The sequence below is a fragment of the Calonectris borealis genome, chromosome 1 (genome assembly GCF_964195595.1).
Source record: "Calonectris borealis chromosome 1, bCalBor7.hap1.2, whole genome shotgun sequence".
NCBI lineage: Eukaryota > Metazoa > Chordata > Aves > Procellariiformes > Procellariidae > Calonectris > Calonectris borealis.
This window is the reverse complement of record NC_134312.1, coordinates 173,254,033-173,398,211: the sequence shown is the minus strand read 5'-3', so window position 1 is coordinate 173,398,211 and position 144,179 is coordinate 173,254,033. Positions and strand designations below refer to the sequence as shown.

Below are 144,179 nucleotides of genomic sequence, written 5' to 3'. Positions count from 1 at the left end.
AAGTATCTCCAGTTAGAAACTGCAGAGGGGGGCTTAATACACTGTAGTTATTCTGAATTAAGATTAAAATGCTGCTTGATAGCTGCTGGCTTTTTTTAGTAGCAATTATTCTGAGCGCATGATAATACTTGTTAGTGACTGCGCCTGCTTTAAGCTCTCCACTCCTTGATATGTTCTTGAACTCCTGCCATTTTGCAAGAGGCACTGAATCAGAGGTTTTGACGGGGTGATGGAGGACTGACATTATAAAATTAACATGTCCTGAGTTACTATTCAAGAACCACAGACTCGTAGGCAGTGTACGTTTTGTAGAATTACAGTCATCGCTAACTGACATTAAATCGACACTGTTGTCTTATTAAAATGCTGTTAAAGCTGCTACTTAATCACTCACTATGATTTTATGATCAAGTATGCTAAATATTCTAAGATATTGTTAGTTATGAACTAGTTCAATAGGAAATTATTGTATCAACCTAATATATTAATGTATAAGTGGTGGTTTTAGTACTGTCCACTGAGGATTGACAGATACTGGTTTATTTGGTTGTATAATATCATTATAGTTTATGCTATCCAAGACTCATTTATAATAATATCATTCAGTCCATCAGTCTATTTAAATAACCTAAAAGATATTTGACGTGGAGACTGAATTAAACATGAGTAGTTAGTATGTTCATGCATGCATACATTTGTGTATACCGAGCTCATAATGAATTACTTTCAGTACCTTTTAGTTATGAAGATGAGGACCAGCATCCAAAAAACTAAGCAAACCACACAGATAAACTACTTTTGGCTTTAGATAAGGCTTGCCCTTCTAAAAGTATTTTACAAGCAGCAGCTCTGCATCTAAGATGCTTATGTTTTAATCAAGGGCTGCCAAACTTTTTGACAACTAAGGGAGAGATTACTTTATAGCTGTTTACTCAAAGATCCGATGGCAAATAAATTTCACAGTGTTAAAGGATGATGGAAAATGATCTGAGGGCCATTTGAGAATTCTTCCATGGCCTGCCAGTTTGATGGCCTAATTTGAATAACGAGCAAATTTTGTTATGGCCTGCATACAGATTCTGCAAAAACTGTGTTACAGCTGCAGCATTGCTGCAAAGATCCAGTTTTCTATTATCTGTGATAAAGCAGAATGTATACTGCACTGTCTGATAAATTATAATATTATCCACTTTATCTGAAAAAAAATATGTTCTAATATAAACAAAATTCAGAGCAGTTCAATGGCCTTTATGGGATGTCAATAGCCTTTACAGGACGTCAGAGTAGAGATCAAAGTGTTCTCTTTCATGATTGTGATTCTACAATATTATAGGGACAAAAAAAATGCAGATTCATTAGTGGATAAGCAGGTGATATAAGTAACCACTCATGGAGAAATCCTGACTTCACTGGAGTCAGTCGTCTTATTTCTTTAATTCCATGTCTCCATTTCTCCTTGACTTTTCTTAACAAACATTTTGAAAACTGTGTTTATGTCTGTTTTCTCAGTTTATTGGAGATAGCAGGATTAGGAAGAATCTGCAAAGAATATGGCTGTATAGTCTTTTTCTGTCTATGACCAGCTTATTTCTATACATTTGAAACACAAGTTCCTGATGTCCTCTGTTGCAAAAGCACACTTCCAGTTTGTCTCTTGAATATATTCCTTTAAAGTTTTATATATTCAATTCCATTTTTACAGTGGCAATTAGTAGCTTCAGTGTATGAATATGGAATCCTGCTGGTCACCTGCTTAAAATCCAGTCTGTCTGAGGAAGATATTCTACACTGCCAAGACTTGTAATGTGTGATATTAACAAGGAAAGTAAATTACTGTCCCCATGATGTGTAGCACGAAGACATGCTCTGAAGAACTCAGCTGAATGACTCTTGCTTCAACGCAGCTATTCACCTGGAAAAAAATTTAGTGTGTAAGATTTCAGATTATGCTATTGGATGGAATTTAACTTGACCAAAATAAACTAGAATTTAAAGGCAGCCTGTTTGAGGAAACAGTGGAAACAGGACAGGGAAATTTGTCACGAGGGGTTTTCTGGTAGAGGAAACTGGCTGGAAGCAAAGATGGGAGAAGATGCAAAGAAGTGGCCAGAAGAGTAAGATGGAGAGGAAGAAAATGGGCTCTGTGGGAAGCCTCCTCCAAACTGGTCTGCAATGTCTTGGGGCAGTGCCATTATTCTGTTGAGATCGATGGGATTTTGGTCTTGGCTTTAGAGCAGCCAGGATCTCAGTCTTGATGCTTATCACTCATGCTTGACCTTGCAGGCAAGGAAGTCATTGCAAAAAATAACCTGTGTCACGTGCCTATTGGGCTCAGTATGGAGACAGTCATATGTGTCAGAAAGGCAGATATATTTATTGCATCTAAAGATCATCAAAGTCAGATTTCTGTATCAGATCACTTTGTTTACAGAGCAGGAGGAAAGCTGGGCATGTCTGGATTTATCCCACATGTTGACTCACAACTATCCTATTCAAAGCCAAAACCACTCCTAGTAATGCTTTCAGTCACCAACAGCAACTGCCAACCAGCAAGAGTAGATAACAGCAGAGGCAAACTTTCAGTCTGCTTTAACCTGAAACTTGAATCTTGGTGGAAGAGGGATTTTAGCTGTAGGAAGTAGTAACTGGAGACACTTTAGGGGTCCTCTATTCAGTGGTCAATAAATCAACGGCTTTATAAGCAGTGGAAGTTTTTGCATCTGGAAAGCTCTCCCGAGCTACACTCTTCAGTGCCAAAATTGGTAAGTCCATGTTATAGCAATAAGCTTACCTGTGGAACTTGGAAATGGGGATCAATTTGAAATTTTTTTAAAAAAAAAAAAAAAGAACCTTTGTGTTTGACTATCAGTGTTTTCCGTATAACTTCTGCTTAATTTGCAACTAGCACTTCCCCTGCACTCCTGCCATGTGTAATGTGGGCTCTGATTGTCCTGAAAAGTTCTTTTTTCTTCTCATTTCAGCACTAATACGTGACTTCTTTAAGTTGACATCAGGAAACTGTTCAGACCTGTAGCTAGACTGTGCTAAAAAGTCCCATTGATATAAAATCCAGTTCCTACATACTTAGCAGAGTTGGAATTAGAGAACAAATCGAAGACATGCCGGTATCTTCTGTTTCAAGCAGAGATGATACTGAATGTGCACAAGAACCTGGTTTCTTAAAGATGTGTTGCCATTCAGCATTTAACAATTGCTATATTTTATTTAGGAGTTCATTACCTTTCAATTGTAAGTGAAGGATGACTGACACTGTTTTATTGTATTGCAAGGAGATTTCCATGCTATTTAACATATGCCTTCTCCTCTAAAAGATGACCTTAAGGATAAGGATTGGGTTGACCATCTTGTGAGGGACAAAGAACTAAGTTAGACACTACTTGTTCTACAGAATTTATTTATTTGTTTTAATTTTCAGAAAGCTTTGAGGAAATACACAGTATTCCAGTGGTAGGTTTAATTCGATGGCAATTGGCACTGAATTCCTCAAAACCCTTCCAAAACAGAAGTTTTTACTTTATAATTGCATTTGTATCTTGCCCTATCTAAGCTTCCTTGCACCCATCACACACAAACTTTCTTCAGGAATGCAGACAGTAGGTCTTATGCACCTACCTGATATTTGCTCTTTGAGTTTAGCTTAGCATTTGTTCCTATAGAGTTTAGAAAATGTGCTTGAAATCATATAATCTAACATATTGAATTGAAATATCCAGTAGATAGAAGGTTATATTTACTTGGATCGGGAACAATAGGCTTAGTTACTCCCCAAGCTTCAACAGGTTTCAAATTCAGTTAAGATTTTGACTTGCATTCCACCAGTATGAATACTTGCTCTGGCATCTGAGCCAATTGACTAAGTCACCTCGGGCAGTTGAAATCCGCTTCAAATAGTTTGTAAAACTGGCCTGTGATCCTAGTTTCTGCCCTCTTATTGTGTTAAGAGGTGGGCAAAGAGGCAGAACTTGGGTAAATATGCAGAATGAAATAGGACAAGTTATTGGTGATCACCAACGTTTGAATTAAAAAATTTAGAAGAATTTGGAAGAAGGGAAATACTGCAGGAAACCTCATGCTTTGTTATGTATTCATTCTGGATACAAGCAGGGTATCAATCACAAATGAAACAGCATGTCATGAACTCTAAATAAAACTAGAGATGTCCCTTGCTACTATACCAGCTTCTTAGCCCAGACCTTTCAAGCTCTGCAGACAGTACTGAAAAGGGTGAGGGGTGACTAGGTCAGTCTCTTTTGAGGCTGCATAAATCACAATGGTATCTTTTCAAATGGATGGTCTTATACTAAGATTGATCATTTCTTGGAAGTAAGATGAGAATGCCTGGATGTCCCATCCTAACCACGCATGCTTGGACCAGCACTGCTGTTGTGCAGCTCAGTTCTGCTTTGTGGTTTCCAACAAAGTGCTACATCATTCCTCCTTATTTCTGTGGGCATTTGCTGCAGTTGCATTCTGCATATGGATTTTTCTGGAGCCAAGTTTGCCACAAGCAACACAATATCTAAAAGATGGCTATCATCCAAAGCTAAATATCATTTCAGTTCTCTTTCTTGAGCTGAAAAAATTTAGAATTATAATAAAGAGGTTCCTAGAACTGGGTTATACAAAGGAGTAAAATTAGGGTGACTTTTCTAGCTGTGCTTTTCTTGTGGCATAAGCATGCAGAGAGTGAAAGGAAAGCATTAATTTCTGTTTTCACTATTTTATTTGTTTAGAATCTATGACAAGCAAATGGCAGCAGACAAAAGCAGCTCAGTCTAAGTATATGTTCAACCTAAAGTTTTGCAAAACTGTAATAGCAATAGAGGAAAAATTGCTACATGTCTAATTCAGGTACTAATTGCCTCTGAAATACTTGAAGAACAATCAATAGAAATATATCTGAGCAGTCTGAATACATGTATCCCAAAATTTAAAGCAAGTCAGTAAGGAAAGAAAATTTTAAAAATCAAGTTTAAGAAGACTAGGAAGAATATTTTTTCTTATTCTTGTGTGCAAGAAATGAGAATGATAGCGGTCCCCAATAAAATGAAGCGGATTTAAGCTGCCATTTCTCCTTTCTGGGATTTCAGTCATGTGTGTTGGAGAAAGCTCTTCCATTTGTTGTGCTGAAGAGTTGATAACAGGTCTTATTTTCATTGCTCTATTTCCACCTAGTGCTCAAACTGCACATTGCACTAAATTGTAAGTGTTCTAGAATCAATAACTGCAAATTGGTATCGGTCTCAGTTTTCAGGGAATCTGTATTACTGGTAAGCAAGTGGATATACTAAGATTAAATATTTCTTTCATACAACGGTATTTGCACTAGCTCCCAGACTAAAGGCTGTCAGGTATCTAATATGGTCTTTGCTGCAAGATCTGTTCAGAAACAAGACTATCAGTTATTTGATTTAAATGTTAGAATCCCTCTTGTGGATGTAATTTTTGTGTGAGTTCTGTTGTTAACTGAAGACAAATGAACACGTATGAGGAAAAAGGGCTACACCATGGTCATTGAGAGGCATTCATTACTCTCATAGGCAAGTGTGTGCTCAGGATGAAGTCTAGAAAGGGGTAGCTAAATCACCTGGAAGTTTTGAGGTGGACTCAAAGTCTTTCCCCATATATCTCAAGCTATGAAGTACCTTTCACACTTTATAACAACCATAACATTTTAGGAATAGAACTGGAGGATTCAAAAACTTGATTGTGCTGCAGGAAGAAAAAAGAAGAGATTTTGTGCTGAGCTCTGAATTTTTTTTTTTTCAGGAGGCTGAGTAAAACATAGTTGGAAGACACAACATGTGGATCTACCTTGTGAAATGTAGCAGGAGGCTTATGGACAGATACAAGCATATATAGACAGTACAAGTGAGGTTTTAAATCTCTTTCATGTTCTAAGACAAAATAAATTGCTGTTATGCTTTGTGTTATATATGCTTACAAAAAGTAAAAAAATACTGGTCTTACTAATCTCAAACATCACTTCATACAACACAACTATGGCAATAACTTCGATAGCTGTAAGACATTTTTTATTCATGCATTTTTGTAGCAAAATCTAGATACAGCAATTCTGTTTATTTGCCTGTTCTTGTAACTAGCGCAAAATAGCTAAATGACTCTTAGGTGCACCACAGGCACCATCTGAAAAACACAGGATGCTTATTTCTCCGAGCATCTGATGTGTAGGGAGATGGAACCTCTTGTCTTCAGAATTTGTAGTTTGGACATTTTCTTTAGGAAAAAGCTTCAGCTCCTGCTTTTCCCTTGTGCTTTCTCTTTGAGCACATGCAAAATATAAATGAGTTAATGCCCAGACTGAGAAACTGCAGTGTCCTTCACTCAGGACGGCGTACTAACTGCTGGTTTATTAGATAGGAGACAGCACAGCTGTGGCCACCTTCTTTTCTTGGATACAGGCAAGGTACCAATCACAAATGAAACAGCATGTCATGAACTATGAATAAAACAAGAGAGGTCCCTTGCTACTACACCAGCTGTGGTCACATTTACTTCATAATAAAGCATCTGCAGCAACTCTGGTTTTTGAAGTGCCCAGCATTGACTGCTGGGTTAGGCAACCCCTGAAAACATGTACCAAACCTTTTTCAGGTCTTTGTCAGGAGAGTATCACGTCTGGATATTCCTCACCTAGTTTAGATGTGAGGTAGACACCAAGTTGCTTGCTCCAAACCAGGCAGATACCTATGCAGAGGCATACACGTACGTGGCTAGAGAATTCCAAATACAATGACCTGCATATGGAACTTACGTTTTTCTAGAGAGAGGCAAGAGGTGGGCTGAGGTTTTTTAGAGTTACAGCTTTGGATTGAAATTTCATTTTACAGAACAATTTAACCTTTCAAAAGACTAAGTGCGTAGGACTCTACAGGTCAGCAGTTTTCTAGCAGAACCACCTTGTTAAAATACTGGATTATTTTTACCACTGTGAACATTACTGTGAACTCTGAGCTACAGAATGTCTCAAGTCTAGACCAGTTTCTATTATCCAACCTTCTTGCTTGAATAGTAAAATCAAATTTTATTTACACTCAAATTCTCCTTATTTGTGAAATAATCTTAGTTGAATAGTGCTTTTAATGGAGAATACATGGGGGAGGGGGAAGTGAACAGCACTATTTTATTATATTATCTGTTGTTACCTGAGGTCCCTGTTCCTGAAGGAGAGCGTCGTGCATTGAAGCATAGATTTACTTTGGTTTGAGTCCTAAAATCATCTAGCAGGAGATGTAAACTAGGGAGAGGATTGCTGTGGTTGTAGCTCTGCACTACAAAAGCAGCCTCTGAAGAGGGTAGGGTCTAGCTGTGGGGTCTATGTGAAAGTCCCACCCATCTTGGAACAGCTGCTCTTGTCTTGGATCATGGTAAGGTGAGGGGCTGTTTTATTCTCTGCAGTTGCCCCCTCAGATGAAGACTATCTGAGTCTTTATATTACTTCAGACAGAGTGGGACTGAGACAGTGTCCATCCAAGGGGATGGAAGGCAGGACTTTGTTACAGGAGAAGAAAAGTACTACCAGTATCTAAAAGCAACTATAAACTAGTGCAAGCAGAACAAATGATTTTTTGGAAGTATGGGAAGCCTCAAGGTTACCCAATATAATTAAAATTAGTACATTCATCTCTAAGTAATTATTTGTAATAATAAGTAAGTGTAGTATTTCTTACCCTATCATCCTTCAAGGAACCGCTCTTGGCAAAATAAAAACATATTTCCTTGGAGGATTGTATTTATGTAAATACTTAATAGATTGTGATTAAATTAAATTAGCACTATGTATCCTCTTCAGACTTGTGTATATTGTCCTGTCCTGTGATCTTTGGGCTAATGAGTATCTGGATGAAAATATTTGGTTTTTTTAGAAAGAGTGTGGAAAATTAAATCAATTAAATCAATTATTACAGTTAAAATTGAGGGGGAACCTGACTTCGATATTTGTAACATTTCAATGGCAATATCGTATTTTGAATCACTCTTTTCTATTGCGAAGGCTGGTAGAAAGAAGGGCACTTCTGCTTTTAATGCTTTCCATTATAGAGGTATGGACACACTAGATTAGACCTACACACCATCCAGGCCAGTAATTTGTTTCTGACAGAGCCCAGAGCCAGATGCCTCAGAGGAAGGTGCAAGGACCTGCAGTCAGAAGTAAGGGCACTGCTCTCCCTCTAGCATGAAGATAATAAATCTGTTCATACGGCTTGAGCAGCTTCCTGAAGGTTCATCTTGTGGTGCCAGAAATAATGAATAAACCCTTCACAGATCTTTCTGTCTATCGTACTGAGTGATTCTGAAATATAGCAGAAGCTCTCAAGTCTGATCCTTCCTTGAAGCTTCGGTGTAACAAAATGTAATAGCTGCTGTGACTGGGAGGGGCTGGGAGGCAGAGGCAGCAATAGCAGCAATAGCAGCAATAGCTAGAGCAGACCCCAGCCCAGGACCCATAACAATTCATACCGGGACATGCCTAAGCACGTGTACTGAAAATCCCTAACCTCTGATAGAGGTAAGCAGACACCTCCTTGTATCTGTTAACCTTGTGTTTGGTGCTGTTTTGTGAGGATTTCAGAACTTGCACCTGTCCTTAGTCTTCCAAGTCCCAAGTTTCTCCCTGGATTTATGGGGAGAACTTACAGAGTTCTCAAAAAGAATATTAGACCAGTTCAGGGAAGGTCAGACATAGCCAGAGGGTGCAATCAGGTGTCTGCCACTTTTTGCACTGGCATGCAAAGCTCTGAGTCAGACCGTGTCTGCCTGCCTTAAATGATGCATGGAGTCAGACACTCCTGAATATGGAGCTACCTGCAATTCCCTTTCCTTTTGTGCAGTCACCTAGGAGTGGTCAATACAAAAATACGGAGGGCAGGGGATGTCTTACATCTGGCTTGCAGGTGCCTTATTCTGAGCTCTATCCATCTGGAACCAGAAACAGATGGGTGTCCCCCATTGCTACTTCAAAGTACCAACTAAGGACCACTCCATTAAACACAAATTGAGGAGAAAGCAATACAAGGGACATGTGGCCTCCTTGTGTTCAGAGTCTCTGCATGAGCAGCCCAGGGGCCAGCTGGGACTCCTCCTGTTTGTATGGCACACGGCTCATGACAACTATAGAGAAAGCTTGTCATCTGGAACATTAATTTTGTATATGACCATATTTAAGCTCAGTAAACTAATATTTATTTTTTACAAACATGAAATTTACTGTGGAATTAAAATATATAAAGTAGTTGTTAAAGTTTCCCTCATCTGTACACTATCTATGATGTCTGCTTCTACTGTGTGGTCATATATTTCCCTGATGCATATTCTGTACCTTGCTGAATAAATCAAAGCTATTATGTATTTTACCTTTCAGAGTACTACTGCTTATGAGATACTGTGCCTGTGTATTCAGATTATCTTGGATGGTCATGACACAGCAACACCTTTAGTACTTACTCACACAAAACTGCAAGTGATTAAATACTATTTGACTCAGTGGGAGCATTGCAATATAATATGCCTATTTATTACATACATCTCCTTTGCTTTTAAGACAAATCTATATTTACATTTAAACAGCCTCCTATATATGAATTTCAGTTTGGGGGCTTGTACTATTCTTTCTTTTCGCAAACTTTTTAATAGTCATCTCTGTTGCAACAGTAGAATGAAAATAAATCAGTATATTTTAGTAATTACAATAAATTAATTAGAAGGCAGAAGCGGAGATAGTTTACATTTCATTGACTTTATAATTATAGAGTTGCCAATGTATGGGTGATTACCTCCTTCCTTCTTGTTCATTATTAAATGAAGGGTTCAAGGGAGCCCTTAATCTTTCCTACCTACCATGGTTGTCAGAGACGGGATGTGGCAAGGATGGGAGAAAAAGAGGAAGGAAACAGGTTAGCGCTATCCCATGAAGGGAAGATGTACATAATTACAGAGAGAGAGCGTGGACTGCTTTTCAAAGTTATTAATTCTGGCTTGGTCTTCCCTGTGGGGAAGTAGCAATTTATATGGTGTACATACAACTTAGGGAGAAGAGAAATTGTCATTCATCATCATAAGAAGGAAGGTCTATGCTTTAGATCATTGAATCTAATCTAATGAAGTCACTAATGGTGTATCCCAGGGCTTAATACTGGGGCCAATACCGTTCACCATCTTCATTAATGACCTGGACAGAGCAGCACAGTGCACCTTCAGCAGGTTCACAAATGATACAAAACTGGGCGGACTGGCTGGGTGATGGTTGTGCCATCATTCAGAGGGACCTTGAGAAGCTGGAGAACAGGGCAGAGAGGAATCTCATTGACTTCAACAATGGTAGTGGCAGTGTCTTACATCTGTGGAGGAATAACCCCAGCAACCAGTACATTCTGGGGGCCCACTGGCTCGAAAGTTGCTTTGCTTAGAAGGTCCTTGGAGTGGAAGTTGTCCAGGAAGTGGACAACAAGATGACCATGAGCACCCTTCATGGCAAAAAGGGCCAGCAGCCTCTTGGGCTATGTCACTAAGAGCATTGCCAGCTGATCCTTCTTCCCCTCAGTATTGGTGAGGCCACATCTGGAATACTGTGTCCAGTTCTGGACTAGCCAGTATAAGAAAGATATGGACTTACTGGAGCAAGTCCAGTGCAGGGCCACAAAGATGATTTAGGGACTGGAGCACGTTTCATATGAGGAGAGGCTGAGAGAGCTGGGACTGTTCAGCCTGGAGAAGAGAAGGCTTAGGGGGATCTCATCAGGGGAGGGAATGAAGAAGAGGCAGCCAGATTCTTCTCAGTAGCGCCTACTGACAGGACAAGGGGCAATGGACATGAATTAAAAATCAGTAAATTCCATCTGAACACAAGAAAACCCTTCTTCACTGCAGGATTGGTCAAGCACTGAAACAGATTGTCCAGAGAGGTTGTGTAGTCTCCATCATTGCAGATATTCAAAGCCCAACCAGACACCATCCTGGGCAACATACTCTGGCTGATCATGCTTGAGCAGGAGCATTGAACGACATGATCCTGAAAGGTCCCTTCCAACCTCAACAATTTTGTGATTCTGTGATTCTGTGAATTGATCCTATTATTTGATTAAAATCTGTGTTGCAGGTTAACCCTGGTATGCTGCTAAACACCACACAGCCACTTGCTCACTCCCCGCCATGGTGAAATGGGAAAGAAAATCCGAAGGGTAAAAGTGGGGTAAAAGTGAGAAAAACCATGGGTTGAGATAAAGAGAGTTTAATAGGTAAAGCAAAGCTTTGCTTTGCATGCACAAGTAAAGCAAAACAAGGAATTCATTCACTGCTTCCCATCGGCAGGCAGGTGTTCAGCCATCTCCAGGAAAGCAGGGCCCCATCACGTGTGACGGTTACTTGGGAAGACAAATGCCATAACTCTGAACATCCCCCCTTCCTTCTTCTTCCCCCAGCTTTATATGCTGAGCATGACATCACATGATATGGGATATCCCTTTGGTCAGTTGGGGTCAGTTATCTTGGCTGTGTCCCCTCCCAACTGCTTGTGCACCCCCAGCCTACTCGCTGGTGGGGTGGGGTGAGAAAGGGCCTTGATGCTGTCTAAGTACTGTTCAGCAACAGCTAAAACATCCCTGTGTTATCAACACTGTTTTGGTCACAAATCCAAAACACAGCACTGTACGAGCTACTCTGAAGAAAACTCTATCCCAGCCAAAACCAGTACAGTCTTCTTCAAGGGTAGTGGTGGAGAAATATAAGAATGTATGTCTTTTTTTTTTTTGAGTTATTGACTACTTTGGAGGTCAGATGACTTCCTTAATACCTAAAGTGATAATGGTTCCTGTCACTCAAATCTCATCCTCAAGTCTTACTCTTCCCAGTAGTGCCTGAAAGATATCAAAGACCACTAAAATGAAAACAAATGTTGAGCCCAGAGAAGGTTCTTCCATATGGAAAAGAAGATGAATGGGTAATACTTGGCAAATTACCCATATTACCCAATTACGTTTTTAATAGCTTTTCCCATATGTGTACGTGAGAGATTTGAGCAAGGTGTGATTTGTAGATGAGAGGAAAGCTAATGCAGTACTTCAAGAATCTTAGGACATACTGTGAAAGGCCATAGATGGTTCCTTCTAAGTGTTGGCAATTCCTTTCAATTGAAATCCTGTGGGAGACTTCTCTTGTATCAAAAAATCTGTAGCTTTTAGGGCAGGGAAATTAATCTAGCAAAGGGAAATTACTCTAGCAAAGGGAAATCACTAGTAACAATATGACTGAATTTACAGAGAGGTTAAAATATCGATTTTGAGGTATGAACTGTCCTTTTGTTTCAGTAGTTGCTAAATTAAGATTCTAACTTTAAAAGCTGGTTTCCTGACTGGTGTAAACCACCTAATAGCACACTACGACAATGGGGTGGTCTTGCCCTACCCTGCATCTTTTTTTTTCTCTATATGCTTTGCTTCAGTTCTTTTGATTGTGCAACTTGCAGTGAATTAGATCATGTTTGCTGATCTGACCGAGGCAATCTAAGCGACTAGTTGGAGAGCAGGGCCGAGGGCAGGACAGGGAAGGCACAACTGTTCCTTTTGGTGGGAATGTGGTAATAGATCAGTTTAAACTGATAAGGAAACCGCACCCTTGCTGTTCACTGCAAAACCTATTGTCAACACCCGTTTACTGGCTCACCGCACTGTACAGTTAGATAAATGACAGAGGTACTGATTCATGACAATCTCTGTGGTGTTTCCTGAATGGGTAGTCCCTGCAGTTATACCTTTGACTGTTTAGGAGGCTGACCTCATAAAACCCAGAGAAAAATTGTATTAAGAGGCTATAATTGAACTTACCCTTCTGCATGAACCTCCGAGGGTTGCTTGTTTGTGGCATTGTCGTCAAATCCCTTGGTTCCCTTGTTTGCAGCTGAGCAACCATCCTTTCTCATCCTGTGTCTTTGCCTTTATTTGCTCCTTCTGCAGCATAATTCAGATGTTAATCTGTCCCAATCACAGGCCATGCGGAAGGAATAGCTGACATGCCATGCATTGTTCATGACATAGTTCTCATGCAGCATCACTGCTCATCCTGTCTCTCTTCATTTGATTGCAGTTTTTCTAAAATGTAAGATTTCCGGGGAAAGAGTTGTTCTATTTTTTATGTAAACACTTCTATCGTTGCTTAAAAAACAGTAGGAAACATTAATCTTCATATAAAAGGATACAGTTCTCAAAACCCTTCATGAGCAGAGCTCTGTAGGATTTGCATTGTCACTATATGAGATCAGATTGATCTTTGACCTTCTAGATCCTTTTCTGCTTGCTTCCATTTTCTCTTTGACATCTCCCTCCTTCATTTGTATTTCAGCTCCTCTCCAGTTACTTTGCTACCTACTTCCAAACTTTAGTCTCCACGGGCTCTGCTTCTTCCAAACAGTGGCACTTGGAAGTCATCCCCACTCTGCTCTTTTCATGAACTCAGTTTTGGTCTGGCTAACAATTATTTGTGTGTGTGTCATGGCGCTCTCTTTGGAAGGAGGAATTTAAAAAGGAAGGAGGAATTTAAAAGATGTATTTTCTCAAATAACTAAATACTGGACCTTTTGGCATTGAATGTTTCTATTACACGTAATGTTGCATAGCACTGTAAGTACTATAGTATAATGCCATGGGAGAGATCCAAAATTTAAGGTATTTACCAGCTGGGGGAAAAAAAAGATTTAAAAATGTTCCCTGGAGAGTGAGGTTGAATCCTTCCACAGACTTCAGTGTTATTTGCAATAATGGCTGGCTGAAGTTTGTATATACATTGTGCTCTGTTAATTCTGTTCTCCTATACTAAGCAAGGGATTGAAATGGATATTCCAGTCATCTCTGGAAATCTGTTTAAGAAAGATTGGTCTCATTTTCAGTTGGAATTATCCTTAGTTCCAGTAGGATACCCAGATGGAGAAAATACCCAGTAGTTCTCCAAGGCTCAAAACCAATGCTATGTGTATAAAAGATTTAAAATTATGTCTGTTCTACATGCAAAACTTCTGAGAAACAAGAAAATTCATCTTCAAAATCATGTGACTTTTGCCAAGATTCCTGGGAAGTTGCAGCCCAGACTTTGGACTGGGGTATTTCAGATCTTAAAGTGGTGGCCCCAGCAAATAACTTCTGTACACTCTGAGTGGAGAAATAGTTTGATCCAAGTGTTGTTTGTCCTCACCACAGCTATTTTTACAGAAAACCACAAGATTTTACTTGCTAGACTCGATGGCATGTGAATTCTGCTCTCCAAGGAGTGCGAAGAACAGCAGTTCTGGCAGTTTCATTTCCTGACTGATGGCAAAAAAAAGAATAAAAGACGGAGAAAGCGACCAGTGTGACACATAACTGCTACACTGGATTTTGTGGTATCACTTAAATAGAGAGGCAGGGTGCAGCTCAGCTGTTTGTAACCACAGAAACAGAAAATGTTATTTGGAAGGAAGGAGGAAGTACACCAAATCTACTGTCTCAAACCTGACAGTGTCTCTTTAAAATGTTCTTAAACCTGTTTAACACACCCCTACTTTTCACCACTCCCTGGGAACATGCACCTCTTATAGTAACTTGTAAATCAAGAAAAACCAAACCCAGCAATTTATTCTCCAGAGGGTGCTGGCTATTTTCACACACCCAACCTGGCCGTATAATTAAGCTACAACATAGCTCGCTGACTTGGAGCTTTCTGCTTCAACCTAAAATGAGTTTAGCACTATGAGTTTAAAAGTTTCAAATATTCTGAAGCAGAATTGCATATTTCAAAATGAAAATTAAGAAAAGATAAAGAATTCAGATTGTGATTTAGGCACAATACTATGGAGGTTCTGCTCACAGGTCCACAGAAGATGTCAAACCCCATTTATACTGGTTTGTCTGCAGCTCAGGGATCTGACCAGAGTGAATACAGTTAACAACAAGTAAGGCAGCTAAACCCAAAAATTCAAGTCTTTTGTTATAGCTAGAGGGTTCAAATCCAGAAAGATCTGACATATTCTTTCTAAAAGTAGAAGGAATATTTCCTTTGTACCTGTGAATAAAAGGGATGGAACTGCCAGGGAAGCACAATGATTTTTTGTTTTTTCTCTCTCCTCTTGTCTTGCAATTTCTTGTGGGTCAGACTCCCACATGGCCACATTATAGTTTCCTTTCACACTTTTTGTGTAAGTGGCCACAGTGCAGTGGGGAAGCTGTTTTCTACAATGCATCGCAGGACACACAGTTTGCTTGAGAATGAGACAAATTTTGATGTAGTATAGGTGCAGTACTGCTGAGTCTGCAGAGTGAGCAGATTTAATTTTGGCCAGACACAGAGAAAAAAAAAATCTGCATGCTTGTTTCCTTTTCCTTTTAATTTGGCAAGAAGTCATTGCTTTCTGCAAGAGCAAAAATTTGATTTGAAATCCTGCCATTATATGGGATTCATCTGACATGTCTAGGTGTTTACAGTGTAGATGACTTGTCATCTTAGGCTTCCTTTCAACTCAGTGGAGAGAAATACTAACTTCTAGAGCCCAATGCTCTGACCTACTTTAGTCATCTACATTAGAGCGGGATGAATTACATTAGGGGTGTCTTGAGTGACAAATGTAGAGGTAGGAGCCTAGCTTTTGATGTAGCCTAGCTTTTTTGTTAAATAGGGCCTGTGATGGAAAGTCTTGCCCAGCTCTGAGGAAACAAATGTTTGAAAATAGCTGTCACCAGCTTGGCTTTTCCTTTCATTGAGCAGAATTCAGATTATTTACTTAGACATTAATTGGCATGTAGTTTTCTCAGGCTAATAGCCTGCACGAGGATCCAGAGCAGCCCACACTTGAAATTACTGGGTTCTTCATGGTATGATCCTATAGCACCGTGGCAGGATCTGGAACTTCAGAAAGTGATCTGGAATTCCATTATTACATCCAGATAATTATAATAATTCTGTTCTGACTCTCTCCCTTGTAATATCACCCAAATTATTTTGAAATCTTCCTGTTTTAAAGCCCAACCTTGTTTTCATTGCACTTCGCAGCAGCAGCAACAAAAACAAATGGAAAAACCTTCAGCTCAATTCTTTGTGCACTGAACATTAAAACTCATGTAAAAGATTATTTCTGCCAACATTCTTTCCAAACCACTCACAGTTTTGAAAACAATTATTCAGAAGAATATAATTTACTCAGAATAAAAGAGAAGGAGAAGTTGATATTTTAAATGTACTAACTTCCTCACCGTTGTAACCGTCTATTGGCTAGTTTATATCAAAGGAAAAATATTTTGTAAAGGCAAGAAGAGAGCTCAGTTGTTTCTTCAGCTTCTCAGCCCTTGAAGTCCTACTTGCAGATGTGTTAATTTAGGAAATGCATTCTCCTTTCTTTCACATAGTTCTGCTTGTGATTGAAATCTGCACCTGAAATTTATTCCTTGGAATATGCTTGGAAATGTTATTAATCCTTCTGCTTCTGTGGACAAGGGAGGACAATGAGACAGCTGAATTATTCTCCAGAGAAGCTGGGAGGGGAACATGAAGGGAAGATGCCACTTCTGTGATACCATTTTCTATTTTACTAGATGCCACTTCTGTGATACCATTTTCTATTTTACTCCTGCAGATGACCTACATTTCAACACATATCATAAACCTGCCTTGCTATTTTATATGTTATTTGAACAAATGAGCAATTTTATTTGACTGCATAGGTATTTATGAGTAAGGAAAAGGTCTTAAACATGTGCTAACAAAATACAGTGCTCTCCATTTTTACATATATACATACTCTTCACATTTGTCATGTAACTAGGGAAGAAACTCAGTCTGAAGCAACGAAAATGACAATGTTGAATGACTGTCAGCTGCGGGGCTGAATGACAGCCCCTTCACTAAGGAGACTGTCTTATTTTAATACCTAAAGCATCAACGTTCTACAAAATTTGATATCACCTTGATTGTATTGCTAATTGTTTACATCAACATCAAAGAATTAGGAAATAATTTTAATGAAATTTTAGTTATGTGCCTTATAGAAATTTTGACCATAGGGGCATAACATAGGAGTCCTTGGTCAGCCCAAAAGTCTGTTTAGCCCAATATTCTGTCTCCAACAGTGGCCAAAAGCAGATGCTCAGGGAAGAGTGGAAGAACAGGGAAAGCATGTAAGTTGTTTCCCTAAGTGTCCTTACAGTCTCTATCAATTTGCATGTTAGGGTCTTTCTTAGCCAAATGCAGTTTCTGTTTACTTAGTGACCATCAGTGGATTTCTCTTCCACAAGCTTGTCTTGTTTCTCATTGAACTGTTTTATGTATGGGTACACACACATGCATACATAAGTATTTATTTACATACACACGTACACACACACACACGCAAGTACAGATATACACGTACATAAATAAACTGTTGCATTTCATAAACTATTGGAAAAACAGCTTCCTGCAGCAAGGACAGCTTACATACATATTGTAGGAAGAAACGCCTCTTTTACTTTCTTTATTTTTTTCCTACTAGCTTAATTTTGATGCCAAATAGCTCTTGTACTGGGGGAGAATTGAAATACACCCTTCTCATACTGTTTGTGATTTTTTAGACCACTTTTACCTCCTTTTAGATATCCCTTCACCACACTAAAAGGGTCTTAGCTGATGCATTTGTTCCTTATGTGGAGAAGTAATTTTGTATCTTTGATCATCTTTTTGGTCCTTCTCTGAACGTTTTTAAGTTCAACTCCATTCTTTCTCTTTCCCATTTTTGGCCTTTATCTTATTCCTGCCGTTACTGATTTTGGACCGCATTTTCTAACAACTTTTCTACAGGAAGCTGTTCTGTGCTAATTGTACCACAGCCAGCATCTTCCAGGAACGGGGAAAAACCTACCTTTCTTCCATCTCATATTCAGCTTTGATGCAGATAGAGAACAGGATCACAATCTGTTACATTTGGCTGGCACGCATAGCAGTTTTGTGTGCCGATAACACTAGTGTGGAACCTACCTGTCAAATGAAGATTTTATTAAATAGGTGGGATATTGGTTCACTGGGTTTTTTTGATTGGTATAAAATTTCCATATAGGTTTTCAAATGACAATCAAGTTTTCAATCAGCTAATTTGATCCAAATAGTAAAAGAAAGAATCATCATTACAAGAGAAAAGGCTGCTTAACCCTAGCAGATAATTCTAGCACAATACCAGGACAAGGAGAGAAACCCAATCTATCAGATAAGTGTAATTTGAAGTTCCTCACATGGATATCGTTTTATGGGGCAGATACATCTCCTTATCTGCTCCATAAAAAGAACACCCTAGGGGAGTGTCTCCTATGTATTTACAGTGCCCATGACCAATTAATTGCTATAAGAAAATTTCAGATAAGGAACAGGAAGAAACTTTCCTCCCCTTAACTTCTCCTCTAACATCTTTTAACAAGATGGCTTTCCCTGAGATCAGCATTGTTGGTTCTTTCCCAGAGCTCTCTCAGTGAAGATTTTTAGGTGATGGGGATATAATAAAGTCTTTCTTATTCTTTAATGAAAAAAGCACATCTAATCATAGCTCTCACACTCCCACTGCTATTGGTCAAAATCTGATTTTCATTTCTTGAACCATATGAATGTTCTTTGTTCATTCAGATGACGGTAACACATTAATAAATGAGCTATTTATCAATAACATAAGCTACAAAACTGGTTACAGCCATTCAGCTGGTACCACACAGGTGTCATTTGACTTAGCCAGATTTTTAGCACAATTTTCCTTAGATAACTGATTTTATCAGTAAGTTCTTTAGCTAAGGTGGTAATGGCAGTGGTGCAAGATCAAGATACACAAGTTTAGCATACTAGGGACCAGACTTTCAGGGACTTCTGCAAGATATTTCACTCATTTGCAGAGTAGAAAGGTATTCAAATTGTGGGAAAATCAGGCTCACTAACACTGAAGATTGTGTATCTCCATGAAATGTGCTGGCAACTGCTATGATTAGCATTTTTTTCTGCCAAGCAATTTTAGAAAGGAAAACAGAAGACACTGCTCAGTCATTTTCTGTGGCAACCAGAAGCAGTGAAAAGGTTTAGACATTTTGCATACTATTTATAGAAATTTTTTCTTCCTTCTTTAGTTTATGAACTTTGCCACACCTTTTGGGAGAACAATAGGCTGCCAAATACATCTGCATTGTCACTAAGGTTTTCTTAGCATTTAAAAAACGCATATGAAAAAGCTCTGACAGTGCTCCTTCCTGTACTCAGGAAGGTGCGGTTAAACAACCAGACTGCATACCTTACACTAACCAGCTGAAAGGTCTTCCCCAGGAACGGCAACCTGCAATAGCAGCAGGAAGAGTAAGCTGGGCTGGCAAGGGTTAATCCATAAACCACAACATTATCCCGGTGCATTCTGGTGTTTCATATCAGACTTACTGAAAAGTTGTATTCACTTTAACAGTAACGTAATCTAGTGAAAGTGGCTTTAAGTTGCTCTGCCTCTGCACAACAGCTGTTGCTACATGATATTACAAAATTACTCTTCTCTCTACCTATTTTAATCACCCAAGTGATAAAATTCTGAAAAGTACAATATAAAAAGAAAAAGAAGAATTCCATATCTAATATCTAAATATTCATTTAGACAGTGGTGGGACCAATATCTGTATGTTATAGTAAAAGGGCTGGAGCGTTATTCTCTCTCCAGTGAATATTTAAACTTTAGGGAGGTAGAGAAATGGTGGTAATTGTGTTCCCTCCCACAAAAAATATCTTATAACTCAGTGGTGAAGGTAGTTTGCTGGTAAAAATGGGCTGCTGTCAAAAGGAGGAATGATTGAACTTGGGTTTAGCCATAGGCTAAGTGACTTTTCCAATTGGTAGGCTGTTGCTTTCTCGTCCTGTCCTTTGAAAGGTTTAGGCATGCTTGGAAATGAGCCTCGCATGTGGATTAGGGAGAGGAATTCTGACTTTCTGAGTACCAAGGGAAGAATAAAGTTGTTCAAAAGGACCCCAGGCGCTTGGCACTGCCAGTAGTTGCCCTTTGCAAGACTGCCCAGGACATTGCTTATCTACCTTTAAAACCTGCATCTTAGTATGAGTTAGGATGCCCGTGAAGAAAAGGGGTTTCCATCTCACATCACATCAGTGGTTTATTTTATTTTGAGATATCTGTCTTAGGAGCAGGAGGTCCAGAATCTTCAGGGGCAAGTTACAGAAATCCCATGGGAGTCTAATAATAGAATAACCTGCCCGTGGAAAAAAATCATACTCCTCATTTCTCCCTCTCCTCTCTTTTGCAGTCATGAATGCTATTGGGATTCACACAGCCGTTTCTAGTCTGGTTCTGAGTCATACATACCTCTTGGTAAGGGTGTACCCATAAGTAGTATATTCCCTTGGTTAATTATTTTGACCAGGGGTGAAAAATACCTCTGTACATCGAGGTAGCACAAGTCCCAAGCACCCCCTTATTTTATGTAGGGCTGGACTGGGAATTAAGGGAGGAGCAGTCCTTGTGTTAGTCACCTTCAAGAGGAAGGTGTCACCCTATGCATGAGCAGGACTTCCTTTCCTATGCTAAGTAGTATTATATTTGCTGCACTGGGTTCTCTTTTCCCTAAATGACCCTTCTCCTTTTGACTTAACCTGTTAGAACTGCTGCTTACATATACAGGTGATCTTAAATCAAGCTTAAGCAAGAAAAATGTGCGGGTGGCACAGATGGGCAACCCACCTCCCAGATAAAGGTTACATTAACTAGCTGTGTCTGCCTGCTAAATGCTGCCTGGCAGCTGGCTGTCATCCACTGCCAACACCTATCTATATGTTTTAGAGTGTTTAGTTTTAGTCATCTTTTGACACAAATTATGTTGAACACAATTCGGTTCGGAAAAATCAGGTCCAATGAATAGGACCACACTAGTTAACTAAGTAGGGGTGGGACCTGGGCTTGAGCAATATCCTCTGTTTGTCCATGCCATTATCATGCACACTCCTTGACACAGTTTTGTTCCTGCCAATTGGTTATCTCTGAAAAAAACCTTGGGCATGGATCTCTCTAGTACAAGCCCAGGACTGTTTCCAATAGGAGCATGGATGAGGCCACACAGTTCTTTTTGGAAAGCAAGGTTAGAGATATAGACACAAACCATGCTGTGCCACTTGTCCTCAGGCCAGAGAGTGGGCTTTGGTATGTTTAACTTAATAGGATAAGCTCCGCTGTTTTATTTGTATCTTGAAACTAAAAATTTTGAACAACACTGGCTAGAATGTCTCTAAATCTTATGGACACACCAGTTATAATAACAGCATCTTATAACCCAGAACACAATAGTTTACCAATCCTACTTGGAAAGTCTGAAATATTAAAGGACTTGTATTTTGGAGGACTGCATGTCCAAAAAAGTGTATTCAGTAATGTATTCCTCCCTTTTTGGGAGGAGTCATAGAATGGTATTTGTCCAAAAAGTTGCCTGCTGAGTCATTGCTCATGCCCATCTCTCGCTTGTGAATCTACATAAAAACTCGATAGGGCTAGGCTACATTATGCTATTTTCATATGACCGCAATCCTATAAACCTTAATAAGGATGTGGAGGTAGAACAATATTTTGCAGTATGTTTTGTAATTAAAAATGGAAACACAACAAAAATTGACAAGAAAATCATGTAGAGAAAATGCATCTTACTAGCAATCAAGGGACATAGACTTTGTAGAAAAGTATAAACTAAAGCTAAGTACACAGAACACAACTTTCTTGTTCAGAGAAAAGCAGGAATTGGGAAGTACGATAATGTATTGCCACTGGTCGGGTGCTACATGCATTTGACTTTAATAACACTGAATAAGCCATTAAAATCTAAATGATGGCATTTCTGAACTAGTTGTGTTCACTTTTCTGCCAGTGCTACTCTATTTTAAAAGTCAACATCCCCTACTGGCACTTTCTTAGGAGGCATTTTAAGAATTTTTTGGATGACAAATAAGCCTAAGCCTCCATTGTTGATGAGGTATTTAAAATGAGCTTGCTAGAAACGGCCTCCAAAATATGCTAGCAGTCTAAGCAGCAAGAGATGGTGACCTCTGATTACTAATCAGCAATGTGTCCCTATTGCTTGTTATTAATACATTAAAAAGAGGAGTTAACGTAGAGAGGAATTCTAAGACATTTCTTGTTTTCTCTCATAAATCATATCAGGCCATGCACTCCGCTAATGTAAATCAAGCTATCAGAATGATTTTGGTGGTTATATCCCATTATATCAGCTGAGGATGTGGCCATTTATGTTTGTATCTATTTTTCTTGTGAGAATGGCAAGCAAAAGCAGAGTATTCAGCTAACTCCCAACAAGCAGATTATATAGACATTATGGTGATAGGTAGATATCAGATGACACCACGTTGGGTGGGAGCGTTGATCTGCTCGAGGGTAGGAAGGCTCTACAGAGGGACCTGGACAGGCTGGATTGATGGGCCAAGTCCAACTGTATGAGGTTCAACAAGACCAAGTGCCGGGTCCTGCACTTCGGCCACAACAACCCCAGGCAACGCTACAGGCTTGGGGAAGAGTGGCTGGAAAGCTGCCCAGAGGAAAAGGACCCGGGGGTGCTGGTTGACAGCCGGCTGAACATGAGCTGGCAGTGTGCCCAGGTGGCCAAGAAGGCATCCTGGCCTGTATTAGAAATAGTGTGGCCAGGAGAATTAGGGAGGTGATCGTGCCCCTGTACTCGGCACTGGTGAGGCCGCACCTCGAAACCTGTGTTCAGTTTTGGGCCCCTCACTACAAGAAGGACATGGAGGTGTTGGAGCGTGTCCAGAGAAGGGCAACGAAGCTGGTGAAGGGCCTGGAGCACAGGTCTTATGAGGAGCAGCTGAGGGAACTGGGGTTGTTTAGTCTGGAGAAGAGGAGGCTGAGGGGAGACCTCATCGCGCTCTACAACTACCTGAAAGGAGGTTGTAGTGAGGTGGGTGTTGGTCTCTTCTGCCAAGTAACTAGCAATAGGACGAGAGGAAATGGCCTCAAGTTGCGCCAAGGGAGGTTTAGATTGGACATTAGGAGAAATTTCTTTACTGAAAGAGTGGTCAGGACTTGGAACAGGCTGCCCAGGGAAGTGGTTGAGTCACCATCCCTGGAAGTATTTAAAAGACGTGTAGATGAGATTCTTAGGGACATGGTGTAGTGGGCATGGTGGTGTTGGGTTGACGGTTGGACTCGATGATCTTAGAGGTCTTTTCCAACCTTAATGATTCTATGATTCTATGATTCTAGACATGAAATTAGTTACTGACATCACCAAAGCACTTTACTGTTTGAACTAAAAAAAAATGTCTTCAACTCTGATAAATCAATAGTAGAGGATGGCCCAATGCAGAGAACTAGTAGATTAGGTAAATGACATCCTTTGATTAAAAGTCATTGGTGGACAATACAGAGGCATATACATGCTTGTATTTTTTGCACTGCTCTTTTTTGATACTGCTGAAAAATCTGTGTCCAGAATGCTATCTGTTTGTGGTACAACTGGGGAGTTTTCTTGCAAGCGAGAAAGGGAATAAGGGAGACATAATTCAAATTCTGATATAGTCTGAGCAATTAAATATCACTGTATCTATATTTCTGTCCCTCCTTCAATTAAGTAAGGACCTTAAACTAGAGAATTAAAACTCAACTGTTCTCTAAACCTGACTGCAGAACAGTTCACACAATCTGGGGATGGCTGGATTTGTGTTACATCTTATTTGTTATACTGAGATCTAGAGGCAAAGTTTGAGTTCCTCTCAATTTCTGAAAGCTGAATTTCTTCAGAGTATGGGAAGTTTGTTCTTTTAAAATAGTTATGGGTCACTTTCACTGTATGCTTATGCTGAAAATGCTCAATTCCTGATACATGGCACTGCATCATATATTCTTTATTCACCAGCTACAATACTTGTATGTGATTACCACAGAGAAAATCAGACCAAAGGATTAGCAGTAAGTTGGATTTGCTTTAATCTGAAAAAAAGTGGGGTTTTTAATTTTTTGACATTTTATTTTGAAATATTGAGTAATCAGCATAACCAACATCAAAAATTCACCATCCATTGAATTTCCTGGCTGTTGCAGATCAGTCAATAAAAGACAGCTGGTCTGCTTTATTCTTAAGCTGATGTCAGTACCATTGTTGTAATTTCTTATTTGTATGTATTTTCCTGTAGAGGGTCTATTCCATCATGGCAGCCGCTAAAGTCTTAGCTAGGATTGTCTTAGAATAAACCTCTGGCTTATTTTGGGTAGCAAAACTGGCTTGCTGTGCCCTATAGTTTCTTCTCTGTGTTCAAATGTTATAAATACAGGAAAATATAAATTTAATTTCTCCAGACGGTATTGGTTGCATCTCTATTTGTGTTCTCAAACATTTTGGCTAAAGAAAGCAGTGCTGTGAGACAAGTTAAGCTTATCTCTGATTTACAAGCAGGACTCTTCTGGTTGAATGTCAAATGATAACAAATTAATATCATCTAGCACCTGGATTGAAAAAAACTTCAAAACAGAAAGATATTCCTAATCTCAGGTGTTGTTATTATAAATCAAAGCTATATGACCGTTTCAACTCAAAGCATACGTAGATCTTTTTTTTAAGTTAATTCCCATTGTGCATTGCTTATGAGGAAAAACATCTGTTTCATTTGGGAGGCATGTGTGTTAAAATTGTAAAATCATAATATGTCTGTATGCAGATTCATTGACAAAATTTTTCTCTTGATCATAAAATGATAAACATATAGTACGATGTATCTGAACATGCCAGGACTGCTATAAGTATTTTCCACTTTCTGAAACCCAGAAGATGAGATGTACAAAGTTCAGAAAGGTTTGCTTGTTTGTATTCATTAATTCTGAAACTTGTGGTAATTAGTAGTTTATACTTGGTGTCTTCTTGTCTGCTGCTCTGCTTCATCAGCTGTATTTCATCAGATATAACCAATGTTTAGACAATAACTTCACGCTACTAAGAACCAAGCCTATGAAGAGTTAACCATCAGCAAAAATAAGGACTAGAAATATGGCTAAGGAGATATTTGCTAAGTTAATTTGTGTCAGAGTTTGCTTTTTTTGTGTTGAAAGAAAGTCTTAATTTTCACAAAAGACAATAGGACTAAAGGTTACTCAGAATCTTGTATAACCGCATCGTACATTTAATTTCAAAAGCTCCCCAAATATAAAATAAGCATGGGCTTGTATAAGATACTTTAAAAACAGACTCTGTATCTTAAACAGAACCATAGGGTCATATACAGCATTCCTATAAGGAAGCTATTGTTCCCTGCTACTGTATTTGTTAATAGTAAAGCAGTTCTTAACCTACAGAGAAACATATTGCAGCCATGGTAAAGAAAAAAAGAGTGAAGGCAGTCTCTTCTCTCCTTTCTGTTTATTACTGGCTGTACTGAAGGAGAATGCAAATGTGCACAGATAAGAGTGACTTGCAACAAGATCTCACGTGGGAGGGTTTTCCCCCACAGATCTTTTGCCTCTGCCCACATACTCAAACAGCGCAAATACTTGATGCCTATCAGATTCTAGTGTGTGTTCCCCACGTAACACTTCTGCAGAATTTTCCTTTGATGAAATACGATGTTTCTTCATGTTCGCCTGTGTAAATACCTGAAACCCTCTAGCTGAGAGGCAGCCCTATAGCTCTGCAACATATATTTCTGTGGAAAATCCAAATGAGTGTAGTATATTTTTCCAAATAGTAATTGCTTGGTTTTCTGTTTCAAGGTCTATTGAAAGCATTTCATTTTGTGAAACCCAGCCCTACTGCACTTGAAAAGTACAGCAAGCACAGAAGTATAACAACACACCAGTACTTTTAATTGATCTGGTATTTCTACAAGGTGCCACCCTTTTCCACACCTCCTACCTCCTCCTTAAGTGACTCAGCCTCTGAAGGAGAAGTCTCTTGGCTTTTCAGACAGCTGGATGGGGAACGACAGTTCAGCGCTCTGTCTGCTTTGATTGCTCCTCACTCCAGGTATCTCCAGGTTGACTTACCACACTGAGCCACGCTAGGATACTAACTTCTACCATACCTAGGTAAGGGCATTAACTTTTCTGTTTTTATACACCATGTATCGAAAGTCCTACATTTTCAGGTGTTCTATGATTTCTTAGTATCCAATTTAGGATCCTGCTTCAAAAGATCTGATTTTCAAGAAGTGTGGAGAACTTGACTGTGAAAACCCAGCCCTTAAAGTGTCTCAGTTTAGGTGTTCAGATTCCCTGGACCTTTCTGAAATCTTCTCTTGGCTTAATTACTTCATTATTTACATTATATTGCTAACTGTATTTTATTCTAGTGCTATTTCTCTGATGACAAACTCACTGTTCAGACTACTTTTCACGAATGGCTGTTTTAATGTCATTTTTGCTCTTTCTTTTGTTTTATTGTTTCTTTATTCTTTCTTTGGAATTTTTTTCTAAAATTAAAGAGTATTAAACTCTCATTTACTTGAATTTGCTTCAGGTATATGATTTTGGACAAAAAAATTAGCAACAGTATGCTTTCATTTCCACCTTTACAAAAGGTATAGCAAAAATACCCGTTCTGCTTTGAAACAATGACTTATCTGTACCATGAACTGAACCCATGTATAAGCAGGAAGGGTTCTTCATTAAAAATCTAGCAAAGTGAAAGGAAAGAGTTGAATAAAAAAAAAAAAAATATTATCATCCCCCTTCTACACTCTATTAAAAAAAAAGCCATTTAAAACTGATCATATATGTCTAATTTGAAAACACATACAAATTTGGGTTCTGACTTAGCAGCTGATTTTACATTAGGGACAGTTCCAAAGCTTAATTTCTTTCAAAACAGAATCTCCTCCGCCCACGTCCTGAAAAACCAGTTTTGAGAGCTCTTTCTGCTACAAATAGATGAATGATTCCTGTCGTACATTCACGTGTTCTCCAGTCCTACCTTGCCTGTTCTAACTTTGCCTGGTTTCTCTTTTATGCACATACACACGTTGTTCCTATTCTCTGTGAAGGATGTTATAAATTCTGTGGCCTAAGCTGTAGAGTAAAATACTCGTTTAAACTCAATGTATTATTTCCAGAAGTTTACAAATGTATTACATGGCTATTGCTCTGCTATGTAACTCTCGAAAAAAAATTCATTCTAGGAACATGTTTTTGTTGTTCTTTGATGTCTGTAAAATAAATGTAGTTATTTTTACATGTAGTTTTCAGCAAAAGGACAAAAAGACTAGCAAATTGCCAGATAAAGAGAATCATGTTACTTATAATTTTGAAGCCTATAAATGATATTCAAGTGTTTATTTGTTAAGCTCTGAGTACACACTTGGTACTGTGCTGAGTTAGCAACACCATTGTTCTATTTCATGTCCTGACCTACAGTCTTAAGCTACGGCAGTGGATACTGGTGACAATTTTGGAGGGAAGAAAGTGCAGCATCAGTTATACAGATCTGTACCTGGCAGAGTGGGCCTTTAAGGCTATTTAGGAGATTATATGCTTGACTGAAATAGCAAATTTGGAAATGTGAAGGATGGTACAGCTTTGGGTAGCTCTACCTGTGACGGCGATTTGAAAAACAGCCTTTATCCACAATCAAGAAGTAAAGCCATGTTTAGAAATACAAATTATTGTTTGAGTATAAGTAGCCAGATCTGACAGCCCAGTCACTGCACTTCTGACATTTGAGGGGAGAAATGATGGATGTAGAGAACAGGTATTGACTTCCAAACCAGAAAGATTTCACCTCACACATTTATGGATTTCTATCTAGAAGAACAACTGTAGTGATGTGTCTCCCCAGTGCCTTATTTCTAAGGCTTGGAGATCTTTATCCTGTATCAAGTCAGAATGGCTTTAATCATTTACTTACTCACACATCTAGGTCTTACTATATTCAAGAGAAATGATGGAGAAAATAACAAAGTTTCCTGACCTGACATGAAAGTTTTTAACTGAAGGCAAGGAAATACTGTAGTGTGCTTCGAAACTGTGACTAAGTAGCATCAAACGTGCTTTTGTTTAAAATGCCATATTCTCCACATTCATCACATATAAATGAAAGATAAGCCATGTAGTATAGAATTAACATTAACAGTTCCAAAAAAAAAAAAAGGTTAAAAAACAAAGGATATGGAAAATTAATTTCTTAACCTTTTATTAGATTTCTAATGGAATCATTCTAAAACTTTGAGCTCTGGGTACTCACAAGATACTGAATATTCAGCTTACTTCAGAGCAGAATAGTCCTTCAAGAAGATGAAATTTTGGTGGAAAGTTTCATATTTGCAATAAAGAAAGAACAAAGTATATGTTTATTTTCTTTTTCATATGGCAGATATTAGACGTTTTTGAAAAGCTGAAACTTGAAGGACGCATAGCAAACAGTAGTCAGCAAGCTGTGGCTGTGTAGAGTCATGTATAAGAAACCCATTTGTTCCAGATGGCATTTTTTGTGGACATGCCAAACTCAGTGGCTTCTCTACAATCCAGGCTGCTTTAGCAATGCAGCATGAGAAGTCGTAAGACAGGAAAATTCATCTACAACTTTTTGTATCACCCAGTTCATTAATAATAGTAGGAAGTTCAATATTTTAGGCATTCACATTTGGCAATGCTTTATATGAAAAACTTCAGTACAAAAACAAATGTCTTGACTTTTAAGAGAAGAAGGTGTACCTTCTCTACACTTTTTGATCTTCTATGTTGAATTACTTATTGTTGTGGTTTAACCCTAGCCAGCAACTAAACACCACGCAGCCGCTCACTCACTCCCCACCTCCAGTGGGATGGGGGAGAGAATTGGGAGGGTAAAAGTGAGAAAACTCATGGGTTGAGATAAAGACAGTTTAATAATTGAAATAAAATAAAGTAAAATAGTAGTAGTAATAATAATAATGATAATAATAATAATAGAATATACAAAGCAAGTGATGCACGATACAATTGCTCACCACCCGCCGACCGATGCCCAGCCAGTCCCTGAGCACCAATCGCTGCCCAACCCCCTCCCCCAGTTTATATACTGAGCATGACATCACATGGTATGGAATATCCCTTTGGCCAGTTGGGTCAGGCTGTCCTGGCTATGCTCCCTCCCAGCTTCCTGTCACCTGGCAGAGCACAGGAAGCTGAAAAGTCCTTGACTATGTAAGCACTACTTAGCAACAACTAAAACATCAGTGTGTTATCAACATTATTGTCATACTAAATCCAAACCACAGCACTATACCAGCTACTAGGAAGAAAATTAACTCTATCCCAGCCGAAACCAGGACACTTATTATACAGTGTGATGATATGCAGTACCTCTAAGCTGTGGAAAGAAATATTGTTTATTAAAAGCAAAATACATATAATCTGAATATTTATAAATAAGGTCTTAATCACTGTCATAGCTAGAAGCTAAAGAACAAAGACTTTTTTTGGTTGTAACTAGTTCAGTCTGATGTGGAAAACATGATTCTTACAGGAAATGTTTGTATTATTCTTATGTATTTTTTTAAATACAGCAATGCATATATGTGAAACCTAATTACGTAGAAAGCTACAGCCAAGAACAGAAAAGGAAGGCAGGAGGACTCTGTGTTGGAGGAATGGGTGTGTTTAGACCAGCTGAAAACTAGAAGGCCTAGCTTTGAGAATTTAAGGCAGGCCTGAGGTCTTCTGCTGATCAGTCACTGCAGGGTGTGCAAAGGAGATGTAGAAGTGTGAATATGGCTTTTTGTGATAAAAATAGAATTGGAGACCTCTGCTGCTTTCTGAATAACTTCCTACCAGCTTGGAGAGGCGTTTGACTTTCCCTGAAGTCATGTCTGAAGTTTTTTCTGGATTTCTTTGGAATTGTATTTGGATTTCCCAAAACATTGGAGAGGGTCTGAATCCAGGATCGGCATGTCTTAAAACTTTTTGGGAACTGCTCATTGGACTGGCTGGGGCAGTTTTCATTTTCTTTTAAAGTTTCCTGACGCTGTTTTTAAATTCAAATTACGCTGGAGCTGCATTCCTGTTTGTTTTTGTTTTGCATTCCAGCTGAGTTGTTTTGCTTCAGTGGTTGAGATCTTATTAAGAATGTCTGAACATAATTTACTACTATACTGTAGAAGCCTGTAACTTCTCTTTCTCACAATTTCATTTACAAAGTTAAAAACTGCTTTTTTCTCTCCCCTGAACTAAGGGCTGAAGATAAACAGTTCACTGACACGTGTGAACAATGTGATGGTTCCAGACCTTTATGAGCTGAAGTTTTTAAACTAATGATGTGATCTTCACAGTCTTCTGTCCATTCCCCTTTCCACATACACAGATACACACACACACTTAGTTCACCATAGTGAAGACCAAGAAAAAAATGCTTTGATGAGTTGTATTATGCCTCTTTACGCAAGATTCTTTTCATTTCTAAGATCTTGAAATTTAAATCTTACTACAATGATTCTTGATTGTCTGTGTTAGAGATTAAAGTAGGATTTTTTTTTAATTTGCATTTTAAATTTTAATGGATTAATCTTTGATATACAACTTAAAAGTTCTGAAAGAAGAAGTAAACCTTGAGGACAATATGGCAGTATTCTATAAGACTAAAATGCCTGCATTTAAAATTTCAGAATACCTGGCACATTTTCAGTGCTGACTGTAAAAGGGAGTGTGCCTGTTTCTTATATTCATTTATGCATACTACTTTCAGCCTTGGAGACTAGGTAGTAATTTATTCTGGATGCTGTACACATGTGCAACAGAAATATTGTTTTGCCCTAAAACATTAAAAAATGAATATAGGACAAGAGGCAAAACACCGTTTCAATAAAATGATGACAGATGAAAGAAACACGCTTGCTCTGCACTGATTTTAGTTCTTTGCTGGAATTTCTTTTGTCATGCATGGATACAAGTGGGAGTTGCAAACCTGCTTTCCAGTTGCTTTTCAGGGTCTCAGTGTCATGAATGCATTTGTAGTTATTCTGTAGATTTTAAAGACAAGCCTCAAAATATATGGATTTTTTACTTTGGAGATAATTTATATTTCAGAACAAATGTCTGAGGCTTTCTTGTTTATTTTTAACAAAGGTGTATGATACTTTCTTGCCAGTTCCGTGAGAAATTTAATCATGAATCTATGGAAAGGAAGGCTATAGTATAGCATGAAGTCTACATAGCACTTTCCTGTTATTTTTAAGGAGAAATATTTAAATTGCAAAATGTGTATTTTTAACAAGATATTCTAAGCCTTAGAATGACCACATTTGCTTTAATTTCAACAAAAGAAGGCTCTGTTTTCAAAGTTTTATGATTCACTTGCCTTAGGAAATGGCTTTAAAAGTCTTTATTACAAAATAAATACAAGTTCCTTCTATACAAAACTACTGTTTTTTCTCCAGATGAAGAAGTGCCAGTACTTGTTGCTTGTGAAATATACTGAAATGTCAAGCTTCCTATTATCCTGGGACTGACTGAAATAAAGACCAGTATCAGATGTCCAGGTGTTGCTTAGCTGAAAACATAAATAGATCGGAGTCCTCTCTATCATCTTGTGACAGTTCAGGAAAATTTAGAGCAAGATTGGTTATTATCTAAAACTGATTGCTTGATGACCTACCTGAACAGTTTCTAGGAATTTCTGTGCATATCTGCTTAAAACTTTGTCAGTAATTTTGAAAGATATTTTATAACCTATTGCAAAATAACTAAGGCTCACCATAGCCCTGAGCATATTTTTATTGGGTGGGAACCAGATCCAGCAGTCACATGTTTTCTACACACACCGTGCCAATGCACGCCTGATACCAACAACTAAGGTTAAAAGAAAGGAGTGTGGGTCAGAGCCTTCCAATCAACATGCCAGAATTTTAAACTCTTATAAACATCTGGAATTTCACAACTGGGTAAGATATATGCAGACTTTTGGACTCCAAAATTATTTTTTTATTTATATCTTTACTTTCTAAAAAGATCTGTATTTGTTTACATCCAGATTTTGGTTTCCTGCTTTCTTTTCTTAGTAATCATAAGCTGTTTTAGCAATTGTCTGGCAGTAAAAACAAGTATCTGCTCTAAAGTGCAGTTCATTGTGGCATCCACTAGTTTTATATGCTTTGTCGTCAGCATTACTTTTAGTATTTTTGCTAAGCTTTTGCCAAAATTCAACATCTTCACCTTCCATCAGTAAAGAAACAGCCACAGGCTCTGGTCTCTCAATTCATTCTATCTTAGGTGAGTGAGCAATACACTCTGCGTCTGCAAAAAAACAGGACAACTGTGTCACCCAGAGAACTGGGAATGTTTCTAATTTTTAATGACTGCTTCTGTCACAGAAATTGTTTTCTGGTGCTTGCGTAAATTTTAGCAGCCTGACCAGTGGAGCTGGTTGGGAGCTTTCCAGCTTAACATTGTTTTCTTGGAAAATGCTGCTTTTCAAAACGGAATTCTTTTGCTTAAGAGGGTGGTTTTGTCCACAGTCTTAATTCAATGTTAGGATTGCTTTTTTTTATTTAAGGGGGAATTTTTTGTCATTGAAATGTCATTATGTTCTGCTTGATGCTTTCTCTAGGAAAGCTGATAATCAAATTCCAATTTCAAAGCATAACATGGAATCTTTTGAATGGCTCAACTCCCAAATAATTTTTTTTTTTTAAATCGGCAGTCTTGGAGGCTCATTTTTTAACCTGATTTGAGATGAAGGAAGAAGTCAGTGACTGGAAAACTGCTGCAGGGCAGAAGAACCGCCTCTGTCCCCGACCCCCGGGTTAGCTGCAGGCCGCTGACGCTGCGGGACCCGTCAGCGGGGCTGGGCGAGTCCACCTGCTCTCGAGGCACCGCTCTGAGCCACAGGCTGATACCATCTTCCCGTTAAGCTAATCACCTCACCCCATTCTTCATTACTGTATCTTCTCCTCCGAAGGCTCTCACCACCCGACATGTTCTCAGGGAAGGAGCTGCCAACAAGGAAAAGGAAGGAGAGGCAGGGCAGGAATACACATAGTCATCACCAGGGAGGGAAAAGCCACCGCTGTGCCTGAGCTTCAGCTCAAAGAGGGCTGCAGCTAGTGCTAAGTCATTCCACCCTGTCAGACTAAACTTTGTGCGAGGAGGTGATCAAAGTGGCAAACGAACTAAGACTGTCTTTGGGGCTGATTCCTAATCTCACTGCCAACTCTCTCTTCTTTTTTTTTTCATGTTTTCTTTTAGATTCCCACAGAAGGACACTCCACTGAACAAAATGTCAGCTTTCAGCATACGAAAACAGTCTCCTAATCAAAGCGGTAATACTAAGTTTCCTTCATTTTCTGCTCTCAGGGCACTTAGAGGTTGAGGCACGGCCTCCCTCCTTTCCAAGCATCGCCATGCCCATTGCACAGCTCCCTCACAGGGCACACCGCCATTCTCCAGCATTGACAGGCTGGTTATTGGATTCACAGTAGGACCCTTTTCAGCCGCAAAGCTAGCGGTGTTGTGCATAAGCCTTCGTTGGCAGAGATTCGGGCTGAAGCACAGCACCAAGCAGTGCAGTGTGGTGGAGCAGTGGAGCCAGGCAGCATGGTGCAAGATGGCGCTTCCCTCTGCTGAGGCCTGTGGTTGCTGGTGAAACCCCACAGGAGCATGGTGGCTGGGAGGGCAGTGGGTAGACAGGGCATCCATCACCCTCAGCTCTGTCTTGTTGACTTGCGCAGGGGAAATGAGGAGAAATTGAGGAAAATTAGAATGGGGGGAGGGGAAAGAAATGCTATTTAATCATTGTCAGATAGGATTTGTTGTTCCTCTGAAGGGACAAAACTTGAGGAGGGCTGGAGTTTGCTTTCTATGCAGAGAAATGACTAGAGGCAAACTGTAAACATGATGAAACTTTCTATTTCCCTGAAGCCTGCAAAATACTTCTAAAGACTGAAAGGTTTTGAGGCACATGAGGACCTGGTTTGGGTGGGATGTGCCAGGCCTAAGTACACCAAAATGGGTGCAGCCACAGCAGGGAGCAGCTGGGCTCTACTGTGTTAAGGACATAAACTCTTTATTGCCAAAATAAGAAGGGGATAAGCTCCATCTGCCTGTGCTCATGTATCAGATCTATATTTCATTTTTTAATTGAAACTTGGGAGACAATTCATTAGACCAGAAATCAGTACTCTTCAGCAAACCCAAGGCCTCATGCATCAGCAAATTGCTTGTGATGTTTCTTGAAAAGAAAACACAATATATATTCCTTGGCTACCGCCTTCATAGGAGATTTCCCAAAACATTTTTTTGCACTAAGCAATTAAGAAAGCCATGATTTCTGTGAAATCCAAGTGATTTTTGGATAGGTGATAACAGTTTTCCTAAAATGCTATTGCAAAAAAGCCAATATTGCATATGCAAGGTTAATTTTAATAGTTGGGTATACACTGAGTACTTCTTGAATATATAGAAATGCTTATGTTATGTTCATGTAATTGAAGAGTTTTTCTTCAAGATTCAGAGGAGGTTATGGCTGACAGTAGACCACAGATTAAAATGTATTGCAGAGTTGAAAGCATCTTTGGCTAAAACTATTAGTATGAAAGGAATGCTGGAATCATTTCCACCCCTTTAGTTGCCATCAGCTATCCTTCCTGTAGAGAAGTTTTATCTCTGGAATGCATATACCTGAACTCACATTTTTCCTACTTTGGAAAATTAACTTTTTTTTTTCAGTGCAAATGATTGTACCAAATTAAAAATATCTAAATATTTATGAGAATGGAAAGGTACAGTTTTTGCTATTGGATCTTCATTCAAATCCTTGATTATTGAAAGTTGCAAAGGTTTTTTTCTATCTATATATGTTCATCCAAGTCCTTATTACACCCCAGTCATTGCTAGTATTATCAGTGTATTCAAAACAGTAAATATTTAGAGCAAATCCACTTAATATAGTCTTGTTTGCTAATTACAATGATATCCATTCTTGATAGTGACTATGAGACAATGCTATTGTTTCAACTGATGGAGGTCCTTCCTCTTTTCGGTTTGCAAGAAGTGTTTATTTTAGTAGATATTTTAATGAATCACTGGAGCTATGCAGGCAAGGCTGGGATGTCTTCATTTTCTGAAGTCTTTAAAGTCAGATTTTAATAAATATTTTTAAGAGAAAAACTAGCTCAATTGGCAGTGAGCAGGCTGATGCAGAAATCATGCAGTGAGGATAGATGAGTTTTTGTTCTTAATCTATCGCGATTGTCAGCACATTCTTATGAATTTCATCTTTGATGTGCCTGTTCATTTCTTAATGGTCTCAAAGGGCTGCATCTATGCCGCTCAAAAAAAGAAAGCCATCAGGGCCAAAAGACAGCAACACACAGCCGTGCTATCACAGCCATGCTTCTTAAATGTGTGTCACTTCTCTAGCAGCTCAGTCTTGGAGAGAGCAAGTCCAACACAGAGACAGAGAATGTTTGCAACTAGGCCAACATAAATGATGAGTCCAATCCTTTAATTCCTTCACTGGCCTTCTTTTATTTGGCAGTATGGACATATCTACAGTCAATTGCAACAGATAAGAGCAGACACAGTTTGGGTTACAGTCAGATATACATTTTTAGACTGAATTTTATCTTTGTACTGCAGTGTTTTTCTTTCGTGAGAAAAATGTATTTAAAAAATCAGTCTTGGCCATTGTCATTTAAGATAAATGTTTTAGTGCTTTATTATATTTGGTCTTCCATTCACTGTAGCTATTTGTCATTTTTCATGCTATCACTACAGCTGAAGTTCTTGGATTAAAAGCAAGAGCTACGTTTTATAAACCACAGCAGAATGCCAAAACACAGCTCTGACAAATGACGTAATACTGACTGCATGTATTTTCTCTGAAGTGTGGTCTTTCTATACACAATCTTTACGGTCAAATGTCCTTACTGAACATCAGATAATGATGTCTTCTGAAATCTGGTGGTGTTGAACTCTTTTTTGCATGGATGCTCAGAGAGTGAGGAATTAATGGAGAAAATGATGAAGGTCTCTAAAGGAAAACCTGAGAAATTCAGTATTCTTCATCAGTCAGTTTGTTGATTAATTGGATGCTATTGACAAAGGTTTTGCATATTTAATTTTTCACCTTCTCTTGTCTGGGAAAGTTTGGGGCAGCTATCACAGTTTAAAAATGGAATTTCTATTTGGGCTCAACTTCCAGTCTTCCATTTTAAAGTGGAATGTTAAAATGGCACAACACCTCAAACAGGCTGATGATATAAAACTTAGGTGGGAAGAAAAAGAACTGAGAATACTGGACAATAGTCATTGGATATTTTTGCTTGCTTCTGGGCCAAACCCCTCATAAAGAGAAACCAAAGGAGACAGATAAACATCAGCTTTCTAATACATTGAGGAATATATATTCTCACAAATCAAGTGAACATCGTATTCTTAGTTCCTCAACATACTAAATATCAGCATTGTTGGGCAAAGATATTTTAGGTTGTTTTCATAAGTAAATAAGGCTTCCATGTTCATACAGCGTGTGAGTGTGCATGTCTGTCTATCCCTCCCAATAGCCTTTGAAACCATACACCAATTTTAGTTAAATCTGACGTAAAAATACAGACCTTAAAGGTATCGCTTTTATTAAAAGTTCAGTAAAACTAGGTAACTGGTTAGAAAAGAGACCCTGTTCATTCAGCCACCGAGGAAAAATCTTCAGACGGAGTCTGACCCTTTTGAGAAACCTGAAAATCCACACATGTTGGGCTGGATGTAGGTGGAGGACCATGTGATCATCTCAAGATTAGCTTTCGTTCAAAATTTGCATCCTGTCACACATCTAAAAATACAAAAACCACAGACAACACCCCAGGAAATAGTCATTAGTTTGACTTTCCTGGGGTTACTGTTTTATGTATATTTCATAATTCCTTTATCAGATCTGTGATATTTGTTTACATTCAAAATATATGAAGCTGTTTCATATTACGGGTGAAACTGCATTTAGTTTGGTAAATTGGGCTTTTGCAGCTACAAACTTTTCAAGGAAATGGTCTGCACTAAACAGGAGTGATAGCTGAAAATTCAATCTGTGCTAAACTTTTACATATTTCAGCGTTTCTAATAGTACTTTAAGTTTCCAAAGTTGTCACATACATTCATTTTTAAGACATGTTTCTCTGCATCTGCAGATAATAAGAGCCCCTCTGTTGCCATTAAAAGCAGACAACAGGCTACTCATGACATTAATAAACGACGGACCCTTTTGCAAGATAACAGCTGGATAAAGAAGAGGCCTGAAGAGGAAAGGTAAGAAAGAGATGAAATACATTCCTTCTGTATTTAGTTCAGTATGCTATGTATATTTTCTTGGAGTGTCTACTTTTTCATCAATGGTATTAATCAGAATTACAGAAATTTCATCAAATAACTTATTTACTTATCTTGATGAGATATTGATTGCCTTTTGGAAGTATTGGTCTGCTGGACTTTCACTGACTGTTTTTCATTGGGACTTTTGAGCGCTGAGCATTTAATGAGATGTCAGGCTTCTGCTCTACAAGAAATATCCCACATTTCATATTTTTAGGTTGCAAGAATGCGATCTGACTCTTTTTTTTTACAAGTATGAAGATTATAAATCTTGACAAGTTCTTGTAAGGATCTTAAGTCAGAATCAGTTGAAATTTGCTGTAATGCAAACTAGGACTTGTATTACAGTAGAAACTCCACCTTGAGACCAGGCCCTCACTATTTGGTCCACAAACACCATGTAGAAAAAGATAGTTATGATAGTATAGCTGTGAAATCTGATTTAGGACAGAAATCTTTTGCCAAGAAACAATTTTCTGTTTTTTACTATTCAAATTTTAACTAACCACTATCTTTCTTTTGCTTGAAGTGCTGATGAAAACTATGGAAGGGCTGTGCTTAATCAATACAAATCCCAAGATAGCCTACACAGGTACAGTAGAGTATCTGAACACCTTTCTAATGATATTGCCAAAGAAAACTGAATACCCTTTTACTATATTCTGTTGATAGCAAGAGTTTTCTTTGTTCAATTTTAGTCTATACATGTTTCCACTGTAAATCTGACTTTGATATCAATAATCGTTAAGTCGATGATTGCAATGGATGCAGAGTTGGATCTGTTGACACCTGGATGGTCTGAAATCCTGTATGATACTTTAATTCAAGACTTATATATTGTTTTATTGGTGATGAGTTGTTTAATAAAAACAGTGACCAAAGTGGCATTTCTAATGTTTTTTATAGCAGTAGCACAAATGAAAAGGAAGATCAGAAAGCTGTACTTGGACGATACAGGTCTGATACTACCTTGGACAGGTAGGGCTTTCTTCTGTATGTATTGTATTTTGTGATGCTCATACTTGTGAGAGGTCTTAAAAATGAAAGCATGAATGAAATCAGTGGGTTTTTTTAAATTTTGTTATTTATTAAGTGTCTAAGTATGAATGATTTTTGCAAGAATTGTCAATGAGACAAATGGAAACGTGATTTGAGAAAAGGTTCTTTTGACATCTTGCTCTTCTTTTCTTCTGTATCAATTCCTGTGTATTCTTGTCCTCATAAACGTAATTACCTCTGCACTCCTCCCCAATTTCCTGCTTTTCAACCTATAAATCAAAGTCCTATCTCCAACAGTTAAACACAACATGGCTAAACCCTTATTCTTTGCAAATCCTTGCTGCAACTTCATACCATGATCAGTACAAAGATCAGAATCATATGCTTATCATACAGGTGCTTAATTTGAATGTCCTCTTCAGCCTTGACCTCTGTTGAGTTAGGACATGACCACGCCTGTGTTTGCAGATTCTTTCTGCATTGCATCTTCAAAACTCAGTCCCTGTTAACATCTGGTATCCACAACCTGAGGATATGAGTACTAGCACTTAAATGCACACTATGGAAAAAGTGCACTTGTTTGGTTGGATCTTAGCACTATGTAATTTTGTTTGATGATCCTTATTTCTGTTGTAAGAAACAACAAAAAATTTTTATGTAAAATTTACCTTCTCCATAGAAGGCTGAAATAGAATAGGCTACAGAGCTGTGTGATATCACCTCTCCATCGATTGTTCTACAGGCGGGTGAATCCTGCTGTATTTGTTCACTCATCACGAGGAAGCCATTCTATAACTCCCATTTACTTATTGCTCTTCTCTGTATCTTTTCTATTTCCATATTAGTCTTTTTGATCTGGGGGTCCAAATCTCCATGAAGGTATTTAAGACGGGAGCACACCTTGTACATATATATAGGAGTACAACAACAGCTTCTGGTTCATTTGCTATTCCTTCCCTTGTACATCATAATATTGAATTTGCTTTTCTGAGTGCTGCTGAGAATTGAGTTTTCATTTTCATAACATTATCTCTGTAACTCCAAGACCTCTTTCCTGAGGGATAATAGCTGGTTCACAGATCAATTGTTTTTCTTGGCAGTCATTACTTTGCATCTAAGACAACTGAATGTCATCTGCCATTTTAGAAATGTAACATGTTAGCAGATGACTTCTGAAAGCCTTGCCAGTCAGCATTTGTTTTGACTACCATGAGCTAGTGTCATTGGCAAGCAACATCATCTCACTCTCCTTCTTTTCCAGATAATTCGTGAACATACGGAAAAACACAGGTCTTGTACAGATCCCTCCTTCCACTGTGAAAAATTGTTGTTTATTCCAAACCTGTGTTTCCTATGTTTTAACCAGTTATTTTTGCATGAAAGGACCTTCTCTATTACCACATAGGAGATGAGTTTATTTAAGAGTCTTTAAAGGAAATTTCTACGAAGCTCTTTGGAAATTCAAGTAGAATATATCAGCTATGTCACTCTTATCCACACACTCATTGACTTCAAAACAATTTTTAAGGTTTGATTTTCATGCATATAAGCCCTGACTACTAATTTAGAAGTTATACAACAGTTCCAGTTTCTACAGTGTTGGTGAACAGTGTTGTCCTTTTGTATGGATACATCTCTATCTATCTATGACTTTCTGCTTTCTGCTGAGATATTAAGAATTATTTTAGGTGGTAAGCTAACTGTCTCTGTGTTCTCATATACACAAATATCTAACACAAAGGGTTCTTAAAATGCTACAGATGACAGAGAATACAAAGAAAGGATTATAGGTGTGAATATACATTTCTGATAACTAATGCAGAATATGTCCATAAATGGAGTGAATCATAATGGTTCCATCTTGAAATGATCACAATGAGGAAGCTGTCAAGTTGTTTATTTTTCCTCAGTCACCACTGGTCTTCTCAAAACTGTGGAATATAGCCATTCCAGTGCATTAATTTGTGCACACCCATTGCCAGCAGGCACTTCTGTAAGGGTGGACCACGTGCTCTGCATCTCCTCAAACTTGCAACCTAAGGCATAAAAGTGTGTGGATGTATTTTCTATTAGCACCTTTTTGTAGCCTGCAGTCAAATTTGGTACTTCCGCTTCCTCTGTGAAGGATGTTCTCCACCAGGTACAATTCCCTCATTTTCCTATAAATTATTTCTGGCAAGCATAACCATAGCACAGAATTCTCCAAGCTTAGAATAGACCAGTTTGCAGAACAGCTATATTGTTTAGTTGCCTGTGTAAAGAAGAAGCATTCGGTTTTTTTCTGTTCAAAACTAAAATGCAGAGATGAAAAATGGAGCATGTTTCTGGAATGCAGAATAAAATCTAAAGGACTGCTCCTAATATGACAGCTCTTGAGAAGAATGACCTTAGTATTGGAGATCTCTTTGAGCTGTTTAGAGAGTTATTGTAAGTCATGTTGTCTACATGCAAAATAATTTTTGTCTAGCTAAGGTGTTGTAAAATGGTAGTCTTGAATCCTGCAAAAGGTCTGTAGGAGTTACCAGTTTTCAAGCCAGAGATTGGAACATCTTTCCACGTTTCTACTTTGTATGTCTTCTGGCCATTCCAAAAGACAAGGATTTGAAGAATCTGGATCTATCTGGATGAATGTCTCATCAATAGGTAGTTTTCAAAATGGCAAAATAGTCATTGAAGTTCCAATTGGAAAAAAAAGAATCCAAAATAAACTGTTTGAGGAGTGTAGGAGTAATTTTGAGTTCTTCACCGCATGTGTAAATGTGACAGTGGAAACATATCTAAAAGTCATTTTAAGTATAGCTTTTTGCTTCCTGCATACTGCCATATCCATGTTTAAAGAAGGCATTGTTTGATATGAATTTTGCCTAACCCAATCTCTACAAAATGTGAACATTAGTCTTCAGGTCCTTAAGGATCTGGGAGACATGTGGAGATGACTACATGCAATTGCACCATTGGCTGCAACATAAGAAAATACCAAACACAGTTAAGTTGTTAACAGAAATCCATAGCCTGATGGCAGTAGATGCACGTATACTTGTACTGGCATGTAGATCTACACATAACTCAGACAACAATTGCATTATGCAGGTGATCACAGACAGCCTTTCTGGATGGGAGGAAAAATTTTGTTTATCCATTTATTTCTCTCTTATTATTAGCAACTAACTAATATTTGACAAAAGATGGAGGAGATCTTAAAAATCAGAGAGTGACAATGAAAATTACATTGCTATTTTACCATGTACTAAATGCTTCTAAGTCCAGAATAGCTTCCAAGAAGAATAAATCCTAACTGCATTTATAGCAATCAGATCTGAAGAGATGGGACTGAAGCAAACGTGACACTTTCATTTTCTGCTTTGTTAATAATCTAATCCTTTGGAATGGTAGAAATTATTAGAAAAGGAACTGAGAGCAAACCAGAAACCACTGTTCAGTCGTCATATGAACCTGTTTTGCACATCTTGAACATTGCATGCAGTATTTCACTTATGTGAAGAAACTACAATAGAACCAGAAAAAAATAAAGAGAAAGGTAAGAAAGGATGATCGCAGGGATGAAATAGCTTTCATATGTGGAAAGTCTGAAAAGACAAAGTTTCCTCAGCTTGGAAAAGAGTGATACAGGGAAAGTGAGTAAGGAAGGAATATTTTCTGTTTGTGGCACTGTAAGAATGAGGAGATACTGTATGAAATGTTTAGGTAATGATTTAAAGGAAAAAAAAGAAAAAAAAAGAAAAAAAAAGAAAAAAAAAAGAAAAAAAAAAGAAAAAAAAAAGAAAGAAAAAAAGAAGAACACCACTTGTTTTTCCCTTAACCCATATATTAATTGTAGGAATCACCACCACAGGGTACTGAAGAGGCCAGAAATTTAAATTGGTTCAGAAAAACAGATGGGTAAATGGATCATTGATCCAAAGGTGTCTATTGAAGACAGCATTCTGGGTGCAAACAGAGGATATTCTTCCACGACCGCTTATCAGAAGCTGAAAAGTTGTACAAGGAGAAGTTAACATTATACTTACCTCTCTTCTTTCACTTTTTTCAAAGCTTCTGCTACATTGGGCAGCAGTGGAGTAGGATGCCAGATGGACCCTTTAAGTCTTTAAAATGAGCAAATACAGAATTACTTAACGTATTGTGCTGAAATTTTGAAAATACGAAATGAAACTTGAAAGAAATGCTGGTTCATTGGATGGTTGTGAATTAGGAGAAGCGCTCATGTTTACATCTGTAGTAACGCTAGCAAGTTTAGTGAGACCTCTAGTGAGCTTTCGAGTAACTGTAACTGCCGGTCACAGTCAAAAGCTGCTCATGATATGAGACAGTTGTTTGCACAATTAAATTTAAGATTTGAAAAAGGCACAGAACACATGCCGGTGCAGATTGTCAAGGCTTTTCATTAAATACAACGGTATTCTGTGATACTTGGCTGAAGGCAGGATACAAAATGTTTTGTACGTAATATTAGATTATAGTTCTAGGATTAATTATTTTGTATCTATAGCTTCAGTTTATAGATGGGAATAGATAATTAAAATTAAGTAATTTCTATATGTAAATAAATTGTAGCTCAAAATATGTTTCAACTGTTTTAGCCAAATATTTAAGATAACCCTCTCAATTTAGTATTTGTAATCTGTTTCAATGTACATCACTTTATATTTGAGCTTTTTGGAGTTCCCCTGTTCTTATTAAAGGATATTCCATATATGGGAAGAAAGTTGAAATAAAATAAGTACTTAAGCTGTTTCAGCTACAATAGCTACATGGTGCTTTCTGTGGAAATTCTGAAGGGCTTTAGGCAACAGCTGTGGAATCCATAAAGGGCTTGAAAAATCACATGGTTGTTTCTTAGTGTAAATTTCATGGCTTAATAAAATCAACTCAAGCACAAATAATCTAACTTCTTTGATAGATGTTATTCCTGTAGGTCACTACTATGCTTTATCAGGGATTTTACACCAGAGTATTTTGGAATCACATTGATCTGTAAAAGCTGTAAAGAAAGCAGACTGTTGCATCTCTCAAGGGATGGTGAGGGAAAGGGAAAGGGGATGGTTTATGTACTGCTTGACTTAAAAACATTGCTTTCTTTCTAGTATTCTGATCTAATTCAAGGGAGATGTAATAAATTAACTATTAACAGCAATGAGGTTTGATACAGTATATCAATTAGTGTCTGAACATAACCTTTTAAAACATTTTTTTTTCAGTGAGCTGCTTAGACTCTTCAGATATTAATGCACTAAATGTATATTAATTCAGCTTCTGTTCTATACCTGTTTTGATACTGGGGAATTTTTAATCTGCACATAGGGCAAAGTTGTCGTGGTTTCGGCTAGTGATACTCCATCTTTTAATTTTATTGAAAGTGGTTTTTTAAAAGAAAGATCTAGATTATGTATTATAAGTGATTTCTGTGTTTTTGACAGAATTCCAGCCAGAAGTGATACTGATAAAATAAATAAGTCTCCAACTCTGAATAATAAGCAAAGCAACAGGTATGAGTTTTGGAAACTTTATCACCTAAGTATTATGTATTATAATTTATTACGTATCACGTAACATTTATCATGCATTATCATCTAAGTATTATATTTTATCATAACTTTTGATTACATGTACATACCAAGAATATATAGAGAAATAGTTTGTATGGCATGTAGCCTAATAGTAGGCTTCATTTCACCACCTGATATCTGGAATGCAGACACCTATATCTAGATTCTATATCTAGACTCTTTTTATAGCCAGTGAGGAGAAAAAGGGTCTTTTGGAGGACAATTAATCTGATGTCTCTCAGATATTTTCTTTAGAATAAGAGGAATTTTGCTTGAAAATGCCTATTTCTCCACATAGATTAAAAGAGAGACCAGCTCAGATTACACATTTACTCAGCATAGCAATTATTTAAGAAACACAGTATTTTAAATACAAAAAAGAAAGAATAAGTGTGTTTTGAAAACAGTTCAGTGTGGGTATGTTCTAGAGCTCTACATTTCTCTGCATGAATTCTACCAAATATAATACATATTTCTGAGGAAAGACTACATGAAAAAATTCTAATTAAGATTTTCTGTGGAAAATGCCATTGAACATTGCCAATGGAAAACTTGAGTACAAAAACATAAAAGTACTTTTTTGATAGGCTAACCGATTTTTCCAGTGAAAAGCTTTTCTTTTGTCAGAAGGTCAGTCTTTTTTTTAAAACAGGTTGAAACCAATTTTTAATTTAAAATAAGTACAAAATCTTTGACATGTTATTAAAAATGTTGTTATGATTCAGAGATGGCCTCTTTATATATGTAATATGACTACACAACACTGAAAATTTATTTTCTGAAGAAGTTACAGCTCTTACCTCATTGAAATTTTTATTTAAAAAATGAAAGTCAGAAAAGCTCAGCCACATACTTATAAATGTAAAGGGACATATATATTGCTGTGTGCTTCATCAATGTCAGTAGTGTTCTATCAGTAATAAATTACACGGAATATAGTTGCTAGTGAAGACTGAACACAGCAATTAAATGTCATCTTGCGAAGTGTTGAGATATTACTCTGAAGAGCAAATTAGTATCTCTGGCATTTAAAGTTCAAGTGAGGTCATTCTTTTAAATTAGGATTTTGCACCATTATGTTGTAAATCATGGTGATGATGACACATGAAACATCACATAAATTGGATTTTATGTTATTTTGTCCAGAGATTATTTTTTAATAGACCTACCATGAATTCTGAAGTGGGACTTAGGTGAGACTTAAATGGTATATACTTTTTCCTGCCAGAGAACAATAAAATGATTTGTAAAACCCTGTTCTTCAGTTATTCTCATTACATTAAGAATTGCAGAGGACAAGACAATAACTTTTTGATAAACTTTATGAGAAGAATCACTGGCTTGGAATTTATATAGTTAGAAGTATGAGGAATACCATCTCCTTTTACAGGCATATCATAAAATAGAGCAGCACTGACATAATTGAATAAGAAACATAAAATTTAAAGTATGAAAAATAAAGATATTAATATTTCAGTGGTTGGATACTTAAGTATAGGTACAGAAGTCAAGATTTTAAGAAGTCTCTAAGCATCAGAATCCCTTAAGGTGTCCCAAATCTTGTATCCTTTGAGGTACTTCCAAAATTTCAGGTGACATATATAAACATAGTCATACTATTTACCATATACAGTTGTATCATTCTGAGAGTAGAAATATGATTTCTTGTCATTGTTTTTTTTAATTTAAAATGATACACTTATTGAAGATTAATGAACTAATAAAGTATATTTCCTTAACAGACAACCTTGGACTCCTAATGCATCATCCACAAACACTGCTGCGACTTCTCCAATCAAAAAAAAAAGGTATTCATTACCACCATTGCTTGGTTAATGATTCAAAGCTGCACCAGGGGAGGTTTAGACTTGACATTAGGAAGCATTTCTTTACTGAGAGGGTGGTCAAACACTGGAACAGGCTTCCTAGAGAGGTGGTTGATGCCCCAAGCCTGTCAGTGTTTAAGAGGCATTTGGACGATGCCCTTAATAATTTGCTTTAACTTTTGGTCAGCTCTGAATTAGTCAGGCGATTGGACTAGATGATCATTGTAGGTCCCTTCCAACTGAAATATTCTATTCTATTCTATTCTATTCTATTCTATTCTATTGGTTGCCAGAGAATATATACCACTCTCTTAATCCTCAGTAATATATCACAATTATATAAAACACCATTATCAACTTTCTCCTCTAGCCTGCTCTAACTCCTCAGTAAGCTTCAAGAATTCATCTTTTACATGCTGTGGCTTTTTCCATGGGACTACTGTGTTGCAAGGTTGTCTCTGTAGAGGCAGTTTTGTGAGCCCTGTGGACATAGCACAATAGATGTTAACTCTTTGCTGCAGCCCCTAACTCAGCAAGCATAGGCCTTTTCAGTATCTAAATTTAAAGCATTGTACCTCACTGTAATTGCAACCAGCTGAAATCTCTGATGCCAAACTTGACTCTGTGCTGTTGCAGTACATATGAACCACACGGTTTTCTGCATGATGCACAGCTAGCTTTACAAATTTGGATTTCAGATAGTATTATCTGGGCAAGAATAAAAACAGGGTGTAGAACAAAGAAATACATTTTTAATTTAAAATGTACTGCTGGCAATAGCCATATTTTTATGCATCCTTCCCAGCCACAAATTCTGTACATTTGTGATTTTCCACGCATAAAGACTGTGATCAGTAGAATTATGAACGGAGAAATTAAAAAGTCATATTAACAGCCCTGCTTGTTTGGTGGAAGTTTATGGTGTTTTCAGCCCGGGCTCTTTGAAGATGTGAAGGGCCATCACTGAATTGCACTGTTTATGGTGCAACTGCTTTGCCCTCACGAACAATTGCTGGATTGATAGTTTTGAGCGGAAAAAAAAAAAAGAAGAACTGAAAGTGCTTGTGATGTTTATGTGACCGCTAATACCAGCCTGAACGTGGTTTTTGGGTTGATATTTGACACCCTTTTCTTTATACATTCTATCTGGTTGTCCTTCCATGAATGATCCATTTATTTGTACCATTCAGGTTGCAGAAAAGGCCACCTAGAGTCAAAGAACGCATTTTTCACAACAACAATTAAAGTTACTATATTATTTCCAATTCCATTCAATTATCTGGAAAAGAATGGTCTAAAAAGTATTTGTATGCAGTATTTCAAAATACTAATAATTTAAGAAAAGTTCCAGGTATTTCTACACCACTTCTGACATTCTAACACTCATAGTATGTTGTTCAGCCCCATAGCATTAAACTAATATTCAAGAATTTATTTGTTAATGCTGACAGGCAATCTTGGATGCCTCCCCCGGTTTCGAGTAGTAAGACCACTACAGAAACAGTGGAAACCAAACGGTAAGTACTGATGATCACTAGTTATTTCCTAATCCTTGGCTAGAGCTGATTTTGAGAGTGAGCCAACAGGGCAATTCTTTGAGGGACTGCGTTCGATGAGTAAGATGGCATGGGAAGAGAAAGCATCCCATGCCTAAACACTTGCTTGGGCTTTTAGCAGCTTGATGCCCAGCATTGACTGAGGTCTGAGTATGTGAAATGCCAGTGGCTTGAGGTTACATAAGTGGTCCCAAAATTTTTCTACAATGCTTGTATGCTTTCTTCATGGTTTTGCTTTGGACTATTCCAGTTAACTCTCAATAAGACAAATCTCTATAGAGCGACTAGCCGTAAGGGCAGGAATCTATTGGTGCCATTTGATCTGACAGCAGGAGCTAATCCTGGGCCCTTTTGCTTAACAGCGTGGACAAAACTTCAAGATCTGCTTAGTCAGCTCTCACTAAGGTGTCTAAGAAATAGTTTAGAAGAAAAGTTCAGGCTAAAGTTACTTGCAGATGAATGTTTAACATCTATTTCTAAAGTTGTGGTTGCTTTCTGGCAGATCAGAAAGAGAACAGAGAACATTTCTTGTGCTCTCATCTAAAAGCAGAATATCGATGGTTTAAAATATCCATGAATGAACTTTCACTTTATTCTTTGCTTAGGTCCTCTATTGGCTGCAGCATGGCCTTGTGCTTCCCTAGTTTTAATCTGTGAAATTACCAACATGAATCTCATGCATATCAATGATGAAAATTAAATGACACAGAAATGAACAGATACATTGTTGTGTTAGGCAGATTTCCTTGGTAGACCATGGCCTAGAGAGTTTATGGAATCTCCATCACTTGAAGACTTTAATATGAATCCTTAAAACCAAGTTTAGCAATTATTTTTAATCTTATTCTGTGTTTACTAGTGTCCATCTGTTTGGCCAAGATTCAAAGTCACTCACCACCCAGCAGAAAGGTAGCTCCTAGATGCTAAAGTTTATTTTCTTTTAAGTCAATGCTTACTAGATATTTTTAATATGTCAACTGTGCTGAATTTATCTGGCTTTATTTCAGTATCTCACTACGACCATGGTAATTTTGAAAGCATAGGATAGGATACATCCTCTACATGGCATCTGCCCAGCATCCAATAAAATGTTGGGATTCCTGTGTCCACTAATTATCCAGTTACTCCTCTACTTTCATAGTCCAGAGAAGACCAAAATACAGGCATATTCTTATGAAGCTTTCATGACACTTCCTGGATCATCTAACAACAATGTCACCAAGGACAGTTGGCTAAACAGTGATTAAATGATCAATTTGTTTATCATCTTTTAAAAGTGCTTTGAAGATGTAAAAGCTATTTCAAATGGTGAATATTACTGCAACTAATAACAGTCACCAAAGAAAAGCCTTTTACTTGCCTGTGAGTGTCAGGAAATAAAGTGCTATGCATAGATGTTAATAACCACAGTTTTAAAAGGTCACTATCAGTCTCAAAGACGGGTGGAGCAAAGAGCTATGTCTTTTCTTCAAATATGAGAATGGCTGATTCTGCTATCCTCAGAAAGGGAGTTCAGCCATCATGGGTTTGTGGGGTTTTTTGGTCAGGGTTTATTATTTACTTACCTTTTCTGATTCTGAGACCTGATTCTAGCCTTCTATAGTCAAGCATGACATGTAAACTTCTAGAGTGCTTTGCCTCAGTTCCAAGCTGATTAAGCACACTTTACAGAATACGGAAAAGAAATTTCAATTGAAACTAAGAACATAAGCAGCTCACCGCAATTGAGGTTTTTTTTGGTTGTGAATTGTGTGCTGAAAACAAAACACTATTGATCAGAGTGATTGACTGGAGTTGAAGAATGATGGTCTTAGTAACATATAAAGAATATTATTAGAATTTAGTATTATGCCACTTGAATTAAACATGTTATGTTCCACATTAAGGAACAAAGAAAAATACCATCTTGGAAGGAAGAAAAAGTAAAATTAATTGCTGTTGATTGATCTAAAATCTTGCAAAGTTCTTTGATACTAGCATTTTGCTACTTGGTTTCTGAAATGTTTACTCTTTTCTTTCTCTAGGAGCACTTCAGAAAATTCAGAGGCTCCAACGACGTATGTCTTGCTTACTTTGCTTCTTAGTAGATTTAGAAATGCAACACACTCCTGTGCACAAACCTTGATTACTATTTTACATTTATTTATAATACAAAGACTGTATAATTTACCTGGGAGTGTTCCTCCATAGTCAATGTCACAGAAGCGCATGAAGAAGACTTCCTTGCAGAAATGTAATTATTTTCACATAGCTTAGAACATTTCATTGGATATTTATTCAAATTGAAAAACCAACTGTAACTGCATAAAAAATTAAAAACTGCTTCACAATTTTAGCTCCACATATGTTGCTAATGCAAATACTGCTTTATATTAAACTGATGCTTTAAAGAGAGAGTGAAAAAGACAGCGTGGAGCAAAATGAAGAAAAAGAAAGTGGTAAATTCAAAAGCTGTGTACGTGCAAAGGCTTGTAATAAAAGGCATTAACATAAGATGAATTGACATAAAGTACTCTAAACTTATTTGAGTGTCTGCAAAGGTTGCTCTAATTTTAGAAAATAAATTTATTAAATTAATTCATTAATTAAATGTACATTTCACATGGTCTAAATTAGGAAAAGATTACTTAACCAACCTGTAATTTCATGTCTTATAATTAAGACAGCTACACAACTTGTCATGGTTTAGTTGCTATCCTAATAGAAAGATTCTCTGAAGAAGCATGTAACTCTCATTTCCAACTGTATCGGCCACATTCTCCCTTTCTTATAATTTCTTATAATTTTTATTCCTGTAGTGACCAATCTGACTGTTCACACAAATAAGTAAAAATAGGAAAGTGTAATTGTTTACTTATTTAGTTTTTAAAAAATCAGTACTTTGCTAAATAAGTAAGTAAAATGTTAGTCTTTACTAAATAAGTAAAATTTATTTAGTATGTAGTAGAAAAGTATTTAAAAATTCCTTTATTACTAAAATAATTTTGAAACAGTAAAGAAACTCCACTTTATTGCTATATCCATACTAGCAAAACAGCTAGTCTTGGAATACTAATTTTTCAAAAGACTCAGTGGATGCAGTAGTCTAGTGAACTAAAGCATTACATAGCTCTTTTTATATATAGCGGGTTTATATATAGTCTTTATATGTATATTATATATATACATTTAAAGAAAAAAACAGAAAACAATTTCTCAAAAAAAATCCAAACTCACTGTGGTTACACTTGTAAGAAATATAATATCTACAATGATAACCCATTTAAATGATATAATGTGTTTCCAAATATCTTCCTGTGCCTTAAGTATATTTTCACCATTCCTATTGCAGGGCTGCCTTTTCATCAGAACAGGTGACCCCTCAGAAATCAAAGACTGATGTGGACGATCAAGCTACAGCAAGGTAACATAAGCAGATATAATCAAAACAATGTTTTGATAAACATTGATAAATGTGATAAACGTGACATTAAGTACTCAATTTGTTTGATTTCCGTATTTGATAGCTCATTTGGACACGGTGTGTGATAAATGCAGCATTTATCTAGTCCTAACAATTGGCGTAGAAGTACAAACTTTGAGTTCCATCTCATTGACTTGCTATGTTATCCCAGACATTTCATTTTTTATTCTTGCAGTCTGTCTAGCCTGCATCTTAAAGAGCAGCATACAGATAGTTGCTGCAAATGTTTGGAAACAGATGAATTGCAGTAGTATGGATTATATAGTATATTTTCTTCAATAAATTGTGGCAGAGGTAATATCTACACAATACTATGTATATAAAAAAAAAACCCTTATGCATTGTAGTGTTAACATTTTAAACAGTAAAAACCCAACATATACCATTTAGTGTGACAAAATTAGTACGTTTAAACAGATGGACTTGTTCTTGTGGTATGAGTTAGATGGCGTATGTACTAATATATTTTGGAAAGTGTACAGAATACCATGAAAACTATTGGTAGAAAAGACACAGAATTTTTTTTTTTTAACTTAAATTCCAGCAAATTGCAAGGTTCTCTACTGATGGAGATGTTATATTTTTCAAAACAATCAGCAATAACCATGCAAAAAATTTGACTCTGTGACCTTGACCAGAATAAAATGACTGAATATGCAATTAAAAAGTAAGTGAATTAGAAATAGATTTCTAGATATGCACTGAGAGTTACAATATCTTATTTTGCAGTTTTTACCTGGAAATATTAAATGGTGCAGACACTAATATTAGTTTAAATTAGCTAATTGTATTTAAAGTGCAAGGGTTTTTTTTATTCATAAAGTACAGTTTTCTGAGGTCTGAAGCCACAACCTATATTATTTTGAATCGTGCCCCCCTCCCCCAAAGGCCCCAAGATATAAAAGCAGTACAAAATAATTAAGAAAAACATCCAAAAGATGTCTGACAGTGTAATCCCTAGGAAAAAATCCCTGTCAACAAATGTGGGAGATCTTAGAGAATTTAATACGCCACTGTATTAACTAGGGAAGTCACAGCCGTTCTTCACTCCTAAAGGGTTATTAAGGTCTTACTTAATCCCCACCCTCAATCAGTTCACATTCATCAGCCTCTCATTACCATATCAAGCTTTGTATTCCCATCCCTCCATTGGTGGAGACCTGGAGGAATATTTTACTGGTCTACAAGTTTCTATGGTAACATTGCGCTGCTACAGCTATTTGTGTCAGTATATATACTATAAGTAGCCTGTAATCTTCGTGGGCAAAATTCAGCCCTCCCTACTCCTGCTATAATTCCTTTACATTTGGCTGGTGCTTCAGATGTCATCCATCTGCTGCTGATGTGTCAGCTTCACAAAACTACATTTTTTTTTTAAATTTACGCTAACCAAAAATACATTAAGCAGCTGTCAGCAGAAGTGCCTTTTTTCGATTAAAGATGTCATATAAATATTATTTGGCAAAAGCTACTTTTGGCAAAAATTATTGTGCCACACAAGGGAAGTAAACAGTTAGATAAAAAGTATTTCTAGTAACACCGACATTTATTAGAATAATATTTTATCTTACATCCTTTAATTTCCTATATTTTTACGTAGAATGGAAAGATTTTCAGGTCATGCTTTTTGAAGTCATACTTGATGATTATTTGTCTTTCGCTCAGGGTTCTGATAAGGACGTTAAAGGCATAATGAATTAATTTCAGTATAAAATAAGTGGAAAATGGCTATTGGTTTTCTGTCAAACTGATCAGCGATACAAAGAATATCTTTTGGAAGGGATTTACCCGAAAAGGATGTCAGATACTATCTCTTTTGGCTAAAAGTGTAAGCTTCACTGCGTACTGTTCCATGCAATGCCTAAGCCTGATTCTGTTAACGTGAAAAGCAATTTTTGCATTGTTTTCAAGTATAACAGTTAGATGTGGCAACCATCTTAAAACATAGAGTATACAATAATATATGTAGCATATCTGGAGGCATGGACCTCCAATTTTGGATATGATTAACGGAATGGAATAGGCATCTCATGATTAGGTAGGGATCTGTAGGTACCCTAGACAACATACATAAGTAGGCATGGATCCAGAAAAAGTGAAGATAACCACTGTCTGTATCTAATACTAATAAACAATTGTGTATTTTTCAGAGCATACTAGGTCGTCCTCAAAACAGGTCTCTTGGTATCTTATAAATGCAGCAGCATATGAGCACTGCACTGTATACATAAAAAGACATTTTTCTGATTTACTCGATAGGTCTTTTATTTATTGCTTATAAAGTTCTTTTTGTGTTTTATTTCCATTTCAGTGGAGAATCAAGATTCTCACTCTGCCTTTTTCCGTTACAGAATTGTGGCAACCATTAAATGCAGGTGTTTAAAAAACTGCATTTTTTAAAGAACCGTGTTCTGTGGGCAATCTTGTTAAACCACTTCAAACACCCTGAGGGTGTTTAACACAGCTTTAGTCAATCTTTCATTAATGATTATCATTAGGAAGCAAAAATGTGTATTTCTATAAAATGCTTTTATATGGGGTTCACTTCTATTCAACTATGCTGCTTCCTTGCATATGATCTATACAGAAAGTAACAGTATTTGGCACAGTGGGACAGATTTACCAGTGCAGTAACAAAGGTATTACCACCAAAAGATACAGAATAATCAGAAAGCCATATTTCTAACTGTTCATAAATTGCAGAAGTAATAAATTTATATTTTATTTTGCATAGATACATCAGAATTTGTGTTGGACATATTTGAGGAGAAGCTTTTGAAGTGAGAGTAATAGGGACTATATAAGAACTTAGAGATTTCACTCAGCTCTTAAAGCATCCGTAGTGAAATTGTCTGCTACCAGTGAATGACTATTAGTCTGAGGAGCACAGGACATATTGTAGAAACTTTTACATTAGCATGTCTTTTTGGCATGCCGTCTACATCAGAGTTAGGTTGAAGAAAACGTCTCAGCTGTGTATTTGTATGTATGTGGGTGACAGAAGCAATTTCTAGGGAACAGAAACAAAGAACTAGAATATTTTTCTGACATAATTAAGCAGATACTATACTCTTGGCTCTTTAGCATTATATTTTCTATAAAGTACAGTACCCTGAATATTAGTTCTTTACAGAATTTTCCTATACTGTACTGGGTAATTCACTATAATTACCCCTGACAGATAGTAGCAAATTCAGCCGATGCTGTAAATATGCTCCTTTTTAATGATATTCCTATTTGACCTGTGTTGCCAGTTTTCATTTTAGAAGATTGTGACAGAACAACACATTAATTACCTCTTGTAACAAGGATGCATTTTTCTGTCTATCAACATTTGGCAACTTTGAAGAATGGAAAAAATAAGATACAGATTTTTTTCAAATTATTTAAAAAATATGAATAAATTTGTATCAGCTTGGAATTTTCCAAACCAAGGGAATTAAGACCATCATGTCAGGTCTCCTAAATGAACATTTATTGATAAAACTTGTATTGTTATAGAGCTGCAAAGAGCACAAAACTGATAGAACATGTAGGTGCATTTTGAGGCATTGGCCAATTATATGTTCCCATTACATGAAAAAGAGAAATCTGGTCTATGGAGAGAGACAGGCAATTCCAAACAGCCACTAGGAACATCCTAGAGAATTATTTTAGGTTGGACTAAGATTTAGATGACCAAAATTAGAAGGCATGACTCCCACACCAGTATTTAAAAGACGTGTAAATGTGGCGCTTAGGGACGTGGTTTAGTGGGCATAGTGGTGTTGGGTTGATGGTTGGACTCGATGATCTTAGAGGTCTTTTCCAACCTTAATGATTCCATGATTCTATGATTTTTCCACTGTGACGTCTTTTTTATTTGCTTTCACTTTTCATAGACTATATAATGCTTCAGCAGACCTCTAAAATGTTCTGGAGGACACTTGTGTCACTCAAAAAATGTTGGAAGCAAGGATACTAAAACAGAACTCATGCAGGCATATCCATAATTCAGTAGTTGTAACTGCAGCCAGATCTTGCTTTGGCTACAGTGACAATTTTTTCCTTATGGTAAAGTGAAGTGGCTTTAAATTTTCTAAATTATTTTTGATAGTACAAATTAATACAGTCATTTTTGAAGATACACTTTTGCACTTCAACAGAAGGCAAAAATATTAATTTACTTTCTAGTGACAGAGACCTTCTGCCTCCCAATTCTGACAGATTCAGCATTCAGTGGAATGTTGGTTTACAGCTTTTCTGCATGTTGATATAAATGATTTGCTGTTGCAGAGCTTATGTGAAGAGATCCAAGCCCATTATTCCTAACTGAAAAGTTAATACAGTGTTTACAGGGTCATACATATCCTCCAAGCAAAAATGAATAAATTGTTGTCCTTTTCTCAGTGATCTTTCCCAGTCCACCTCCTATAAAACATTCTGATCAACAGCTTCTTCCTCTGTATTTAACTCCAAAATCCTCTGGGCTAACCATTACACTGGTTTTGGCACAGTATAAATTGGTTTTCACAGTTGACTGCAGAGCTCTTCTGTTCCCTCATCCTTGGCTGTTATTGATGAAAAGTCTGAATGAGGGCTCCTGGCACTGATCAGTGAGCATAGCGGTATGGAAGGAAATGCACTCTGCTTCAGAATAAATGTCATGCTTTTCTCAAAGAACTTCTTTATTCATTGTCAGTTATACATGACGAAGTCTGATATAGGGACAGCAGAGCAGCCATGGATGGCAGATCAAAATTCAGCTGGGCCCATGATGTTAAGCTTTATCCAGTGAGATGCCTGACGTACTTAATATACTCTAGACCAACTCTTTTAGTTCAGATTTGGAAGGTCCAGCTGGCAATCGGTTGTTTTTGTCTTCTTCTGTGCTGACATGTTAATGGAAGGCAGCTCCTGCTTGACCAACCTGATCTCCTTCTATGAGCAGGTGACCCGCCTAGTGGATGAGGGAAAGGCTGTGGATGTGGTCTACTTGGACTTCAGTAAGGCCTTTGACACTGTCTCCCACAGCATTCTCCTAGAGAAGCTGGCAGCTCATGGCTTAGACAAGCACACTATTCGCTGGGTAAAAAACTGGCTGGACGGCCGAGCCCAGAGAGTTGTGGTGAATGGAGTTAAATCCAGTTGGCGGCCGGTCACGAGCGGTGTTCCCCAGGGCTCAGTTTTGGGGCCGGTCCTGTTCAATATCTTTATCAACGATCTGGACGAGGGGATCAAGTGCTCCCTCAGTAAGTTGGCAGACAACACCAAGCTGGGCGGGAGTGTTGATCTGCTCGAGGGTAGGAAGGCTCTGCAGAGGGACCTGGACAGGCTGGATCGATGGGCTGAGGCCAATTGTATGAGGTTCAACAAGGCCAAGTGCCGGGTCCTGCACTTCGACCACAACAACCCTATGCAATGCTACAGGCTTGGGGAAGAGAGGCTGGAAAGCTGCCCAGAGGAAAAGGACCAGGGGGTGCTGGCTGAACATGAGCCGGCAGTGTGCCCAGGTGGCCAAGAAGGCCAACGGCATCCTGGCCTGTATTAGGAATAGTGTGGCCAGCAGCAGTAGGGAGGTGATGGTGCCCCTGTACTCGGCACTGGTGAAGCTGCACCTCGAAACCTGTGTTCAGTTTTGGGCCCCTCACTACAAGAAGGACATGGAGGTGTTGGAGCGTGTCCAGAGAAGGGCAACGAAGCTGGTGAAGGACCTGGAGCACAAGCCTTATGAGGAGCAGCTGAGGGAACTGGGGTTGTTTAGCCTGGAGAAGAGGAGGCTGAGGGGAGACCTTATCACGCTCTACAACTACCTGAAAGGAGGTTGTAGTGAGGTGGGTGTTGGTCTCTTCTCCCAAGTAACTAATGATAGGACAAGAGGAAATGGCCTCAAGTTGCACCAAGGGAGGTTTAGATTGGACGTTAGGAAAAATTTCTTTACTGTAAGAGTGGTCAGGCCTTGGAACAGGTTGAGTCACCATCCCTGGAAGTATTTAAAAGACGTGTAGATGAGGCGCTTAGGGACATGGTTTAGTGGGCATGGTGGTGTAGGGTTGATGGTTGGACTCGATGATCTTAGAGGTCTTTTCCAACCTTAATGATTCTATGATTCTATGACTAGGTCAGAAATGCCCTTAAGGTTTTAGCCACACTTGGTTAGTGTGGTGTTTGCATATTCAATCATGTCAGAAGAAGAAGCTGTTGATCGGAATGCTTTGTAGCAGATCAACTGGGAGAGATCACTGAAGAAAGGACAACAGATGCAACTTGTTTAGTATCACATTTAGAAATATTATATACATCTTATAATATAACTGATTAGAAATAGGGGGTCACCTCAGTAGTTTTTATAATCCTGCTCAGGGCTTTTAATCAGAAAACAGATGGAGATCTATCAAAATACTGTGTATGACTCCTTTAATAGATCTGCCTCTGGACTGATGATGCTGATGATGACAGAATGAGTAGATATGAAACCTCACTGAGTATCCTGGGATTTGACATGAAGTGTCCCGCTGATTAAAGACGTTACAGCAAGTCTTATGAAATTCATGTGGTCTTTCAGTTTCCTGGTCCATAAAACAACAATATTGGTGCTTGGGTATTATGTGAACTGGTTGTGTATATCAGCAAAAAGGGATGATGAAATTCTAAATAACAAAAGCAAGAATGCCCTCAGGAATTAGGGGACATCTAGAACTAGAAATGGGCTTAGCAAGCCTTTTACAGCTCAAATAAGCATTCACTGAATGAGTCGGGAGTTGTGGTCACATACTCTCCTGCCTTGTACTCGAGGGTCAAGAGCATGGCCAGGGTCTGTTTACAATTTCTCTTCTCACTCTTTGCTACACATGTCCAGGTTCAACTTCAATTTGGCCTAAGGACAATCAGAATAATGTGATCAAACTTTTTTTAATCTATTTTTGATGATTGTTTTCTTCATTGCTTTCAGAATTGCAAATACAAACATTAGAAAGGTTTTCATTGCTTTCATCAAACAACCAGTGACAACATTGAAGCTCTTTTTGTAGGCATGGTTCACATGGTTCTTGTTTCTATGCCAGTTGAAACTTTACCTGAATGTTTTCAAGATTAAAAAAAAACTATTAGCTGTGCTTGAATGTCTGGATGGGATTCATGTGTGTTTCCCTTTTTGATGGGGATCTGACTTGTAACCAGTTAAACCAGAATTACAGAACTATTATCCACTGAAATAAGTGAGATTCACAAACATATCTGACAGAGCAGAAAGACTGAAAAGGCATTAGAGCTTTATCTCAAGTGAACTGAGTTAGAAATCAAATGCAGACTGAAAGACAAAGCAAAACGCAGGCAACTCAGTTTCTCTAAGTTCTTAATACAAAGCATAAAAGGAAAAAAAATCATACTTTGTGATGATATCATGCATTCATTTTGATACCTTTAAAGATTACTTACTGAATATGTTTATAGGTCTTTTATGCATTAAATCAAGGAAGGCATTAGATACCTAACATTAATAAAATAAGATAACCCAAAAGAGAATGTTTCTGTAAATGAAGGAACATTTGCTGATATTGATTCAGGATCAGAGATACTAAGCTTTTGAAATTTAGCTAATTTCTGGAGAGCTTGTCACACAAGCCCTAAATAATTTCCCTTTTTATTTGTGTAGGCATAGAGGTCCAAGATATGGCAGAATAGGAGTGTTTGGTTAAACTAAGCCATAAATTTTGGACGCAGCCTGCCTTGACAGCTTTTTTAAACCTACTTTACTTATCTTCTTTGCTAACCTTTTATTCTGCTGGACTCTCTTCATTAGTTGTGAGACTTCTAATCCTATTTTACACAAGCACCTAAAGGCAAAATAGCAGACAGCAGCTGCAGAATTCATGGTTAACAAGTTTATAGCACGAGGCCCACAGTGGCCCAGTTGCACATAGATTTTTCTGCCCTTCAGAGTGGGACTTTCTTGTAGATTCATAGTGCTATTTTAAGCATTTTTCTGCAAGGGGATGTTAAAGGCAGAATAGACTTTTTTCTGGAGATGGTCACTTACAAAGGGAAAAGTAAATGAATCAATAGAATTGTCTTCCATACTACAGTGATGATAACAAGTACACCTGGGTTTTAATCTAAGTCTTAATGTTTTTATTTTATAATAAATTCATTAATTTTTTCAATATTTGATCCTTTTGTACAAAATGTGATACAAAAGCCTCTGTACTGCTGTTCTAATCATTTTTATACAGAATACAAAAATATATATTTGTTACCCTGAGTTAGGTGCTCCCAAAAAATTCCAGTCATGTCCTGAGGCTGTATTAAAATATTTCATTTTCTTGACTTTATGAGCAAACAATATATTCTCCTCCTGGCAGGCTGTCTGACCTACCTCATTCTCATCCATTTCGAAAAATACTCACCCTAGGCAGAATGTTCACAGTGATGTAATGGCTGTCTCTGAAAACACTATGTTTGAAGGTGGCATCCTTTGGAATGACCTATGAAAAATGTCAGCATCCATTACAAGCCACCTACCATATTTGAAAGATATTTCCCCATGTTTGTCTAAACAGCTTTGTGTTGTCCTGGAAGTTTTATGCTGCTGTTTTCCATCATCATCTGTATTTAAAAAAATTGTTGACAAATTTAAGAAGTATGAATTCAATTCAGCTAGCCTTGGACACTAAAATAGTTTATTTTTTCAAATGACAGTTATACCTGCAACTGGAAAGACTTCTCCACAACAGCCTTTCACTGCATGTGATATTCTGACATTAAAGGAGCTTCTTTAATGTATGAATATATAGGCTAGTCTCTTCCCCACTTTAATACTTGACATGTCTTTTATAATTATTAGAAAAGGTATGAATTGTATTGCTGATTTTTAGCATGCTAAAAACTGCCAAACAAAACCTAAACTGAAATTCTTTTTATTTTATTGCACATCCACTCTAATTTTAAATGTGAGACTGGGGTATGTGGTGATATCAGTACTGGTGCCCACTGTGTGTGATTGCTAAAGTAAACGCAGCTTTGCTAACAACAAGAGAGATTAAAAAAATCTCACACAAAAGTGTGCCCTGAACCTAATCAGATAAATTCTGACTTACCCACTATGTCCTGCAGTTTGCCCTACTTTACATTTTATCTTTTTATAAATAATAGCTCTCAAACTTTAACTTCAGTTGCTAATGTTCTAGCTAACTATGCTTGAACCACTAGCTTGAAGTTGCATATTCTATGACCTCTCCTTTGCACTAGCCAGCCACCTCAAGGCAAAGAACTTGCAAGACGTCAGCCCTGATTACTTGCTGCAGTCATGTCAAGCAGGTGTTTCATGACGGTGAAAGTTTGAGAAGTGTTACCCATGGAATAAATTAATATCTTCTAAGGGTTATGTTTTACATAAGTTTTGTTCCTTAGGACCACAAAGCATTGCTGAACAGGTCAGTCAACAAGTATTTTTGTGCTGTAATCTGCAGCTGCAACTGTTTCTGTTCACTTATTAGGACTCTTCAGTGTTAGCGTTCTATAAATCAGGCTGCTAGTGGACAAGATGTGCACATACAGCCTAGACTTCTGTTACTTTTGTTACTATCCCTTTGGACAGCAAGTAAAATCTTCCTCGCAAGCCAGTCAGTGCATTGTGATACTCAAAGCACTGAAAATAATGTATAAGGAAGTAAAAAACTGCTGTTGGCTGCAAAGTCATGATGATTTAAAGTCTACAGAAGGGAACGAACTCATGTATCCCTCGAGTTGCACCAAGGATTCATATGGGCCAGTAAACACATTTCTGAAGGAATGATTCTTAAATTAGTGGAAGTTTGTAAATATATTCTTTTTTCTTTTTCCCATGATTTCCAAATAGGCAGTAGGTCAAGGTTGAACTATTTTAGATAACTTCTCTTCTTTTGTATGAAAACTCTTTGCAAAGTGAACAGAGCAATTTAAGGTAAAGGAAGTTACCTAGGAAGAGTGTTAAAATACATGTGAAAACTTAAAAAGATAGTGTTCTTGATAGATGATCTTGAGGGAATTTCTTCCTTCCCCGTTGACAGAAAAATGTTATCTACAACAAGAACAAGTATATAAGTGGGATAACTTCCCAGTGTTCTACAATCAATTTCTATAGCATTATTAATTCAATTATGTAGCATTTGATACAAGAACACTAAGATATTTTAACATTTCTTATAAAGATTAACACAAAAAGTTCTAGTATTTGGGCCTTGTGGTGAGAGCATATTTTATATAGTATTTGATTACTTTTATAGGAAGGTGTCTTCAATTAATTTATCTGATTCTGAAAGAAGAACCCCCAGGAATTATTAAAACATACAAAAATGAAAATTGTAAAAAAGTGAATACAATATTTTATAGCTATACTATGAGTAAAAATTTCAAACATATCTGTTTTACTGAGCTAAATCTCTTTAAAAGCATATTGGAATTTCATTCTCCAAATGCTTATATTCCTTTGAAAATCATACATAGGAATGTACTGGCCTGCAGGACACAGCTTTGCTACTGTCACAGCCTTTGTGTTGCTCCACACTGTGAAAGTCAGCAGAAGTAAGCAGAAAGGCTACTGATGCTGCTGCTGAGTAAACTGCATGTAATCCCATGATTGCAGCCAGAATGAACAGAAGTCCCAAATCTCCTGCTTTCTATGTTTTGGGTGAATATGCAACACAGAGGCTGATATATATGTGAGGGTTAGTACTTAAAGATCGTAATTGAGGTAGCTGCAATTGCAAAGCTTCAGTAGGCTTTACAGAAGACTTGAGATGCATATTTTAAATACCTCTAAGAACATAAAAGAATGGAGGATGCAGGAGACAAGAATAATAACGTATATTTTACTTCAGCCAGACACATGCACAGCTGGAGGTTTTTTCTTAATAAAAATTGAAAAACTATAAGTTAACAAAGTAACTACCTGAATTCTTATTAGCCTTATTGTCATTTTAGTGTTGCTACCTCCAAGTACTGAGGAAACAATTTGCCATCCAGTTCATAAAGGAAAGGATATTTTTGGATAACTTCTGGAAGACTCCAGCTTCTGGAGGAAAACTCTGAAAAGTGTGAAATCTCTGATAATATACAGAGAATTTGCAAAAGTATATAATATGTAGACTACTCATTTATTAATGACTGGTATGGCATTCTAGCTAAATGGCAGTAGACTCTCCTTGCATTCATCTGGTTTTGTTTAATTCCTAAACAAACGGAGATCTTGATAATCTCATCAAAGGGAGCACCAAAGCTGACAAACATGACCAAGAAGAAATCTGAAAAGGCTGTCTTTATCTTTCACTGAGATATTGTTTCATGACAGAACTGTTCAGAATGAAATGTCAGTAATGAAACATATAGAACATGATTGACTACCAGGTTATAGAACGTGATTGACCACAGGTCCTACAGCGGGGGCACTGTCATACCGTGATGGGCATCACTCTTTTCCCATTGCTTTCTTTTTAGGAGTCAATTTTTCAATTTTTTGTAGTGAGTTAAGGTTACTAGATGGTAACTTTTAGGTAAAGTTGTTGAAAGCTTTTCAGTAGAGGAGTTTGCAGTTGGAAAATGCATTTTCTCAAAAATTAAGTGTTTCAAAAAATCGTTAACACCAGTGCAATCCTTTGAAGGGAAATAAAGGCAGTCAAAGCAACACCCCATGTTTTGACTTGATAGTACTAAATGTTCCATTCAAAGAGTATAAAATAATTGATTTACATTTCTATTTTTAATGCTTATGTTACATTTATATATATTATATGTTTAATGATATTATATTGAAAAAAGAAAATTAATTAACAATGAGATCTAATTCAAGGAAGGTTTTTTTTTTCTTACATCAGATAATAATAGTAAATCACATCCTATCTCTTTTGTGGAAGTTCAAGAATCAGTGGATATAACTACTTCCCAGTGTCCCTCAGTTTAAACATGAAATTTCTTGTGAAAAGCGAGAGTTTAACTGGGAAGGAGTTGGTCCCAATAGCCTACCAAATAGACTAATGGACTTTTTGACTGATTTAGCCAGAAAGACTTAGTCCATAATCACTTTTTAGGTAAGAAATTTCAGGAATACTTGGCTGATTGTATTATCTGGTAAAGTTTCTTGTTATATCATAGCATGTTAGAGGTCAGGCATTCTTTGAAGTTGTCCATGATGTATGTTCAGTGGGAATTATCCTTTTTGACATAAGTATTAGGTATTACTTGTTGTTTCCAAAACATAATTTGGTCGTCTTATTCCAGGAAGAGTGTTGTGCTTATGTGCATATGGGGGGCATATGGCTGTGTCTATGAATATCTTTGAATTACTAAAATGATGTATGCTTTGAACTTTTCATCAGTTTAATTTTGTCTTTCATAAAGAATGTGTCAATTATAATTTCTTTTTAAGTGAGTATTTAATTTGGTTAATTGACAGCTGGCTATACTAATTGTGATTAGATCTGGTTTTGTTCTGTCTCTGAAGGAACCAAGATCTCGATAAGCTCGTCAAAGTGAATCCAAGTTCTTTCACAAATGACAAGGAGTAAGTTTTCAAAGCTTCTCAGGCCCTGCTTTTCTAAGGCAGTGACTAGTTTGTAACTATAAGAATATCAGGAAAGGTAATGTTGCAAATCTGTAAAATGTTTATAGATTAATAAGTAGCATTCCTTATACAGAATGATGAATATAAAAATATAGATTAATTAACTGATGTGTACTACCAGCCAAACAAGTAATATCTATGGCAAGCTTCCATATATGCCTTATATGCTTCCTCAATAAAACTATTAAAGAAATATTTTAATATAGTTAGAGAAGGGGCATTAAACAAAATATTGTAGAACTCATGGATGATAAGTGTTGCCCCAACAGGGTGTAACAAAGCATTTCAGTCAGCAAGGGCAGTGATCCATAAGGAACAGCTTGAACTTACATTTTTGAACAGCATGTCAGTTCAGTGTGTTTCAGGCCAAGTTTCTTGTGGTCTGTAAGCAGCCCTTCAGCACACAGAAAGGGAGGAACTGCCAGGGTACTTTGCTAGTAAGAGCTATGTAATATTTGCCACACCTAACACTGAAATCCTACACACAATTTCAAGAATGATGTTCTAAACAGTAGCAGCACATAAATGTTGCCAACATATGATCATCTGTTTTACAGTAGACAATCTCACATATATGTGTACATACATACATATGTAAGTTGAGTATGATTTTTTTGCAAATTTGAATTCACAGAGAATTTATTAGGATAGAGTCCAACACTTTGAGACACTAGTGAATTTTAGGAAGCATCCAGAGTTTTAAGATTAATAAGCCTATTATAGATTGAAGTGACCAAGTTACCAGTTTCACAGAGCTAACTTAGCCTTTTGCTTTTGCTCCCTACTTCTACCTAAAGAGAATCAGGGCTTTCTACATTATTAGAGTGCTTTTCATAGGTCATTCCATTCTCTAATTCACTGAACCATTTCAAAGTAATTAAACAAAAAAATCCAGAGGAAAAACTAGCCACTAGTTGAATTGTATTTATGAAAGTAAAAAAAAAATTTTCCTTATATGTAAACTTTGTGAGTCTTTGGATGCTTACATTTTCAGTATAAGTACAGACATAATCAATGCTTTAATTGTTAACTCTGATGACACATGGAGGTAATTTCTTGTCATTCCAGAAGAAAAAAAATGTGGTCATTTGGACATATTTTTAGGTGTCGTCTTAAGGAGTAGAAGTTTCTTAGTTTAAATAAAAACATATTTTTTTGCAAATTAATGATGCAAACAAAGATTAAGCTGCTTGGAGCCTGTAAATTAATACTAAGTACTTTGAAAAGTTCATGTTTCTCCTTCACTATCTTCACTGGCAAAGAAGAATCTTAAAATATGGCATTGATATGATTAAACAAAGTCTTTTTATTTTCTTGGCTGTACTAGATAACGTTTTTTATTTAATTGTAGAGAACTTCACCCTGCTAGTGGAAAATTGTAAACATATTTTCTTATTATGGTCAGTAACATAAGTGTTTGCAAATTCTGAAAATAAACTTAACCAACAATTTACTTTTCTCCTTTAAATGTGTGCATAAATATATTTCTTTCTTTTACTACACTTTAACTCTCCTCAGATAGGGAGAATATTTTAACAGTTGTATTTGTTTGTTGTTTCAGGGGAGAAGACCTTGAGGATTTTACTGAAATAAATACTGCTGGTCAGAAAAATAAGAGGCAAGACTGCCATAATCTTTTCCTTATGTACTTATAAAATGTTTGTGGTTGGTTAGATATTAGTATTAATAAGTTCTGTTCTGTAAAGATCATTAGAGAAGTCAAAAATAGTATTTTTATTTTACTTAAACTGTAGAATTTAAACTTTTAAAAATTCCTCATTAAATACAGGCTAGTAAATATAAATAATTCAGTGTGGAAGAAATACAGGTAGTATTTGACTTTACTGGAACCCTAAATAGTCAGTGCATGATCATCAAAGTTCTTTAAATTAATGTGAAATGCTCCACCAAACTAAAAACTATCCTTTAAATACAAAAGAGGAGTGTCATAAATAAAAAAAAAATCTTCTTTTTTCTTAGTATCATCCTCTGTTTTCAAATGAGAATCAGCGTGGCCTTTTTTTAACCTTAAACAATTCTTCAATGGATAACGTCATTATTATTATTTTTAATTACAGACCATTTAATATAAAATATTAATACAAAATCAGCTTTTTCACAGCCAGTGAGTTACTAACTACTAGTATAGATGTGATCATATGGTCCTAGAGATCATATACAGCCCTAGATAACAGCAGTTGTAAGAGGAATCTGATCTGGATATACCAACAAAGCAAATAACACACGTTGGCAGCCATTGCTCATGGTATTGGTGCCTGCATTGAATGAAACGATGTTATCAAATTAAAATGATAGAGCCACAGTCGGTTTAGAAGCATGGCAACACAATGAGACACAGTGGTCATAAATTGAAATAAGAGACATGCAGACTGGATATAAGTTCAGCAGTGGAGCAGGTTGCCCATAGAGGTTGTGCCATCTCTGTCCTTAGAGGTTTTCAAGACCCAACTAGAAAAAGTTGTGAGCAACCTGGTCTGACCTCAGAGCTGCCCCTGCTTTCAGCAGAAGGTTGGACTAGAGAACCCCCGAGGTCCCTTCCAACTTGAATTATCCTACAATCCTATAATGAACTTAGCATTTTTGAGTAGTTTGTCATTCTTTTGCAGAATCATTAGAATCATAAAATCATTTAGGTTGGAAAAGATCTTTAAGATAATAAAATTCAAGTAGCGTCACACTGGAGAGAAACTGAAAAATACTGAGGTTCGAACTGATAACTCTTACTTCATAACTAACTAAACACGGTATGAAACAATTGTGATACATAATCAGTGTGGTCAGGAATCTTCCTTGTGAAATGCATATAATTTTGTTCTTCTTCAACATAAATAATTCAACCTATTTAATATGTTTAGGTTGAATCAAGTAGTTTGGTTAATTCTGAGATCTTTCTCACTTTCACAGAGATGAGGAACTGGGTGATCACACTGAAGTAAAGTCTGCTGATGACCAAAGTAAAAAGCGGTGAGACTCAATTCATAGTTCTCTATAAATTTAAAGAGCGAATATCAAGAGTTGTAGTTGTTTAGTGTGGTACCAGAAAATGTGAATTCCTAATACAAGCAAGCAGAATTTGCATAACTTGAGTAACATATTCTTTATAAAATGTGCCTGATTAACCAAATATAACAATATAGCTACATGTATTTTGATAATGCAAAGTAATGACTCAAACCTATAATCTCTTGTAGTGAATGAAAACACCTGGTGACAAAATCCACTTAACTATTTTTGTGCTTATCTAGGTGTTTTGTGAACTCAGCTATTAGCATCTCATAGTTGAAAAAATTCACTGCTACTAGGTTTCATTATCTGGAAAAACTAAGATCCATTTTGGTCAATTATAGTGAAGTTAGTATTATGTTTTCAGATACCATTCTGATGGTATCTTTTTGAGTCTTCCATTTAGTTGTGTATCTAAATGAAGAGAAGAACTTAGCTCTCTGTATGCATAAATACTTTTGCTATTTTTTAATATAAAATATTTTTATCCTAGCAGTCCCACTTGACAGTCTGACCAGAGAAGCATATACTGAATATCTACGGTGAATGAGTTTCTCTTTTAGTTCTGAAAGGGGGCCTGCCAGATTAGGAGTCAAGCACAATAGAGGGTGCTGCTTCATGCAGCATGCTATGCATATAAAACAGTGATCAGCACTGAGCAAGGTTCATTTAGCAAAGCTTCACGCCTTGGCAAGCTCACTTAAATAAATCAAGCTGCAGCCCAAACATCCAGAGTTAAGGCGTATAATCATCAAGTTGTTTCAGAATACAACCTTCGGCAGAACCAAACAAGAGCAGCCTTTGTCTGAGCTGCTTTGTAAAATCATCAAAAACATTATTAGCACTTATTCCTTAAATCCTATAATTTGTCCGACAAGGTTTATTTTTATGTTTGGTTGCATGTCATGTTTGCGGCAGGGAAAACTGCAGGAGACAAGGTTTCTTTTGCTTGAACTGTAATTCTGCTTTTTGAAATAAGAGTTTACGTATCTGTTTAGCTGGTCATTTCTAATAAAAATATCACTGTAGTATATTCAAAAAAAGAAAATTTGGAACTAAAATATAGTAAAACCAAGAATAAAACTTTATAGAATACTGCCAAGAAAATGCAGAATGCTATCCACCACTGAGACATTTCTGCACTCTTCAAAACCTCAGTGGGCACTTTGAGGACACTAGAGTTCAATTAAAGACAGATGAAGTTTCTGACATTAATATGTTAACCAGCATAAACCAGAGGTCAGTGATTCCATTACTTTTCACAAGCAACAATTTAACAACAGTAAGAAAAAGATAAATTTCTTTTGCCTACTCTTACTAGTCCAAGCTTCTACATTTATGGCTGGAAGTGTAACTGAAAGCTGCATAGCTGAAAATGATTTCTAAAAGATGCTTGTCTTCTTGTTGTGTTTTTTTTTTTTTTTAGGATAACTGAGCGAGCATATGAAAATCCTCCAAGGGCTCCAAATAATCTCCCAGAAACAAACCACTCCAGTGACACTGAAAGAAAGACCAGGTACTGTGGACAATTAATTGAGAACCATAATGTCTAAAGTGCCATTTCTTGTAAAAAAAAAAAGAGAAACCACCTTCATGCAAGATATTTCAGGGATGTTTAGAAACCTCACACTGGTCTCTGGAATCATGCCAGCCCCCTTCCAAATTCTGCTTCCAGGATCCTACGAACAGAAGCCCACAAAGCATAGCTCTAGTGCACAGGGTGGGGAGCACAAGACGTACCCTGCATAGCTCTCGAGATGTAGCTGAAGCATGAAATTTAGGAAAGCAGTAAGCCCAAACTCTTATATAATCAATAGAGGAAAGGCATTTCCTGCATATTAGATGCACCATGCTCTCAGGGAGCTTATTTCTTTCCGAGGCTGTAAGGAAAACATTACACTCTTCATTCAAGTGCCTTGTTAAGTTCCTGAAAATACATGGGATGAATCTGAACCCATGTGTCATCTTTTATCCCAATCACTGAAACTGGAACATGGGTTTCTGACTTTTTGACCAGGTACAAACTATTTTTAAAACCATTTCTCTTGCAATACTCTTGCTCTAGCCGGATTCTGTCTCTACGAGCACACATATTGCAAATCTGAGTGAAAAATGGGATATAGGGTTATTTAATAGAACTAACTAAACACCAGGTCTGTTGGTAACAGGAAATCATTGAAATAAAGGAAACAATATATTTTTTTTCACAGTCAAAATGTATTTTCAAGAAATATGACAACAAAACCCATAATATATAATTCTTGAATGAAGGACCTTTTTGGATTAGGAAAATGCCTCTTCAGTACCAACCCACCCATCTATGTGGATTTAAGTATTAATGAAGACAGGACTGTTTAAAGACAGTCCTATATGTAAGGTGTGGTATTGACATATAGTGGACGTGAATTGCCAGAGTCAAGGCTGATGACTTGGAAGGGAGAGGAGAAATCTTCTACTGAGCCTTACTGATAGGGAAAACAGCAGTCACAGTCTCGTACTTTATGGGAACTATGGCCCATGTCCCAATCCTTAAGCTTATGCAATCCTGAGCCTTGGGTGTGGGTACGACTGGGCACAAGGTCTTTGATCTCTCATTTTCTTACAACCTGTAGGAGGTTGGAGTGCCATTGAAATTTGTGTATTCTGAAACTTCTGCATGGCCTTGAAGGCCAAGCCTATAAACTGGCTGAGAATAAAAGAAAAGCTAAACAGCATACATTTTTAAGACTCAAAATGAATATTCAACACAAAAATGAATTAGTATTTTGCAGCATTTTGCAGGCATGAAGCTTCTGATGTGTAATATTCTGATTATCTTTGAAAATTAAAATAGAGAACAATAACACAAGAATGGCAGGGCAAAGAATGTGCTTCAATATGCAGTGTTACCTTACACCTGACAAAATGTATAGCCCTTACTTGAAGATGTAATCCTGATTTAATTCATGAAAGCTTACTAAATGAATGGTCTTTGCAGGTTATTCTTTCAGGTTTTATGCAATAAAAAAGTCTACAGAGTATTTATTGTTGAGTAGTTTGCTGTATAAACAAGTCACACCATAGCAAGTTGAGGAGTGAGTGATATGAACTGAAAGAAGGGACTTGATCAGATAAACAGTTCTCAGGCTGCATTGTGGCTCAATTTTAACTTAGTGTCTTGTCAAGCTGTCAGCCTATGCATTTATTTGAAAAGGTTCTGAGTTTCCTCACACTTTCAGTTGGCAAGACTAGAAACTGATGCTTAGGAAATATTTTTGCTGTAGCTTCATAGTTTTTTGTTCTATACAATTTTTTTTTAAGATGTGGTTATATATATTTGTGTGTATTTCAACCATAATACTCTAGCCAGTTATTAAAATTCAAGGGACAGTATTCTTTACACTAGGACACTTGAGGAAAGTATTTTTCTCTATAGAACTTTCTATGAGATAAACAGTGTTATTTGCAGGCATGCTGCATCTAAATACCCATGTTATGTTGAGTGTGCAATGCACAGTACTCACTTTGCCCTGACCTCAACGCTGATTTAACTAGTTGATTTGAAATGTCAACCTGACTCAGCACTAGATTCTGCAGCTAAATACAACGAGTTAAATGGAAGATTTGGGAAAATAAGCTTAACAACAAAAGCAAGCACAGACACGCCCATACTTTATAGGAATAGAGAGGCGATATTCCTATGTCACTTTTCACTATAGCAAGAAACTTTTGGCACTTTCACCATCAATATGGTGGACTTGATGTTCTTAGAGGTCTTCTTTCAAAGAATCTTAATGATTCTATTATTCTATGAATATACTCCACCCTGTGACATGTGTTGTGCATGTGTCTAGCTTGGTTGGGGCAAAAATAGCCAGAAAAACTCTTTCAAAAGGCGATCACTTAGCTTCAGTTTGCTTTCCTACTTGGTAAGCTTACTTTTATCTTGCCTGAAATGTAAACAGAGCACTAGGTGTTCATTTGAGGTTTGCTACATTACTATTAAATAACAAGTATATTGTCATGTTCTATGAGACATAAATAAAACTTTTATCATTTAAGCTTCTCAGTAACTGTGCAATTTTAATATGTTTCTGGTGTTGCATAGAAATCAAATAAGACATGTACACATTACAAAAGACAAGTATGTAGAAAAGTGTATCTGGGCTGTGTAACCTAACACAATCATTTTATCAGTCTGTTATATTTTCCCTGAAAAAGAGACATCTTGTGCAAACACACATGATTATAAAAAATTGTTCCTAACATTGCTAAACATTATTCAAGAGTGATATGAAACATGTAATAATTACCATATACCTTAGGAAATTCTGGAGCAATAGGATAATTAAATCAGTTCAGAAATGTTCAAAACATGTATGGCAAGATGACTTCTTCAGCTGTCACATACATGCTCATCCCTTCCATGCAAACAAAACTGACAGTTAAGCAACCAGAACTGGGACTGTTAAAAAAGGAAGATTTAACTTCCCTGAGAGTTAAATTCAGTATATTCCTTCCTACTCTGATACAAGGAACAATACAGTTACTGTAGTGAACACAAATCACACATCGAACAGCCTGTATTATTAAGACCCTCACTCTACTTCTAGGGACGTGTTGTAATTTTGTTTGGCTGCTTGACAGCTCTTTGAGGACTAATGAAAGAAGGGGAAAAAAAGGAAAACATGCAGTGTGTCACCATTTTCTGATGTGTATGATTTAGGCTGGGATATCAGCACAGGTAAACCCAATACCATCATATAGATTTTGCTCAATGGGCTTGCGGATTTAATTTTGAAATGTTGAAGAATTATTCAACAACAGAACACAGTCTAAGGACACTACATTTCTAATTTATGCTTTTTTATTTGATATGTTTTTCTTGATGGTTGTGAAAATACAGAAAAAAACTCATCACCAAGTATGATGATTTTTTTTACAAGCATGTTACATTAGTTTAATTTGCATATTATTATCAGTGTAGTGAAACTTTAAAAAATAAAAAGTACTGTTTAGTTATTGCTATGCACTCACTGCTTCACAGCAAACCGTCATATGGTGCCTATGAAGAAAATATAACTGGAAATACTATCAAAACTGTTTACTCCACTTCCGATCGGTAAGTACACATTAATAACATTGTAGAGCATCAAAGAACACAGACATTTTGCATAAGCATTCAGGTGTTCAGACAAAAGAGAGCACTGGAAGTCACCATTAGGCTCGTCAGACAGCTTTTCATACAGAGCTCCCTTTCAGTGGGATCTTGCCATCAAATCATTACCACAGTTCAGCAGCCTAATACTATGTTAGGCTTGTCATAGCTGACATTTTAAAATATCTATAGAGACAATAGCCAATGCCTTAAGTGATAGAGTTGGCTTTGTGATTCTGTAGGTTTCTATCTTGGGCAACCACTTTGCAAAATTTCCTTCCTTTGTGAGAATGGTGTCTGTAATGACCAACTTTATGTACAGATGTGGAGGAATAAGTTCACATGACAATGCTGTTAAAAACTCTATGTTTTCACACCAGTTAAGATATTCCCAAATACAAGAAGGATATTTGCTCAATCAGTAATATCTTACCTCATGGGGAAAAAAAAATTAAATGTGCCCACTATTTTCAGTTCAGATAATTTGGACATTCCCATTACTTGGAAATACCAAATCAGAAAAACTTGTATCCTTTCCAACATAAGTACAAGGAACTCTGGGAATGATTAAAAATTAGTATAATGGTTTATCATTGAGTGGAAAGGAGAAAGACCAGTTGATTTTGTAGTGCAAAACCAACACCAATAGTTGCATCTAGAGAAAGTACAGATTGATGTCACATAAGAATGCAAAAATTGCTGAGAAATTTTTTTAAAATATTATTGTTATGAATACCAAGTAGGTTGTTCTATACATGTGTTCACTATAACTGCCATGAAGGTAGGATTTCTGTCTGCAGTGCAGAAAATTAAAAATGTTTTCAGGCACTTCTGCAACATGGAGGAGAATTCTATATCAGACTGATCAAATGATGGCAGTTTAAATTCAACTACCAATTTACTTTTGTAATTAAAATGTTAAAATCATTACCCTCCACTTCATCCCCATTTAGTATACATGCCCCCAGACATTCAGCAGCTTAATACGGTCTCATTACTGTTTGAAATCATTCAGTTCACCAAAGAAGACCATTCTTTCTATCAAGGTATTTTTGCTACTTGACAATTATGCTCAGCAATTTGCCCATCACAGGAGCATGTACATTACACCTGTCAACTAGAATGGAGGGAATATACACATGACATTTTTCCATTTATGGCCATTGTGCAGTATACAAATGTCTTTCCCATGTACCGCACTAAGCTTATCAATTTTCTCCTTGAGATTTCAATGGTAGCTCTTTTTCTGACAGCTGATGTTATATTATATACACAGGAGTATAATTGGAAAAGATATATGTACATACTGCAGGAAGCCCTTGGGCATAGATGCCAAAATGATCTTAGATGCCTTGCAAATTTGCTGTCATTCGACTTGCTTCAAGGTAAGAAGACTTCACCTGCTACTAAGAAATATAATTTGAATGTAATACCTGCATTATATTACACATATAATAAGAGAATATTTAAGTCTTAGACCTTCTCCACCTGGGAGAACAGGAAGGCTTGCACTCTGGAGGAGAAGATTAATGTAGGCAATACTAGTCTCTCTCGCCCCTATACAATCCTTTCCTCTTTCTTTCCATCTCTCTCTCTCCCTCTTCCTCTACTCTCCCTCTCCCTGCCTCTCCTTCTCTCTTGCAACCACAAGGAGGATGCAGGATGCAGTGGAACGTATCCTGAATGTCCTACACATTTATAAGCCTTCAGTTATACACGTTTCCAGTCTGATATAGTGAATTACATCCTGCTTACACTTTCTTCATATTGTAAAATTTTATTCTATTTCTTTTTTTATGAAGTTCTGTAGATGTTCTTGATTAAGTGACATCTAAAACCACGGCTTGTGCAGAAGCCACACTCAAAGGCATTAGTAAGAGGTATTTAAGCCATAGAGGTGAAATCATTTTACCCACTAGCATCAAAGATTTGGTTAAAATTTGGGTCTTATGGATAGTTTCTGCTGTAGGATAAAATAGTGTTGAAATTGGATATGTCTTTGCCTCAATCTTATTTATTAAAAATCATGTAAATTTTTTTTCCTGTTTCCAATAAGAATGAAAGCACAGAAGAAATTTTTTTTGCTTGTCATTCCAAGCAGACTAAAATTCGCTCTTAAACTTTTCGCAGGATATGCCAACCAGTGCTCAGCCCTCTAGTCTGTTTTCTTTCTGCCTCCTTTGTCTTAATTCTGCTTGCATCTCCAGAGAGTTTGTTGTTCTAATAAACAATACTTGGCAAAATCACCGCATTAGCATAGCTCATTTTTCTGCCCAGTCTTGCATAGCTTTTACTTCTGCTCCTGACAGCAGTTCTTTTACCTAGTTATTGCAGAAAAGTAACCCAAAGCAGAATACAGCAGTAAGGTTGCACTTAACATGTATGAAGTTACATATGCTTTTTTGTCTCATATGGACCTTCTGAGCTCTGTGAGCACTAGAAATGCAAATTATTCCATGGAAATCACTATCTAATACCTCTTCAACTATTATTGCAAGTAAATACAATGGTTTGCTTCCATTCTTTTTAGATAGACAAACTCACATAAAGAGGAATGGGCTTTTATGCAGTTAGGGGTGTTAACATGTTGGTATTGGCTGAATTATCTGTTAAATATTTAAGCTTATTTTTTAAATTGTATTCTTTTTGCTACATATTCCCAAGTGAGGACCTGTCTGGCCAGCAAAATTCAGCTTAAGTTTTGTGTAACTACACAGTTATGAAAGCATTGGCAAAAAATTAAACAACTAATGTAGGTCTGTGGTTCATGCTTGTAGTTATGTATTTAGCTAAGTAGTGCAATTTCTCATCATTAATATTCATTTAGCTCCTTACAAATACCCTTTATCCATTAGAGATTTGCATGTAGCTGACAGCAGTATAAGGTCTTTGTTTCCTTGTAAAGGTATATACCAAAAGTTCAGTGAGTAAATAATACAAAATGTAGGGTTTTTTCGCTGTATAAAAATGCTATCTAATCTTCCTGATCAAAGCTTTGAAAAAATGCCCATCCTTTTGCTGATTTATACAAGGAAACATAAAATGAGTGAAGAAAGCAGACTCTTTTAATAGTACCTTAATACTAACAGCTTTTGTAGAAAAGATATAGAAAAAACATAGTTCTGTAAAACTGAAGAAAAAAAAAGTTCTCTAGTACTCTAACATGTTATAATAATCAATACTGAGTGCTCAGTTGCAATTTCATACTAGCCCTAGTGAGCATGTGTAACATAAGGCAATTGCATATTGTTTGGATCCTGGATCTAATCATTCACACTGCCTTTAAGTCCATGGTGTTGACATCACACCATTTCTTTATTCATTTAGCTGCAAAGGGATGTTAGTTTTTAATTTTAATAAAGATTTTCAGTCCAAATTCATCTGAATAGACAGCCATTGTGAAAATTATGGGAAGGCCTACAGCCTTTCTGGGATGGCTGGCAATTTGGTTACTGAATTGCACTGTAAAAGTAATGCTGATTTTCACTTACCAGAGGATAAAATGTCCAAAGAAACCAGAATTTGCTATTCTTTTATTAGACTGCAAAAAAAAAAAAGGATGATCTGGGTGTCAAGATTCTGGTTTATAGATCATATTACTTTGCTCCTTGATCCACTGTAGGCTTTTCTTGTGATCTTGGGAAGTCAACCTCTGTGTGTATCTGTGTATTTTCGTATGTGAAACATGGGTGATGCTTCTCTATCTCAAAAATTAGCTTTTTGAGACATTTGTTAAAGCAGCATCCAGATGCTGCAATAATGCGAGACATAGTTAATGGTTAAGGCAAAGTGTCATAGAATATTTTGAAATACGCAGGTTTAGATTCTCTAAGATCTACTCTGGGTTGGATGATTAAGTCTGATCATGCTTCCTTTACTCAATGAAGAAACAAAAGGATCTCAAAAGGGTGACTAATCTTATTTTAGAATAAACTTCTAAGCTAAGACAAACTACCCATTGGAAATGTCTGGGGGAAGGAAGGGGTTGGTGAGTATAACGAGAACCTAGGGAACCAGTTGAGACTTAGGTATCTGATTTTTAGATGTCTAAAGGTGAGATATTCAGACGTCTAATTTACTGTTCATTAAAACTACTCTTTCAGAGTTCAGATTTGATGATATTGCAGTACTCATAACCCCTATTCTGGTCTGGGGTTGCTTAATTCCTAAAAGACAGCATGTTGGGAATGAATATTAGAGAAGAGTTTCATTTTAATTTTTCTTGTTACTTTTACTTGTGTGTTGAAGTGTGAGGTATGTAAAAGACCACTGGAAGATCTGAAAGCAGGAGACAGCATTTGGATTTACAGAAAAACTGTGCATTGCGAGCCTTGCTATTCCAAAGTTAAAGGTAAGATGCAAGATGCATTATACCGAACATAAGAAAAACAATATAGAGAACTTCATTCAAATAACTTCAATATATTACAAAACACCTATTGCTTTTGCTCATTTCTGTGTACTTAAACCTTTTCAAAGTATTTAATTCAGTAAGACTGGGTTGCTTAGGATGACATCCAACCCCAGGTTCTAGACACAATAATTATTCTGTACCTGTGAGGAAGATCTCTTAAGGTCTCATTGTAACGTGGAGACTCCTACCTGTGCAGTCAATGGAGACACCTACAGTACGGCCGTAAAAGCGACAAGAATAAATTGCAAGGCCATCTGAGAATCAGGTTGTTCTATTGAAATGAATAAGCCAGGGTTCAGAGGTATTTTCACCTAATGTAGTCATTGTGACCAATAAAGAGAAGATACAAAATCTATTAAATCATAATGAACATATTACACTGTGAGTACCATTCTTATAACCTTTGTCAGGAGCATAGTGAGTGAACAAATGTGCAAGGCAGTGAAGAATGAAGCTTTTGTTTTATTATTTTTTCTAGAAGTTGCTATATTTTAAGTCTTCTCTGTTCATGGCAATTATTAATTCATAATACTATAAATCAGTACCTCTGTACCAAATAAAGACAAATAGAAACGTAGACAAAATGTTCTGATAAACTGGTGTTCACCTATGTACTTCTGAGATAAGATCATGTTAACTAAAATTATATTAATCAATTTGTTTTGTTAAAATACTTTGTGTTATTATGCCATTGCAAAATTTGATGGAAAGAGCGAATTTAACAATCAATTATAAAATTTATAAGGCATTGTGAGTTATAAAACTGTAGAAAGACTGTATATTAAGCATTATACGTTGACATATCCTATTTCAGCAAATGACAAGATGGGACAGTCAGACTTCAGTAGATTTTCTAAAAAAATAAATTGATCTAACGTTTCCTTGTGTGACATTTAGAGAATACTGATTTACTTGGCATTTCTGATCAATCTTTTCTCTCTTCCAGAAAAATGGATCTACTAATTTTGATATACAGAAAGCATGATAAAGAAGTTCCACTAGTATTTAGATAAGTGTATTGGCCTGTTAATTCAAACCACTGTGGAAAATAATCAATTTTTATTGTGAGGAACAATTACTGTAAGTGCAGTCCTACTACATGGTTCCCAAAGGAATTAATTTCATGAGAATTTAGATGCCTTTTCATACACGCATTCCAGGAGGCAAAACAAGATACTGTTCAGTATATTCATCAGATCTGTGAAACTGCTAAACTGTATGTAAAACTAATGTAATTTATTGAAATTTTCTGAACAGCAGGACATACCTACACGTATGTTTTGAAGGGGCTGTATTCTCTTTACTGAAAACACATCTCCTCAGATATAAAGATCTGTTATCTTTACATAGCATGAATGGGATTAATCTCATCAAAGATTAGTCATTTAAAAGTCAGCTATTCAGTTTAAAATACTGTTTTCATACAGAGTGAGGTGGGTTCACTGTACCTTTGAGGAGAGACATCAATCTCCAGAGGAAGATTCTTCCCAAGTAACTTAAATGACAACTTTAAGATGGAACAAATCATCTTTGGAAAATGCATCTCTATTACTGCAGAGGGATTCTACACAAAAATTGTTAGAGGGTTTTAATTAGAAGTATCCCACTCCATGTTTGTAATTCTGGTGACTATTGTATTACCATTTTTTTTAAGAAGTGCACACTTAATAGTTGCCATGAAATCATGAAATACATACTTTGCATGACATTATGTTGTTGTTTTATTTTTCTTTCCTACTTTATTAAGCTGACTATCTAAACCCCTTGGATGGATTCATCTTGCCTAAATTTAAACATCTACAGTGTAGACATCTACTTTTAAGTTACTTGATCTATTCTGTCTTTATAGTCATATAGAGAAGTAGACATTTTTAGGAAGTGATTCAATTGGTCAGATGATTGCAAACATCTATTTTACCTTGATGTTAATCATGGTCTGAATGTATGTCTTACTTTCCATGGTTTGCAAAGGAACCTGGAGTGAATAGTTCAGATTTCTAGACATCTACATTAGGCCAGATAAACTCCTTCCTTTGAGACAACAGTGAAAGCATTTTTTTTTTCCTTTTGGACAGCGTATATGTATTAAAGTATAGAAACTGAAAGAAGAGTTCATGCTTTGTTATAATACGTTTCCACAACACACAATAGTTACCTGCCTTATTTGCCTAAAATAATAAATAGTTCAGTAGTTTACTGGACAAACAAAGGTGTTGACTACTAGTCTCTGCCATGAGATGTTTTAGATCATGGTTATTCAGAACTGATTTTTCTCCCTTACATCTCAGCTTAAAAGGATTTCTTGGATATGACCATGACGGGGTTAGAGTGCTCGGAGGCTGCTGGACCTGAGCAAGAGCTTAGATGGGTGAAAACTGCCAAAGCCATAGATTAATATTAGTCTGTTTAATGTCTGTCCCAGCCAAACTCTCTCTCCTCGTCTGCACATTCAGTAGTGGAGACGGGAGGTATGGATGTCTGTGTAATTTAACCGATTGGGCCTGCAGCTGAATAATGTAATCTGTCTTGCCTGGCTTAAAGGATGTTCAGACTGATATGCAAAGGAGCCATGAAACACTAGATAGTTTGTTTTGTTAATTTTATGAAAATTTCTTATGAATTAATGGCAGTAGCTTTAATAAACCTGTTATTATAGATATTTTTTCTTGTGTCCGTCTCTTGCTGATGACATATTCTAGTTAAACTATACTTGTTATTACCCGGTGCTTCACCAGGAAACAAGGGGACTTGCACAACAGGTGGAGAAAAGTAGTGGCGAAATTTTAATGTTGGGGTCACAAATTTGGTCCTGTTCAGAGGCCAACAGTTATTGCTAAAGTTCAGTTACAAAGGAAGATGTTAGATGTTCATTTGAGCCAGCACATTAGAATCCAGGACTTCCCACTGTTTGAGGGAGAGATTTTAATTCACTCCACTAGAGACCAGGAGCAAACTCTGGATCCAAATATCTGCTACTTAAATGCTCACTGACAGAGAAGTAGCAATAAGAAACAATAAATAATAATTCTGTGCTCATTAATTCATCCTTGCAGAACAGCCCTGGTAATTTTGCCATGTGTTTTTTTGTTATTTTTTATTATATGTTGTAAGTTTGCTGAAAAGAAACGCCGATTTTGTGATGCTTGATATTTACCATATAAAAGCCTGCATGGCAGTACTCATTAAAAAAAATCATATTAACATCTCAATACCAATGTATCAAAACTTAATTGTTTTTTGTCCTTTTTGCATATCATTAGCATGTGGTGTTTTATTTCTCTTTGACTAGTACTTCCATGAAACAATCCAAATGAACAGTTTGCTGGCAGCTGTTTTAATGAACGCGTTATCTTCAATAATGCATTCAATTAGACTGAAAAGATGTATTGAGAGATGGTGTACTAAATTATGTGGGGTTTTGTGATTCATCAGGCCCATTTTTTCAGTGTGTAATGGATACTTTATTTTACAAAGCTGGGGCATAGCTCTACAGGGGGGAGAATCAAGCAATAAGAGGAAAGGAGTGAAATAATGCATATAATACATATTGATGCATTTACATATGTAGATGGCTTCAAAGCTACTGATATTTGCAAGAACAAGGAATGTCACAAGCACAGCTTTGCTGTATTAATATATTCTGTTGTATCCTGTGTAGGTTCTTACAAAATACTCAGCCTGAGCATCCCCTCCCTAGCATGACAAGCATCTGTAACATTGTCCTCTCCTCTTCCTCCTGAAATAAACATCTCTGTGAGTCTGACAAGGCATGCTCTCCGTTACTTCATAGAGCCTCCTTAGCTAGGCTTGTAAAGAACTGGTCAACATCAAAGGGGCCTTGCTTTTATTCAGTAGGTCAGCTCTATTCCTTGCTCCTTGGTATGGAGGTGCGTGTCGTGTTGGCATAGTTTCATGTGTTCAGTTTATTTACTCAGAATATATATAGGTCAGAACTCTGCTACTCTGCTTGCCTTCCTTGATATTTTAACATAATCCTGTCGTTTAGAACAAAAAGTATCCACTTTCCTGGTTGGTTTTGCTTTCTGATCATACTTGCATATTGCTCACTGTAGCTACTCTGTTACACCAGGAGGTGGTTTCAGCTTCTAGTCAAGTTGGTGTTAGACTACAAGAGAGAAATGTAGCCTCCTTTTCTCCCTTCTGCTGCAGCAAAACACCTCATTTTTCTTCACAGCAGCGTAACAGCAGAGACATCCTTCATTCCAGAAAGACAAAGGATAAAGACCCTTAATACTTAGGTAGGTTTGATCTGCCGAAGTCTGAAATTGTCGACCAAAATAGCTCTGTTTAGCTGCTTAACGAATGCAGAATCACTGAGGTCTTAAACCCAAGAGATATTTCCTTCTTTGACTTCAAAGGCCTACTGTCCTGTTCTGTGCTTTGCCTGGTCTGTGCAACTCAGCTCTAATCTCCTGCATCAGTAAAACTGGGACTTAGAAACATTCCTTGCATTTCAGGGCAAAGAACCTGCAGATACTCTCAAAACATGTTTGGGATACACTGCTAAGATCAGACCTCCTCAAAAATCTCCTGGTAACTACCACCTTTTAAAATCATTGGTGTTCTCCTCTTTCAACAGATCCCTGGCCCAGGAAGTGGGAGGACCGAGTTCACTTTCTCCCCCGATGTACCTATGTTTTAACCAAGTTGTGTAACACAGTGGAACAGGCTGGTGTGTGGAATAAACTAGATGTTCCCACCAATGTTTTTGCCACGTTCCCCGATCTGTGCAGGGTGGATTCTTGTGGCCCACGGCCCACTGGATAGCTGCACAGCCTGCGCATTCATTATCTGTCCCTATTGACCCCTCAGGAATGACTGCTGAAAAGAAAATATAGAGACAGTCCTGGGAGCAAAGACCAGATCCTGGAATTTCTCCATCTCATCCGAGTGGTCTAATTCATAATTAAAAGCAGTCTGAATGATTCTCTGTTTATCTCTGTTAATGCCGTGTTCCTTTCTAGCAACATTAGAGGAGTTGTCTGCAATCAGATTTGGCTGGAGTAGTATGGTGAGGGAGTGGAAGTTTGGGGGTTTTCATCTGAGAGTGCTAGAAATGTCTTCTAAATGATCTCTTCTAAGCATCTTAGCATCTCCTTTCCCTTTCTGGTCTCTGAGCTCTTTTGGACAGGGACTAACTCCTCCCGTTTGTGCAGAGCCCAGCACAGCAGTGGCCTCTGGGTGGTACTGCTGCACCTGTGTAAGCGGCTCAAGAAAAATTCAGATTTCACCTCCCTTTCCAAGCAAGCTACTTGTAAATGTACTATTTTTTGTGGAGTTTTTATAACTGTTTCAGTTATAAATTGACAGCTACAGTCTCATAGCCTGTGCTAAGACTTAAAACTGGTTGGTTTTGTCCTGTTAGAGTCAATATCTGAGTATAATCATGCCAAAAGCACTTGTCTGAGTCTTGGCATTGCTGTGCAGTCATCAGACATCTGTTTAGGGAGCTTAGACAGCTATTGTGGTCAGAACAATGGGCAGCCAACATTTTAAAACTACCTACTCAGGAAAAAAAAGAAACAGAATCATTTCTGAAAAGAAAATGCCACGTTTTTCTGGCATTCAAGCAATTTTTCCTAAGGGGGGGCAAAAAATAGTGTTCACGTGTCAAAATACCCAAAAGAAGCAGAAAAAGGAGAAAAAATTAAGAAAAAGATGAAAGCATTATGCAAAGAAGCCAATTAAGGACAAGTAGAATCAGTGATTTTGACAACTGGGGATAGGAATTTAAAAAGTAATAGTGTTGCCATAAATAATGGTGCCATTGAAATCAATAGTCAAACCTGACTGTAAGATGAATATTCCAGAAAACGTTGGTCTGTTTTCATATCTTCTGGTTCGTCTAGGGAGTTTCCATCCATGGACCTTTGAATTATGTTATCCCCATATGTAGTTCAAATCTTGGAATTAAGAGTGAGAATCCAGCTAACCATACTTGTAGCATTATAATCTCAAACAGCCAAATATTTGAAATACTAATTTGGAAAATCTACAAAAGTATACCATTGATAATGCATTTGAACATTGCTTTTATCCTTTTACCAAAGGAACAGATAAGTAAAAGTAACAGTAAAGCCTTTTGTAGTAAAATACCAGTTTTCTCACAACAAAATTCTCCACGGGAGCAAGCGTACCAGTTTTGACATGAATGGCATCTGTGGAAAGCTGGAGGAGGAAAACAGGGAAGGAGCAGTATTTTTTCTGCCTCTTCCACTCTAGCGTGAGACATGCCAGATACTCAGTCAGAGGAGAGCACATGCTTTGAGAACTCCGGTTTCTGGTTTTTAACTCGGAGATCACCAGGACTGTTTAAAAACTCCCCTGTCTTCTAATTCAGAATCAGGATCTCCTCAGTAGGAACATAAATGAAACAGAGGAGTGGAGGTAGCAGGGACTTTGCTTCTCATAATGAAATTGGAACAAATAAAAGGAAAAGATGTAGCTAAGAATATGCTCTTTTTGCAATACCACAATTCATATGTCCTTCGTGAATCCAGTGACTGTACTCAGGAAATGCCTTTGCTGCACCACATTTCTTCTATTTCCAGATTGTCCCAGAAAGGGCTGATTAAAGAGCAGCTCTCCTCCAGCCTTGGAGGTGCGTCTGACACTGATCGTACAACTCCAGAATGGACAAAAGGCACCTAGAGCCAGAAAGACTGATCAATCCGTCACTACCCAGACCCAGGAGACCTGGCACAGCAGGAGGAACAGCAAAGGTTTTTATGCTGGTCTAATGATCTATTGCAGGAAGAATCTCAAGTAATCTGCAAGTTATATAGCACATGGAAGAGAAGATCTGGAAAACAAGTTTGGAATTAGGTTTTCTAACTGTACCCAAACTCCCCTCTAAGTATCTTTGCCATTTATTGGATCTTTTGTGATTGAGTGGGTCATAGATAGTGCAAGGACAGGTTTTTGCATGCTAGGCTTTTTTTTAGATCCCATCTGACGGGAAAAAAGAAATCACAAAAATAAATTACATGGGCATTTCTGGATATTTACCAAAGATTTTTGCTTGATCAGACTGAACTTTGATGATGTTCAGGTACTGAACTGATGAAAGTTCAGGTACTTATTTTTTGAAACCATTCCCCATCTGAAAATTTAACACACCCACTTTGACACAAGAAAAACCCTCCAAGCAACTGCAAACTTTCCATGCTCTTTTGACATTCATTCAACCATGGTATCAGTGCCGTTCAGATGTGCCTTCTCAGAAAACATATTTACTGCCGGACTGAGGGGGTTTTGCAACACTTAGTTTTTCCGAGATATGCCACATAACCAATGCTAAGCATATTGCTGTTTAGTTTTTTAACGTGGTAACTTCCAAGCCATCTTACAGTATCATAAAGCATTCGGCCTGTTGGCCTATACTTACTAAAATTTTGCAAACTGTAAAAATCACTTAGTTATCCATATGACGGAGTTGCTAATATTGATAGTAATTTTTTTCCACTTTATTGCAAAGCTGCTGAATTTCTTGAATCTGCTTCTCCAACTATATGCAGACAGACAAAATGAAAGATGACAGAAGATGGAAAAAAAAAAAAAGAAAAAAAATGACCAGAATTAATTGAACCCTTCAGTATATTCATGTCATCAGGAAATAAGGCATTTTTCCTGTGTCAACAGCCACTGTTCCCTGAAGACAAATCAAGCTGAAATCGGGATTCCTGGCAAAATGTGTGTCATGCATTTTTAGCCTCCTGGAGAGAAGCTGTACTTCTGTCATTATGATCTTCAGCATTTTACACTCAAACAGCCTATCTGCTATTTCAAAACCTTTACTCTAACATTATCAGCTCATTTATTAACAACCTTGAACTCCACATCTCCCCCTCCACCCTCTCCTTCTTATTTAGCAGCAGTAAGGTTCAGCGAACCAAATTATATTCTCCAATACACATGTATACTGGAGACAATGCAAATGTTCAAGCTTCTTTGAAAGCATAATTAATCTTTGTTCTTGATGAAGACTCATTAGAAAGAAACAGCCCATCCTAATTTCTAAGATTCAGGCCTGATGCTTTCTGTCTATAAGGAAGGGAAGGGAAGGGAAGGGAAGGGGGAAGGGAAGGGAAGGGAAGGGAAGGGAAGGGAAGGGAAGGGAAGGGAAGGGAAGGGAAGGGAAGGGAAGGGAAGGGAAGGGAAGGGAAGGGAAGGGAAAGGATTAACGCATTTGAAAGCCAGAGTGATTTGATATGGAATTGATGAGTCAAAATAAAATAACAATCCATTAAATTAGAACTGTCATGTATAGTTCTGTCTAGATGGATCTACAGATTAGGAGTCCCTATGCATAATGCACAGACAGTATCTTTGCATACCATAAACATTGATTTTCTGGAGCAACTGGGGCACACAGAAAATTATGAAATTTGGATTTGATCCTATAGAAAATCCATTCTAATAGTGATTACAATGTACTTCAATTTCATATTAATTCAATAAGGAAAAAGCCAGAAGGAATCATAGTAATTTAAAAAAAGAAATTGTATAAAAAGGAGAAAGTCAATCAGCAGGAAATTAGCAACAGCTAGGAAGTAAAAGCGTTTGCAGGAGACATTGAGGATGAAGAATCTATGCTGTAACTCCAGGAAAATGTTTAACTACTCAAATATTTCAGAACAAATTTATAAATCTAACAATAAAAAATTGCTAGGACCAGGCAGTATCTGTGCAAAAACTCTACAGCAGCTGACGTGTGACATTGTTGAACTTCTCACAGACATTTACCCTATCGTTCAAAGCAGGCTTGGTGCCAAACGAATTGGAAGCATCAGCTGGGACATCAGTCTTGAAAAAATATGAAAGCTGCTCTGGGGAAACTACATTTCAGTTAGTCTGATTTTCTATCAAGCCCATTTGTAGAAAGGATAATAAATAACAGAATATAGAGGCATCTGGTTATGTATGATATATTGGAGGAGAGTCCACACAGCTTTTTTAAAGCAAGGTATGCTCATGAATATATGAGTGTTTCTGAAGGAGCCAATATGCTTTTGGTTAAGCTAATTTCTTTAACTGAGTATATTTGGATTCACAAGAATTTTTTGTCACAGTCTTTGCCTAAGCTATCACGACATAAGAAAACATGGAGTGTTAATAGAAAGGAAACAATGGGTTAGAAAATTCCGTTTTCATTATGGAGGGAGACAGGAAACAATGGGAGGTTCAGCCTGACTTCTGTGGGGGCAAGGCTGTATAAATTAGGGCTTGTCAGCTTGGAAGAGAAGTAAGTGAGTTTTTTAAAGTCATGAATGACAAAGAGAAGCTGAATAGAGAATGATTAATCATACTGTCTCAGAAAACCAGAACTAAGGGACACCCAATTAAATTACTAGGCAGCAGATTTAAAGTAGATAATAGGAAGTAGTTTTTCTTACAATACATAATTAAATTGCAGTGCTAATTGCCACGGGGTGTTGTAGAGTCCTAATGTTTAAATGGTTTAAAAAATGGGGCTCAGCAAATGTAATATTATTACATATTGGTGGTTATCAAAAATAAACGGTCCAGATGTCTCGATTTGTCGACTTCTGAAAGCTGGAGAAAATCCCGCAATATTTGTCTTGTTTCTGAGATATTTTCCTTACAAAGCTACTATCAGCCTTTGTTAAAGACAGAATACTGGATTAGATGGACTTCTGCTGGCATGGTAGTGGCTCTATTTTTATAAAACTACTTTCACAGTCATTTTTCAGACTGGAACTGCACTTTGAAATAATCTCACCAGACTTGGAGTTTACTGTCCGTGCTCTGACCTTATTGTAACACATCTTTTGTATAGCCCGGACTGGATTACTGCAATTAATTCTTTACTGGCTTGCCTGTAAGGCAGGTCCAGCCTGCAGCTATCGCAGCATAAAGCAACAGGCTTATTAACAGAGAAGAGCAGATGGGATTTGTAGACTTCCCGCTTCTTTGTTCTCTGCATTGGGAATCTATTGGTAACTATACTGATTCAGAAATTTCTACTATAGGATGTACCATATAGTAGATCTCTGCTGATTTAGGGCATATAATTTCTCAGGTCCAGGAATAACAGGTTTCATGGGCACGCTAGGATGTTTGGAGTTGGTGTTAAACACATTTTATCAATGCCTTAAAATATGGAATGGAACCATCAGTCTTCATTGTGGTTTGTAAAGAGCTTATGAAGCTCTGGATTGATCAAACTCATCAGCTAGTGTTGGGATACTGAATGGAGCTCATTAGCAATTTATTAGTAATGTCAATATTGGGAGGAGAATAATTACCCAAACAAGTAAGTCAAATATTTTGATGACTAAGATGTTCAAACCATCTTTGCAGAAGACTAGCAGGCCAGCACGAAGACTATGAGATAGCATGTTCATGAACACACATTTTATCTGCCAGCACCTCTATGTGAAGCTACATTGTTAGTGAAATTACGTTAGTGAAATTACAAATACATTTAAAATAGAGAAACTAATAAACACAGTGAAATGCATTTTTACCCCTTACTAGATCCACCTGTCCAGGAAATGCCTGGAAAAAAGACAGGGCCTCTCACGCTGACTGTGAGCATGGCAGTTGAAGCGTGCACGAGTTTAACCTGTTTTCTAGCCACACTGCTGGATGGAAATTAGGCTCAAAGCAGTCCCACTCAAGGAAGAGTCAACCTTCCGGGCCATTTTCTCGTGGACAAGATGTAATGAGCCTGATCCTGCCTGTGATCAATTCATCTGAACTGCCTGGAAAAGCTTTTGTACCCACGCTGGGGCACTATGCTCAGACCTAAGCTTTTTCTCCTCGAAACTCAGTTCTGAAACAAGCATCTGCATGCAACATTTCCGTAGGCGGCACAAACAGTAGAAGGCAGTTGAAAATTTGCAACTACTTTTACTCATAACCGAGGACAAGCATTTCCATGGTGACTCTTAAGATCCTGTGCCATGATGCTACATGCTGTAGTGTGTCTCCAAATATCTCTCCCAATGTATCTCCAAACTAGTGTCTGCATTAAATTTTTCTGTTGATGAAATATCCTGACCACACTGTCACGTTCCTGTTCTGGCAATTGAAAAAATTAGATACCCATTTCCCGGTTTTTTGTTGGTCCACTAAATAGCTTTGCTTGCCTGGTTCAAAAAGAAAAAGTAATTCCTCCATTTTGAATCTCTTTCGAGTACTTCTGCTGCTTTATTGCATCATTGATGCATCACTGCATATTAGTGATAACAACCTGAAATACATGCCTTCTGCCTGGGCTAAACATGCAGAAACTCAATTCTTCTTTTACTTATGGAAATAAAAATTACAGCTATCTGTAGTAGTGAAAACTGGATTATGTTACTACTCTGATGACGCATGGCAGAATTGAGGCCAGATGGTTTTTACACTCTCGGCATTTTTCCACTTCTTTCTTTGAAAGAGACAGAGGAGACCAAACAAAAGTTTCAGATTTTTGGTTGCAATCTAGTACACTAGGGGCTACATTTATTCTCTTCAGTGATAGAAGTTACATTATCTGGGAGTCAATGCTTTGTGCCGTGCTGTATCTTCCTTTCCAGCCATTCTTGTACTACCAGTTGTTATTATTTGCACCATAAGAGTGCTTAAAAGACTGACAAACAATAGTGCCGTTGTCCTATGCATGTGCAGAAGAAAGTTTCCAGACTATAAACAGAAGAGAGAAAACGGTGACAGGCTGGATGACTTCAAAGTTGACTTATGCCCTGAACGGAGAATTAGTGTCCCTCCTTACATAACAAACCTGAGAGAGTGACGAAGCACCGTGAAGGCAGTGGCGGCTGTTATAGCTAAAGCTAAAGCTCTGCCTAAAGCTGATGCTCAAGACTTGGGTAGCGCCCGACTGATAGCTATTATCAGTGGCTGGCCCAGCACCTCACATGCTTCCTGGAGATTTGTTCCCTATTTCATATCAGAGCTTTAGGAGGCTTCAGGACGGTAACTTAGGAGGTTGTCCCCTGTAATTGTAGCTGGGGCAAATGAACCCAGTGAGGGTTGCGTGATGGCTGGGCTGCCTTGGGCAACGCTGAATCTCTGCTCACCTGCTAGGTGGGAGGAAGGGGCACAAGCAATGGTTTCTTTCAGTACTGGGCAATGAAGGACAATGTAAAAACACTACCATGAGCGAACACTACTCATCTCTCCCTCAAGCAAAGACTTGAACTTGTTATAAACTTGACTGTGTATGTGGACTGTGGTAAAGGAAGTCATTTCAATACAAGGGCATCTTTCATCTCAGGGATTCTCCTACACATAAACAATTATGTAGTTATGTAGTTTTCTACTACGCTTGGTTCAGTATCCTTGCTTCACCAGCAACGCATCTTCAAAAATACGTCGCTTCCCTCACTATGAATCAAAACTCCTAGAATCAGCACGTTTCAAACCCACAAGCGCCTGCTTTCGGCCGAGTTCGTTCCTTTCAAGCCCAACAAAGCCTCTATTTGCGATTCCCATTCCCATCACACTTTCAATCTGCATAATTACAACCCTGACACCACCAGGCTCTAATTACACGGCTCACGAGCGGAGCGGCGTCCTGGGCCAGCTCCGAGCCGGGGGTGGGGCAAAGGCACCTTTGTTTAAAGACCCGCGCTGAGGCAGCCCTGCCGCCTCCGGGGGCTCCCCGCGGAGGTCCCCGCCGAGGCGGCCCCCGCCGCCCTTCCCCTGGGCGGATGGCGGGGCAGCCGGGCGGCTCTTTGTTCCCGCCGTGTGCGTGTGCGCGGCGCTCCGGCTGCCGGAGTGGGAGGGGATCCCACCCGCGTCCTCGTCGCCGCTGACGGGAGGCGCAGGAGCGGCGGCGGAGCGGGGGCGGGCAGTGCAGCGCAGGGCCGGGCCCCCAGCGCGGCGAGCGGCGCTCCCCGGCGCTCCCGCCTCCCCGCCGCCCGCGGGGGCCGGGCGCTGCCCTCCGGCGGCGCGGCGGAGCAGGTGCCGGCGGCGGGCCGGCAGGATGGAGGCTGCCTTGCTGAAGCCGGCGATGATGGCGGAGGTGAAAGGGAGCGGCGCCGGCCCCGCCGTCAGCGCCGAGCTGGAGGTGAAGAAGCTGCAGGAGCTGGTGCGGAAGCTGGAGAAGCAAAACGAGCAGCTCCGGAGCCGCGCCGCCGCCGCCGCGGTCGCCGCCGGCCCGCCCAGCCCGCACCTGCTGCTGGCCCCGCCGCCGGCCGCCGGCGGGCTGCGCCCCGCCAGCCCCCCCTGCGCGGCGGGCGGTGGCGGGGCCGCGCCGTGCATGCCCAGCCCGGTGCCCACCCTGCTGTGCGCCGCCGCGCTGGGCCCGCCGGAGCCCCTCGCCTATTTCAAGCCCTCGCCCGGCCTGCCGGCGACCGGCGGCGGGGGGCAGGAAGGCGGCGGCGGTCCGGGGGCGGCGGCGGCCACGGTGCTGGACGAGGTGGCGGTGCTGGAGCTGGAGGACGGCGGCTGCGGACAGGACGAGGATACATGGTACATGCGGCTCGGCCCTGCCCCGCCCCGCCCCGGCCGTGCCCCCCGCAGCCGGGTGTCCGTCGCCCCCCGGTCCGCGGCCGGGCTGGCGGCCCCCGCAGCCCTCGCCCCGCTGATGCTCTCCAGGCTCTAATTAGCATTAGCCCCAAATCCACTTGATCTCCTTCTGCTTAAACTTAAATCTGCCTTTTTTTTTTTTTTTTTTTCTTCTTCCCTAAAACGTGTCATCGGCGCGGTTAACCCCACCGACGGAAGGGGGCCGTGCCCGGCATGGGGCTCAGGTGGGGGCTTTACCCCCCGTCGCGCCCAGGGGGTCGCGCCCTCGGCGGGGGCATTCGTGCTCGTTATTCCCCTTGAGGAAGAACGTCTCTCTTTAATTTCAGGTCTCAGCCTAGTTTCAGCCTCCTGTTTACATAAGGAATTAAAAATAGCGAAATTGTTCCGGGAAAGCCTTTATCTGAGCAGCGCTGCCTCCCCATCCTAAAATCTCTGCCCAATTGTCTCCCATCTTCAGGGATTTGGGAGGGCTTTTGTCTTTTAGACATTGATCTAAATGGTTGCTTGTGTATCTTAAGCGCCCGTGTAGCGCCAAAAGGCACGGTTGAGTGCTAGTAAATTTAATACAGCAGAAATGAATAGTGAATGAATAAAGCAGAAAATAAAATCGACCTAGAGGAATGCTTACGCTTACTTAAAAACAAATAGAAGGGGAAATTATAGACTGAAATTATAAATAAATAAGTGAGTCTGGTGCCTCAAAACTTGGCTCAGCAACGTGGACGAACATGGTAGGGACAATGCTGGAATACTGTGTAAATCATTGGCTGTGTAACCATGTTAAACTTAATTGATGCTCAATTGTTTTAAAGTGTCGATAATAAAATATATAGTATCTATATTTAAATAACTGTTTTAAGTATCTGTCAAGGCTTCAATGTAGTTTTTTATGCGGTTAGTTTTTAAATCGAGCTGATGTTTGCGTCAGCTGAGAATAAAGTACAGTATTAGCAGCTGAGATACATGTAAACATCCTTATTTTTGGTAGCAGAGAAAGGATTTAAAAATTAATCCAAATATTGTAAATATTTCTTGAATGCTATTTGTGTGTACTTCGTGGTACAAATAATACTATGTTTCCAGTTTCAGAAAATAGCTTTTGAGAATCATCAACAAATTATATGGAAATTTTTGTCGGTGTTGTTTCATTGTGTGTACCGTTAGTCTGCGCGGGGCTGTATTGAGGTTGTCGATGCGCACTTGAATCAAATTTTATGTCGGTCCTAACCCCTAACTTTCCTTCACATTAAGGAATATCGAATTTGTTTGATCCCGTCCTGTTAAACAAAATGTTTTCCCTGTTCACATTTCAGGGTGGTAGAAAGTCATTGTTATTTTATGTGCATTAGTAAAACTTAGTAAAATTTGCTGTTTGATTTGCCCCCTGGAAGCAATCCTAAATGTTTTTTTTGGGTGCCAAAACTTACCTTGATGTCACACATGTATGTGTACACAGGAAGAATTTGGGAAGAGGGATTTGTTAGCTAGTTTATTCCACTAAGAGTGAGTTGTTTTAGCTGTTGAAAGTTTTTAGTTCAAGGCTAAATCTCCGCCATTGTCCATGAAAGGTCAGCTGTGTGATGCCAGCTGCTTGGGGCTTTTTTGTGATGTCAGTCTTTAAAGCAAACTGCTGTCTGGAAAGCCAAAGACCAATGCATATCCTAGTTGTTGATTAGCAATTTTAGCCCTTAAATACCTTTGCTTTTTTTTTTTAACTGCAGTTACAAAAAATTGTAGAATTAGCATCATTGCAGACAAGTCAAACCTCTTTTTGCTGTTCAACTTTTTACACAAACGTCTGATCACTGAGAATTCATCAGTCAGATGTTTAGCTTTTGAAGCACTTTGCAGGTTAACAGGAAAGCTGAAAGCTTTTCTTTTTTTTTGTGTGGTGTTTTTTTTTTTTTTTTTTTCCTTTTAGTTTTTCTCAGTATCATTTGTTAAATGTGTAGCCAGGCACTGCAGGAAGTCAAGGGAAATGAGTCCTCTCCTCAGAAATTCAATAGCTGATCTCGGCTGGGATTGCCAAGGCAGATAGCAGTCACAGTAAGGATATTTATTCCTTATGGATAGAAAGTGCCGATTGATTTCACAGAAAAAAAAACCATTGAGCAGACACTGGAGAACAGTTGCTCTCGGGGGACTTGGGTAGCTGTTGAGCCAAAACCCTGGAGGTGAAAGGCTGCTACCTGTTAGTGGTCCCCTGAGGAGCTCAATCCTTTTTTTTTTTCATTCTTGCCTTTTGCACCCCTGTGTGCAGGCCAGATTCCTTTGCAGCCCGTGGAGTGTTTTGCTAGTGCCTGAGAATCTGCCTCTGACTGTCTGCAGCTCCGTCGATCAGAAGTGGTCACGCCAAGGAGCTGCGAGCAGTCTCCAGCGGCCAAGAATAGTTCCCTTTCCCGGGAGATCTGTGCTCTCCCGGGTGAACCGGCATCTGCTTGTGTCTGCAAGAGCAACAGCAGCAACGCAGATCCTGGCTTCAGGAATTTCTCCATGAAATCTGCTTTGATACCTGGCTTCCTAATGTGCTTGACCATCTTATTAGTTGCCTACTCTTGTCTGAGAATAACGCATATGCACTAGCTTTTCTTGCTTTTTTTTTTTTTCCTGCTGGAATTCAATATTGAAATTGGATTTTCATTGTTTCTCAGCAAATGTTTTCTAATCTTTAAAAATCTGACTTGTGAAATAATAACAGTGAAATTGTGATTTAAATGTAAAATCAAATAATGAAATTCTCTAATCTCCAGTACAGATAAATATAAAAGGGAAAACTGATAGCATCTTTGGTGTGTGTACAGCTCCTAATGCATTTGAACTTTGGGCAGTGCTGAAATTCAGCCTGTGGTAATGATGAGATGTAAGATTTTTATGAGAAGTCTCCTTGAACTTTGATTTGACATGCCAGACCTGTAGAGTTCATATTTTGCCACCTACTTTTCTGAGGAGGGAAGAAGAAAACTAGTGTAAACTCTCCTACTTCAATAATATCTTTTGTTATTAGAATATCATATTGCAGGGCATTGCACTGTTATACATTATTAGCGGGCAGGAAATTGAGAATACAGAAGTAAACTTTTAAGTATTGCATATCTTGCTAATATTTGTATGTGTTTTGGTTAAGGTTGTATGTCTTGCCTACCAAGACTTTGGCTCCTCAAGAGAAATCACTGAGTCCTCTGCAGTGGTGCAGGCGTGTTCTGGATCATCCAAGTCCTGAGATAGAGGCTGCAAAACGTTCCTTATGCTTTAGATTGGAACAAGGTAATCTTATTCTTTGAATTTCTTTACTAGTAAGTTGGCATTTTTGGTCTGGCATTTCACTCATGTTTTGTGTTTTTCACAATTTAGCAAGCTTTACGAATGGCAGACATGTAGTTTCTTCCTGTGTATGCAAGTCTTCCTTCACTACATAAATGCTGATAATTGTTTGATTTTTTTTTTTTTCTGATCATGCATTTTTTAAAGTGTTCTTCTCCTTCGTTACCCTTTTCTTCCCCTGCATAACTCATGATTTTTAAACTTGGCATTTTTCATCCGTTGCTTAAAATAGCGGACCTCTTGGCAAGAAAACTTCGATGCTAACTTTACTATTGGTATCTCTATTGAGTTTTGAAAAACAGTGCTTTTGGTTTTTTGTAAAGCCAAAATTGTCACGGTGCTATAAATTTTTAAAGGCATATTTGTCCACATCTAATGTAGTATCAGGACTTTAAGTATTGGACAGACCAAGAAGAGCTGTGACTTGACTGCTAGCACTGCTTTGTTGGGCTCTCAGTAGTCTCAAGTACTGGGATCAATCTGCTGGCTGTGTGGTGCCAGTGAACTTGTAGAGTTATACCTGGGTGTGCTGAATTTTGTTCTAAATAAATACCGGCCACAATTATTTTTACTTTTTTACCATTTAGAGTCCCATTAAGATTATAGTAAGTGTTGTTGAAGAGAGTGATTAAGGTAAGAAATATTATCTTAAGATTTATAACTCACTAGGAAAGAAAATGCAAATGAACAATATAGGAAGACAACAGGAGAAAGAAATAAAGCTAATGTGAGCATATGGTTGTATAATCTAGCTACAGCCGTCATTAAGAGAGATTGAGCGTGTACCTATATGCTTTGGAGGATATGAGTGCTGTGGATTAGTCTTATCCAAAATCGGGCATTTAGTTGACTCAGTCTCTGAAGGCATCTGTCTCTTTGCATTGACTATAAAAGATCCTACAATGGTTATTGTCCTAGCAATATGCAGTTGAGCTCATTTGCCTAAAGTTAGGTGGACCAAACTGGTTCCTATGTTGGTAATTATCCCACATAGCTTTAGGGTGGAATTTGGCTCACGATTTGGACACCTGAGTTTAGGTGTCTGTTGTGGGACCTGGGTGTCCACGCTTGGCAGTCAGTGGGAGTTTTGTCCATCGAGTCAGAGGAATCAGGGGAGCTGCTCAGGTGGCGAGGTGTAGGTGTTGGCCTTAGGATGAAGTCAATAGCTTTCTCGAGTCCACTGACAGTAATGGGTGCTTGGCACTCAACTCCCATCTGGTCACCTGAAGGTACATCTGTGTGGTATAGGGTGTCCCAGTTCGGCACTGAATCCCAGTGTAGAGGCTCCATAGGGATTGTCCCACGTAAAGCCATTCGAGATGTTCTTGGTTACCCTGGCTGACCTCCAGCTTCCACTCAGGATGGATACAGACCTTCCATAGGTCCTGTGCCCTATCTGCCATTCCTTTGGATGATATCTTGGGCACCCAAGGGCCTCTGAGATCGGCCAGCGCACCTAGGTATGGGCAACTGAATCAAGTCCATAATGTGAATGTAGAAACAAGCCAAAGGAATGCATGACCTATTTTTCCCTTACAAGGTATTATTTAAACTTAATAGGCAATAAAGACATTATTAAGGCAAATTTATTGTTTCAAATTTAAATCACTCTGTGGTTATCAGTTCAATCTCTCTGTGCAGAGGTCACAGTGAATGATGTATGTCACGTAGAGTTATGTTGACAACGAGTTGTTTTGATCCGTATGTTCTGCTCATGGTGATGGGTTCATGAACTTCCTGTGCTCTGTAGAAAGTTTCTGAAAAATTATATGCCATGTATGAAACCCATTATGGGAGCAGTATGTTCAAGGACAGAATGGACTTGTGTTTCTACTGCAGCAATTCTATGCTAAAATTGTTTTAATTAATAATTCAGTTAGACTTGATTAACTCTCGTATTTCTAAAGATTTTCTTTTTATCACCTATACCTTTACAAATAATACGTAATAAGCAAATTTCATTTCTTACCCTAACTTTGTAGAAATTGGTTTCACAATATTTATTTCTTCTTCAGTTTTGAAACCAGGTGTGAGATTGTTGTAAGAATCCAATAATTCTGTTTTAAAGTACAACGAACTTTCTGTAATCTGACTTTCCTGGGTTTTGTTTTGCAGTCCACTCTATCAGTAAGTATATGTGTATAAATATGTATATATAATTTTATCCTAATTTTAAAAGTAAGAATGGCATTCTTCTTTTCTGGTATTAAAGTTTCAAAGTTTGTACTTGTCAATTGAACAGTGTTTTCCCCTTTTAGCCATATGCCTTGAAAGGACATTTTAGAGGGTTTTTGAAATCTAGTTATGCCTTTTCTGTTTGGCAGTGAGCCGATGGTGACACTGATGTACTTGAGAGTTATTAAATGTGTAGTCAAAAAACATTTGTAATGTACCAATCTGTGATTTCTGAAATGCCTTATAGGTAGAATTCACTTAGTAATTTTGTCCATGGTGCATTAGCCAAAAATTAATCCAGTTTAGATTGTCATAGCTCTTTAGGCACTATAGTACGCATAGAAATAAAAAGCAGTAAAAATCGATTTTTGTCTGCAGAGTCAGCTTATCTGAATGAATGCACACAGAGAGAAGAGCTGTGAGCCAAAAGAAGAAAAATTTTGTCAGGCTGTTTTTCTGACTTTTAACTAATTCCTGCTGTTTTTCTGACTTTTAACTAATTCCTGCTCTCTTCTATGATTTTTAAATCTGTGGTCATTTATTCCTGCTCATTTAATTTTTCTTACTACATTGTATCCTTATTTTCATAAAAGTATTCATTTGTTGTCTGAAATATCCCAGCATTAGCTCATAGCAAGGCTAAAGGTCTTGTGAGACACTTCTGCTAAAGCAATCCCAGGCAATGAAATAACACAATGACTACTTGGTCTTTCAGGCTGGAGAATCACTCAAATGATGCTAGTTTACCTTTCACCTTGTTGGGCTCACCAGCCCGTTTCTTTTCTAGTGAAAATGACTGTTTTAAGTATTTCATGGTGGAAGTAAGATTTCATCTTGGCATAAATCTTTATGGATATAAGCACAGTGGTGGTCTCCAGCAGGTGGTTCTTCTGTAAACCGCAGTGAGAACTTGGACAGGCTTCTCAACGTTCCTCTGGTCTACCACTATGTAGGTAAAGCTTTTATCGACTTTGTAATGAACTAGGCTTATTGCGAGCCCTGTTTCTGTGGATTAGGCATGCTAGCTTTAAAGAGGATGAAAGTTAAATGTAACCTCCTGTGATAAGATCTTTGCTTGGAATTGTTCCTGTTTTCTGTGAGCAATTCTACTGTTGAGATAATATTTGGTTGCTGTTTTTTCTCTGTGGCCTGACCTGGATCACTTCTTTATTTTTGCTCTTTTTCAATCATCTTTTGTTTGAAACCTTTCTGGTTTGTTTTGTTTATAGCAGTTCTCTGTCTGCTGTAGGGTCAGTTCCCTCTCCCTTCGGTTTTTAATTTTCCTTAGATGCATTCAGATCAACAGGGCCACGTCACAGTCTTAACAGTGTCGTGGACCTTCTTCTGTATTTTCTCGGTAGTACTTGGAGATGTTGGGACATGTCAGTATTAAGTCCAGTGACCAGAGTGATGCAATGTGTAAACTTCCTAGCTGGTGCAGAGATCGATGAGATGGTGTTGATTGACACCCTGGCTGAAGATACCCTGTATAGCTTCACTTCTGTAAAATGCTCTGGAGGAGGCGGGTGGATAAACTGAGGAGTTAAGAGGCTTAGCAAGCAGTCGGTCTGTAGGAGCTCAGCCTTTATCCAGGGCTTCAAAGCATATCTCATCCAATTCAGCCTTCCAGACAGAAAACTCCTCTTTCTTGGAGAGTATGAAGTATTGGCTGGATTCAGAGTTTGGCTTAGATGAGTTCTTATTCAGAAATACTGCTTCAGGTGCTTAAAAAAAGTAGGCAACAGAAGTCTGTAGGTTTTGCAATTGGCTCTGGTAATTTATAGTCTTAAGATTAAACTCTGCTTCCTTTCTTAAAATGAATAATGTGCTTCAGGATGAATGCTGTTATGTCATCTGCGGGTAATAAGGTATGTTGTGAAACAGATCCATTGTCATTTCTCTCCAATTGCTTATGATTTCACAAAACCAAAGAATCTCATCAGTGAAATTTTAGCTTTTGTTGTGCTGGATCCTATGTCACATGTCGGTTAGGTTTGATGTCGAAACATATAGCATATCCAGAAGAAAAACTGTGTGTGTGCGTGGAAGATTTAATTTGACAGTACTATATGTTTTTTACCTGTAAAAAAACCTCTTACAGCTGGTAGGGCCCCAGGCAGAAGGTTTTTACCTGGATGTGAAACTTGTTGCTTACACAGAAGGAGGCCAGGTTCTGTCCCATTCTCCTAATTCACTTTCCCTTCCCAAGGGTTCATAGTGAAGTCATTTAGTGGAGTCTTTATGATATAAAATACATCTCATCAGCTAAGAATTGCTGTCACAGGGAACTTCTACACTGTAGTCTGTTAACAGCAGAAGCAAACAGAAAATACTGTAAATGGACTAAAGCTTTTATTTTGTATGCTTGAGCTAGATCCAGTGCAGGGTGGGATTTTTTTATTTTCTAAAATAGGTTTAAGTTTATTTGCTGTCCATTGATGCATCAGAGATGTATGTTCTAGCACTCGGGACTAGATTAATAAGATTTGATACAGCTTTCTCATCCTTATTTTTCACATGTAATGGAGATTAAAGTTTTATGAAAAATGCTTTTGGGGTAGCAAGTGATAACATGCTGAAGCTTGCAGATGATTGCGTTGTTGTTTCCATCATAAATAACAACATTGCTAAAGCTCTAGAAGGAATGAGAAGTGGCACAACTGATTTGGTTCCTTTTGGTATATATTTCTGATATTAAAAGGTGATGAGCAACAGTAACTCCTATCAGCATCTGAGCACCTTTCAGGGAATGTGACATCTTGGAGGACAGGATGCATAGCAGTCTTCTGCTGCAGTACAAGCATAGTGCTCAGAGCGCACATATACATGCACAGGAGTTATTTCCCATTAGATTTCATTTATTTGACGTAACCTGTTGTAACAGCTGCATAATTCCAAGCAGTTCTTAGAGATTTTGCAAATGCAGGTATCACTGGGTTTTCTAACACAGCTGCTGAGGATGATTTGTGTATTTCAATTGGGAAAAACTTGGTTTTGATATTCTGCTTAGAAGCGTGTGCTTGCATTTCAAACAGAATATTTCTCTCTAGCACTGGAACATTTCTACTCTGCAAGTACATCTCAAGATATAAGTGGTTGAAAACCCTTATGGCAACAAATGCATAGAAGATCAGACGCTTCACTTTTTATTAATTTCACAGGTATCCCTTGCCTTTTTAATATGGCTCTTAGATATGACTTTTACTTTTTATTGAATTATAATATGCATACTATTTAAGAACTTCATTTCATATTTGGGGATTGACTGTGGTACAGCTCATAATTAAGTATTTTCTTAGAATTGATTTCTGCTTGTCATGATATTTACAAGAAGATGCTGAATTCTGAAGTTTATGTAAAGGTTGGTAGAGAGGTGGTGTTGGATCTTACCTCAGTTGAGAAGATTCCCATCCCATTTTAGAATGTAAGTGTTCTATTAATCCACGCTAGCTGCTGAGCTGGGATTATCAGCTCATCATGAGTGGCTAAACAGCTAGAAACACAGTCAAATTTTACATGAGGATTTCAGTAGGCTTATTTAAAATAAGAATAATTTATGCTTGCAATATAGGCTCAAAGTCTGTAATGCAGCATGTGTCTAAAAGCAATAGTAGTAGCATCAACCTTGACAGTTACGCTGAAAATACGGGCCCAATTAGCGTTATCCAGCAGAGTGCTAACAGAGTGGTTTTGTTTCCAAAGTACACAACTACTTTCCTGGATAGAAATTAAAAGGGAACCTAGGTTTTATTAATGGACCTGGGGGCGCTTGAAAGCTTATCCTCTGAAGATTTTTTTTTTCCTATGGAAAAGAGGATCTTTTCAAAACTGGGCTGTTCTGGAAGCTGTCATTTCATTTTTGCTCCTGATAGTCTATGTGTCTTGCTCATTGTTTGCTAGTCCCCAAATTATTCTTATAGCTTTTGTCTTACATGCTGACTTTCTTTCACTGCCTATTTTTGATGCTGCAGAAGAGAGCTGGGAATAACATTTCAGAATGTAGACAAGCCTCCCCCATGTGGTATATAGAGATAGCGCTGCTTCTTTGCTAAAATGTTGTTTATTTCTGTGTTTTCACTTTCAGGGAGGACTTTGGTTCTTGTCTTCATAGCATTGCATATTTTGGGAAGCTTTTGTTCAGACTGTTTTATGCCATGACCCCTAAGTATCTTTTTGTTGGTTACTTCTGGGGTATAGTCCACAGTCCTGTAAATATGCCACGCAGTCTTTCTCCTTGGCAGCTAACCTTGCATTTTAATATATTAGAAGGAAGTTGATTATCTGCACTTGCTTTACCAAGTGTTCCCCATCCAGCATATCTCTGTTCATATTTTGTGGAAATACAACATTTATACCAGTAATTTGCTTTTACCTAGGGATTGTGCAAGAGTTCTTGTAATACGATAAAACTTTTTTGACTCTACCCGATAATGAAATGTAGTCAGTAAGCTCTAATCTGAATACTTGTGAGGCCTGGGCATTCACAGATTTGCTTGATCTTTTTTATGTTGCAAGACAGAGGATAACTTAGTACGAATGATAGAGACATAGGAGTTTATAAAAAAATTTCCCAAGTCTTTCATATAATTTTCTCTCATGAACCTCCCCTAAAATATTATTTTCTTAATTCTACTTCTAGATGGGATATATTTGTAAAACTTATAATGACAGAAAATGTTTTCTTGTGGAATATTCACTTTTTGGGGGGTTACTAAGCCATTCTTAAAGTCTTTGAATGTGGCTTGATCAAACACTGTAATTGAATACTTAATTAAAAACTTCACGCTTCTGGGAAGACTGAGGGAGAAAAGTAGTGTAAGTCTGCCTGCAAGACTAAAAATCGTTTTTCTCAGCAAAAAGAAGCAGCTGAAACCTAGGTAATTCTTGCTTTGAAAAGCATTTGCAGCAGTTTAAAGACTACATTTTTACTAATTTTAAAGAATCATAAGAAAATAAGTCACAAAATAGACTTCATGTTCTTGAATATTTTATTTTGTGATTGAAGTATTTGGCTATGAGATGTTATGGAAAACTGATATGGGGTAACAATTGATTTTTAAAGTGACATTGAGCTGATAGCTTAGGCATTACTTATTTATTTTGTTGTTTTATTTTTTTATTTATTGTTTTATTTCTTTTATTGTTTTACCACAATCAAAAAGTCATGTAAACCAAGAGACAAGAGGTGAATTTGGACCACCATTACCACTTCTACAATGTAAAGTACCTGAAAACTGATTCTACCCATCCAGCTGAGCTGAGATTGTACCCCCCTTGTCACACCAGAGAAATCTGTATGGTAACACCGTTTTGGGATAGCTTTTTCTTGAAAGCAGAAGCGTGGAAGTACAGCTGATGGCTGAACATAATCAATCCTGTGTGCTCCCCAGCTGCAGAGAGGGGCATTGCAAATGCATTCTGACTTGGAACAAGTAAGTTTGCTCACCGTTGGAAAGAAAGCCAGCTTCTTTTGTATTGATTTGTCTTTATTATGTAGTACCAATATTGATCTTGCTACCTGTGCTATATTAATTCAGGATGAGATGACTTGTACCTGGAAGTGCGCATTTCTAAAATGGTTACACATAGAGGTAGAGGTGGCTGACTTTGATGAAGATGTCCTCATGTAGTCAGATAAATTCCACTATAAGAGTTGGTGAGTTGTATCCTCTGCTGCATAGGAGAGAAGATCAGTTAATTTATCTTCTCGCTTAGTTTTGTCTGCAGCTGCTGGAGGACAGATTGTTTTTGACTAAGTAGGGTAAGCGTTAGTAACTAGAGAGCTCTTGTAATTGTTAGTATTAAAAGTTATGATTAATGTAATCTAACTTGAACTACTAAAGTTAGATACTTGGAAAAAAATAGCTGTCTGTTGACTCTGAAGAAGCCAAAGGGCAATTCATCCAACCTGTCTCACTCCATTCTTAAGCAATTGTCTGATCTGAATCTGGAGATACTAATTTCTCTTTGCTAATTAGAAAAAAAACTTGAGTAGTGCTTAACATTGGAAGGAATTAGATGACAATATTCCTTTATACTTTTAACAAGTCTTGAATACCCTCTGCATTTTGCAAGAATAGCCCTGATGCCTTTCATTCAGAGATGGTTTCTCATTGTCTCCTATTTCTTCAGTCATGGCACTTCAGACCTTGCTCATAATCATTTGTTTAGATGTTCATTCTCCAGAATGGGGATAAACAGGACACTTGAGGGGGTTTTTGTGTGTTTTCACATACTAGTAGCTGATCTGAATCTTTCTGTGATAGTTAGGCACAACAGTTTTGTGCTAGAGTCCATACACTGGTGAACTAGTTGGTGTAAGTGCTATAGTATGTGTCTGCTGGTCTTAAATGAGATACATGGGGTATTGCTTTGTGTTGCATCTGAATCACAGAAGAAAATCTGGGTGATTGAATCTCTCCTGGAAAGATTTTTTGTGTCTCAGTTACCAGAGCCAGACATGGAGCTGTTTCTGTTCTATCTGACTGTAAGTACCTTGTCCTTGGGTCTCAGGCATTTATTATGTGAATTCATAGAACATGATATGGCCCAGATTTATTCCACCTAATTTTAGGCATGTGTCCAGTATACCTAATTTAATAGCACAGTCAGTTTGGCCACGATTCATTTATCTTAACAAAGGTGCTACGTGTAATTTGACATGCTCTTGGGTCCTTGAGACATCCAGATGGGGCAGATGGGTATGATACAGGAGCTGCACGACCACCTCACTAGTCTGAACCAGCTGGAGCACCTCAAATGTCATTACATTCTGGTTTTAGACAACTTAATCATGCCCCTGCTGTTTTGTGCTAAAGAGTGGGCTCTGCTCCAGACTCTAGGTATTTAAATGAAGCTGTCTAAACATAAAAGGAATGTTTAGAGCGGCCAGATATGGTGGACTTCAAGACGCAAGGGAGTGCACCGATCCATTTCTTCAGACCTGAAGTTGTTGGAGTCTCAGACCCAGGAGACTCCTCCTCTCCGGTCCACTAGATATGAAGCTGCTGCACTTCCCTGTTTCCAGGTCCAGCCATTTGTAAGGCTGAGCCTTGCTGGCAGATCTCACACCCACACTCATACATGCACACTCCATGTACCTGCCCAGACCTACAGACCCTCAAGTGTCAGACCCCAGCCCCCCACTCTCTGGAGTGACCTGTTGTCCCTGTGGTGTCCAGCCCCCAAACCTCCAGTCCTATCCGCTGGCTAGTCTGACTTGCTGTTTGCTGGCATCTCACCTGCATACTCATATGGACCTCTCTGTTAGCTGTCCTAGACCGAAAGTCCCTCCAGTGTCAAGCCTGTAGACCTGTAGTTGCTTGATAGCGGGTTCCCAGACTTTGTGTCCTGCTCGCTGGCTAGCGTGGTTTGAAGTTTGCTGGAATCTCTTTCATACACATGGCACAGAGGGCACCCTTTGCACAGAGAAATAGTTAGGAGAAGAGTTTAGTAAGAAGTAGAAAGAGACTGATCAGGCATAGGGCTGGCTCAGATCAGTGGGCTGACCAGCAGCTTGTTTCCGCATGGCCAGTGCCTCTTATCCCCCTTCTTTTCATTTCCCATGCATATTCCTTACCCATTCATTGTGATTCCCCCCTTTCTTTGTCCTTGTCTCCTCCTGAATAAGCAACTTGTCCCTAATTCCTTTAGCCCATTTTTCCTGGTTTTGCTACGTCTGTACCCAGATTTGGTATTTCTGGTGCCCTTACCGAAGTCATCTCAGCTTTACATGGCATTATGGATGGGGTTACTGAGGCACTGCTGACCTTGCAGGACTCTGCCCCCAAAGGTCCCTGATGCTTCCCTTCAGCTGCCTGTGATGTTCAGCTGTTTCTCATGGAACCCCCCTCAACCCCGTGAGAGACCCAGCCATCCTTCGTGGTGCTGCCGGTCACTTTTGGCAGCTTCACAGCCTGCTCCTTGCTATGTTCAACAATGTCTCGTGTCCGGTCCTGTAGTTCCTCATGTTGTGTCCAGTTACCTTCGCCTCTGGCCAAGGAGGAGAAACCATCTCCTGGCATACCTTCACACAAATGGTATTTAAATTCCCATTATAGCTAACAGAAAGACAAGGCTAGGTTTGGTTGTCCATATACACGGCATTGATGCCTTTGAAATGCCCTGACCAGTTGTCTAAATGGCACGAGATGCCTACGTGCAGGCAGCTGAAATGAGCTGTAGATCTGCATTGACTGTAATCAGAGCTTAGTTGCAAAACTTACTTGTGGACATTGTAGACCCCCAGAGGAAAGGCTGGTATAGCGATGAATGCCTGAAACAATTCTATGAGAGAAGGTTGATTTCTTTTTCTGCTTAGAGATCTATGTGTTAGTGTGTTAAATTTTTTAATAAACATTGTTTTTATCGGTAACGAAATTAATCTTTTCGATGATACATGTATTAATATCGCAGGTGACTTTAATATGTAACCTGTTAATTTGATGGATGTACTTTAAGAGTTTTGGAAGGAAAATCTGTTCTAATTCTTTTCTAATTAATTCTGGATGTAGCTTCAGGCTACAGCTTTTAAATTATTAGCGTGTTGGCATATGGCTCTCAAGGTTTTTCATGCGTCATACAGCAATACATATTCATTATTTTGTCTTTTCTGTTTAGAATTGCTTTTTACATATGAAGAAATTCCGTATGCGCTTTATATTGATGCTATCATATCATTGAAAAGTTATCAGCAAACAAGAAAATAAGTCGTGCAAGATAACTTGCACTTGCATATCTTTAGCACATGAACAGACTTTAAGTAGCATTAACTGCTTGCCACTTCTTTTAAAATCACTTGAAAGCCACGTGAAGATTTGTATCAGAAATGAAAGTAAGTTGTTAGGGCTAGGGGCTGTCATTTGTTTTATTTTTCGGGAGTGGTTCATATAATGTCATTCCAATTTCATTGGGCTCAAGGTACTACCACAGTATAGCCTTAGTAAAAGAGTAGGGTTGAGCATTAAGTCTTAAGAATTTGCATCTGACTGGTAGCGTTTTTTTTTTTTAATTTTAAAGTTATTTGGGACTTGATGTATTTGTGACTTTTGGCTTCAGGCAATTTTTCTTCATAACATGTCTTAAGTCTGTTATGGGTGCAAGGAAGGATTTTGTGACCTGTAGATGTGGGTGATAGCAACTTAGTCATCTGTTGTGTTGTTGCCTGCAAATACAGAGGACTGGGCTCAGCATTCTAACATCTTAAGGTCCTTTCTTCCTAGAAGTCCACTATGTCCCTCACGTAGCTGTGTGAAACACTAGCAAACCTTCTCACTGTTCTTTGTTCCTCTCCCCAGCCCATAGGAAAGGCAGGGGAGAGAGCGATTTGTAGGCCAGCACAAAATAGGACAAGATGGAGTGATGGAGGGAATCGTTGCTTCAGCCTGTTCCTCCATAGTGTCACCAGTTTTCTTTTTTGTCATTTCTGCTTCATGTGTTGCAGTCATATAGCCAATGTTAAGAGTGCCTCATGGTTGTTTCCCAACGTCTTTTGAAACACTGGATGTGAAATACTTTACTGTAATCACAAATGGATCTTTATTTAGAAATAAAAAAACAAATTTCAGTTTGTAAGTATGCACATATGTTCTTGTTGTTTTGGACTTAGTCCAAAAACCATTTTGTTATTTTTGGCCTATGTGGGTGCTGATAAATCTGAGATAACTACTTGGAAGAAACAAATTGTTTTTAAGGAATAGCTTGAAGAAACACCTCAAACCTTGTTGTCCAAGCTCATTTCTGCTTACTGTGGACATGACTGCTTTTGTTGGTGGAAATGCTTAAAAGATACTGTAGAGTGCCTTTTACCCTGAAAAGTAAGACTTGGGCAGAAGGATGTTGCAGCAGCGTAATAATTGTATTGGTGGTGCTTCTGCAACTTTTCTGCTTTGACTCTTGTCCTTTGTGCTATTCTCCTGCTTTCCCTCTTGTACTGTACTCTCGGTTGATAATGTTATACTCCTCTCTCCTTATCTGTCAGCTTATACCTATGTTGCTTGTTTGCGAGGAGCAAGGATTGCCTCTTTGATAAATGCTTGTGTAGTTCTCGCTGCAGTGCAGGTACCTCTGGGAGGTAGTCACAAGGCAAAGTTTACTTAGGGAGTCTCTCTCGAGGTGTCTGAAATCACCCCAGAGGAGCTTGAATTTAGGAATGTGCTCTGAGTTACTGCCAAGAGGAGTCAGTCTTTCTCTAGGGAGTCTGAGGAGACTAGTCTAGGCTAAAAATTGTCATTGCGGAAGCCCTGACCCCCATTACAGTAATGATAATGGTAATGGTATCTGTATCAAACAGCTATATGTCATTTTACCCATTTTTCTAGAAATAACTATCTGGTTAGTGCTCCTTAATGTGACTCTGGGTTGGTGTTGAACCTTAATTCTAACAAGGATGCGGATTCTCAATACTTTATTATACTTGGCAGTCACTTAAACCTCTATCAGAACTTTTCTTAATCCTAAACTTTTATGATTTTTTCCCCGTTCAGTGTTTTAGAAGTATGAAAAGCCTATTTTACAGTATCTTTTATTTTTGAGGGGTTTTGTATCTTTTCTCTGCTTTGGGTAACAGTATTAACACTTTCTCATAATAAGCACATAACTGTGACACCTGCTATTTATCCAAAAAGCCACAGGTGTCCTGAAGGGTAAGAGCTGCTTTTGACCTCAATTTCAGCCTAACTTGTAGCTTTTCCAGTCTGATTCAATATAGGCAGCAAGCGTAACTGCGCAAAGAAAAATGAGTGTAGCATCTTGGAACAGGGTGTCAGAGTCAGAAACCGTCGACAGAGAAGCTGCCTTGCAAAACCCTCTTGCCAGAGGTTTAACCTGTGAGTGAAGATAGTGTAGTAAGGGAAATGATAATGTGTTTAAGGGTGTTTCTTGGATGTAGGGGAAATCCAGGACTAACCAGTAAGGTTAGAAAAAATGCAGTTTAGGGTTAACGTTTGAATTGTTTAATCTTTTTCTGAGTTATGATAAATGATCAAGAAAGTTATATCCTAACAGGCACATATATTTGGATTCCACTTGGTATGTAATTATCCTATACTGTTAAGAGAAGGATGGAAATTGTCCTTCTATGAGTGTTATTTACAGAACAGGTTCCTCACCATTATGCTTACCTCTGTTGCAGATGTTAATGCACAAAAGAAAAAAGAGTTAGGTATGCTACCAGAAATTTCAAATTTAGGAAATGTAATTAGCTGTTTTTTTCCTGGAGTCACTTGTTCTCCTGAGCAAAAAATTACATCTTTGATTCAAATTGTTGCTAGCACATCTGCTTAGCAGTATAGTACATGTACACTTAAGAGAACTGTTGTATATCCTGCGTGGCATGTGGAAATGAAGTTCTCTTTTATTAACTGGATCAAAACCCCAGCTACTTTCTCTGAAGTAGTGCACTAACCACTAGATAATAGTCTTTTTTTGTTTTACTTCTAGTCCAATGAATAGACTAAAGGAATAGGACATCTTGAGCAGAAGAGCATGAGAGCACCATGTGTAGTAGCTGAGCTCTGATCTGAGAGGGGAGCTGAACCTGTTCTTTAAATCAAGCAGAGAAGGGTTAAGCGGCCTTGCTCCTCATCCTAGAGGAACCCCTTAAGCTGAACTTAGAGTGAAAGGGTGAAGGCGCCTTTCATCTTCCTCCATTTTGTGAATGGCAGCTGAACCCCTCTTGAAATCTATATAAAAAAATCTGGTTTATTCCCTAAAATAATCCTTTCAACATGTTCTTAAAAAACAAAAAAATTGTTTACTCTGTGGTTGAATGTTTGCCCTGACTATTACATATTTGTGAAGAGTTTTAGTTGATGTGACCTTATTTTAATTTTTTTTTTCTGGAACGGCAGTTTTACTACTGTCTCCTTCAGTCTTTTATTCAACTCCTGAGACCAAAGCTGCAGAAGGGGAGACTGTCCAGCAGAGTTCTGTGGGACTGCTGTGATTGCAATGACTCAGCTTCTGTACTGAATGCACAGGAAGATAAATACGATGGCACTGACGATCTTAGACCTACCAGTACAAAGGCGCAAAGACTCAAGAGATCACAAAGCAGCTGTTGTTCTCTAAGGGATGAAAACAGCATTTCCAAAAGAGTGGATGCACTGCTATCATTGGGGTTTTAAAACTGCTTTTGGCTGATTGAACTGGAGACGTATAATGTGTGGTTGCAAGAGATTAGAGAGATTTATTTCTGCACAAAAAAGCCCTATTAGGTTAACTGGTTTTGAAAACAGGCCTCCTTCTCAGATTGAAGTTAAGAAAATACACAAGACCTGTAATTTTCTGCTATGTAGAAAGCAGATTGCTGACAAGATAAAAGCGTCTCATGTTCTTAGTAGCCTCGAAGGGTATGCTTGTATATAGAGCACATACAGGCACACAGAAGACCTCACCCCTCCTTGTTGTGTTACCAAAACATAAGCAGACCCTAAGAGTTGATCCTGTCAATGCATACAACCTGTCTACACCACGCAGAGGCATGCCAGACAGCCTAGTTCCAATACATCCACACACTGCAGTGCAGTGCTGCGTGGATAATATACATCGGTATAGCTGTCACTTGAATCCAACTTGAATGTCATGATACTCTTCATATTTCAACTTTCAGGTCACATCTCCTTTAGCTACTATATATGTCTCTCTGTGTTAAACATGCTATAAGTGCTTTCAAGATGAGATTCATACTACTTTATTTAAGCCATCTTAAACTTCAGGCTTGAAATCAGGGAGTAGTTGAAAAACAGAGACGTCTCTAGAGCATGAGATCTGTCTTCCTCCAGTGACAGGGACAGACAGAGAGGAGCATAGTTGGTTAGGTAGGTCTGGAGGTCAAATTTGAACATTGAAAACTAATTGAGGTGAACATGGACCAAAGAGTTTATTAAAGATGAAGGACATGCTGCGTTTTGCGAAACGTTCTTCCTCCACCTCTCCCCCGCTGTGTGGTTAAAATTCAGATTGGCTTCCATACCATAGCTGTTGTAAGCATTTTTAGTTATCAAACAAAATTAATTTCCAGCCTTTACCTATGCTGTGGTAAACTGGAATTAATTGTGTTGAAAGCAGGCCTTCCACCACTGTAAAATTAACCTGAGACAAGAATCAAGTGAAATGTCTCCAGTTTTATGGTAGGAGGGGAGGTAACTAAACAAATAGTATTAAAAAAAAAAGATCTTTTGTAATTACATCTCATGTACTAGATGGTAGTAGTAGAAAACTTACAGTAGTAGAAATGTAGTAGGAAAAAGACCATGTTGATCCAAAACCTATTGAAATAACTGGAAGTCTTTAAGTGACTTCCTGGTGGTTTGTCCTTATCTTGGACATTGTCCTTATCTTAGTTCCGTAAGGTGCTTTGCCTACTAATTGTATGCTTTTTGGGATGAATGTCCAATAACTTTGAGAGGAGTCTTCTGCTTTATATTTGAGGCTAAAAATATGATAAGCTGGGATTCGGCATTTATTGGTTCCCACATGACTGAAAATACAGTAAGTTCAGGCTCTTGATTTGGCTGGCAGTGATCAGTACAAACTGTTTAAAACTCTGGAGCTTGATTCCCCACAGTCTGAGATTTTGCTTGAGGAGGATTTTGCAAAGCTTGCCTAGATGCCACGGGGTTCTTCTGATGCACGTTAGAGATAAACGTGGTATTCTTGCTGTTGTACAAGTGTCGGGAACGTCAGGTCTGTGCTGGAGACCTGAATGCATCATGGTTTTGTTCATCAAGAATGTGAAAAGATGTGAATCCACGACCTGCTTTGGCAGAAGTCCCTGGTGTGTATATATATAATGTTTGTTCTGGAAAGTTTTCCTTGTATAGATATTAGTTCTTGGCAATGCTTGTAGAGTGATGACATAAAGAACAACTTTCCTCAGTGGTGTAAGAGTCATTTACAGGTCCTACTATACTGCATTGGCAAAATACCCCTGCACCAACAGGCTTACTTGGTCTTTATCAAGTAATTCAAAGAATTGAGTGGATGTGTGGAGTAGACTGGTTTGGAGAAACAAGTATCTTTGAGCTGCAAGAGAGATGCCCAAGAAAAGCATCATCGTAAGTAGTAGTTCAAGGAGTCATCTGAGAGAGAACAGTCCAAAAATGAATTTACCTTTACCAGCTTTTACTGCAACTGAAAAAGATGGTCACTGCACCTACATGACTTGTACAAGGGTAGATGCAGCCCTCGTGTGAATAGGGGACATGAAACCGCTTCTCCTTCCCTTTGGATGCTGAGGCAAACTCCACACGTAAGGGTAGCCCCAAGGGACAGAGCTGTGTGGCTGAGGAAGAGGAGGACCTTTAAAAAGAGTCACATACGCCGTATGTGTACCAGATGGATTAGTAGCTTGCAAGCCTGCTCCTGAATAATAGATAACTATCTCCAAAGAAGTGGCAGGCCAGACTTCTCTAAGTCAACTTTACCACCAGATACTTCGTAGGATGATGAAGTGCTTAAGTGCACAGATTTATGATCCTAGGCCCATATGACAAGCAAACCCCCCACCCCAACATGCATTATTAAGCTTATATATGATACTAGGTTTCTCTCTTCATTGATCCGGAATCTCGGCTAGCAAGGGTGTTGAGTTAATGGGCTCAGCACACCCCGGGGGATGCGCCCAGGAAGGTTTGTAGAGCTACAGCTTCCCAGACCCTTTCTGTAAGTGGTTTGCAGATTCTTACAAAACAGGAACTCTGGTAACTACTCTCCATCTCAAAGTGGAATGACCCATCCTTGTGATTTGGTACTGCGGCAGCAAGTGCTGCTTCTGGGGCACAAGGAATTTCTGCCCTCTCTCCTAGTTAAGGCAGTTTAATTAGCATTTTTGCTGAATATCTCGATTAGATTTGCTTTAGACTTTAAACTTTCTTTGTTTCTTTATTGCAGACCTGAAAATTAGTGACGTAACAACAGATTTTATACAGAAATAGGAAATACTAACTGTGTATATTCTGGTCAGCACTCTACCGCTGTATATGACCTTTGCCCAGGGACAACTGTAAAATACAAACCCTACAAACAACCTGGTTTCAGGTGGGGTTGCCAAGACTGCACCTCCATCCCCCTCCATGAGCATGTATTGTTGATCCCATTAGAGTTAAAGGCACCTCTCCAAGAGATTATGACAGCGTGGCAGTTCTGAGTCAGAAAACAGATTTACGTCCTCCTTGTAGTTACCAAACTGCTGGTCACCAATGCTTTACTGTGCGAGAGCTGGGGATGCTCTCTGATGGGGATGCTGCAAGTGTTGAATTATGGAGGCTGCGGAGCTCACTCCTGCAGCTGCGTACTCCTCACTGCTGCTTATCTGCAGATATTCCCTTGACTCCTTCAGACCTAGAGAGAATATGTCATACTGGTCTGTGGAGCAAATGTTCACTGGATTGAAAAGGTATGAGTTACATGGCAGACAAAGGTTGCCAGGACTCTGCAAGCAGTAGGCAGTGAAGAGATGTCCTGAGACCCAGGCACACTGTTTCTCAGACCTGGGAAATATTTCAGACCTGAGAGCCAGCATTTAAAGAAAAAGATAAAAAGATGTTTTTCCATTCAAAATTTAGTTGGTTTTACTGTTTGTGGAGTATTGTAGCAAACAGAGCATTTAAACCAGTGCTGAGTGATTGCAAAATACGCTTCCCGCAGTACTCTGTGGGATTTTGCTGTATCACACTGTGACTGAAGTACAGACAAAGCAGTTACCAAAGGTAATGAATTCAAGAAGGAAAATAAGGTTGGGATGAGTTTCACAATGCTTATGCAATGAGCGTGAGAGTTCAGATTTTGCTTATGATGACGTTAGAGAAAGTGAATGTCTCTTTCACAACGGTAATGTTAGAGTGTGTGTAATCAATGATAGGCCTATGTTTTATAAAGAAAATGCAAACTATTTCACAAACTCTGCCAACCAAAATGTTTTCCCTTTGGATTAACAGGCAGTGAGTAAAATGTGATTCACGTTGATCATGATGCTTAGATGACGTTAAAGTGGTATAGGCGTCGTGACTTCGGACACAGCTCTGCTTAAATCTGTGCTTTGTCATGCCAGAGACTGCAATAGCAATGTCTGTGTGAAGACATCTGTTTCATGTTAGAGGAGTGAAGCCACCACTCATAAATAAATACGGTGTGGAGCTTTCTGCAAGGTTATTTGAACTATTTGAGACCGGATTAGTTATACCTACCATGCTGGGTGCAGCTAGCTGCTAGTGAAGGTATGCTGATTGTGGAAAAGATGTTAGTTTCTTGCCGCAGTCCTACCTTTCTCTAGGTAGATGCACCAGCCTCCTCAGAGCTTCTTCAGGGCTCTTGGACGCTCTGCTCTGCTGTATCGTATAAACAAACCTAAAAGTCTCTTGTGGATCCATAACATTTGGAATAAGATGATCTTAAGATTGCTGTGGTTGAGTCTTCCTCTCATCCCTTTACATGGGAATGTAACCCGCTTTCTCTTTGGCGGGGATATATGTCCTGTTCTAACTTCATTTGTGCCTACAGGAATTGCTGCCCCTTCAGATCTACTAGCTGAGATGATTAGGTGATGGCCTCCTTGCCCATTTCAGTCAGTACATGCTGGGTGAGCCGAACCAGAGACCTGATGATTTACAGCCAGAACCGATGGAGGCAGGAGGACTATCCAGCTGGCACAGCAAGAGTTGGAGGAAGAGGTGGCCTTATGTGCATTGTCTGCACATCATGGTGATAGATCTTTACCCCTTTGAGTGACATTGTAAGGTGGTTACCATTTTGTTCCCTTTTTTTGTTGCTAATTGTTAAAATACGATGATAGTGCTGCTGTTTTGCTCTGCACTGTATATGTAAGCAATCAGTGTCGGACATTGAGTTCATCTCACCTGCCTTTACACACATAGTGGAGGCTGTTCTCTGACAAGCGTTTCTTTTGGAGGCAACGTTGGCTTCAGCAACCCCACCTTCCTGCTGCTCCCTTAAATGCCCCTGGAGCCCAACTGGGCTCCATCTTCCTGGTAAAGGGGATTGAGGAACTCTTCCTTGTTTGAAAAAACTAATTAACAAAAAAGTCTTCTTAATACAGATTGGATAATTGATCTGATTTAGCATGAAGTCTTGCTGGTACTTGCTGGTACAGTGTACCAGTACAGCTGAGAGGATGGCATGGGGAGGATTGGGGTAAAGCATTAGCCTGTAGGAAAGTAGCAAGGGTTCCCCTTTCAACTGGAACTGCAGCAGAGAAAGATGTTCAACAACTTTAATCGGATATCTACAGCTGTTTCAGTAGGATGATGCAAGCATTGCAATGCTCTAGCGCTGCAAAAGAGTTGTCTTTTTCAATTGCTTAGAAAAAGGGAAAACTGAATGCAGTCTCTGAAATCTGTTTTTGAATTCTGTTTATTGTTCCCTGCAATGAATGTTGTCACAGTGAGTTTTGTCTGAATATATGCAGAGATTTGTATCCGAGCCAGTCACGCTAGGCTGCCTTTGTAGGCAGTGCAGACAGGCACAGCTCATGTCCTTTTAAAGTGGAGGTGAGATGAATCGTGACCCGTCCTTTCTCTTTGGAGTATATTGCATCCCTAGGTCAGCCATCAATGTCTATACATAAGAACATCTTTATTGTGTCTGTGTGACACAGGCTCCTGCGTTTAAAAGTGCCATAAATAGATCCTAGAAGAAAGTGAGAATATGGGGAAATAGCATATATGCCTGCCCCAAGACCCTCCCAGATGTATTTCCAATTCAGAGACTGACTGAACCAGATGTGAACTCTGTTTAGATGTGATTTATTAACCTTTGGATTCCTCTTCTGTGAATTTCTATAGTCTCCCCATGTAAATTTTTGCATTCACAGTGCCCTTTGGTAAGAATTCCGTGTTTTGGAAGGCTCCTGATTCCTTATTTGAAGGCTCCTAAAATTAACTGGGGTAGACCCTCTCCTTAATGAATGAAATGCGAATAGTTTGGCAGAAGAATCTGGGGCTTTTGTTTCAGGTTACCTTATGTTGTAATACAGGAAAATGAGTCTTCTGCTCAGAAATATGTATCTTATTTCAAAGTAGCTGAAATGTGGGAGCTTGTATGCTCATGAGTTCTGGTTAAGAATCCACCAAATGGAATGAAAATACTTCAGAGTGGCAGTTTACATAAAATGGCACTTGCTGAGTATGGGGGCTGGGGAGGCAACAGACATTTGGGCCCTAGGTCATGCCTAGGTCTTGATACTTCAGCATAATTGTCCAATTTCTCGAAAAAGGGATGCTGGAAGCCAAGTTTGGCTATTACCTCTGCTCTGAAAATTTGCTTTTGGACCTCTGCTCATACCTCTCAGTTCCATTTCCTTTCTAATCTTTTGAATACTTTGGTATCGTAAAATAATTTTTATGACAAAGCTGGGTCAGAGAATGGTGGTTAGAGTCTCTCTGCCCTTCAGCACACTGCAGTTGGAAAGCAGTGTGGTCATTTTTCCAGTATGTAATGTGTCCAAAGACATTTTTCAGGTCAGCCTTTCACTGAATTAAGTTGAAAGTAGTTGAGAGTAGTTGTGCATCTGTCTTGAAAAATATATAAATCTTCCCTGCTCACACTGGTAATCATTGGCACAACGGGAATATGTCAGACAAAGTGCGTCATTCCTGAATCTTACTTATATTTACTTTTTTGTCACCAATTGCAGTATGCCAGATGCCACTGCTGATTGCATTGCTTTGCTGTGCTAGCTGAAAGTCCTAGAAGCTACTGCAACTTAGATAGGCTTTCTGATTGTACCTTTAAAAGAGGTCTATGCTATTTTCGCTGGGGCAGCTCTTGAGGTATATGAGTTGTTGCAGTTCTCTGTATTTAAGCAGTTGTATACCAATACATAGCAACTGAACTGCTTTCTCATTCTACACTAATATTGGATCCTTCTATATCATTTCTCAAAAAGGACTTGCTTTATGTGAATGAATTGGGAAACAAACTTTTTCAGGTACTCACAGTTCTCTCACATACTTTTAAAACTAACATTATTTTTCAGTTTTCCTTGGCCTAGAGGAAAGTGGGCAATCTTTGTTGATTTTCTCAGCTCCTCCTAATCTATCACTCTGTGTCCAAACTATAACGGCCGTTAGACATTTGAAGCTGAGCTTGATTGCTTTTTATCATTTTAAAGTAGCACAAGACAAGTGTTTAACTTCTTTTTTTATTGTACATGGCAATCCTGTGTATTGACTGTTAAAACCACTGTGAAAACCTAGAATTTTGTAGTGAAATTACATTCTTGCAAAAGACAATCAAATGAAGGCATTTCATTTGCTATGTAGTTTCTCACTAGCTGACCTATGTTAAGAGCTTGAGCAGCCATAGGATTTAGCATAGAAAACCAAAACCAAAGAAAAATGTTGGCATATATTTGTTCAGTTGTTGTGGTCTAATTACGGAGGTTCAAGGGTAAGGATGTACACTAAATTGCATTTTGGAGACCCCTATTTACTGACTCTTGAAAGGAGTCCCCTTGTACAGTCTACACTTAGGGGGTTTCTCTCTGTTATCACTGCAGCTGGGGAAGAGGGTGCTTTGCCTCTCTTGGCCAAGAAATCAAGGGACAGAAAGAGCAAACAAGCCCCAAGAGCATTTTGTGAGCTGGATGTGGAAGTGCAGGGAAATGGTTTCAGGCAATAACAGATTCAATGTGACTGAAAATGTGCATTAAACATATGAAGTGTAGCTCTGTGCTGATGGCAAAGTTTCTACCGCTAGCTGGATGGCTGAGGGAGCTTCAGCTGTGGTTAGGAAACCGTACGTGCTGGAACAAGCTGTTGAGATGACGACGGCTGATGGCTGTGGGAGACTGGAACAAGGAGTGCGCTGCTTGAAAAGTCAAGACGTTCACTGTACAATAGCATTCAGCAAGATGGAAATATGTACATGCCCCAGACCAACTACCAGTTTTACAGGTACAGCTCAATACTCTTACAGTTACTAGAGCTGAAAACATTGCTGTCTTGGGCCCTGAACTTGTAATCTTGTAACTAATAAAAACGCAAATTTTTCAAAAAAGTAAGGTTTTTAGGACTTGTAATTGCAAAGGAAAGCTTTGAAGCGTTGAGTTCAAATAAACCCTGGAAGATGTTACAGTCCTTCTCTTTTGAGCACAGAAGCTGAACGCCTCACCCTGTGAAGTAGACCTAAGGATTGTACGTACTTTTAAGGTCCATGTGTTTGGGAGCTACTGAGGTACTTTAAAGACAGTATCTACTTAGACTTTGCTTTGGAAACTTAGCTACCTGAAGATCTGTTCCTACATGGTGGCACCACAGTTGGTTGCAGTTGAGTATCTAGCAGCTTTCTTCTACCTCAGACTGCTTCAAGTTCTTACAGGAGCTCTGGGTTTTCCAGGGACCCGAGTAAACGACTTCAGGCTGGTGAGCAGTAGAAGCCCACATTTCCCACTTCTTGAGCAAGTGTCCGAACGGTGGCACTGTTGAGCGAGTGGTGGGACTACCTTTGTCTCCTCTTCCTCCTTTTCAAACATGCTAGCCACTTCTCTGTTCCCAGACATAGGTCTAACTGCAGGACTTTTCAGATTCTGAATCACCGTTCTACAGGGACCGAAAGCAACAGTTAAATACCTGTCTTTGGGAGGGAGATATTTGATACGCCTCACTGAGGTGATACCTCGTAGCTGATTTAGATATTCTTACCTACAGTAAGGAGAGGGGTTTGAATTCCTCACTAGCACTCTTGAATTTCTCCAGTGATTAACAAAACATTTCTGTCATTTCCTATGCAGGTCTGTGCACTTTACTCCTTAGAGAGATATCTTGCTTTTAAGCGTGGCCGCTGTGCAGAACGCCCCAGGGAAGTGGTTTGGGTTTCCTGCTCTGAGGAAAGTGTGTCGGCAGGAAAGTGCTGTGTGTTCAAAACTTGCAGTTACTGTAAATATTCCTCCAGTTGCTGGCTCTAAAGAGTGCTTTTGTTCAGGCTGTGTAATTAGTACCCGTATTCAAATATCTGCATATGTGCAATTTAATTTATTTTTAGCTTGAGCTTAAAAAGCGTTTTTGACTCTGGCCTGTAGGCCTATATAAAACTTAAGCTAATTGAGTGAATAAACAAGCTAGATAGCACCTCAGATATAATTTAGTATGGTTAGTCAATAGTACAACACAGCTATTTATGACTTCATTGTTTTCTGTCTTTATAGCAAAGAAATATTTTTTATTTGTGTCGCTCAGAGTGAAAGTAAGTTACCATTCTGTCAAACTGAGTTTTGAAAATTGAAGGTGTTTAAAATGTGCACATACTTCTTTTGATTTCTTGGAAGCCCTGATATCCTTAGTTAATATAATGTCCCAAGTGTATCTGATTCATCGAGTACAGGACCTGTACTTGATCTGTCTCTGGTTACATCAGTGTAACCCCGCAAAATTAAAACAACATAATGAGAATCTATGCTGTTTATACCTCGTGTCCCAGCTTATGAACGTTCCCATTGATTTGAATAGCAAATTTCATCTTCATTTTCAAAAACGTGCTTCTATATATGTTTAGAAATTGTGTACCTTATGCAGCTTGAATGAGAAATTACTTTTAGTAAAGGAATTGCTTTAGATATGGTATAGCATGCTCTGGTTTTGCAGGGTGCTCTGTTCCTTTTGAGCCACGCAATTCTGTAGATGTTTACTTGTTCAGGTTTTCATGTGAATTTTTCCATCAGTTCTTATCAAATGCTGATTATTCACAGGAGTCAGTGTGGTGAATATTTGTGTTTATGTAGTTGCTCATATTCTTCTATGTGAATTACTATTCTCGTCTGTTTTAGCATTTTGATATCTCCAGGGAAGTTACAAAAATAAGGTCTTAATTAGTTTTTAAACCTTCAGTTGTGTTAGTAAATATTTTAAAGTTATGAACAGGCTCACTTGTTGCTGATTTTATTTTTTAAAGGAAAGGTTTTGATTGATTAAGTAGTCATTTTGACAAGTCCTTTTTTAAAATATTACAGTATACAGTATCTTATCAGCAGTCTAGTTACTAAGAATTGATCAAAACCAAGGAAATCATACCTGAAAAGTTGGGCACCTCCAATCTAACTGTAGACTTTGACGGGGACAATTTGTGTTTGCTGTATTAGAGAATATTAGTTCCTTTGTTGGTGTGACAGGCCAAGGCTTTCATGCTTCAAGAAGTCAAATTGTTAATGCATTTAACTCTCTGCAGTCAGTAAATCAAATGGATTTTTTGGCTTCTTTTCTCTTGATGGTTCTTTAGATGCCCCTGCTTTCCCTTCTATGGCTGGTACTTTTTCTTCCTTCAGTGCATCTTCAGTATAAGGTACTCAGAGCAGGATGATTCATGTTTCTATTCAACTGCAAGGGTTAGAAACTTCCTTTGTTTTTTAAAGGTACCTGTGTTTCTTATTTCATCTGTGGGCAACCAGAGTTGGGGCTTTAAGAAAAAACTACAAATATAGTAAAATTCAGAGCTTAACAACTGGGCTTTTACATTTAAAATAAAGGTCTTAACAACATTGTCTCATTCTCTGGAAGAGAACTTCTGGGAATGGGGAACGAAGAGCAAACCCGTGCCTACCATAGAAGTGTTTTACCATGCTAACCAGGGCAGTCTCACAGTCAGTTTGGAGCAAAATAACTATCCTAAAATGACTATCCATTGCACAATTTTGGGATTTTACAAATTTTACATTAATTTATGTATTTGCCTAGATGTCTGTAGCACTTGCTTCCTACATACCTTTTTATGTTTTTGGCATTAGCACAAGACTTCAGTAAGTCTAATTTTGCTATCTTTGTTAATACTGCAGAAGTACTCAATATGTACTTTGATATTTCCATTTGAAACCTAGTGAAAACATTTTTCTATATTTGATCCTAAACAATGGAGTTAATTGTATGCCTAAAAAGTGTCAATCCTTTGCTGGCGCTTAAACACTATGAAGTTTTATTTTAGGCACGGTGGTAGAAGTTCTAGAAATGGGGATATTTTGGATTGGTATATCTAGAGATTTAGTATATAGAGAGATTAATGTAGATTGAATTTCTTGGCTTCTTCATCCATCTTTCCTTGAGAACACATATTATTTGAAAGAGGAGTTTGGAATCTGGTTTGCCATAAATACTAATTATATTCTTCATGTGGGTTCTTGCTTTTATAGTCAGGATAACTGTTGCTTTGTGCTTAGTGGGCCAGCTCACAGCAGTTATTGTAGAGAGTAATGAATGATGTTTATTTGTGCTGTACGGTTGACCACATCTGGGGGTGAGAACACGCTGGCAGCTAATTGGCCTGGCAAATGATCAGGCTGCTACAAAACAGGGTCTGGTGTTAGGCAGAAAAATAAAATCGCTAGGAACTGTCATCCCTTGCTCCTTACTGATGGTTTCTAGTGGAGGTGACAACCATTAGCTGGGGATATGATCTTGAGATCTACTCTATCACGTGCATTTCTTTCAATGAACGCCTCAAATCAATTTGCAGTTATTAACTCCATGTGAGTTAATCTCATCCCCAGGGATCTGTGTTAATTATTAGTTTGTAGAGTTGTGTCCATCTGTGTTTGCTCTCCTTTTTGTCCTGGAACACTTGCGTACTTGAACTGATCAGGTTAGTGAGTGTTAAGAACAAATAGCCCCTCCTGGAAGTCTGTGTCGTGTGGCTTGGCATCGAGCAATTTCCCAGAAGTGGTGCTGATGCTGCTCCTAGTTAAGATCTCAGACCTTTAGATTTCTTTAAGTTTGAGGGAACTAGAATCACGAAAAATGAGGGAATTGCAATAATTCTGTGTTGAGGGGACAGCAAAGACCACAGTTTGCATTTTTATGTCTTGCTGCTCTGTAGTTTAGCTCTGTCCCACAGAGACTGAGCCTTGCAGGTACTCCCCTTCCCCGGCAGACTGCTTTGTGCCCCTGCTGGAACCTTCGCTCCAAACTTAGTAGCAAAGTGAGAAGAGTAGTAAAGGCTGGTTGTTTCTTACAAACCCAGGAGTACCTTTGAGTGGGACAAAGCACAAGGAATAGGGGGGAAATAGCATCTTTTGGACTGACGACAAACCGATGGCTCCAAAAGGTTGCAAGGATGAGATTGACAGCCCACCACCGAGACGCACTTCCCTGCCGTTCCCACGGCCGCTCAGTATTGATGTTAACAAGACGGAAGAATAAAGTTCATATCTCCTGCTAAATCATTTTGTCAACAGTGAGGTTTTAGAATAGAGGGGACTTCAATACTATTTGAATATCTGTGTTTAAAAGGACTGGATCAACAGGTCCAAATAACGTGGCAGATTTGTGGTATTTAATAGCCGCGTAATGGAGAATAGCTTTTGGGGGCTTTTGGTCCCTTCTAGTTTTGAAAACTGGTTTGTGGCACCTGACACAGCAAAGTATACCTGCTAAGCATCAAGGTTATGCCATTGATTTCTAAGCTAGGTATAGGTATGTTCCTAGTTCCCTCCCTTGTATCACTGTACATAACATCTATCAGGACAGAATAGATCCTGTCACAAATAAACATGCGATAGTATCATTTGTTTTTCACCTGTACAAACTTTGCTTGTATCTGAATGGGTTCTCTGAAGTTTACATTTTTAAAATTTTGCCTTTTCCTTCTGCTTAAAACTTATCTCTACTATTTATTTATTTTCTGAAGAGTGTGTGGATATTGTTTATTTTACCTTTTGAACACATGTTAAAAAAATAGGCAAACTAAAGGACAGTTGTATTCATATTTTACTGGATGAGCTAAGAAAATGTAAATTAAATTAGCCTTTAGCTTTTTTGCCTACTCTGAGCTCTCTGTGGTGTTACTGAGCAGACCAGCCTTGCAAGCTTGTAAGCAATATGTAGAAAAAGAGGTGCCCTGTTCTATTATTTGGTTGATCCTCAAAAAAACAATGAAAAAAATGTCATGTTTATGTAATCAGGAATTTGATGGCATAAAAAGGAGGAAAAATATGCTAGCCTAAAAGCTTGCTATGAGATTACAGTTGTTTTTAGCACTTGATGGTTAAGCGTCTTTTACTGCTGTGTCTCTGAACTCTCATAACTGATAATTTAACTGCTAATTCAATTGTGTGATGATTGATTGCCATGAACAATTCCTTGAAGAGCACTACAAATTTCTCTATTAACTGTAGTGGTTTTTACTTTCTCTATTACTTTGTGTGTTGGCACACAGCGATGTATGTAATAAATATATACCGAAATGGTGTATACATAGAAAATGGTAAACAAGACATATTTGCTAGAAAACTTTTGGGAGCAGACTTTTAGATGTAGAAGGCTGTGCTGATCCTCTGTTTTGCTGCTGAACTTTGACCATTATTTTCCTTTTGCCATAAGTAAAAAATGTATAATTAGCAGATTAAGATGAGATGATTTTTCTCTCTAACAGCACTATTCTATTTATAACTGTAAATCTTTTTTTCCCCCTCCTCCCTTGCATCCGTAACAGCTAGCCGATGGCGGAACCTCTTCTCTACACCTGTCTCCTTGGCTTTTCCCTATAGTCCTGTTGCGAGACTCACCCCATATACCAATGGCTTTAATAGTCCCAGCTTCTCTAAAACCTCCAGTAAAGCAATACTAACACCTGAACGGACAGGTAATGCTTATCTTTTTATTGATTTACAGTCCTTACAAAGTTGCTTAATTTAATCTAATCTTGCTAGCATTTAACAGCAATACACTGTTCAAATGACTGTATATAGACCCTGATCTCAGGGGGAGATTTTGTTTTTTTAAAATTACCTAGAATTTGGCAATTAACTAGTAGTGTAGGTTATCTTCTGTGTTACACAGCATGTTACAGGAAAGTGATGCTAGTAAACAGAGCCTATTTCTCAATAACGTTTTACCCGAGAGTATAGTTGCGACTGCGTCAGCCTAAACAGTCCCCAGCTTTGTTGGCCCTTTACTGCTCGTTTCTGCCCCACTGTGCCCCTTCCTTATGTCTACAGAAACATTTGTGCAGCTGTGTAATGAAGTTGCAGGGAGAACTTACCTATTATAAAAATAGCCGGCAGAATCATGGCTGTTTTCAAGCTGGCATTGCTGCTACTATCCAAGATTTATTCTGTTTGCCACTGATTTTCAGGGGACACGGGAGTTTTAGGAAAAGTACAAACTTTCTATGGGCTGTAAATTGCCAAGAGTTGCATTTTTCCTTCTTCGCTACAGGTATCAGGAGTCAATTTATATCTGTGACTTCTCTTAAGGTGCAGTGGCGGTGGAGAAAATAATCTTCTGGGGAAGAGGCATTAACATTTTATTGCTGCCGGGAGCAGGTGTGGTCTAAGGAAATTAGTATCAGTGTCACGCTGATCTGTGCGCAATTTTCTCTACAACATGTGAAATCAGTGCAGAAAGCCCTGTAAGGGATATGGGCGCTGTGGGTGAGATACAGCTGCAGACTGAACGCCTGGTGTAGGCGTCTGTGTGAGCGAGACGTCTAAGCTCCCCTATTCAATGGGATGTAGTTTAGTTCCTAAACGGAGGCATCTCATGCTATTTGAGATACCCTCAGGTATCTTGTCTAGCTTCCCACTGCTGCTTCAAAAGGACACAGCTGTTACTACCTCTGCAAAACCTAGAAGACCATTGTAACTTGCAAATTTAAAAAAGCAAACACATTTACCCCTTACAATTCTTCCAAAGCAAAGTCATCCCCTGTGTGTCCTTTTCTGTCAAAGGTATTATTAGAGAACAGCTGAATTTAGGATGGATTTTAGGTGGCTGTTTTGAGCAGTGCTGGAGGATGCAAACACATCTGTGATACGAGCACAGCTGATGAGCCATCGTCACAGCGGTTCTCGCCCTGCAGGCTGTGGGCCTCTGGTGGTCCAGAGGATATTAGAAAGTGATTTACTGTTTTATTTGAAGAATTTTTCTTTAAAGCTGGGCAACAACTAGCTCATGCAACTAATTGCAACTTAGTTTATATTTAACTATCATGCAGGGAGAAGGTACAATCCAGAGCCCTCTTTGAAGGAGGCAATGCTTTCTCTGTTGTTGCATAATGCTCAGTCTTAATTATTATTGTCATTGATTTATCTGATGATTATAAACAATTGGAAAGAGAAAAAAAACAACGGTAAAATGTAGTGGCTCTGGTATGGAATTCGAGTACTGAGCAGAAGTTGGTTACACATACACACTTGCTTTTCAGAAGAGAGTAAGGAGAACCACAGTCCCATAAGAAGGATTCAAATGCAGATGTGTTTAGACTACGCTAACTAATCTGAGCTGTATCAGAATTGTATTAGTTAATTCTTCATTGTCTGGGCTATGTGATGCTATTTTGGGAAGAAGCAGAGGAATTCATGCATTACTACACTTACTACTTCTCACGAGTACCAAAGCCCTGTGCTAATTTTTAGTGGATTGCGCTAATTTTTAGTGGATTGCAACTCTGAAAGTTTTTCTGTTACATAGAAAGTATTTTAAACTACTGTAACATAAAGGGCAGATACTTGTGAATGAAAGATGGCCAGACGTATTCACAGACTAAAGGTTATGTTTTCTTACATAGGTTACATTTCTAGGAATTCCCCTTTGAGCCCACAGTCATCAATAGACAGTGAACTGAGCACCTCGGAGCTGGAGGATGATTCCATCTCCATGGGATACAAGCTGCAGGACCTCACCGATGTTCAGATCATGGCTCGTCTACAGGAGGAGAGTAGGTGGCTTTTTTTCATTTTTCAAAATAGTCTGAGGAACATTTCCCATAACAGTCAAAACTGCTCCAGTCTGGTCTCAGTCAAGTGGATCTTTCTTAAACGGTATCGCTTCTTGAGTGGCAGGTGGAAAAACTCTTCACCTGCACAGAGAAGGTACGCACGTTGTTGGGTTCAGGCTAATGGTACTGGATCTTTCAAAACTTGATGCTTCTGTGTTTCTGAATCCCAAGTGGTAGCTCCATACCTGCTGAGTACCCTTAGATTTAGAAGATTTATAATGTCTTAACACAATAATTAAAATAATTTTATTGGGGGGGGGAGGGAAAATGCTAAAGCATTTTTCTCATGCATATATTTCATGAGAAAGGTAAAATTAAGCAGCTTTCATGGATTTCTTTGCCTCTACTTTGATTTTCTTAATTGTCAGATAAATTTTGAAATTAATTCCCCTTTAAATCCTGAATTAGGGCATTTAAATTTAACATTTTGGTTTGAGACTAGCGATTATGCACAAATCTGAGCCCAAAATCTTATTTGACATAGATTATAGTTTGGCTTGATAGTAATTTTTGGAAAATGTCTTTATTCATAAATGAAGGGCATTTGGCTTAGAAGTCACTCAGACAGTAAGTGCAGTGTCTTTCTCACTTCCTATTAGTGCCAAGTGAGACATCAAGGAGGAAATGATGAGATGAAAAACAAGAGAAGTTCAGAGGCGGTGACTGAAGGAAAATGCCAAGTAATAAGTGATTAAATAAAATAAAAATAAAATGTGAAGAAAAAATCAGAGCTGCGATCTGGCTGCAGCAACCAGACTGAGGAGGTCGGCGCGATCACTTGTCAGCAGTTGAACTTGCTGAGCATCTGGTAGCGCTCGTGATGTTCAGCAGAGAAATTAGCAAGTGTGAGACTTTCCAAGATAGCTGAATTCTCAGCTGGCAAATGTGTGTGGTCACAGCTTGGAAAATTTCTGATATTATGTGAAAGTTGTAATTATTTAAAAAAAAAAATTATGGCTATCAAAGATACAAAGGATTGTGTTACTCAAATGACAGCTGTTGTCATCTCCTTCAGAGTGAGGTTTAAAAAAGGCTTCAGGTATTTAGCTCTTTAAGGAATCAGGTCATTGCTAAACTGGAATGAAAAACACTGTTTTTCTTCTAATCTATGTCAGGTGTAATGGTTGTATTTCATCCTTGTAGTAGCAGCTGGTACAGAATGTTTGAGCACGTGACGGTTGTTGTCCGCTTAATCCCGTGGAAAGTGGTACTATTATACAGGCACGCAGGCACGCTCTCTTCACGGCCACGAATAGAAACTCCCACTCAAGGGGTGGCCGGGGGGGAAAGCATATTAAGAAGTTTCCATTATGAAGCAAAGACATCTGTCAAAGCCAAGGGCTTTTTGTAAATCTGGGAAAGTTATTGGCGGAATTACTCGGCTCCTGGAAATACGATGTACATCCCCCTCTTCGCTGGCTGCTGTGCAGTTGGGAAATGGGGATGTAAAAGGGCTGTGGATGTTTCCCTCTCACTTGTCCCGGAGCAAACATGCTCTTCTGGGGCAGCACTAATAGTGGGATGGTTTTCAAAACGTGGTGTTCTGAGAAGGGGGTGGTAGCATGCGTACCTGTCTAAAACACAGCTGTGTTACCACTAAACCTTGTCCATGAGACCGGCTGCTAGCAGGAACTAATTCTGGTTCAGGGAGGTTGGAGAACCAGAATATTTACAAGGGTTTTAAGTTTAGGAAATGTCATTGTCAGCATTTTCATTGCATGAATATAAAAGTTTAATAGCAATAACTTGGAAAACTAATAGAGTGAGTGTTAATTCCTCTAATTAAGAGTACTTAAAAGTTAAATACTTAATACTCATGTAGTCTTTCTATTGGCAGAGAAATAGGTGCCTCCTGAAGGCAATTTCATCTTATGTTGAGAAGCATCTAAGACATCTCACAGGTACTGCGTTTTGGAGGTGTCTGTATTCTTTTTTTATTTTTTATTAAAAAGGGATCTCGAGGGAAGTAATTCAGGCTTAGATGCCTGAAAGATAGACCTCAGATCTTTCAGCCTGGTGACATTGTAAATCCAATTCTTGCTGTAAAGTTACTACTTACCTGCTTAGTTTTCAAGATTGAAGTGCATGTTAAGAGTTAATCACTTAGCAAAAGCTGAATCATCCTCTTCTTGGAATTTACAGGCCTTAGGCAAGATTATGCTTCAACTTCAGCGTCTGTGTCAAGGCACAGTTCGAGCATCTCTCTGCATGCGGGAAAGAAAGGGATGTGCGGTGACCAGGAATACGATCGCTATAGTCTTGAGGACGAGGAAGAGTTTGACCACCTCCCACCTCCGCAGCCGCGGCTGACTCGCTGCTCCCCCTTCCAGAGAGGGATTCCTCACTCACAGACTTTCTCCAGTATCCGGGACTGCAGGAGGAGCCCTACCTCCCCGCACTTCCCTTCAAATACTTATCAGCAGCCCTACTACTCTCCTCAAGCCCAAACTCCAGAGCAGCAACCAAATCGGATTAACGGAGGTGGGTTGCATGCTTTTCTGAGAAGTGGTCTTTTCTCTGTGCAAAGTGCCAGTGCCGTTTTAAAGATCAAGTTGTGTCAACAGAGTGAAGTGCGTTTAGTGTATGATGGCTAGATCAGCCCGTGAATTGTAACAAGCTATTTAAGCCTGTGCAAATGATTGAGGTATGTTATTGTTAAGTAATTTGCCACAAAATGTGATCTGTGACCTGGTCATGAAAGTTGTTGCTTTAGTCTGTTTTAAAGTGCTGCAAGTATGACCACAAGTGAAGAAAGAAGAAAAAGGAGAGAGCAGCATCTTTTAGCAGGCTAATAGTTGGTTAGAAGAACTGATCGGGCTTTTGAGCTTGGCCTATGCATGTCCATACAGTAAAATACAAAATAGGGTTTTCAGATTTTCATTCCCTTTCTTATTCCTGACTCCGCTGTTAATGCAGCGATGCTGTGAATCCACGATGAGCGCTCACGGCAGGGGTCAACACTCTGCTCCTCTTCCAGGTCTGGTAGGGCAGACTGTTAAAGTAGTGGGAGATAATGTCACTCCCAGACTATCCGGAGCCATTGCTGCTTTTTGCACTGCATTTGAGATGTATTCCATAGTCTCTGGAAGATTTGTCTCTCTGTGCTTACTCAAGACTTAAGTTTCCCTCCGTTGTTGCTGTTACCTTCCTTTCATTCTTTATTATGATCACAATTTTCTTCCTCCTTTTGCATCTTGCTTTCCTATTCCTTCAGTCTTTTCCCCAAACTAATTCAAAACAGTCAGTTTTCAGTCAGGGTCTTGTTTCTAACATTACAGGTTACAGCTCGCCTTTGGGCAAGAAAATAAATGTGTTGTTCAAAACAACACAAAGTTGCTATTTATAGAGCACTACAGGTATGCGTGTTGCTTTCCTGACAAATAAGATGTGACAGGTTGGTGTCAAAAGCACTTGCATTCAAAGTAAGGCATGGCGTGGAAGTATAAGCGACAAGTGGCAGTATATAAAGAAGGCTAATGTTAACAGAGGGTAGAGCGATGTGGGTATTTGTTGGTACGGCATATGTGCCATATTAATTTCCATGTTATTTTTCTTGCCAGTGAGGTGCAAGAATGGGACAGCACTGATGGGCTTGCACAAAATTTGTTGGGGAGATAGAATGGAAAGATAAGGGGCATTTTTTATTCAGGAATGAGGGCAGGATGTGGTGCTGCAATCTTTTTGTATGGTCCCCAAATGCTTTTTCCGTGATTTTTTTGTGTTCCGTGTCAGTGGAAGTTAAGCACTGGATTCCCACATGGAAACCTCAGAAAGTACTTACAGGGCGCTAAAAATACTAAACTCCTAGTTTATTAACTGGAAAGTGTATAAATGTAAAAGACCACCAATTTTACCACCTGGTTGCCTTTTCTTCTCAAGAACTTAGAGGTGTTGGATAATCTGTTTTGTGTCGCTGAGAAGACGGACACATGTGACTTCAATTACCTGTTTGCTGGAATGGCAGACAGTCCTGTAATAGCCAGTACCACTATCTTTAGAGGGGAATTATCTCTTCAGCTTCTGCACCTTCAGCCTCTGACTCATGCAGCACTGATCCACATAAGTGGCAAATACTGATGGTGAGAAACATTGTACTTTGGCTGTGTTCTGTTGGCAGACAAGGAGTCAAGTGTTTGCTGTGTTGGGTACGTCTGAGTAATACAACATCTTCTCATCGGCACTTCTCATCATCTTGGCAACAATTCCATGGCCTTTCAGGAACTCCTACATATTGAATTGGAGGTAGACTGCAAAACAAGAATTTGTCTGAAGCTCAATATGATGGACAGTGTTTCCACACTGTTATGGTTTACCAAGGCAAATGGATGTGATCGATAGAGGGGCTAAAGTGTTTTAGTTACTGCTTTCAATATATGTGGAAAGGATCATCCATAATTAATCAAAATTGCACATGCCGCGTGCTGTGCTGCTCTCAGTCATTCCAATGGTCTTCCCAAATCTCTCTTCCTTTCTCTTCCCCCGAAGAGATAACTTGTGTTCTTGTATGTGCAGTCAACAGTCTGGCCACTGGTTCACCTGATCATTCACAGAGCTCTCCATAGAAGAAGAGTAAGTGGCACATAAATGTTGAATTTTGGCACATTTTGTCTGGGGTGAAAAAACAGTGTTTAGCTTTGACACAGTGTCTCCCCAAAACTTGTGTATGTGTTTAGCTCATGTACAATTTTTTGCCTTTAGGAACAAACGGTATCAGGGGTCCTACCTGCTTTTAGTGAAGTCTGGTATGGCATGACAGTTGAGGTACTTATTCTTACTTTAACCACCTGTACTGTAACAAATATGCAGAAGGTGTGATAAACTTGGAAAACTTTAATAATTCTTTTAAGAGTATAATATTGGTCGCCTGATGAGGAGCGCCTATGTTTAGATGCTGAGATGTAGGTGCCCACATGTGTATGAAGGGCCCGATTCAGCTGCCCACAAAGAAGCACTTAGTGCTGTATGAGGTACTGGGATGCACCCTGCTTGGCTTCACCATCGCCGTGCGTCAGTGCTTTTTAGATGCCTTACACAACCCAAGGTCTCTCAAATGACGTGAGGCATCTATACATGGGCACTGAATTGTGCACTAGGTGTCCAGTCTCACTATAGCCAATGGTCTGCTTGTTCTCCATCCACAGGATTGCATTTTAGGTAGCAGAGAGATTGGTGTTGCTGGCACCCTAGTAATCATCTGCCTGTGCTTGGGATGAGAATACTCTCACCGATGTTTTCCAGCTGTGTTTGAGGCCATAATTTTGAACTGACACGTTGTTCTTACCAGTGTATTTTAGCAAAGTGCTGCCCCTTGGTCTAATATTGACACTCAGCCCTGTTTTAAATTGCTGTACATCTATTTTAAAATAAAATACCATACATCTGTTTTAAAATGCCACACCATCTAGCCCCCACTCTCTAGCCCCCAGGTTCTTTCTTTCACCTTAGCCCACCCGTACATTGTCTGAGTCAATGGTACCAGTCCCGTTTACTGCCCGTCTCCAACAGCTTGCTGGACTGAAAGGCTCCTGGTAAATGCTAGCACAGAGTGGCAGATGTGTGCAAATGTAAATACGGTAAGATGTATATAAAGTGTATTTGGGGCCACCTGTAGCACAGGCTGCAGGCATACCTGTTGTTACCTCTCAAACAACATTTTGCAGCCATCACCTGTAGGGTGTGTGTGCATGTTATCTTTGCTTTCAAATAAGTGTTATTTCCAGTTCTGCCAAGAATTTACTAATAGAAAGACTTTGCATGAAATCTGCTTTTTTTTCTTCTTGTTTAATTACACCCTCTCCCTAAATCAGCTGAATTGTCTGTAACAATGAGTTACGTCATAAAAATTCTCTCTCTGAACTTTCTAAGGCATTCTGGTTTTCAGGGATTTTGTAATCAGTTAGTGGGTCAGAAATAGATCATTTAAAGAAGATCTGAGAAAGACTGTGTAATAGCTTTCAAGTATCTGTTGCAATTAGCTAAAGTGAGTCCGTCTAGTTAGCATGTGTTTTATAATTTCACAAAGCTTTTAATATGTTGGCAATGGAAAGATTTATGTTTATACCTCTTTCCCCTTCCTCTAATTTGAAGAAGTTGTTCATGGCTAACAACTTAAAATGTTGCTAACTCTATTAATATCAAGAATACTTTATATTTAGTCAATTTCATGGAAGAAATATCACCACATTTCATAAAAACAAGCTGTTTTCTGCTTCATGCTGTCCATAAATGTACACGTGTTTTGGTTTTATACTGTGACACACAAGTAATCTCATTTTAACTTCTTTTAAAATATTTTTTTATTTCTGTTTGGTAATTTTATTCTTTTTTAATAGATGTTAATTTTTATGCCCTTTATTAGTTCTGACTTTCTGAAACCAGAAATAACAGAACTGTAGCGTTGTGAAAACATTTAGAGTAGTTAAAATCCAGGATAGACAAGATACTGAAAATGGGATTGATCTTCTTGTGTTCAGGTCCAATTTCAAGATCTCTAGATACGCTTACTCATAAACTTTTAACCTAAGCACCCCTTATTTCATATGCATTTTAAAGTGCCCATTGGTATAATACCTGAAAATTGAAAACTTTGGGCAAATTATTCCAGCTAAAGAAGAAATTTATTATAATGCAGTAAGAAGGGACAGATGAAAAATACATCCTTCATTTAGTAGCAGTGTATGCAATCTGGTTAATTTTAATTTATGTTTTCCATTACCTTTTCATGTTGATTTTTAACTTTTTAGCTTGGTTGATACCTTCATAAACAGGCCACGGATACCATTCACTTTAAAAATGTTGCTTTTATTTTCCAGAAATTACTAGTTTTGAGTTTCTTTATTGCATACACTTCTGGGGAATAGCTTTTCTCAGGCGAAATATTATGATCATCATTAGCTGTTGCAACACCCTTGCCTTATTTGGAAACTGCAAATGTTTTTGGTTTTTTTTCCAAGTAAACTCAAGGCAGGTATAGAAGAGCAGCATTTCAGGGGCAGTAGGTCGATGCTTAGGTATCAGTTCAGTATAGACTAACATTGACTTGTGTATTTGGAGACATGGGAAAAGGTCTCTTACTGATTTACAGAGAGTTTTTCTGCTCATGACTTCTCTTGTTCAGTAAGGAAGGGAGAATTCGCTGTAGGAAATTGTTGCAGACTCTTTATTAAAGAAAAGGAGAAAAAAATCTTACTTAGTCTCCTTTGAAGTTATATTGAGAATAGTAATCAGCGGGGAGAAGTCATGGAAGGATAATGGAAAAATCTTTAATTTGCTGTAATTATCTAAGGAGGGAGACATATGCCTGTGAAGCCAGAACCAGAATAATTCCTTCCTTATTATTCCAGAGGAAGGAATAATTCTAAATAAAATTGAAGTGTTCAACATTAGTAAAATGTAGGTATTGACAATTATGAAGAATGGTGTCTCTCTCTTAACTGAAAGACTTGGTTTTAGTTTTTAATCTGTATTTGTATTTTTACACACCAATGTCCCTGTTGTATCAACGGATGATTCCACAGACCTTTAGACCCTGGTGTGTTTAGGATGTCATAAATGTTATAACCATAACAAACGTGATACTGAACTCAGGTCTTCAAAGATGAGGAAGAGAAATTAATCCCTTAAAGTGAAGTTGTAATTGAGTCTTCAAGTTTGTTAAGGATTTCAGAACAAACTCTGAATATTTACATAATCCAGAACATAAAATTTAAAATAGAAAAGCACAGATTTTTTCCTTATGTTTTTTTCCCCAACTTATTCGTGCATACAATACAGATAAGGCAGGCAGCGTTTGTGTGAAGGATTTAAATATGTGTAAGAAACTGCTAACATAGCTGATACAGGTTTCTGTGAGACACTGATAATTATGATTCATTATATCACATTCCTTAACGATAGCGCGCTTTTGGCGAGGCTTGTGAGTCCTTTTGTTCAAATAAAACATTGACAACGTTTGCAGAGAATAACAATGGATGAATAAATGTGTTTTAAGATGCTTCGCTGTAGAGTCAACTTAAGCTCTCCGTGCAAGGAGAGCCTCATGGGCTGAGGTGTCTTGGCAGAGAGAAGATGGTGCTTAACAAGAACCGCTACAGTCTGGCAGCTCACCAAGAGTGCACCTCTTCTGGGGCAGCTTTGCTCTGAGGGCAAGGTCTGTTTGCGTGCCTCATGGACATTAATCTTCGGCTGGTGATAGTATTAGGTCAGGGAAGGAAAAAAAAAAGAAGCGGTGGAACGGGGGCGGACACCAGTGGTGCTGGGAGCAGAAGACAGAAGGCAGGTGCTGCCTGTTCCGGTGTCCTGCCAGGAGGAAGCTGGGCCACTGACGCCAGGCTGACTCTTCAGAGAAGAAACGACATCAGGGGAAGAACTTCTTGGAAAAAATCAGAACTGAAGCAGCTGGGTAAGAGGCAAACTGCGGTCTTTACTGTATTTTTTTTGAATGTTTGACAAAATAAGGGACATTTTTGCCTGCATTTTGACCCATTTCTCACCAGTAGTGAATATGATCTGTGCTGTGGGGTGGTCTTTTCATGCACATTTTCGGTTGAGGGCAGAGGACCCTGTATTTCACAATTCCCAGTTTTTCTTGTGCTGTAGGCAACAGGCAATTCAGCATGGATGCCACACGGAGGAAATGATTTTTGGTATATCATTCTGCTGAAGATAGGTGAAACAAGGGCAACATATGCCACCTAAAGAACACTCATGAAATGACAAGCACATGTGTATATGCATGAACTATTCTGAGAAGGTGGTAATAACCAAGAACTGATTATTAACTCCCTTGCGTGACCTATCCTTGCATTTTCTTCACACTTTCAAATATCTCAATAATACAATGTCTATAGGTCATGCTATTACATCTCAAAGAAGGCTGGGAAAGGCGAAGATACATCCGTGATGCTTTATATGGCTGCCTCCTACTTAAACATCTTATTTGTTTCGGCCTAGATTATAGCTGAGGCTCAGTAGTGGGTCACAATAACTTTGGATGCTGTAGAAGGTGCAAGTCCTTTGGAGTTCCTCGCTGGTGTTAATATCCACATCTTCCTAACAGAACAAACTGTAAACGACCAGTGATTTTTTTTAGGCTTGCTACTGAACCAGATTAGTGCAGAAGAGGTAGCAGAAACTGTAGCAAGTTTCAGCATTCATTATAAATAGGACTATTTGGGCAAATTACTTCTCACCTGAGAACACATCTCAGCTCCACTCCTCTCTGTAAGTTTTCTCATCAGTCTTAGGAGAGCTAAGAGCTCTAGAAAGGGAAGGTTTGCTACTAGCGGCTTGGAAAAATATTTTTGTTTTCTTCTCATATATTTCCAGCAAGTTTGTTTCTAGTCACGTCTCAGCGGCCTGAAATAATACTAAAATCATGTAAATCCCACCTCCTGCTTCCATATATCAAGCTCACAAGAGCCAGCATTTCATTTACAAACAAAACGTCTGTAAGACTCTTTCCACTCTTCTTAGGAACGGAACAGGTGACAGAATGAACTTCAAGAAAGAGATGAAAGAGGATGCATCTTCTAAGGAGATGAAAGCTGCAAAATGCCGTCAAGATGAACATTTCTGTGTTTTCCCCAAACACAAAACTGACCTGCTATTTTCATTGCTTTCCAGGGCCATTTATCTCAGCAGACACAAGGACCCATCAAAGAAGTAACGCAGATGCTCGATGGATGAGAATTTGCAGGTGCAGCAGGAATCTGCTGCCTGAGGACTGAATGAATCAGCAGCAGAGCAGACTGCTGGAACGAGAAGGGACTAATGAACAGGAGCCAAAAGACGTGGCCACCCATGACATGGAGGAAATCCAAGCTACTTCCGTACCTATTTTTCCTGCTATTGTAGCTGCATCCACTGGACAATTCAAGGCGCAGATCATGCCTGTGGTGGCTGATGCAGTCCCTGAGTGGAAGAGCACGTAGAGTCCATGGAATTCTGCTTGTACAACGTGATATGTGGATAGAATTAGAAAAGCTATTTTATGCAGTGCCATCTTCCCTACCACCATCCTGCTGCTCAAACCTTTTTTGCCAAGTGCTGTAATGTTGACCTAGGATTTCAATACCTAGGATTTTAAAGGGTAGTCTAGGCCTCCAAAATTAACAGTAGCTACAGACATCCCATATTCATTAATTTTCTGCCACTCTGGGCCAAGGATTGCATCATAGGAGGACAGTTCCCTTTCCAGTTTGCGAAATCGAGTATTTCAGAAATAGGGACATATAGGAGCTGTATGGATGCCATTGTTTGCATCACCAGGACAGTTTTGGAAGCCTGATAACTGTTTTATCATTGTTATATCAGTGATATCAATACTTAGAACCTGACTGAACCACAGTGGTAATCCCTTTGCTAATGTTCATTGCTCTACCACTGACAGTTTCAGCCTGCCAGTGTCAGCGATGAGTCACTGAAGCACAACAATTCTAACTCTTTGATTATCCTTAAATGGGTTCTTTATTAGGATTTGGCTGTACTCCAGTTTCCAGGAACTCAAACCTTGCATTTCCTTTTCCTGCACTGAACTCCTCCTTATCTTACCTCCCATACCTACTGTTTGATTTCAAAAATATGAAAATGTAGTGTATTTAATTAACGGGAATATTGAAATTATTTCCCAGACAGGAATGGTTTTCTATGTCAGACCATGTATGGTAACTGAAAATCAACCTTAGTTGAGATGGAAGAGATGAAGATCTCATCATTACAGGACTAGTGTGTGTGATATAGTGTCAAAGGCAGGTAGGCACTGGTAATTGCGACTTGGGACATGAGGATATTAGAAATGCTGGACCTTTGAAGTACAAGGATGGTTTTGACTATTTGCAGGATTCTGTACCAGTTCTTATCATGAGGACCAGTCATAAAAAACAGCTGGAGTTGTAGCCTTACTGTGGCTCAGTTTGCTGGAGTTACATAGGCATCACATGTATTGAAGTTACTGTTAGTGACTAATACCTTGTATAGATAGAACTGTACTGTCACTTCTTATTATTCGTCAGTTGTTAACAGCTTTAAGGATTAGAGGAGTTCATGATGGTGCTAAACAGGTTATATATTTATATGGACTGATAAACAGAGATTCCCAAGTCAATTTGTTGTTTCTGTGGACTGAACTTGCCCTGTGTGAGCTAGGAGGTCAACCCAAAACAGCAATTCCAAGTCGTGTGTGATGTATTGTTCCTGTGCATAAATTTAAAACGTCAATCTTGATCTGCCCTGCTTGCCATTGGAGAGAGCAGTCATAGCTGCCTGTTAGAAGACAAGCATACCCCTGCTTTCTCTTGCAGTATAAGAACTGGAGGCAGACATCTGCCAGGCGCTGGAACCTACGGCAGGGGCAGGAGCTGGTGGCCTCCATGCTGACTGTGGTACCACGAGAAACATAGCCACCTCAGCAGGGTACAGCACTTGTGCTTCTGAACCTGGCCAAGAGGCCAGCATTAGTGGTGTTGTCAATGACAATTTAACGAATGACCCGTTATTTCCCCACAAAGGTGCTCTGCTGGTCTGTCACGTCACAGGAGGGAATTCAGACCAGGTCATTCAGTGTGTGCCTTTCTGGCCCACCAGTCTCTTCTGATTATACAGAACTGAGTCATCTCCCTTTGGCCCCGCAGCAGGAGAGACCAAAAGAGCTTCACCTTAGAATACCTAATGCTGTTGTGGTTGGGAAGTCTTCTTGAGATGTTGGGCTTGGTTTCAGCTCCTCTCTCCAAATCAACTTGTGTGAGTGGGGTTGCAGACATCTTCTGACCTCTTAGACACTTGCCTTAGCCGTTGAACCGACCCCAAAAACATTTGGGGCTTTTGCAGTTTTCTTTTTGTGAAAGGCCCTACAGGCCTGTTCTGAAAATGCCCACCAAATCAGGCACCACAAATAGGGTGGGAGGGAGAACCACCAGATTTGAAAATCCTGATGTCAACCCAGGGCTTCAAGCAACTGAACAGCATCAAGACTCAGCAGGTTTTGCGCATGGCCACCTGCAGAAACTTAACATGCTAATAAGGTTGGGTACTGAATGGAATTTTTTAGCATCTCATTGGCACCTGAAAGCAAGACTTTAGTTACATAGGATGGATTCATCTCGCCCGTCTTCAGACATCCACAGGGTAGATACCTCTGTCTGACTTTCTCACTGCAGCCTTGCTTTGTATTCACTGCAAAGAAACAGGCACATTTAGGGCATGATTCATCTGACCTACTTTACACATTTCTGTGAAACTCATCCTTATTATGACACTTTAGTGTTTAAATCCTTGTGATTCCGAAAACGTACTGCCTATTGGTGTCTTTAAAATTATTTGTGAATAATTGTGCTGTTACAGTAGTCAGAAGGGTTCAATTAGTAGGCTGTCAATAATGTATTCATATTCTTCCTGCAGAGCAAAACCTTTCTTTGTGTTAATTTGTTTTAATTTTTATTTTCTAGAGAAATTATTCAGATGCTGCTTGTGTGTGTTGGAAATTCTGACGTGACTATGGATGTTGTCTTCTTTTGCTTCAGATAAACTTCGAAGAAGCATGCCTAACCTCGCTCGGATGCCAAGTACCCCCACCATTAACAGTAGTGCTGGCTTTGCTAGTTCTCCAGTCACTGTGAGGAACAGTCAGAGCTTCGACTCCAATTTGCATGGAGCGAGTAATGGGATTTCAAGGATGCAGTCGTGTAGTAAGTAACTGTGTTCTTTGGCTACGTGCAAAGAATTGGTAAATAAAAAAAAAGTGGTAAAATACCTGTCCCAGCCACTGATCCTCTGCTTTATGAAAAATTAAAAGCAGACTGTGTTCCTTTTGCACCAGATTTTAATATAGCTCAGGATTTTCAAACTTTCTATTTTGGAAAGCAAATTCTGCCGATCTTGTTACGCAGTGTTGAGAGTTTCATCACCTCCCTTTTTTTTTTACTTTGCCCATTCATTTTATGCCAACTTTAAAACTAAAATTATAATTAGTAGTAGTAGTATTGTAGAAGCACCCTTAATGCAATTAATTCATATAAGCTTACATTTTTAGTTTTGATACTAGAATTGAAAACTGCTTTTCTTGGTAATTTATACAATGCTGGTTTTACAGTACACTGTATAAATACTGTCTTAAAATATGACCTCTCTCCTACTGAAGTTGAGCCACTTTCTTCCAAGCAAATGTGGTAAACAGAGGGTTATATTCTCAAGTATAATATGCTTGTTGAGTGGGGGAATTAAAATGACTCTGTAATTAGTTTAATTTAGGTGACTTCTTGATAGGGGGATGAAGGGAGTGTTGATCTAGTGGATGTTGAATTATTAATGTAGAACATGAACAAGATAGATCAAGATCCAACACAGTTTCTAGCACAGTGGTTGAGAGGAACTCTGAGAGGAAATGGAAAAAGTGGATTTCGTTGGATACAGGCAGGAGGAAGGATTTAATTTATGCCTCCCATGTCCTGTGAGGTTTTGGAAGGAGAAGTTGGCAAAACCTTTTCCAGTGGGTGTTTTCTCTCAAATTTGAGCAGAATTTACAAATCATAAAATCATAGAATGGTTTGGGTTGGAAGGAACCTAAAGATCATCTAGTTCCAACCCCCCTGCTATGGGCAGGGACACCTCCACTAGACGAGGTTGCTCAAAGCCCCATCCAACCTGGCCTTGAACACTTCCAGGGATGGGGCATCCACAACTTCTCTCTGCAACCTGTGCCAGTGCCTCTCCACCCTCATAATGAAGAATTTCTTCCTTATATCTAACCTAAATCTGCTCTCTTTCAGTTTAAAGCCATTACCCCTTGTCCTATCACTACATGCCCTTGTAAAAAGTCCCTCTCCAGCTTTCTTCTAGGCCCCCTTCAGGTACTGGAAGGCTCAAAACTATTAAATTGCATCTTTTCTGGAAAATACACTTGACAGCTGGATGTATTTTGTTTTATTTTTATCCTGTTTGTGATAGGAGAATAGGAAGATAGAGAATAGGAGAATGGAAGTAGTTGTTCAGGTTCCCAGTTGATTTGCATGGTAGTGCGTTGAGAGTTTAATTTTATTTACTATTTTAGAAATATGTATTTCTCTGTTTATGTATGTATATATATAGGTGTGTATAAAATGTGATTTTTCTGAAATAATTTTTTGAAAAACATTTCTAGTAAGTGCCTGTGCTGGAATATTTAAGGAGCTGTATTATGATAAGACTTCCATAGCAATATATTGGCAGTATCGTTTAATGGAATCACATGTCTGTATTTTCTCCTGTGTCTTTAAATGATTTTAAGACATCCTTTTTCAAAGACTTGAAAAGGGATTGGCCTGTATACAGTATGTTAGTTCATGTGCTTGAGGCTTTTGACAGTTTGCTTTTGGTATGTGGACTCTGAAACAGGTGCATGTCTGATGTACACCAGAGGGCAGGATTGTGTAGAAAATCTATATAAAAAGCTTCTGGAACCCATAGCATTTATTTAAAATGGTAGTTTACATAACATGAGCCTTGGCATATGCTGTTATATTCAAGACCTTTTTATAGCTTTTTTTATTGTTTTTATACATAAAGCTTAGACTTCTGTGATGTTTTATAATGCTTTAATGCAATGTTCCTTAAACAAGATGTGGTTATTGCAAACAACCTTACAAAAATCTAAATAATCTAACAGTAATTAATTTATACCTTCACCAATTTCTCCTGTTTAAAGCTCTAGTTGCGTAGGTGGAATTAGTGTGCTTGTAATAGCTAAGGAAACCTCTTTGATGGGAGAAAGCAGGATGAATATGGGGTCGGATTTTTGTTCAGGATGGGGATGGAACAGGGTATTTTAGTTCAGTGCAGTGTTACTGGATACAGTATTGGATCCAAGGAGTTTTTCAACAGTTTATAATTAGCACGTAAATTGTATAATGATGTGTTTATCCCTATTCAGGTCTATCTAGAAATGAGCATTACTGCCTGGCCTCATCTCTTGCATACTGACCTTGTTACTTCCTTTTCTACTACTCTTTACAGTTCCATCACCAGGACAGCTTCAACAAAGAGTTCACAGTGTGGGACATTTTCCAGTGTCTGTCAGACAGCCTCTGAAAGCTACTGCCTACGTAAGCCCAACCGTACAAGGTGGTAGTAGTAGTAGCAGCAGTATTCCAGTGTCCAACAACTTGCAGTTATATTCTAACACTGGGATCCCAATGCCAAACAAGACTGCCAGTCAAGGGGTTGTAGGGCGCAGTGCTCTTCCAAGACCATCGCTGGCCATCAATGGGAGTGGCATACCCAGAAGTAAAATTGCACAGCCAGTTCGAAGGTAAGGGTTAAATAGGCCTCCTTCCCTATGTGGGTGGCTTTGGCTTAGATTGTGTTGTTTTTTTTCCTCCTGAATATGAAGCTGGGCTATAAAACAGAATAGTTTCTAGCTCCCAATGCTGAGTCACTGAATGCATATTTCTTTCCAGAAAATAGTGATGGAAAATGCTTGCTGGTAGTTCCTAGTAAACTATGATAATTGATAGAATGTAATCACATATAACTAAGAATGGATTGCTGCCCATCAATAAGAAATCAAAACAGATGGAAACCTCATATTATTAACATATGTGGCTTGCCTTCTTCCAGACTTGTGCCAACTGCTGTTTCAATGTCATAGGATGAGCAAATCTTAGAGTACCCAAATAGAAAGAGTTGCATCCCTGTTGTTGTAAAAGGCAGTAGACTGTAAAAACGCAACTTGTGACATTACAGCATTGTGAGGAAGGAAATATCCTGGATAGTACAGTCTTGGGTTGAACCAGCATCTTTTCAATTCCAGCTGGGAGACAACAGGCAGACAGGGAATCCTGAAGTATCACATACTTGCAATAAGCTATACTGTTAAGCAAATGCATTTTTGCATTTTTCCAAGAGATTTTAGTTTCCAAGTGATATTTTTTTTTTTTTTTAGGGCAAGCATAAAATAAGCTTGAGGAAGGAGACTGTGTTTTTATCATCTTATCACAGCTGGGGGTTAAACTCTTAGCTGTATGTTCTGTGATTAATAGGTGATGAAGTTTCTAAAAGAGAAACTTCTATCAACTTGTGTCAACTCTTCCAACTATTTCTTCCCATCGCAGGCATCCCTCCTCTTGTGAAAGCCCGCTGCGTGACCACCTGGTTTTCTGTTGGATGAACTGTCACTGTTCAGTTCTCACCATTTTTATGCTTTTCACTAGGTACTGGCTAGACCCAGAATAAGTTCAATTGCTCACATTCTCTCTTTGGTTGAGTTACTTGGGGATTACACCGATGTGACTGACAACAGATTTTGACCAACTGCAGTGAAACTTTGATAAAGAGCTGTCAGGTTTCTTCTTTGATGAAGACTGTACCATGAGATTTCTATTATAATCTCCTTTGCTCTCTGCTGGAACTCGCTCTGTTAGAGTTCTTTATAGTAGAGGGTTTTCTTTCTTTTTTTTTTCTTTTTCCTTTCCTCAACTTCATGTTCTTCTGCAGAGCTCTTAAATCTTTCATAGCAACATGTGAGAAAGACAAGAGGCTTTCTGAGCTGTGAAGACCAGTCCCTTGCTATTTTGTAACTTTTCATACAACAGACAATATTAAATAAAAACAAAATCGAGAGGTTTTAGTGGGAGGGTGAGATACCGTACTCTCAACTTTTTATTAGAAACTGATTCAAATCAGTAACAAAGCTATTTCTAGTCCAGAAGGTCTGGGCTCCCATCTTCTCACCTTCAAATATACCTTAGCAGCATCATGTGTTGCCGTAGATCCAGACCAATGATCCTTGAAGATAGATGGTCTTTGCACTGTGGGAATGACAAGCTTATAGAACTCTAAAAGCACGGGCAGATTGAAGCTTAGCCTACAGTTCTTTAAGACCCTCATTTCGTTTTATTTATTCATGTGGAAAGTAAGGGCAGTTCACATGGAATTTTCTTGGAAAGAATTCAGCCATCAGCAGCAGATTTTCTCACTGTTGATTTTTGTCACTGTGGTCATTTCTAAGGAATGGTATTTCTGATTATCAGTTTAAGAGTCTAGCCTCTGCTAGTGTACTGAAAATTAAAGTGTTTTTAGTCATAACTTGATTAAAAGTAGAAAAGGTCTTTTGTTTTGTTTTTTAAATCAATCAGATGTTCAGGGAGAAGTGCACATTCAGAGCAAAGCTGTGTCTTTATGACTATGGCCAGACCGTTAAGTAGCCAAGTTATTGATATTTCAGATACTTAAAATAGGTTGTTAGACACTTTATATAGGGCCTGCATTACGGAACTTCAGTATTTACTGCATAGCATCAAGCACGTGAAGGAGTGCTTTTGATAATTTGTAAAATAAAATTATAATAGCCAAGATAACCAACTTGGCTAAATATTAACTGCTTTTCTCCTTGCCATCAGAGATTCATGCATCCAAAAGCAGCAAAAGAAATTTTAACAGTACTGTCCATCTCTACTTAGCCTTACAAGTGAGGCAGCACTTTTTATTTTTTTGTTCCTGTTGAATGGATCCACACGACCTCCAGCCCTTTCCAACTCCACCCTCTGGGCTTCTTTCAGACCTACCTTCTTACCTCCCATCCCCTATCTGCCAGTCTTCCGTTTTCTATCCACACCCAGGAGCACGATGTGAGGGGCAGCAGGGGCAGCTTCCAGTAAGGCAAGAGTAGGACAGCCAACCAAGAGCAGCATTGGAGGTGACCAGGGTCAGCCAAACGTCCCAGTTTCCAGACAAGTCCACAGTGACAAGGCAGGTCCTGGCTAAAGCCAGGAAGTCAATCAGCAGGTTGGGTTCTGGATCGTCCCAGGTACCAGGCACAGTCGTGGCAGCAACCTAAGCAGAGCTTCGGAGCCAAGGCGGGAGGCTTGTTCCTGCTGCCTTGTGCTGGGACCAGTCACTGTAACCCAGCTGATGATGGGAAGGTAGAAAGGGACTACAGACCCTCCAAAACTCTGTTACCTCAAACCGCATAGCAGCATACTGACAGCTTGTGCTTGTTTGAAACAGTTTTCAATGCTGGTGTATTTTCCTGTTCACTGCCCTGTAGCAGAGATTCGACTCTGGATATGTACCAGTATTCTTACATTTATTTTCAACCGAGTTGATTTTTCTTTACTTCTGTCCTCCCTATTCTCTCTTGAAGAATGTGAAACATGCTTTCATTTTTTTCTTTCTGGAAAAAAAGAAATTAAGGCAGCAGTTGCAGAAAACGGCAGAGGCAGGTCGTGTTTTTATGCTTCAAGTAACTGGATTTATATCAAGGATAAGTGATACTGCAACAAAGTGGAGCTGACAAAAGCTGAACCTAAGTTTAACCACCTTTTTTACTTAGGTGCAGTTTTTTGCCACTAAAAAAGCAGTTGTAGTAGGGAGGTGAGAAGCTGTTCTGGTGACTGCTTTTAACTTACTGACTCTGCCTGCCTTACAACATACCTCAGCCTTTTTCCAGCCAAGGGCATTTGGAAGGGGGAGGAGGCATCAGTAACTCACAGAAAAAGCAGAGAGGTGTGAGAACAAGGCTTAAGACCTGGTTTTATAAGAAACAGTTTCACAGAATTGGGACACTATTTTCAGCAAATTGTGGTGCGACTAAAATATGATTGCGGCAAATTGGAGATGGCCTGCCTCGTCACCAGTGAGTTGACGGTCAGATCAAATCTGATGGTTGTTTTTCCTTTTTTTACTCTTTTCTGAAACAGTTAAATCGGTGGTACCTGGAGGGTTTGGAAGATGGTCAACAAGCATTTTTGAATAAGTCCTCATTCATTAGTGAGAGATGCAGCCAGGGTGCGAGGGTGGGGGCCCGAAGGACGGCGAGTTCCCTACAGGGGTGTTGGTGGTGGGACTGGTGGCTCTCTGACTTCGGCTGTGGGATGGAAAACACGTCATCACGTGTCTGGATAAGAATGTCTAAATTCTTCAGTGTTAGTGCATAGTGGTTTTATAAAGTGCTGGTTTTTGACAAGTCTGGTGAGTACAACAGCTTTTTAGCGAGTATTTCCCATTAGATCTCTGCTGTCCATAGTGACAAAAATAGGTTTTTATCAGATCTGAAGGACCAGATCTTCCCATTTAGAGGGGTCTCGTGCATCATGAGAATTATTCACCAAATTCCTTTTTATCAACCTTTTACCCTGTTAAGACCAGTAACAGTAATGGGGTCTCATTGGAAGTGGCCTTAATTTCACATCTGCATTAGCATAGGGCCAGAAATACACCAGAGTGATGTGTCTTTGTATCTCCAAGCAAGCCACAAAGCCAGTGTCGCTACAGAAGTAAATGATGTTTGTTACCTTGATCTTTCACATGAAATATGACTTCTTTTGTCTTTTCTTTCTTTCGTCATTCATTTAATGCAGTTTTCTTCAGCCTCCAAAGCCACTTTCGTCGCTCAGCACGATGCGGGATGGGAACTGGAGAGACGGCTGCTATTGATGACCCTCAACAGTGGAAAATAAATAATGCGATTTCATTACCCAGCTGGCTGGGTAACAATGATTTGGGAAAGGAGGGTCTTACAGTATTATTCCCCCCAGGATTTTAATATGTAACCATCCATAATGCAATGTCATTTTTAAAAAATGAACATCTTATCAAATACTAAATATTGCACTTAATCAGTTACCTGAACAGCTGCGTTGTTATCAGACTAACAATGACAGTGTTGGCATTTGGAACTGAAGAAAGTATTATATATGTGCAAAGTACCAGACTATTTCCTTGGAAAGAACTGGGAGATAATGCTTTCCAGGCAGCTTTGCCGTACTGAAATTCTAAAATAATATATTCAGTGTAAAGGCATCATGCATTTTGTTTTGAATTTGGGGGGACTTATGTATGTGCTTGAATTTTTTTCTAGTGTTTCCAGTACATTTTATTTTGTATACTTAAGTTCATTTAAACTTGCCTGAACCTTGAACAACAGAGAGATAATTTAACTTTTCTGTGCCATAAATAATATTTTTGGGGTAATGTACTTTTTTAGCGCTAGGAACATATCTTACAAAATTGTACCATTGGCAATACAAAGCAGTGTATTTATGTTGCAGAAGCACAAAAAAAGTAGCATTCACTGGAAATTGCCATCCAGCTGGGTCAGCATGGTTTTGTTGGTCTTTCACCATTTGTTCAATTGTTAATTTATTGTCATAGTGTTTTGTATTTAAAATGGCAGCATAAGTCACATTGCACTTACAAAGATACAGTGATCTCTAAAACTACAGTTGGTTTTCAGTACTTTATTACAAAGAATAAAATTGTAATGTTTTATTAACAGTTGCTTATGGAAAATGAGTTTTAATGCGAATAAATCTTTTTGATAGATCTTTTACAAAATCCAATTGCACTAATCAATGCTTTCTTATAATGGCTTATGACTTAATATTTGATTACAACTGTGTATACTGCTGTTTTGGAATGTTTCAGAAATAAAGAATCTATTTCAGCAATAATGCTGTACTTGAGTGTGCAATGTAAACATTGTCAGAATTTAGCAACTGACATCTACTTAACTCCTGAAATTTTTATTACTTAGCATTTAGATTATGCTGGATTTTTGCAAATAGTAACTAAGTTCATCTGATAATTTTTTAAAATCTTACAAATTTGTGTTATGAAGCCATAGTATGTGTAGAAGACAGATAAGTATTTTTAAATCAACCTTACTATTATCTTAATTTTTTTTCAATTTAATGTTTGGATTCTGCAAATGCAAATGTGATTTGCAGTGGGAAACAGAGATTGTGTGCCAAGTGGGTCTTTCACTGTGGCTCGGAATTCGCTCTGAATTTTGCTCTGAATTTGCTTGAAGACCTGTTTTTCTTAAAAGGGCAAACTAAAATAAAAAACAAAGGAGAAACATTTAGTGGTGAGTAAAACCTTTATTACTGTGAGAAGTGATTGTATAGTAGTGCAGTAGTATCTCTGCACAGCATATTGTTTAACAGAGAGAAATAATTCATTTTTCACACTTTAGTTCTTTTAATCCAGTTAATATCCTTTTACTTTTTCCAAAAAAAGAACCGTTGAAGAGGGTATCAAGAAATATTCCAGCAAGGAAATTACCTCTGCACTGGTAAGTATTTCAGCAGGAGTATGTGGAACTCATCTTGTTCATAAGAAGCTTTAACTGGAAGAAAATACTGCTGGTTAAAGCAATCGGTCATTTGTGGACAATCTCTGTTGTCTTGGAACGGTTTATCTCGCTTACAGACTGATTGTGGCGGGGGTGCAGAGCCAGCCTGGGGGGATGCTTTGCTATTTGCCTGTGACAAGGAGGGCTGCAGAACCTCCCAAATTAATAAGCTTTCCTGGCTTCTGGTGCTAGGGAACCAGCGCGAGCTTTTTCGTAAAAGACGGCTGGAGACCGGTGGCAATGATTAGCTTCTGCTCATGGCTGACGTACGAGCCCTGGTCTGAGCTGTCTCTTCACTCTGTTCCCTAGTGCCAGGATTTTATCTCTGTTCCTCTGTTATCTGGGACACCACAGCCCTACATTACTCTGAATTTTTGAAATAGGTTGCAACTGTTGGAGGTAATACTGAGTTGTACACTGGAGGGCAGTGTATGCTTTGAAAATGTTTTCTTTTTAGTAGCTAA

General features: G+C 38.6%; 2 protein-coding genes across 3 annotated transcripts; both read left to right on the top strand.

The window, feature by feature from the left end:
• Nucleotides 1-31,794: 31,794 nt before the first annotated feature.
• On the top strand, nt 31,795-78,531 carry SCEL (sciellin). Its single transcript, XM_075138660.1, has 18 exons — nt 31,795-31,899; nt 33,203-33,276; nt 37,138-37,255; nt 37,848-37,910; nt 38,225-38,296; nt 43,756-43,824; nt 45,627-45,692; nt 47,162-47,227; nt 49,291-49,323; nt 50,598-50,669; nt 63,184-63,243; nt 64,865-64,921; nt 66,229-66,288; nt 67,754-67,843; nt 71,354-71,428; nt 72,741-72,849; nt 75,713-75,815; nt 76,825-78,531. Exons 2-18 carry the CDS (start codon nt 33,234-33,236, stop codon nt 76,839-76,841), a joined length of 1,173 nt encoding a protein of 390 aa, XP_074994761.1. The 5' UTR covers nt 31,795-31,899; nt 33,203-33,233; the 3' UTR covers nt 76,842-78,531.
• A 10,323-nt stretch (nt 78,532-88,854) lies between these two features.
• On the top strand, nt 88,855-142,916 carry SLAIN1 (SLAIN motif family member 1). 2 transcript variants are annotated; one of them, XM_075139745.1, is made up of 8 exons: nt 88,855-89,342; nt 92,524-92,663; nt 120,327-120,476; nt 122,403-122,552; nt 124,755-125,093; nt 135,131-135,295; nt 137,598-137,892; nt 141,941-142,916. In XM_075139745.1, the coding sequence occupies exons 1-8, from the start codon at nt 88,855-88,857 to the stop codon at nt 142,014-142,016; spliced, it is 1,803 nt and encodes a 600-aa protein (XP_074995846.1). In that variant the 3' UTR covers nt 142,017-142,916. The 2 variants fall into 2 exon arrangements, with proteins under 2 accessions (XP_074995846.1, XP_074995836.1); XM_075139735.1 differs by lacking the exon at nt 120,327-120,476.
• Nucleotides 142,917-144,179: the final 1,263 nt, after the last annotated feature.

Excerpts from the sequence above, each read along its gene's own strand:
- SCEL (XM_075138660.1), top strand. The coding sequence starts at position 33,234 with ATGTCAGCTTTCAGCATACGAAAACAGTCTCCTAATCAAAGCG. Across the intron at positions 37,911-38,224 it reads TCCCAAGATAGCCTACACAG|CAGTAGCACAAATGAAAAGG; the intron begins GTACAGTAGAGT and ends TGTTTTTTATAG. Across the intron at positions 66,289-67,753 it reads GATGACCAAAGTAAAAAGCG|GATAACTGAGCGAGCATATG; the intron begins GTGAGACTCAAT and ends TTTTTTTTTTAG.
- SLAIN1 (XM_075139745.1), top strand. The coding sequence starts at position 88,855 with ATGGAGGCTGCCTTGCTGAAGCCGGCGATGATGGCGGAGGTGAAAGGG. Across the intron at positions 120,477-122,402 it reads ACTAACACCTGAACGGACAG|GTTACATTTCTAGGAATTCC; the intron begins GTAATGCTTATC and ends TTTCTTACATAG. Across the intron at positions 137,893-141,940 it reads ATTGCACAGCCAGTTCGAAG|TTTTCTTCAGCCTCCAAAGC; the intron begins GTAAGGGTTAAA and ends CATTTAATGCAG.